At 31.8% G+C, this 144,179-nt stretch overlaps 10 protein-coding genes and 1 pseudogene across 20 annotated transcripts in view; 6 read left to right on the plus strand and 5 right to left on the minus strand.

Moving 5' to 3' along the window:
* Positions 1-990, plus strand: part of LOC129309735 (uncharacterized) — a 5,286-nt gene extending 4,296 nt beyond the window's left edge. Inside the window, exon 5 of the mRNA XM_054951422.1 lies at positions 635-990. Coding sequence (XP_054807397.1) covers positions 635-715 — 81 coding nt within the window. The 3' untranslated portion in view covers positions 716-990. The remainder of the gene's footprint in view (positions 1-634) is intronic.
* Positions 991-11,120: 10,130 nt separating this feature from the next.
* On the plus strand, positions 11,121-13,644 carry LOC129307862 (transcription factor bHLH104-like). The gene is made up of 5 exons (XM_054948792.1): positions 11,121-11,303; positions 11,672-11,734; positions 12,404-12,481; positions 12,637-12,799; positions 13,169-13,644. The coding sequence occupies exons 1-5, from the start codon at positions 11,200-11,202 to the stop codon at positions 13,415-13,417; spliced, it is 657 nt and encodes a 218-aa protein (XP_054804767.1). The 5' UTR covers positions 11,121-11,199; the 3' UTR covers positions 13,418-13,644.
* A 5,562-nt stretch (positions 13,645-19,206) lies between these two features.
* Positions 19,207-26,058, minus strand: LOC129308397 (uncharacterized). Its single transcript, XM_054949505.1, has 14 exons — positions 25,774-26,058; positions 25,590-25,652; positions 25,366-25,482; positions 25,042-25,273; positions 24,736-24,894; positions 24,480-24,631; positions 23,840-23,981; positions 21,070-21,278; positions 20,877-20,939; positions 20,645-20,761; positions 20,307-20,538; positions 20,054-20,212; positions 19,798-19,949; positions 19,207-19,600 (listed from the first exon to the last, which is right to left on the minus strand). The coding sequence occupies exons 1-14, from the start codon at positions 25,977-25,979 to the stop codon at positions 19,432-19,434; spliced, it is 2,172 nt and encodes a 723-aa protein (XP_054805480.1). The 5' UTR covers positions 25,980-26,058; the 3' UTR covers positions 19,207-19,431.
* Positions 26,059-31,027: 4,969 nt separating this feature from the next.
* Positions 31,028-33,426, minus strand: LOC129309881 (WAT1-related protein At5g07050-like). Its single transcript, XM_054951632.1, has 7 exons — positions 33,195-33,426; positions 32,979-33,041; positions 32,744-32,860; positions 32,418-32,649; positions 32,122-32,280; positions 31,863-32,014; positions 31,028-31,309 (listed from the first exon to the last, which is right to left on the minus strand). Exons 1-7 carry the CDS (start codon positions 33,398-33,400, stop codon positions 31,138-31,140), a joined length of 1,101 nt encoding a protein of 366 aa, XP_054807607.1. The 5' UTR covers positions 33,401-33,426; the 3' UTR covers positions 31,028-31,137.
* Positions 33,427-39,026: 5,600 nt separating this feature from the next.
* LOC129308024 (CASP-like protein 5B3) lies at positions 39,027-42,420 on the minus strand. 7 transcript variants are annotated; one of them, XM_054948982.1, is made up of 4 exons: positions 41,810-42,420; positions 39,875-39,959; positions 39,451-39,554; positions 39,027-39,356 (listed from the first exon to the last, which is right to left on the minus strand). In XM_054948982.1, the coding sequence occupies exons 1-4, from the start codon at positions 41,938-41,940 to the stop codon at positions 39,050-39,052; spliced, it is 627 nt and encodes a 208-aa protein (XP_054804957.1). In that variant the 5' UTR covers positions 41,941-42,420; the 3' UTR covers positions 39,027-39,049. The 7 variants fall into 7 exon arrangements, with proteins under 7 accessions (XP_054804957.1, XP_054804956.1, XP_054804960.1 ...); XM_054948981.1 differs by having other exon boundaries at positions 39,827-39,959; positions 41,810-42,412; XM_054948985.1 differs by having other exon boundaries at positions 39,027-39,339; positions 39,827-39,959; positions 41,810-42,406.
* Positions 42,421-46,407: 3,987 nt separating this feature from the next.
* Positions 46,408-50,119, plus strand: LOC129310181 (cellulose synthase-like protein G2; annotated as a pseudogene).
* A 3,050-nt stretch (positions 50,120-53,169) lies between these two features.
* On the plus strand, positions 53,170-54,385 carry LOC129308398 (transcriptional regulator SUPERMAN). The gene is made up of 2 exons (XM_054949506.1): positions 53,170-53,480; positions 53,659-54,385. The coding sequence occupies exon 2, from the start codon at positions 53,693-53,695 to the stop codon at positions 54,383-54,385; it is 693 nt and encodes a 230-aa protein (XP_054805481.1). The 5' UTR covers positions 53,170-53,480; positions 53,659-53,692.
* Positions 54,386-62,505: 8,120 nt separating this feature from the next.
* Positions 62,506-63,844, plus strand: LOC129307810 (zinc finger protein 10). Its single transcript, XM_054948718.1, has 2 exons — positions 62,506-63,181; positions 63,712-63,844. Exon 1 carries the CDS (start codon positions 62,619-62,621, stop codon positions 63,168-63,170), a length of 552 nt encoding a protein of 183 aa, XP_054804693.1. The 5' UTR covers positions 62,506-62,618; the 3' UTR covers positions 63,171-63,181; positions 63,712-63,844.
* A 22,811-nt stretch (positions 63,845-86,655) lies between these two features.
* Positions 86,656-90,818, plus strand: LOC129308787 (ethylene receptor 2). 2 transcript variants are annotated; one of them, XM_054950151.1, is made up of 3 exons: positions 86,656-87,252; positions 87,689-89,575; positions 90,098-90,818. In XM_054950151.1, the coding sequence occupies exons 2-3, from the start codon at positions 87,836-87,838 to the stop codon at positions 90,629-90,631; spliced, it is 2,274 nt and encodes a 757-aa protein (XP_054806126.1). In that variant the 5' UTR covers positions 86,656-87,252; positions 87,689-87,835; the 3' UTR covers positions 90,632-90,818. The 2 variants fall into 2 exon arrangements, with proteins under 2 accessions (XP_054806126.1, XP_054806127.1); XM_054950152.1 differs by having other exon boundaries at positions 86,656-87,179.
* A 26,933-nt stretch (positions 90,819-117,751) lies between these two features.
* Positions 117,752-118,987, minus strand: LOC129308401 (AT-hook motif nuclear-localized protein 20-like; the record flags this gene model as incomplete). The annotated part of the gene is made up of 1 exon (XM_054949512.1): positions 117,752-118,987. A coding segment is annotated over one exon (984 nt), but the record flags the coding sequence as incomplete, so codon positions are not given.
* Positions 118,988-135,290: 16,303 nt separating this feature from the next.
* LOC129309988 (bet1-like SNARE 1-2) lies at positions 135,291-141,864 on the minus strand. 4 transcript variants are annotated; one of them, XM_054951793.1, is made up of 6 exons: positions 141,479-141,851; positions 139,558-139,714; positions 137,717-137,773; positions 137,577-137,636; positions 137,379-137,464; positions 135,291-135,658 (listed from the first exon to the last, which is right to left on the minus strand). In XM_054951793.1, the coding sequence occupies exons 1-6, from the start codon at positions 141,490-141,492 to the stop codon at positions 135,631-135,633; spliced, it is 402 nt and encodes a 133-aa protein (XP_054807768.1). In that variant the 5' UTR covers positions 141,493-141,851; the 3' UTR covers positions 135,291-135,630. The 4 variants fall into 4 exon arrangements, with proteins under 4 accessions (XP_054807768.1, XP_054807766.1, XP_054807769.1 ...); XM_054951791.1 differs by lacking the exon at positions 141,479-141,851 and adding an exon at positions 140,025-140,681; XM_054951794.1 differs by lacking the exon at positions 141,479-141,851 and adding an exon at positions 139,829-139,982.
* Positions 141,865-144,179: the final 2,315 nt, after the last annotated feature.

The following is a 144,179-nucleotide window of genomic DNA, read 5'->3' on the forward strand; positions in this document are numbered from 1 at the left end:
GGTGCTTCTCCGTATCTAATTTTCATTCTGTCAGTTGGAATTCATGTCATTGCTACGGTGATTTCTTTGGCAGGATTTTGATAGGTTTTAACTAAGCGCAGTCACATCAGGTAAGCTAGTAGCAGAGAAAATAAATGCGCTGGAATCGCCCTAATATTGATTAAATTCAATGGCAGATAACAAGTTTTTTGTGTTCGATTCTGGTTCCCTATGAACCGATCATATAGCTATTTCTTTAGGTTAAAATAATGGCTGCTTTTATGTTGGGATCTCTCATTAATGGTTTCTTATTCTTCAAGGATTGAATAAAATACACACGTGGCTAGTGCAAGACCCACAACATTTTGTGTCACCTAGAGTTGTTTTTGACAAGACCAGGCGATTTATTTCTTGAGTTATCTCTTATGTGGTGGGCTTGTTTTGGGAAAATATATAATGCTACAATCCTACAAATTATATGCTTGCGATATGCAATGATTTTGCATAAACGATTCAAAACCATGTAGTTTATGAAATTTAATTATTTTGCCTCTCAAGTTTCTTTCCTCAATTTAAGCATGAGAAATGCAAATTAGGAAGGACCCACTGTATTGAACTGTATACTCATGCTTGTTTGATTTGGAACATTACGCAGAGCAATCCAGGCTGGGGATTTGACAAGAAATGCCAGTTCATGGATAAGCTAGTTTGGGAGGTTTCTCAGCATTACAAATGAGCTCTTAATTTGCCCTTTCGGTTGCATGCTTTTGTTTCGAGGTTTACAATATCATCATTTGTCGTTTGGGTAAGTTCTCTTGGAGCGCTTCCTCTAGCTGAATTCATTTGTTTTTTTCCCCTTTCCGGAAAAGATAGTGCTATAAATTTTGTAATAATCTGTACGTATAACATATGCCTTTCTTAGCATCGTTGCATTTTTTGTTGGAGATATTCCAGTGCTACTGAAAAAGTAATAATTATTACGGGCCGTATCATCTAGCTGATTTAAATTTCTTTCGATGGGGCCCATGGAATTCAAATAGAGCAACATTTTAATTGAGAGGATTTCAATGAATACGAAATTTTATAGCCTTTCATGTAGTTGGGCAAATTTTACAGACTCTGCCCCACCTTCGAGACGGTGAACTTTCTCCACGTATGCGGTTTAAGATGTACTTTTTTTGTTTTAACTTATAAGACACTTTTAAATAAAATTTTATATACTAATAAACTTCATTAAATATACTTAACAGTTTTATATTTTTAAAATAAAAATATACAGAATTTAATACATTGAAAAGAAAAGGATTGAAAATTAATTATAAAAAGAGAAAGGATAATATTATAATTGATATATTTAATGAAATTTTAATCTACTTAAAGTGTGTTGTATTTTAGAATGGAAAAATTTTTTTAAAAGTATTTTATAATTTGAGACGGAGGGAGTATATTTTTTATATTTTATAGGTTAAATGAAAAACTGAATTAATTTATATTATACCATTAGTTGATGGTTTTCACCTCGATGTGTGTAGCCAAGAGATCCCCGTCGTTTCTAAATTATAATATTTTTCATACATTAGACTTACACCATCTTATGTTGTGGCATTTTTCATATCACCACATAAGATGGTGTAAGTTTGAAGCTTTACCCAAAATATAAAATTACTTTCTTTTGTTTTGTTTTTTTTTTTTTTAATACTAGAATAGAATGTGGATTTACATTGTGATGGTACCAGGTGAAAAAAATAAAATTGTTTTTAAGCAATTGATTTTGAAGAAAACTGTTTTCAACATGAAATATTCTAGACCAGGTAAAATAATCATGGTGTCCATTGCGAGTTAGGAATGAAGAATTAAAGGCGAAATATTCATTAGTTTGTATCAGAATGTGTTGCCGTGTACAATTCAAGGGCCTTTATCTTCAGGTGATTTAACTACTAGATTAAATATTTTCCTTAAAAACTGTTGAAGATTGAGTTAAGACTTAAGAATGAAAAGAAATGCTATGTTGAATACAATCCGATTTAGATAGGCGCACACGTGTAAATAAAATGTGATGCAAGTTAGAAGCACACCAATAAAAGGTTGTACGAGCCTAGAGAATTCTTATGTTTGTTGCCAATGATTATTAATATGCTCTGGAAATCTTGTATTGTTTTTGGAAAAAAATAGAAATTTTATGTTAATATTAATACTGAAGCTTTTAAACTTTAAATTATAATTCTTTGTCAAGCATACTTAATGACTCGTAAATCCGATGATAAAAAGACTCAATTGTATTTACCGACAAACTCCGAAGTCTTAACAACAACAAATTGAACAGATAAGATCTTTTAAAGATGGCTATAAATGTCAATGACTTGTTGCAATGCTGTATTGAAAAAAAGCATATGTATGATCATTGTACTCTTAACCCATTCTCTCTTTATTTCTATATTTTCATATAAGATACATTCACTTAAATATTAAATATGAATCATTCAACAACGTATACGTAAAGTCTACTTTTTATGGCTTTCCCATGTAATAAAAAAGAAGAAGTAGTAGTAGTAGTAGTCTGGTTTTTATTCACCACACTTTGTAATTTTGAATTATTTATATTAAATTTTAAATATATAAATTAATTTGTACTTTTAAAAATTTTCAAATCTGAACAATCAAACTTAATAAGATGATTCACCATCAGAACCGACCATTCACTTGCTAAAAGAAGCTATTTACATTCATTTATGCGAAAGTAGAAAGAAAAGTCGTGGTTGATTCATGTCATCCCAGTTCATTTATTAAATTTTGTGTGTCATCAATTACGAAAGAAATACATTTAAAAGCTTGTATATTTAATATAAAATATTTTTTAAAAAATACATTTTTATGAATTGTAAATAATACTAATGTCTAAAATATGTAACATAGTCACCAGATCTATTTGACAATTTTATGGCTTACTCTCTTTGAGCATATTTTTAAAGAATGATAGTTAGATTTTAAAATAAAATTAATAATTCCTCTATTAAAAAAGTGTAAAATATTTTTGAAAAATTTAAATATTAAAAAATGTAAGGTATTTTAAGTGTTTTAAAGTGTAATTATTGTTTTTTTAAGTGCCCATAATAAATAAATCACTTTATATTTATTTTAAAGTGAAATACTCTATTAAATATGAATAAATGTGAAAAAATGTGTTACTTAAAAACAATTAGCTACCTGAAGTGATATTCAATTAAAAATATATTAAATTTTTAAATGGAAGGAGTGATAATTAGGTTTTGGAACACTTTTCATGGTTAAATTGCGAAAGATTCATTGTGCTCCTTAAAGCCTTTTTAGAGATTTAAGATGTTAAAAAATATAAAATATTTTGAATATTTCAAGTGTAATAAATGAGATTTAAAAAAAACTCATAATTAAGGGATGTAATTAATCATATTTTTTTAATTTTTTTACTAGTGAGTAATATTTTTTAATTGAGACATTCTAAGTCTCTAATTTTGAAGATAATTAACTCACTCATTATAGTTTAATTAGTTAAAGATATCTTACAATATCAAACTAATAGAATAAATTATACAAGGTTTAAATATGATAATATGGGTGGATTGTAAATAATTACTTTAGATTTGAATTTAATTAAATTCATCAATTCAACTATCATTTCCATTTCTGTTCATATTTTTGTTAATTTTCATATGCAGGTTTCTTTAATGGTACACTTATACGGCATTTTCTATTGATGCCTTCTTTTTATTTAAAAGAAAAAGGAAAAACAATGAGGATGAGTAAGGTAATGAAATGTTTTCAAAGCCCGACCGGACCTGATGATCAAACCGATCTAGCCATCACTCACTTAATATAATAGCTCGATTTTCATATTTAGACCATTTGAATAGTTGGCTCAAATTGAGCTGCCCTGAACTGGATTTGAGTCGGAAATCGAGATTTAACTAAAAATTGGAACTGGTTTACACAAATTGGACGAGTTAGATTTTTGGAGGAATGGCATTAAGGGCCTTAAAAATAGAGTTTATATTACTTAGGGTTTAAATCAATTTGAAATTACTCTACAGGCCTTAGAGCACCAATTGCAATATTTCTTCACACCAGAAAAACTATTTTGCCCTTAATGAAAAGAAATGAAATTAAACGCAGAAAGAGGATGACAAATGCGGGAATGGGTATTCAGTTGGAAGATGAGAATGTTTCTGAGCTCTAATGGGAAGGAGTAACTTTCAAAATGCGTAGATTTCAAAATCCTTTCATTTTCAGCAATGCTTATGATGATTTTAAGATCTCAGCTGGAGCTTTTCAAGATTCTCACATTCTTGCTGTAGAAATGGCTTAAGATTTTTACTGTTTTTGCTGTTAGAAATGAGTAGCATCTGTTTTTGCTATAGAAATAATTTTAGGGTCAAAATAATTTAAGATTTGTCATTGTTGTATGTTAATTGTTGGTGAAGTGATAACAGGGGTGACCTTCACTCATTCAATATGTAGTAGTTTATTTAATGAAGCATTTAATGAGGGTTTTACATGAGATAATATGGTACATATAAGATGGACTTTTTGTTGTACAAATTGTAATGTGATGTTGTTGAAATTGAAATTTTATTTGTGATTCTACTGCTAATATGAGGTAAAAGTTGCTAAATCATTTTGGCCATGGAAGTTTTAAAGTGGATTAGTTGTTGTACAATAATGATGGTTGACTTATTTATATTAAACTTTTATATGTGAAATAAATAAAATATAATCCAATATGAAGAAAATCTTCTGTCAAAAATGTTAGATTATTTGTTGCCCAAAAATAAACTTTGAGTTGTTTTTATTGAACATTGAGTTATGCATTATGTTAAGTCTTGCCTAATGATAAATTGCAATCACATGACTTTTATGTGAGAATATATGAACCTTGTGTTATACATCATGGATATTATGTTGTGCCATATTTGCCTAACTTAAGCATTCCTTTTATTTATCCTGACCCAATGATAAATTAGAATGACATGAACTTTTAAGTGAAAATAATGAACATTGTGTTGTAAATATTGTGTTATACATTGTTTGCCTATAAACAAGGAGGATAGAGTCCCAATTTCAAGATAAGAAGATTTATCATTGTTCAAGATATGGGGAGGCAGGTATAGTCGCAAGATATGTAAGAATCCTAACTCAGCATTAGAAATAGTCACATTGTACTTCTTTGTTGTACATAAGCAACGATAATTATGTATATGAAAGCATTCCTAAGTAATATTTTTTGAGTAATTGGAAATGACAAATATTTTTTATTTGTATATAAAGAAGCGACTGTTAGATGTCTTTGGATATAGTGGCTAACTTTTTATATATATCAGGCTTAAAATATCATGTCAAATTTCATGTGGGTACTTGTTTTAATACTTAGGCTAGTATCAACATGAAAATTTTCATATATGAGGTAATTGTCCTTCTTAATATTGGAAATTCATGAATTTTCTGTTGAGCATGCGTGCACATCGTCTAGTACATAATGAATGTTGTGTCGTGCATGGTATGCCTGACTTGTCATTTTTGTTGAACCTAAGGCTAGTGAAGTATTTGAAATGCATGGACTTTTTGTTGTGTATCTGTGGACATCGTCTTGTACATAGTAGATGTTATGTCATGCATGGTCTGCCTAGTCATTTTAATTGAACCCAAGGCTAATGAAATGCTCAAAATGCATGAACCTTTTGTAGTACATGCGTGGATATTGTCTTGTATATAGTGGATGTTGTATCGTGCATGGTCTGCCTAATCATTTTAGTTAAAACCCAAGGCTAATGAAATATTCAAAATGTGTGGACTTTTTATTATACATGCGTGGATATCATCTTGTGTATCGTGGATGTTATCTTATACATAATGGAAAGACTGAGACTTGTAGATTTTATTTTTCTTTCATTTAAATATATACATAATTCCAATTACAAACAAAAACTAATTTTAAATTATAAAAAACATCTTAAAATATGTACATAATCCAAGTAGGAGAACCTAATTCTATAATTTTTCTTCTCATTTTCCTATTCTTAAAAGTGCAAGTAGACGTTCAGGGATGACACTATTGGGATGCTCCACCAACCAGCATAATATGTCATACCTCATGCCCGATAGTCCTTGTGTTATGTATCTAGACATGGTATACGGAGGATGGTCAACATTAACGATATTGTTCTAGAATTTGAGCTAGGCGATGAGATGAATTCCACAATCATCACTGCACAACAAAGGCAATAGAGTAAGATGTGAATAAACATTTTGTTTTTGAAAAAAATTTAATTGTTATACCAACATAACTTACTTGTTCTCTTGCTTGAAGACCTATGGATAGAGTATGTCATTGCTATACTCCACCTCAGATAGTTTTGACTTCACCTTGAGCAAAATTGATCTGAAATGCTCTCTCTACAAAGGCAAATGGTCAGCCAATAAACACAAAAAGGTTGACAAATTCAAAAGCAAGTTGTCATAATTTAGAGCCTATAATATTTACTCCCATCACTATTTTATTTAGTCACATGTAAAAGTCTAATATACACAAGTGAACCATCATTATTATACAATAACTAATTCACTCTAAAACTTTCGTAGTTAAAATAGTTCAGCAACCTTTACCTCATATCAGTAGTAGAATCACAAATAAAATTTCAACTTCAACATCACATTACAGTTTGTACAACAAAAGATTCATCTCATATGCACCCTACTATTTCATGTAAAACTCCTATTAAATGCTTCTATTAAATGAACTACTATATGTTGAATGAGTAAAGATCACTTCTGTTGCCACTTCACTAGCAATTGATACGCAGTAATGACAAATTTTAAATTATTTCTACCCTTAAATTATTTCTATAGCAAAAACAGATGCTGCTCATTTCTACAGCAAGAACAATAAAAATCTCAACTCATTTCTACGGTAAGAACGTGAGAATCCTGAAAACCTCCAGCTGAGATCTTGAATAATCATAATCACTGTTGAAGATGGAGGGTTTTTGAAATTTACACATCTTGAGAGTTATTTCTCCTCATTAGAGCTCAGAAATATTCCCATCTTCCAGTTAAATACCCATTCTTACATTTGTCATCCTCTTTCTATGTTTAATTTCATTTCTTTTCATTAAAGGCAAAATAATATTTTTGATGTGAAGAAATATTGCAATTGAGGCCTTAAAGCCTGCAGAATAATTTCATATTGATTTAGATCCTAAGTGATATAAATTCTATTTTAAAGATTTTTAATGTCATTTTTCCTAGATTTTTTGGTTACTGAGAACCAAGAACACAAGTAAAAGAACGAGAGAATAGAAGGAGGAGAAAGAAAAAAGAAGGGGAGACGATAGTCAACTGAAGATAATGAATCAAGTTGAAAACAGGTTAAAAAAATGGAGAACATGATTATTCACCTTTTCTTCTCCGAGCAATGGCAAGAGGATAGAGGAGGTAATCGCTACACTAATGAAGAAAAAAAAAATGGTGGTAAAGCATATACAGTGAGACATGGAACAAAGATGACGACCCGATAGAGAGATAGAGGGAAAAGTGGAAACAAAAGGTGCACATGGAGGGAGGGGTATCTCCATTTTTTTCCCCCATTTTCTCAATCTTTATCATTCAAATTATTTTATTAAATAATTTTTTTAAATAATAAAATTAATGAATGATAGAAACAAGAGAAATGGAAGGAAAAAAAAAAATAGAGACTGCAGATCCGTGCACATGACCCTTGGAAAATAGTGAAGAATTTTAAATTTTAAAAAATTAGTCTGCGCCGAAACAGATGGTAGAGCCTATAATAAACGTGCGCATTGATATTGTAAGACTGTAGAGCATTAATGCTAAAAATTGAAAATCGTGATTAGATGAGTTACGATATAGTTAAGATTTGATAAAACCTATTTTTAATTAGATGAATGCGAATCACAAACGTTGGTGAAGGAATTTTTTACAAGATTTTAAAAACTGAATCAGTTATTAAATTGAGTAAATATTAAATATTTTTAATTTATCATTTGCTTATTACACCGGTTAGAGTCATCAATTAGGGCCGAACTTGTAGAACCAGTCCTTTTAAGCCTGAAAAAAATTAAGGACTGAGCTGTTATTTTGGTCTTCAAAAAGATAAATCAGGCTTATAAGAAGGCCCTTTTAAGTCCAAATATATTTTTTAAAAAAATAGCATGAAAAATAAATAAAAAGAAGACACCACATCATTCAAGCTCAACATTCACTCTCTAATCTAGACAGTAGACATGCACATTATTATTTGCTTACTTTGAATATTTCTGCATTCTTTAAATACCTTGAAATTATGATTTGGTTTATTATTTATTGCAAATAATGAGGATGAAGAAATAAGATATGAAAAGTTTAACATATTTGTCCTAGATGAGAATCCACAAGAAGAGGGATCAAATTATATTGATGTTGATGATGATAAAAATCATCAAAATTTAGATGATGATGCTACCAAGGTGTAATTGATGTTAGCGTTGATTTTGAGATGTTATTTTTTTATTAGACTTAAAATTTTTGTTGTGTGAATTAATTTTATTTTATTTTTCTAGATTTAATGTGATGTGTAATAACTTTGTTAAGATTTTAAATATATTTTTTAAATTTTTAAATTAAAAAAATTTAAAAAATAATTAGGGCCCTTTAGCCTTGAGAGCTAGGGCCGGGCTGCTTAAAATAGAGCCTTGAAATATAATCGGGCTTAAAAGGGTCAACCTATTTAGGCTCTGGCCCTGGCCTTAATTGACACCTCTAGATTCATGATTCATATGGTCTAATCGAGGTCGAACCGGTTGACATGAAATTAATATATTTTTATTTTATAGATATCATAATTAAATAAGAAATACATTTACATATGTATTTTTTTTCAAAACTATATTATAGATGCTTGGTAATATAATTTATTATTGATAAATACATAATTAATATTAATTATAAGTGAAGTTTTCATTTAAATATAAAAAAATATTGATAGAATGATAAAATATTAAACATTTTTTTGAAGGTATGTTTAAGCTAAATTAAAAAGATCAGATTTTAAAAAAACATAAATTATAGAATGCATAAAGATTAAAATGATGTGCCTACATTTAAAAAATCAAGATATATGCAAAAAAAAAAAATCAACCAAAATCAAAACAAAAAGAGAAAAAAAAAACAAAAAAGGGAGTATATTGTACGTGCATACTAGTTCCACATCGGTTCTGTGGCAAGGATAAAGAAGCACGTATATTTATAAAAAGGGGCAGAAGTAGGATTGTTATGGGAGAGGCTGAGCTTGTGTTTGCAAAAATTATAGCTCATGGTCCAATGTTTTTAGTATTCTAATTTTAATTCTGACTCTGATTCATTTTTTTTTATTTTTTTTATTTTATTCGGTTTTTCCATTGGAACTGATCTGATTTTTATCTGATTTTATCAGTTATTGACTGGTTTTACTGACCAATTTAGTTTGATTTTTAATTTAAAATCATTATTTTTTTGAAAGGCTTCTATTTAATTTATATAATAAAATTTTGTTATCTGAAATTCTACTCTTGATATTATTATTATCATTCTTATTTTGTGTAAAACTAAAATCACTAATCAATATATTATTAAAATATATTAATTTAATTATAGCCAGTTTAACTACAACTCAATGAAGGTCTGACTAATAAACCATAAACCAATGTCTTAATTAATTTAATAATCCATTTGATTTTTAAAACACTCTAATGATAATAATTTTATTAATTACCAATGACCACACAGTGTTTTATATAAAACTAAACTAAAGTGTATGTTTGGTTTTTCAATTTGTAAAAAATTTATTTGTTAAAAGTTCATTTGATAAAAGTCAATTATTATAAAAAAATTTATGTTTGAATACATTTTTTTAAAAATTAATTTAGTAAATTAAAAATTATTTGAATTATAATAATAAAATATATTTTTGAATGTACAATTATTAAAAAATATATTAATTTAAGATTATTTATAATTTTTATTATATAAATTTAGTATGTTTAAATTGTTTAAAAATATGATAAAATTTTAAATACCATAAAATTTAATATTTTAAATAATAAAAATAAAAAATATAAATTTTGATATATTAAAAAATTATATAATAAATAATTCAATATATAACAATACTGAAAATTAACATGATTGGAAAGATATATATAATAAATTTTTTTATTCAAAAAATAATTAACCAATTGGACAAACTGTTGGTCAATAAAAATTCTAAATAACATAAAAATTGATATATTAATTAATAACATTATAAAATATAAAATTTAGTATATTGGATAAAAATTATATATAAATAATTGAATATGCATCAATGTTAAAAATCAACAAGATTAATTATTTAATCTATAATGCTAAAAATTTAATCTCTAATAATAATATTATTTAAATGATAATTATATTTTTAATAAATTAATAATATGTTTTAAATAAAGGAAGAATTACAATTAGGTCTCACATAGAAAAATTAATTATTGTAAGATCCATTAACAACTGAACTAAACTTTATTGATAACCGGTTGTGTTGTCAATGTAGTTTAATTCATTTATCAATGGATCTTATAATAATTAATTTCTTTATGTGGGACTTCAATGAAATTTTCCTTTAAATAAAAGAATAACATATTAAAGGGATAGTATTATCAAATAATACTTCAAATCCACTTTTAAAATTTTATCTCAAGTTATTTTTACAAATTCACATTTAAATCACTTTACTAAATACTCTCTTTAATTTTATTTATAAATCACATTTTAAAAAATTTATTTAATTTTATTTATAAATTATAGTATAATTTTTAAGTAATATTTAAAATATATTTTTAGAATTATCCTTCATTAACAAGAAAAAAAATATCATGACATAATTTTTTATATTTATTATATAAGAGTATAGTTAAAATGTTATACACTTTTATTTTTTATATTTTTTTACATTAATATTAACAAGGTTAATAAAAATAATTTATAAAAAAATATTATTTAAAAGCATATTTTTTTAATCGTTTGATATTCAAATAACTTTTTTCATATGTTAGAAAGTGCTTTCTAAATATGAAAGGTATTTACCCAAACACACCTCAAGGAATTTGCTTTTGGCATTTGTCTATCATTGTGGAGAGGTAATTCTCCAAACAACGGCGCATTTTCTGAGAGCTCGAATCGCGAATGGATTCGCTAGATGGTGGTAGCTACTGGGATTTCATCGATTACAGCTTGATCGACGATACACCGGCGCCCACCGATTTTCTTTGGTCCAATCAGAGTCAGAGGTTTTTCGATTTTATTTTCTGATTTAATCCTACTTACATCTCCTGGCTTTCAAATTTCTTCGATTTTATTCACTTTAGATTCTTACGCCCCTTCGTCTGAAATTCTATTCCATCTAAATCTCTCGCAAGTTGTGCGTGATGAGGATTCAATATAAAGGGACTGAACTTGTCAGGCTTTGATTTCGTACTCGTCGAAACAGCCGGCGGGATCTCCCTCCCTCCCTTTTCAATTCCCTTTATTAATTAATCACTAATTCACTATGGTTGTTGTGGAAGGTCAAGTTGATTCTATGTTATTTTTAATCTCCTTCTTGCTTTAGTTAGGGGATGGTATGAATGTCTGACACTACTCTGTTTCCATTTGTCAGCGTGAGCTCTGAAATTGACTTTTCAGGTGGTGCTATTGTTCCTCAAGAGAACGCCCGGAAGAGGTATCTTGTCTGTTACAATGTTAGTGGCAAAATTGTACTCTTATGACTTTTTTGTTAGTTGGATTTCGTTAAAATTTCATTTTTATGTAAAGAAGATTAAATTAATTTTGGAGGAAGGAAGGGGAAAGGCTAGTTTTAGTTCAAGCAATCAATTTATTTCTTTCATTTCAAACTTGTAAACTTTCGAGTCTTGTCTTTGGTTATAGTTGATGGAATGTATTAAGCATTTCCATGGGTGTTTTACATGCTGAGAATCCTGAATGGTGATTTCGGGCACAACTGTGGTATTAATTGTGTAGTGGACTATATGATATGTATTGCCGAGTTTGCTGCTAAGATGCAATCGATTTGTGACCTACTTTCTTGAATACAAGGCAGAACTATTTTTCTAGGAAAGGGGTTGAAATTTCAAAATATGATTGGTTCGGTATCATCTATGTTCTAATGTCTCTGTTTTATTTCGTCAAGGAGAAAGTCTAAATTTTGAATCATAAATAATTGCGATCCTTGATTTTGCAATTTCTGACCTTATTGGATTGCTGTTTTCATCTAATAGGTGGATTGGTTTATCGCCCCTTTCTTTTGTTCAAATTTAGACGCTTTGATGCTATCTTTTGAAATGTTCACTTATTTGTCTGTTGTGATTAATTTCTGGATGATGGTTTGTAGAGGACGCCCCAATTTATGTAGCAATCCAGGTACAAAAGCTTGTCGTGAGAAAATGCGGAGGGAGAAACTGAATGACAGGCATGCATTCTTTCAAAATTCAAATGTTGAATTAAAGATCTTTCATGAGCCACATTTTCTGCTTTTATTGTGATATACATTGCTTTGCAACATTTGCATAACAAAAACTTACGTATCTGTGGTTCCATGTTAATACCTTCTGTTTTGCTTTGCAGATTTTGTGACTTGAACTCTGTTTTGGAGCCTGGGAGACCTGTGAGGACTGATAAATCAGCTATACTTGATGACACCATCAGAATCTTGAATCAACTAAAAAATGAAGCTCAGGAACTCAAAGAAACAAATGAGAAGTTGCTAGAGGAAATAAAATTGTTGAAGGTTAGCAGTGTTTGAAGCATTAATATTTAATTTTTTTGATCCTACAGCTCGTTGTTCTTAGAAAAAAAAAAAATCGTATCCTTTTGAATTAAATATCTTTGAATTTGTATTTTACTCACCTTTTTCCATTTAAACTCTTAATGAATGGACTTCGAGAGGAATTATTTTGTTGCCTTTGTTATGGCAGTGCCTGAAGCTTCATCTTTGAAATAATGTTTTCTTTAATAATTCTTTCTGACGAGGACAACTTAGAGGAATCTGAGCAGTTTGTTAAGAAAAAATGGTCCCGTCATTTGTGTTTGGTACCGTATTGCTCAATATGTTGTAGTTTTCAAATTCCAGATTGATAAATCTCGTCTTCTCTGATAGGCAGAGAAAAATGAACTTCGTGAAGAAAAACTTGTTCTGAAAGCTGATAAAGAAAGGGTTGAAACGCAGTTAAAAGCACTGCCCGTTTCACCTGCAGGATTTATTCCTCCACATGCTGCTGCTTATCAAACCGGGGTCAACAAAATGGCTGTTTTCCCAAGCTATGGTTATTACCCAATGTGGCAATATCTGCCTGTTTCTGCTCGAGATACATCGCAGGATCATGAACTCAGGCCTCCAGCTGCTTAGTGACTGGTTGTTCATATAGCCCCTTCGATAATGTTATGAAGGGCCAAAGAGGGAAGGGCAGGGGGCTTGCGCATGTAAATATTTTGATCTTTGAGTAGTTTTCTGGAATTTTAACTTCAGCTAAACGTTACGCTGAAGTAGGCTAATATATTGTTTGAACGCAGTAACATGAACTGTTACATTATTTACATTCCAAATTACAATATATTGATCACATATTCTTCATAGTTCCTACTAATTTTTGTTTCTGATAATTTTATTTGAGTTACAAATGGAAGCTTTGAAGAATCCAGGGTTCTTCTATTCATTAAAGTTTGATTTTGATGAAAAGTATTACTGAGAAAACGAGAATAAATCTTAGGCATTATGACATCTAATCTTTTCTTTTCCCGCTCGAGTTTATTCTTATCAATTTTTCTTCACTTTCTGCATGTTAATGTTTGCACGTCCATGATTAATTTGGCAAAGGGAGAATAATGATCAATCACTGCGCTGCACTTGTTCTTTTGAATTGACGTGGTCAAAATTGTAGTACTTATGACGTTGAATTAGCTTTTGTCTGAGCGTGAGAATTTGAGAATGCTAATCCATTTAGTTCTCATTTCACAGTCGTAGAAGGGTACAGAAAAATGAGACTCAGTCACAGTTCTGTTTTCCTTTTCCCCCCTCCACAGCGGATGTTATTGAAGGGGATCTAAGCTCTCTATGTAATCAAGTTGAGGATTGAGAGAACAGGCGTAAGAAAATTCCCATCAGAGAATTCACTATGCTGCTTTTATATTTGATATCATTCCCTCACTGTTTACGCACTACAGTGAGGCGTTTCGTCCTTTTTGACAAGATTAAGAACACACACTAAAAATGCTACTTAAAGAATTTGAATATGGCTGAATCCAAGCTGAAGGGGTTATACTGTGCTCTTATGTAGATCATTAGAAGTGCACTGCATTTGCTCTTTTGTGTTGATATGAATGTCTCGATCACCTTCTTCACCCCACAACAGCAAGCACAGTAATGGAACCGGTGATCACAATAATTGAGCTTATCATGCTGAATTAACCACATCTTACGAGTAAGCAAATTTCCAAGAACTGATTTATTTTTTGCATAAAGCGAAGATGTTCATCTGTTTATCAAAGGCAAATAGAATACCTTAATCGTAACAGTACCTATAAAAATGTTTTTAGGTGTATGTTGGAGCAAGACAAGCAACAAAAGTTTGAAGTGAGTCGAAGCTGATATTAGATGGATTGCTGCCCACAAACATGGATGGGTAATTAACCTGCATTATCATGAACCAGATGCTATATATGCAGCTCGCAATTGCTCGGACTATAGGGAGGGAACCCTTTAACCAATCCTCATGGATAGCACCACTTTATTTTCTGTACGTGGATTAAAGGGTTAGATACACGAAAGGATTCAAGCCACGATTGAAAGAAAGCCTAAGTGACGAAATCCAAAAGAAGGTATAGCTCACCTGAGCTATGATCATGATCAGCAGCTGTGGCTTGAACTTGTTCCGTTATTGATCTCTGTGATCGAGTCTGAAGACTTCCCTATTTCATTCTTTTCCACAACCTACCTTGAGAAGCTAAGAGTGGGTATGAATTTATAGAAGTTTATGGTATATATCCTGCGCTCTAGAAAATTTCTAGTACGGTATGCACTAGAAATTTCTGGACACGACAGTGCAAGGAATTTTTGTTTTTAAAGATTTTAATGGTTGAAGATCACCAACCCATAACTGTACAATCAAATCTAGATTGTCTCATGGCTTATCTTGTTTAAATCCTGGACCAATGTTTATATTTATCTGGTGAATCCTGAGGAACATAATTGATGCATACAAATATGCAATGGATTCTATAAGTGTACAAGTTAATATGCAGTATGTTAATGTGTCAAGATTAATCCCATGAAGAATCAAGTAAAACAACGGCTAGACAATAAATTTCTCAAGTTGAGTGAAGCAAAATTTAGATTTGAAATTGTAAAATAAAAATTGAAGTTTTATAAATGTACTAAAATTAAATTTCCAACCATTACAAATAATTAAGGCAACTCAAAGTAGCCAATCCCTTCTTCAATTCATAGAGCATGTAATTATTCAAATAAATTCACTTAATATTAATTTGTTAATCTAGAGTATTAATAGGAATAATTATTTTTTAATTAATTACACCCCTCTCTTGAATTAATATGTTATTCCTAACACAAATACCCAAAAGATAAAATGGCACAAACTCACTCTAATGTGATTATATTGGTCCAATTGATATATTCCTATCCTATTGGCAAATTGAAAATAATTCTAATCCCACAATACTCGTTCTAATAGTCTAATTCAAATTTTTCTCTTCTAAGGCAAAACTCAAACCCCCAAATTCATACTCAATGTTGCCTAAGAGCAAAGTAGACAAATAAGCACAATACTAAGTAAATAAAATTAATATTAAGCTTAAATAAATGGTTTAAACATGTTCTAATTCAAGAACCAGTTCATAGCTACCCTAAATTAAGAGAAAATCAGCTACACATGGCTCTAATGACAATAAAAATTAGTAAAGAGAAGAAAGAGAAGAAAAGCTTAATTGAAACAATCTTGAGGGAAGCTTTTATTTTTCACTAAACCCAAACTTTTTCAACCTTCCTTTAGCTATTTTTCCTCTCCTTGAATATTCTGTAGCTCTTGAAAGTCAGGAATGATCGAAAATGAGATCTCCAACCCCTAAAAGTTCACTGAAAATTAAAATTATGCATTTTATTAAAATTTTACTTCATTGTAGCGAACATGACTTATGTAAATTTTTCTTTCAAATTTACTTCTTTAGATTTGGGCTTTGAAATTTTCACCTTGAATCTATAAATTGAGCCTTCCTACACGTATACAACCCAAAAGTAATGTCCACTAATATTAAATTACATTTTCATGCTCATTTTCACACATAATCATCCACTCAGTATTATTTTTACTAATGAATTCAAATAAATTATTTTCAATTATATTAAAAACATCAATAAATTCATCAACAATATGAGATCAGAATCAGATGATGTGGAGACAACTTGCTTGTTCGCCCTCTGAATTCTTCTAGTGCTTTGGGAATTAGTTTTCCAAAGACAAGCACCATCCTCGCATTTTCTTTCCCACTACATCTATGAATACTCCATCATTAAACCTTTGAGTATGTGCGTTCTCTCAACCATTAATACTCTGTTGCACCAAAAGTATTGTTCTTTCTAATGCAGGATACTGTGCAGGAGATGTTATTTCAGAAAGACACATATATGGTGGAATTTATGTTTGGGCCCCATGAACAGAAAGGAATATATTGTAGTAACTTTAACTTGCTGCCAGCTGATTGCACTTTCATTTGTGGGGTCCCCGTGGGTGGGTGTAGATCAGCATTTGAATCACAAGGATAATTTAAAATAGTAGAGTACTAGAGCATGTGTGTGTGTGTGTGTGGTTGGTGTGGATGATCCTGACTTCCCTTACCACCAGTAACGACCACAATGAGCCATTATTAAGACAAGGCTTGGTGGATGGTGGTGCTGGTGACTAAAATATTTACACCAAAGTGACGAGATGTTTTCTTCTGAACAAATCACTGACAATCAGTTTGAAAGATCCATTAACGCAGAATATCTTCTTCTTCTTCTTCTTGTTTTTGGTTTTTTCAGGAGAAGTTTCGAACTGTATTTAGCACAGCTAGCGTCTTATGTCTTGCCGGAGAATGCTCGAGAAATTAACTCTAGCCTCTCTCTCTCTCTCTCTCTATCTATCTATATATATATATATATTGCAATAATTTAAAATAGTTGCATACCTATAATTAATCTTTTTTTGAACCTAACTCCATCTCACAAACAAAAATTGCAAGCACACATGCACACGCTATTAGTATAAATTGATTAAACTCATAAATTTCACCTTATCTTGGTGATTTTTTTGCCCGACAGCTAGTTCACACATTTTTAAAAGGATCAAGTGTATAACTACTGAAATGGAACTAGCTTTAAAAAAACATTGTTTGAAGTTTGAACAATGTGATTTTGAGTTTAAATGTGTTGTGGGCAAATTCAGGTCGTGAATTAACGGTCATGCGAGTTCAGAGTTCTCACTCATTAAATGTAAAAGAATTTTCTAATTAAAGATCTACTTTTATCCGTTATAAAAAATTAAGCGACTAAGTTAAAAGATTTTATTATCATAAGCTAAAAACAGCCATTGTGAAGGCTTCTTATTTAAAACTTGTTTTAAAAGTGATCCAAAATAATTTAAAAATTATATATAAAAATCATTTTTAAAACCCTTATAAATAGAAGGAGGTAAAATTTAATTTGAACAATATTAACAAAACAAGAGTTTTGCCAACGAGCTCTAACTCAAATGGGATAATCTTCGCCCTTAATGCATGACAGGGATTCTGAAATGAATTCTCAAGTGACTCAAAAAAAAAAAAAGAATTAAAAATTGTCACGTGTATGAAGTTTAGAGTGAGAAGAATAGAATAAGAATATAGCCTGAAGTATAATCCGATTCATTCCATCTTTTGATTACATCTCAATTGTATTTATGAGTTAAACACATTGTTAACTAAACTATTGAGCAACTGACTCTATTGCAACAGGGCTAATAGACTAGTCTAACAGACTTAACCAAACATGTGGGCTTGATTATAGGACTTAATACAATGGGTCTAAGCATACACTATAATAATGTATGCATTGGCTTTGAATAGAGCTGTCAATTAGAGTCAATTCTTAAAAGATCAAAGCCTAAACGAGTTAGTCCTATAAAGCTTAATTTCACTTTAGCATTCCATTGTGGCTGACCAGATCCGAGCCTGCAAGGCCTCGACCCTATATATATATATATATATATTTCATTTTTCAATTTAAAATTTTAAAAAATATATTTAAAATCTTAAAAAGTTATTACACGTAACATTAAGTCTAGCATGATATATTTAAGACAATACACACAATAATAAATTTAAATTTAATCAAAAGTAGCAACATCACAAAATCGACATCAAATTAAACTTTACTTACATCATCAGCTAAAGCTTGATGATTTTCATTATCATCAACATTAATATAATTTGACCCTTCTCCTTGTGGAGTCTTATTAGTTATTACACATAACATTTAATTTTAAAGTTTTTATTTTTATATTAAATATATATATATATATATGAGTTTAAAAGGGTCGGCTTTTTTATTTTATGGCTTAAAAGGATCAACTCTTTTACATTTAATTTATCATTTTATAGTTTACAGAAGAGGGCCGGCCTTAAATGTTTTTGGGCTTAAAATTGATGGCTCCAGCTATGAGAATAACTTGGTAAACCAAAAAAAGAAATAAAAGTGTCGTGTGCAGCTATGAGTGGTGCGTGTGTGGAATCCCATTCCTCGTGAAGAAGGATTGGATAGCATTAAAAAACAAAACAAAACAGAAGTTTAAAATATGAATGAGAATTAGAATTTATTTTTTATCTTTAATAATGATATGGAGCAGGGACCCACGTAAAAAAGCATGGATTCACGGGGACGTAATTGGTGTGAATGGGAACATACCTACAATACCACCACAATGTGTCATTATTGGCTAATGGTTTCTTTTTATACTTATTAATTAATAAAAACAACAAATAACTTCATCAGTCGCTTGCGTTTGCTGGGGCCTCATGTTGCCACTGTCAAACGCAAAAACTCCTGTGAGATGATTATCACCTTTTTTCCAAAAAAAAAAAAAGCAATCAATCAGTGGGCAATTGATATAGGGTCCAATATATGAAATAAATTAAAAGGTTTCATTTTGTGGAGAATCTTTCGTCCTTATTTTGAGCAGTACTGATTCGTCGGGGTAATCCTACTGGTAAATTAAAGCCACTATCTTTCATCAAAACAAACATACACGCTTATTATTTCTCAGTACTCTCATTTCCAGTCATTCTCCTTGTAATCTGACCACCACATGCAATTCTAATCATGTATCATAGATCTTAAGGCAATTCATCGGTTCCGGTCGCGTTCTTCTTTTGGGTCTTCTGGGTATCATCTGAAGTGCACTTGATTGGCTCTTTTGTACTGTCGATGCCACCCTCTTGCTCTTCTTCTTTACCCCAGATCAGCAAGTACAGACCAATCACCACTACAATTGCCCCTACAATGCTGAATTAAACACATATATTACATTCACTCATCAAATTAATGTGCATGCTTTTGTCTTCTTCAATGAGAATATTCTATTATATCTATACCAGCCCGGATGAGGAAAAAAGATATATTCCAGACATGTTGTATCGTTACAAAACAGAAAGCTAGAAAGAAAAGTAAAGATGAAGAAAGGGTTATATTCTATTATATACCAGCCCAGATGAAGTCTGTCGCCGACGACGAAGTATGAAAGAACAGCCACTAAAACTGTTAGAAGAGGGTTAAACATGGTGACAAAAACTGGGCCTTTTTCTTCTGTGCACCACAGTTGAATGAAAACTAACAAACCCGACGCCACTACTCCCTGCCAAATCAATTAATATTAACTTGTCAGTCACTAGAATTTCAGATTTTGTACCCTCGTATACTAATACTATATTTTACTCTCTTCGTTCGGTATATACTTACGCCATATATTATGGACCACAAGTCAATATTGAACCCTATAGTCCATGCCGACTTGCTGCGTTCTACTATCACTGTGAACATTGCTGATTGGGCTCCTCCAACGAGGCACATCCACGTGGTCAATGACAATTGTGCAGGGTATCTTTTCAAGGTATATGCCTGTATATGCATTGGCTCAGTAAGGGCATAGGTGTTTGGAAGTTCTGAAAGTTTACACTTGAACCGAGTAATGATGGGAAAATGAAAAACTAACCTGCATAATGTACCAGATGGCCCATGCCATACAGCTTGCAATTACAAGGAACGATCCCTTGAACCACTCCTGATGGATATGATCATGTTTATGAATATGAATCAGAGGAGGCCATACATTTCTTATTATAGGCCCTCTGTATAGTGTCACGATCATCACTCCACCAAAAGAGACCACAGTCCCAACTACTTTTGCTATGCTGCGAGGATTCCGCAGGTTAATGACCTCAACCCTGCAATTAATAATTCATACAGTAAGCCAAGAATGAAATGTAATTGCATATCTATGGTATGAGGGGAAATTCCAAATTTATGTAAATCAAGAAGCATCGGAATTACCTGAGTATCACTGCAATAACGAAGGTAATGGAAGCTATGGTGTTGTATAATGCAGTCACAAAGGTTGGACTGGTGTATTTTAGGCCAGCAAAGTACATGTTTAGGCTCAGACTTAACCTGAAATTCTTACCCAAGACAGTTTCATTAACTTTCTATATATAGCTATTGTTTCCAATGAATGTAGAAATATATGAATAATAATATTTCTGTCTGATCTTCATCATGGCCTTACCCCAACAAAGAAAGCACAAAAATTTCCAAGAAAAGAGCCATTGTCAACTTCGGTCTAATTTTTCTGCAAGAGAAAGAAAAAGTTAACTTCGCGAGAGATAGATACATATACAATTGCGTCTATATGGTCACAAGCCTATATCAGAAAGGAGATTGAAGAAACATAACTAGTGAAAATCGAAGCAGATGTCTACCTTTCAAGAAAGTATGCAAAAGGTAACAGGACGAGGCCAGCCAAAATATTCCGATAGGTGACGTACACGTAAGGATTCAGGCCATGATTGAAGGAAGCCTCTGCGATGAAATACAAGAAGGAATAACCCAATTGAACCAAGATCATCAACAGGTGTGGCTTGAACTTGCACCGCACACCCCCAAGACCACATCTTTTTTGCTCCATTAACTAATGTCAGTGCTCAAGACTACTATCCCTCAGACGCAAACTCACGCTATCACCTCACAGGCTCTCAAGAAGCATATATAAGCACACTAAGCGGGATACACATACATACATACATACATATATATATATCCTGTCTTTGCATTCTGAGAGCCAATACTCGGAATAATATAATAATATAATCTTTTGCACCTAATTATAAACGACATAAATGCCTGACAATTCTTGATAATATTTGAAAAACTTTGGCTGTCCCACATGCATGCTGGCCTTGGCCGATTGATTCTTCTGGTCTACCCTCCTAGAATAACACTATTAAGCTCTAGGTTCTTCGTGTTAATTTCTACACCTTTCGCTGGTTACTTGTGCGCTGTGACTAAGATAATTGATTCGTGCAGGGATGGACCTACTTGGTCTAGAGTTTGACCCCACCAAAATTTTTCTTTTCTTTTAATATTAAGGGTGTGATGTATATTTATTACTTCTAATATTCAATATTATTGTAAATGCCCCATAAAACATAAGTGTATATATTATTTCCCCCACAATCTTGAATTTTGGGGTTTGTCTCTGAATTTATGTAATAAAATTTAATAAAAATTAGAATAAAATACTCCGACAACCCTTTTAATTTGTCTTAATTGCACAGATCTCTCTTTTATTTTGAAAATATACAGTTTAGTCTAATCCATTAACTCCATTAGGAATATTATAAAAACATTCTAAAAACTTATTTTTTAATTAAAATTGACATACTTTTTATTTACTAATTTACCCCTCACTCTAATAAATCCCTAAATTATTTCTAAAAACTTATTTTTAATTAAATTTTATATTTTAAAAAATTATTTTCTAATTTGCCCCTCATTCTAATAAATCCTTAAATTGCATTATTATTTTTACAAATACATGAATTTCATTCATTTAAAAAAAGGAAAAGAATTGAATAGTTTTCTTTTCTTCCTTTTATTTTTTTTCTTTTTGCAAATAGTATTTGCTTAATTTTTTTTAATCAAATTAAGACAAAAGCTTAAGCAATTTTTCAATTGAAGTAGACATCCTGACATAACTTGATTGAAATTTTTATTAATTTTTTAAATATAAGTTTAAATAAATGTTTGTAAAAAAACATGTTTACAAATTTTAAATTATAAATTTAAATTCTTTATATAATTCCTCAAACTTAAGTAGTTTTATATTACTCATATGATAAAAATATATGTTTGGAATATCTTTCTGGCAATTAAAAGAAACGTAAATTAATAAATTCCAATAAATTTAATAAAAATTTAAATTATGAAATTTTATAATATAAGAAAAGTTGATAAAGTTTACAACATAATAAAAATTTGAAAATTTATTTATTAGAACTTTTTGGTTGTATAAAAAAATAATTTTTAGAAAATATAAACATTTAAATAATTGTATTGTCAAAGAGGGGTGTTTTGGTTAAAATAAAAGTTTAAAAGTCAAACTTAACAGTCAACTAATAATTAGATGAATGAAAATAAAATCTCAAATATATAAGATTTATGCAATGTGTGTGTGTATTAATGTCAAGAGAGGTTTATATAAGTTTTCAAAATAGAAGTAAGGTTCATGTAATTTAAATAAAATAGAAAGACAGCTACTGTATTTTACTCTAAATATTTAGATGCCATATAATTAAGGAGAATTGGTGGCCAAAAAAGAAAAGATATCATAAGAAGAATTTAAATGCAACACTCAAAGAATTTCCCTCCATTTTCAGGTCAAAAAAAAAAAAAAACGGATTTCCCGCCATACATGACATCCAATAGAGTTTGTCTTTCGATTTCTTCCGGCGGAAAAAATTAAAGTTCTCTTCAACAACTATTGTTAATTGTAGAAGCCGGTATTCGAATAAAGTAATTATAAAGCGATACTGGCCCTTAGTGGAACTCTAAGCGTTATTTATGGTTGTGTATCAAAAAGCCATATGGAATACTATTGTCCACCAATTAATTAATTAAATTAATTAAAATTAATTATTAATTAACATATTGTTGTTTATTTGAAGTAGTCATTTTATATTATTTTGGAGAAAAAATTTGCAATTAACGTGTTATATATAATTTAAATACGACAATGATAATGCTTTCTTTGTTTATTTCATGTTCCATATATAAAGTTCTCTTTTTATTTGCTATTGACTTATATTCAAAATTAATGCATCTTTCACTCTTACACCTCATTTCTATATAATTCTCGTTATATATACCATGTACTTTCCAATAGCTTTTCTGAATTGAAAAAAAAAAGTTAAATCAATTAGTTGGGGAGTTGTTAATGGGAACAAAATATATGGAAGAAATTTAAGTGTTTCATTTTATGGAGAATCTTGGATTTTTATTCTGTGAAGTTCTAGGATATACATACGCTTTATTCTCAACCCTTTCACTTCCAATTCATTCTTAGCGTAATTTGACCAGCATAGAATTCTACAAGGAACCATGCGTTTCATGTAAGATCACTGTTCTATACACTGAAAATCAAATTAAATTTTCCTTGGAATGCTTTAGCTTTCTGGATTTCTAAACTTATTAAACAACCCCTTCCTGCTTTTGGGGATCATTAGAAGTGCAATTGAATCGCTGTTTTGTACTGTTGATATCACCCTCTTGCTCTTCTTCTTTGCCCCAAATCAGCAAGTACAGACCAATCACCACCACGATTGCCCCTACGATGCTGAATTAAACATATATCATCCTCATTAAACTTCACAAAAATAGGAAAATAATGTAATGATGATAAATTAATCTATATGTATATGAGCATCTCTGGTTAAGTTTCTCCTCTTGTTTAATAATTTGTCCACAAAATCTTCTGATGATGAACTGTAGAATTATTGAGAGACAATTCTACCCAGATTTTAAAGAGAGTTAAAAATTTGACCGTTCTTCTCTATCCTTACACCATACTCTGGAATTAGTTGAAGAATTTTACATGTGCGTGATTTTGTATGCTTAAATGAGAAGATTTGGATGGCAGAAAATCTGTGATCATCCATGCATATGTTTGTATGTGTTTTCTTCGTCATCTAATTGAAAAGACTTAAAGGGTGAATTAATCTATGGCTAATTCAATCCGTCGGTAGTTCTACTGCTTTTAATTAGAGAAAGTACAGAAACATTCATGTTCATATTAACGGGAAAGACGAAGCAAGGGTTATATCCGAATATATACCAGCCCAGATGAAGTTTATCGCCGACAACGAAGTATGAAAGAACAGCCACTAAAACTGTAAGAAGGGGGTTGAACATAGTGACAAAAACTGGGCCCTTTTCTTTTGTGCACCACAGTTGAACGAAAATAAACAAACCCGAGGCCACAATTCCCTGCCATAGAAATAAAATAGGAAATAGTATTAACTACCAGACACTAGAATTTCAGATTCTGCACTCTCGTATGTTATATTACTTCCCTTTGCCTGTACACTTACGCTATATGCTATGGACAACAAGTCAATATCGAAGCCTATTGTCCACGCCGATAAGTTAGGTTCCACTATCACTGTAAAAACTGCTGATTGCGCTCCTCCAACAAGGCACATCCACGTAGTCAATGACAATTCTGCAGGGTATCTTTTCAAGCTATATGCCTATATATTCATTGTCTCAGTAAGAGAAAAAAGATATTGTAGATGGGTTTGGAAGTATATGTATAAAACTAGCGGAAAGCGCATGTGTTTGAAAGTTCTGAAAGTTTATAGTTGAATTGAGAAGTGATGGGAAAATGAAAAAATAACCTGCATAATGTACCAGAGAGCCCATGATATACAGCTCGCAATTGCAAGGAGCGATCCCTTGAACCACTCCTCATGGATATGATCATTTTTATGAATATGAATCAGAGGGGGCCATACATCTCTTATTATAGGCCCTCTGTATAGTGTCACGACCATTACCCCTCCCAAAGAGACCAGAGTCCCAACCACTTTTGCTATACTTCGAGGATTGCGCAGATTAACAACCTCAACCCTGCCATTAAATCATGCAAGTTAAGAATTAATGAACATGCATGCATAGCATGCATATCTAAATTCATGTGAATCAAGAAGCTTAAGGATTACCTGAGTATCACCGCAATAATGAAGGTAATGGATGATAGGGTGTTATATAATACAGTCGCAAAGGTTGGATTGGTGTATTTCAGGCTAGCAAAGTACATGTTCAGACTCAAACTCATCCTGAAATTCTTGGAAGATAAAAAAAGTTCATTGAGTTTCAATATTTATATATTGTTTCCGTTGAATGTAGAAATATTAGAATATTCTTGTCTTTATTAAGGCCTTACCCCAACAAAGAAAGCACAAAAATTTCCAAGAAAAGAGCCATTGTCAACTTCGGCCTTATTTTTCTGCAAGAGAAAGAAAAAGAGGTACATATAATTGCATGTGGATCCAAGGACACAAGCATCAGAGAGGAGATTAAGGAAACAGAAGAAATCAAAATTGAAGACTGTGCACTCGCACGTGTACCTCTCAAGAAAGTAAGCAAAAGGTAACAGCACAAGACCAGCCAAAATATTCCGATAGGTTACATAGATGTAAGGATTCAAACCATGAATGAAGGAAGCCTCTGTGATGAAATACAAGATGGAATAGACCAACTGTACTGAGATCATCAACAGGTGTGGCTTGAACTTGATGTACACACCTCCAACACCACATCTTTTTTGTTCCATTATTAATCTCAGCGATCAACAACCAAGACTCCTCTCTATCACGTAAACTCACACTGGCTATCACTATGTTACAAGCTCTCAAGCATAAAATGCACATATATATAGCAGTTTATAAATATATATATATATATATATATATCCTGTGTTGCAAAATTTCCTATGAAACGCACTTAAAATAGGGTGCATGTTATTTAAAGAATTACTACTGGTTGAAAGATTACGTATAACAGCAAATAACTATAAACAACTTCATTTTCCTTAGTGATTCTTATATATATCATATCTTGAATAGTTTATGTTTGTGGCGAATCTTGAGTTACCTTCTGAGAGCAAATACCCAGAATAATGTAATAATCTTTTGCATCAGATTATACCCGATATATGGCTGACAATTCTTGAAGAGATTCGGAAAACTTGGCTGTCCCACATGCATGATCTGGTCCTGGCGCATTGTTTCTTCTCGTGCTCTTGGAATAGCACCATGCAGCTATTGGTTTCTTTTTCCCTCCTCTTTTGCTGATTACTTGTGCGCTATGACTTGGATCGTTAATTCATGTAATAAGCATTTAACAAAACATTTAGATGCCATAATTAAGGAGAATTATTGGTGGCAAAAAGGAAAAGATATCATTAGAAGAATTTAAACGCAACTCGTTAAAATTTTCCCGTGTATCAATCATCAATCATATAGAAGTTTGTCATTCGATTTCTTCGCTGTGGAAAAAACTGATGTTCTCTTTGACAAGCTAGCTGGTATTTGAATAAAGTAATTATAAAGCAATATTGGCCCTTGGTGGATTTCTTTGAAGGTGTTACTGGTGGTTGCGTATGAAAAATTTGAATATTATTGTTCACAAATTAATTTCACGTTCAATTTAAGCGTTCTCTTTTTATACATTAGTCGAAATTATTATATATCACAACAGTATAAATAACCTTCACTCGTCTCGTCCTCCCTAAAATTTCTCATTCTTGTTATACCACGTACTTTCAAATATAGGTATACCAAAATTTAATTTAAGGGAGAGGATGGCACTTATCAGCTAAGAGATTAATTTAAGGGAGAATGATAGTAAAGTACCAAAATTAAAAATTTATGACAGTTAAGTTCCTGATAAAAATTATATACAAATATCAATCTAAATAATTACAAACATAAATTCCAACTGTAAATTAAGAGTTATATTTAAAAATTATTTGCACTTAGAATAACTGAATTTATGACTATTTGAATCAATATTAATCCAAATCTCCCATTCAAATTAATCTAAACTCTCATTATGTGAGACCATTATTACCAACAATGATAGTCTCATGGGTACCTTAGAGATTCTTTTGGTATATTTATTCAATACAACTAAAAATTTTAAAAATTGAATTTAAGATTCTGTTATAAACTAACTTAGCTCTATCGACTAGTTGAATCAAACCTTTCTTGATTTCTTTCTTAATTTAATGTTGTAAATAGGCAGCTCTTAGTGACTTGTAACCAAGATCATCTTCCAACTTTGATGTTTGTGGGAATTGCTTCTTTGCTTTAGAAGATAATTTGTTCCCTATCAAAAAATCCTGCTTTTACTACCCATAGAGGTCCCCCCCCTCCCACACACACATCCATGCATCTTCCGCTATCCATCATATAAAATATACATATAGTATCAAAGCTTAATTATTATTTTTATTGAAAAAGTTTAATTATTTTATAATTGAATGGGTTAAAATTATTTATCTTGTGGTTGATATGAATGATGTTGAAAGGTGACCACCACACTGTGTCATTATTCTCCATTATCTTACCTTTAATTTTTTTAGGGCAATGAAAAGAAATATATATTGTAGTTCTTTAATTTAAGTCATTGATGAGTGGCTTAAAGCTAAGTGATCAGGAAATGAGCTAAAAAAAAGGTGAACGTAATGTCCTTTCAGTCCAACTTAGGTTATTGCTATCGAAAAGTTGGATTTATATCTCTCCCAAGCCGTAAAACCACAAAAATTCTGCTTTAATTTGTGGAGTACTTTCCCATTTGATAAGTCTATAGCTGTGTTTCAATCAATAATTTAATAATCTAAATACTATAAAAGTCAAAAAGACTGATTTGGATTTTTCGCACTCATTTTTTTTATATTTCAGTATTGATTTTTTCAAGAAAAAATTATGATCTTTGTTGTTGTCATTCTTCTTTTTCCTTTTCAATATAAATACTCTCCGTTGAATAGAGGCCTTCTTCTATTTTTTTAACCCACGCATGAGAATTAATTTTATTGCAATTTACAATCTAGTCGTATTTCATTTAAAATGATCGCTCAAAAGAAAACTATATAAAGGGAAAAGATAAAGTAAAGATAAATTCTTCATGTTAAAATTCATGCTGTTTTATTTTTGAGTAAATGAACGTATTATCCTTTAAATTTAAGGTTGAGTAACACCACATATAAATTACAAACTTTTTTATTATGCAAATTATTCTCTCAATTCTTGAAAATAGTACAATTTCACCCTTATTATTAATAAAAATTAACTTTGACTATTGATTCACTAAGAAATGATGAAAAAGAATTTCAAAAATTATAAAAAAAAGGCAAAAAAAATACAACAATGGCCAAAAAATTATAAAAATGGACCAAAAAATTTTGTTTCTTTTATATAATTTTTAAGATCATTTTCTGATCAATTAATTATCAAAGTTAACTTTTGTTAATAACAAAGACTAGATTGTATTATTTTTAAAACTTGAAAGAATCATTTGCGATATAAACATGTTTAGAATTTATGATACTATCAAATTAAAGTTTAAAAATAATTTACTCATTTACTTTTTATTTCTTCTACCAAAAAGGGGTTCAAGCCACTTGGCGTCGAAAAAGATTTTTTTTTTAAATGTTGCGCCCACGCACACATATTTGTAATTGTTATTTGAAATGACTTTTAATTTAATCGCTATTTAATATTAAATATGATATTTTTAAAAAATAATATAATTTTAATATACTTTTCTTTGATTCTTTGTATCATACATGTGTATGACTCTCACCTTTAACGGAAGATAAAGGGGAGCATATTTCATCGACGAGATAATTTTTGGCGAATAAGAAAGATACTTGAACTTATATATTTATATTATATTTAATCTATTTTTATTCAATCAACTTATAAAAATTAAATTTTAAATTAAAAAATTAAAATGAACAAGAGCTGGCAATATGAATTAATACGTGGTGTTTTAAACGGGATAGTTACAATCAATTAACCCTTTGAACGAGCTCTCTCAAGTTTCAATTTATGTAATTGTCAATGCTTTTAGGATCTAATCACAATGCTCATATAATATCAGTTTGAATATGACCTTAGAGCAGTGGGTCTATTTTTAGGAATTCGAGCTCATAATTTTGTTTATTCCTAATTTATTATTTTTTTTAAACCCAGCTCTTATTGATGAATAATAGAGCTCAGAACTCTCACATATTTTTAAAATTTAAATTATAATTATGTTAATATTCATATAAACTTAAAAAAATTTTAATTTAAATGTCAAAAAGACAATAATAAACTTTAATTAAAGTACAATGAGAATAATGCAAACCCTAAAATAAAAATATACAATTTTTTATTGAAATTACTGATCTCTAATGATGTCAATACACACAATTCAACAAATTGTATCATGTTCATATATTAATTTAAAAATTAAAATAAACCTAACAAATTGAATCAAATAATTTTTTTAACAATTATTTAGCTACATTTAGATTATCCAAATTAAAAAAAAAAAAAAAAGAGGGAAAGCTATAAACTCTAATGAGCTAGCCCAGGCCCAAACAAATTTTAAGGGTTTACAAGACCCAAGTTATGAAGAAAAAAAAAGTATCCAAAAAGAGTTTATTTTTTAATCCCAACTTTCAAAAAATACGTGACTTGAACGAGTACTTCTAGACCAAAATGTAAGACATTAGTAACTAATTTACTATTATAAAAAAAATATTAGTTAAAATCTTAATTTTTAAAAAAAAATTTACATGTTTCTAATTATAGCATAATTAAATATCTTATATAAAAGTCTTGGTAATAAACTTGATAATAATAATTAAAATTCTAATACATAATTTGTTTAAAAAGAGTAATAAATAAAGTAGGAGTATAATTAAAAAAATAATTATAAAAATTACTAAATGTTTTATATTTTGGATTAAATAAAACTTTTAAAAAATATCTTATATTATAATTTGCAGGGAGTAACATACAAAAGAGTTTTGTCCTTATTCATGCTTCATGGGTATATTTAACCCATACATTGATACAAGTTTAAATTAGAGCTGGTAATTTAAATTAAATCCAAAAATTAGTATCGTGTTTAGTAAAATTATCACTATTTTAATGTCAAGTCCTATTCAAGCTAGCCATTTTTCTTCTCATATATTCTGCATCTGCAAACCCACCTCAGATGTACCCATGGAGCTTTGTTTCATTATTTCATAAAAAGATTTCATCCACTTGATATTTTAAAATTGTATTTTGGTTTAACTTGAAAATTGACTCCTTGAAATTAAAAAATTAAATAAGTAAACAATTGAATTAGTTAGATCATACCAATAAAATCCAATACTAACTCCCATTTCTTATTGAATTCATAGTAAATTAACTGATCAACTAAACATTCATTTTGGTTCGAGTCTTAGAAACATAGTAGCATAAATAGCCAAGGATGCCCACCCTTAAAATGCTTGCCATGCCTCCATTCAACTTTTCTGCGCATCGTTAAGTTTTCACAGCTTGAGTGAGACAAATTCAGGATACTGGTGCTCACAAAAATAAAATAAAATAAAACATTTATTTTGGATTTGCAAATTTTTTGAAAAAAAAAAAATTCACTTCTAGTCCTAAGGTTTCTGCGGTTGAAAGGGGGGGAAAAACTAATACGTATTGCTTAAATAATTGGGGAGGGAGTGTTAGTATGCAGTGCAGTCTAGCTAGCTATCATCTTCAAAAACAAAGACACTCGCTTAATTCTCAAGTACCCTTTTATTTCCAATCATTCTTGGTGTAATTTGACCTCAAGCAATTCAATTAGGGTAAGAAACTGCGTTTTAGGTAAGAGTGAACTGATTTACTTATGTACAGCTCGACCTTTTCCTTGGAAATGCTAACATAGTTTTCTCACTCTTAAAGATCAAAAGGCATTTCATCAGTTCCAGCGGCTATGCTCTGCTTTTGGGGATCATTGGAAGTGCCTTTGAATCTCTGTTTTGTACTGCTGATATCACCCTCTTGCTCTTCTTCCTTGCCCCAAATCATCAAGTACATCCCAATCACCACTACCAGTGCCCCAACGATGCTGAATTAACCATATGGCATATATCACCCTCATTAGACTTTACAAGAATTAAAATAATCTAATGATGAATTAATATTAAAACATCTCAAGTCAGTGCAAAAAGGCCTGAGTTATTTTACTGGCAATATTGCTGTGTTTCGACTGTTAGTATTAGATCATTCTCGTTTAATTTCTCTTCCTGTTTGACATAACTTTTTGTCCCCAAGATCTTCTGAACCGTGAAATTATACGGAGAAAAAAATTTAAAAAGATCTCAAAGAGTGAGTTAAAAATATAATTGACCCTTCCGGCCTCTCCTATCCTTTTACCATACTCTGCAATGTGAATGGAAGATTTCAAATGCGACATTCTTTTGTCTTCTTAAATGAGAAGATTTGGATTAAAGAAAATCTGTAATCATGCATGCATGTCTGTGTGATTACGTGTTTCCTTCGTCTAAATAATTTTTTTTTTTTTAAAAAGAAACTTGGAATCCATATATAGTTATTTAGAAACATCCTTCGGTAGTTTTACTGCTTTTGATTAGAGCAAATATAAAAGGAAAGATGTATACCAGCCCAGATGAAGTTTATCACCGACGACGAAGTATGAAAGAACAGCCACGAAAATTGTAGGAAGAGGATTAAACATGGTGACAAAAACTGGGCCTTTTTCTTCGGTGCACCACAGTTGAATGAAAATTGACAAACCAGAACCCAGAACTCCCTGCCATATCAGTAATTAATAAATAATATTAACTGTCAGTCACTATTACTATATATTTAGTACTCTGTTTGTTAATTATACTGCTTACTCTCTTTATCTGCACTTACACCATATAATATGGACAACAGGTCAATATTAACTCCTACAGTCCAGGCCGATATGTTATGTTCCACTATCAATGTGAAAACTGCTGATTGTACTCCTCCAACTAGTGCCATCCACGTAGTCAATGATAATTGTGCAGGGTATCTTTTCAAGCTATATGCCTATATATACATGTTGTTTCAGTAAGCTAAAAAATTTGCAGATAGCTTTGATGGTACAAAACATGCTAGAAGAAAGCACAGGCGTGTTTGAAAGTTTATAGTTGAATTGAGAAGTGATGGCAAAGTGAAAAACTAACCTGCATAATGTACCAGATGGCCCATGCTACACAGCTTGCAATTACAAGGAGCGATCCCTTGAACCACTCCTCATGGATATGATCATTTTTATGAATATGAATCAGAGGGGGCCATACATTTCTTATTATAGGCCCTCTGTATAGTGTCACGATCATTATCCCACCTAAAGAGACCAAAGTTCCAACTACCTTTGCTATACTTCGAGGATTGTGCAGGTTTATAACCTCCATCCTGCAATTAATTGGAATAAATAATGCAAGTTTAGTGTATGTGGAAATGCAAATATTCTTTGTATACGACGTGTATAAAAATTCCAAATTCATACCTGAGTATCACCGCAATAGCAAAGGTCATAGAAGCCACAGTGTTGTATACTACAGTCACAAAGGTTGGATTGGTGTATTTTAGGCTGGCAAAGTACATGTTCAGACTCAAACTTACCCTGAAATTCTTGAAAGACAAGAGAATTTCATTAAGTTTCTATATATATTGTTTCCATTGAAAAAAAAAAAAGAAATATCAAAATAATAATAACACGCTTGTCTTTAAGGTCTAATTACCCCAACAAAGAAAGCACAAAAATTTCCAAGAAGAGAGCCAGTGTCAACTTCGGCCTCATTTTTCTGCAAGAGAGAGAAGAAAAAGTCAACTGCGAGAGAGAGACGCATATTTAGATAAATAAGTTGCATGTGAAGATCATAAGGAGATTAAAGAAACCGAACGATTCATTGAAAGATGAATCACTGCGTGACATGAGTAGATGTGTGCGTACGTACCTCTCAAGAAAGTATGCAAAAGGCAACAATGCAAGGCCAGCTACAATACTCCGGTAGGTCACATAGACGTAAGGATTGAAGCCATGATTGAAAGAAGCCTCTGTGATGAAATACAAGATGGAATAGCTTAACTGAACTAAGATCATCAACAAGTGTGGCTTGAACTTGCACCACACACCCCCAACACCACATGTTTTTCGTTCCATTATTAATCTCAGCGATCAACACTCACTATCGCCTTTCATATGCTCTAAAGAAGCCTTAAATGCATCGATATATATACACTGCGCTGCAAAGTTCCTATTAGATGCACTTCAAATGGGGTGTGTGCTATTTTCAAGAACTAATGCTGGTTGAATGATTACGTGAAAACAGCTATATTAATATATAAACAGTGTACAAATTTTTTTCTCAGCGATCTTGCAGAATTTCTTGAAGAATTTGTGATTACCTGGAATCTTGAATTAGGGTATGACATCATAACACTATTACAAGGAAGATCTCTTGGAGCACTTATTTTTATTTTACCAAAACAGTTTTAAATATTATTGATGAGATTTCAAAACCATGGTTGTCCTCGTACTTGACTTTGGTACTCATCACTATGATAAAATCTGGACCATTTAAATTAAGATTTAAATGATTCAGATTTAAAGTATTATTATATATTTGTAATATATATTTATTAAAATAAAATTTTATTTAAATTATAAAATAATTGTAATAAATTTTTTTATTTTTAATTTGATTTAGATTTAATTTGGAGGATCCAATTTAACATTAAAATTTTTATAATTGATATATATTGACCATCCAGATATACTCTATATAGTCCAAATTAATATTATATTAAATCTGAATTGTACAAAGTATACCTGGATAGTTAATATATAATAATTATAAAAATTTTAATATTAAATTAAACTCTCTAAATTAAATCTAGACTATATTAAAAATAAAAAATTTATTAAAATTATTTTATAATTTTATAAATTTTTATTTTAATAAATATAAAATATAATAATATTTTAAATTTAAACTATCCATATCAAAATTTAAATATTAGTGTTTATTATTGTGATGAGATTCGAAGGCAGGGCCGGCAGTCCCCCCATGCATGCTTGGCCCGTCCATTCTTTTAGCTAGTGCTCTGGGAATTAAGTACCATTAATCCATAGGTTCTTTGCCTTTGTCGTTTGCGCTGATGTGACTTTGCGCACTACGACTTAGATCATTGATTCATGTAATAACTATTTAGACATCACCATAAGAATTTGCCAAAAATATCATTTTATTGAACCATGCACTTTCCAAATAACATCATCAAAATTACTCCTCCTTGTTCCATTTATAAAGTAAAAAAAATAATTTTTAATTATATTTATAAATTATATCATTAAATTTTTATAATAAATTTTTTTTACTCTCTAATAAATGTTGAAAAAAAATATATTATTAAAATATGTGTATTTAATATAGACAAAGAACTTATTAAATTTTTAAACACAGTTAATAAGTTTTAAAGTTATTTTTATTTCAATGAAACATGTTAAAATGATTTATAAATAAATTAGAATAGTAAAATTTAAAGGAGGAATCACAATTCAGGCCTTAAAAACCAAAAAAATTGACACTTTGAGCCCAATACATTATGATATTGGACTGCAAGTTCAAAGACTCTTATTACAATTTTTCTTAAAAGCAAAAGGATAATTTTACCTTTTGTGTGATTTGAAAACTCAACTTGTGTAAAACTCCCATCCACAAAGCACAATACAATGTTTATAGATGCACAACACGATGTGTATGGATTTTCAACACAATGTCTATGCTTGTTTAGTTAATCTGTAGGTTAAAATATAGAAGTCACATAACATGTACAACAAAATGTCCATAGATCTACAACATGATATTCATGAATTCTCAATATAATATTCATACGTGTCCAGTTAATCTGTATATTAATTAAAATATACAAGTTACATAGAGCATATACAACACAATATTCATGAATACACAACAAAATGTTCATGAATTCTCAATACAATATCCATATGTGTCCAATTGATCTATAAGTTAATTAAAATATATAAGTCACGTAGAACATATACAATACAATATCTATATGTCCACAACATAATGTTCATGGATTATCTACACAATGTTCATAAATTCTTAGCACAATGTTTATATGTCCATACATGGATATGCAATTGAAAATGTATGAATATCGTATTGTGCATCTATAAACATTGTGTTGTACATTATCTACGTCACTTGTATATTTTATTAAATATATTGATCAATTAAACATGCATGAATATTGTGTTAAGAATTCATGAATATTATATTGTGCATTTATGAATATTGTATTATACATGATCTGAGTTTTTAAATTACACAAAAAAAAATTATATTTTCACTCTCAAAAGACATTATAACAAAAGCCCTTGAGTATTCAATGTAATTTTTTTTTTTTTTTGGTTTTCAAGACTCTTAGTGCGGTTCTCCCAAATTTAGCTATTAACATGGCTTCAATGTTATAGGCAGCTGCCTCAGTCTGTAAATGCGCCGCCGCCAAATTTCCCCCCCCCCAAAAAAAAAAAAGCCCTGCCGTACACGTTCCACTGTTCATATTGAAAAATTTAAAATGATAATAACAGGATTGGGTATAGGATATAAAATGGATATAAAATGGATATAAAATAGATAAGCAGCCAAAATTTAATAAATAAAATATTTTTAAGTGTGCGTCAACACTGTCATTGTTCGCCATTATCTTGGCGTTTTCCAATGAGATGGTTCGTACGAGGTGACCTTTCTCTAGAAGGAGAATGAAATTTCATGCTTAGATATGTTAGAGTACAAGATCATTCCCTCCCATGAGTATATTATCCCGTGCTGCAACGCCAATTTTATTCCATTCACATTGTGATGGAATCGGACGAGATTCAGGGAACGTTGTATGAAACAATTTAAAAAAAAAATAATCCAGAACTAAAACAGATTCTTGAGAGCAGCAATAAACTAAAAAGAACCTATTAAAACACCATTTCCAGTAATTTAGGCTTGATCTTACCGCAAGAAGACTTACATATTGCCATAACACTATCCATAGATAACTTTTTTGCAAGCCAAAATTTTTTTTTAAAAGAACACCAACACCTTTTTTTTTTTTTCTCCATTTTCCTTTACAACCTACTGCAACACCAATTCCTCATTGAAATGAATTGAAAAAAATTGAAGTTTTAGTGTATAGAATGTTGTTCACCCTAAACTAACTTCCTTGTTTAACAAGTAAAAATTAAATTAAATTTAAATATCTCAATAAATTATAAGACAGTCCTTCAACGAACAAGTGAAACAAATAATATAAGTATATTAAGGCAACCTTTTGAGCTTCGAATTTCGGCCATATTATATGGATTTCATTCATTACTTCTCATCTTAAGCGAACTATTGCCTCGCAAGATCATGTAATGTGTAAATGCAATATTAGATGGCATGCATAAACATACACAATAAGGCATGCTTATTAGTGATATCATCATACTTTCATCATTTTACAATCATTACACATTTGCATCACAAGAAATTATTAAACTCCATATAACAAATTATCATATTATCATAGAACTCCACAATTTAATATCTTTCTCATTATTCATAGCACATGCACATATATATATATATATATATATTCTTTCACAATTTGCAAATTTGCCATAGCAATAATTATTCATTGTACCATTATAACTCACCTTATACCGCAAGCCACACTTGCATTAAACAATTTTATACTCGTTTCAAAATAGTTATAAAACTATGTAACTAATTAAAATACAGAAGTTTAAAAAAAATTCTCCTTTAATCACTTTAAACCCTTGAAAAGTCAAAAGTAATAGTATACTTTGAAAGCTTGAATGGTGTCAATATGTAAATTAATCTACAAATTATCATACCACAATCATCAATATCATGATTTAACAACTCTTACTCTTCAACTCAACACTTTACAACTTTTAAAATCACAACCTCTTCACTTTTAAACATATTCATTGGGTTCATTAATTCTCATTATTTTATATTAACTTTATTGAATTTCAAGTCATTCATTGATGGAATTAATAACTTTCAACCACTACATTTATTGTGGATTTTTAGCCATCATTGGCTTTAAACCACCAAAAACACATTTATTGCTCATGATAAAGTTTAAATTACTTAAACAACTCTTATTAACTCTATAAAAGCCAATGTACTTGAACTCATAACCTCTATGAACCGAAAATCATCTTCTCAAGAAAACTCTAACTCTAAAACTCAAGAAACATATAAGAGAAAGAAGGATTAAGGCTTAGGAAACTTACCTTTGGGATTTACAAACTTCAAGCTTTACATCCCTCACACTTAACTCTCTCTCTCTCTCTCTCTCTCTATTTTCCTTCTGTTTCCATTTCTATTTTGCATCTGATAAGTTTAAATTTTTGACCATGCGTCACAGCTTGTGACACATAGAATTTTGCTTTGCTTGAATTCGAGCCATGTGCCCCATGATATATGTCACAAAGGGCTTCCTTCATTGATTTTGGCCTTTACGCCATGGCACATGACACACACACCATGACACATGGTGCAAAGGCATCCTCATATTTTCTTTCCTTTTTAAGACTTAAGTAACCCATTAGCATGCTGGACACAAGTCTAAGGTTGTAATCACAACCTAATAGGGTCGTTAGCCCTCTTAAACTACACACCACGCTAATTTATCTAATTACCTTCAATTACTTACTTAAACTTGTTTGACTTAATTAATTTAAGGTTAAGATTTTTGAAAAATTGCACATGCAATAAATATTTAGACATCATCATAAGAATTTGCCAAAAATATCATTTTATTGAACCATGCACTTTCCAAATAGCATCATTAAAATTAGCCAAAAATATCATTTTATCGAACCATGCACTTTCCAAATAGCATCATCAAAATTACTCCCTCTTATCCCTTATAAGACAAAGAGAGAATATTTTTTTAGTTATATTTATAAATCATATCATTAAATTCTTAAAATAAATTTTTTTTTACTCTCTATTAAATGTTGAAAAAAATATTATTAAAGCATGTATACTTAATATAAACAAAAAATTTTTTAAATTTTTAGACACAGTTAATGAATTTTATAGTTTTTTTTATTTCAGTAAAATATGTTAAAATGACTTAGAAATAGAATTAAAATAATAAGATTTAAATGAATCTGACGTGTGTTTAAATACCTCGCAAATTCGCCAGGAGCTATTAATATGGCTTCAATGTTACAGGCAGCTGCCTCAGTCTGTAAATGCGCCCCTCCCCGCAACCCAAAAAAAAAAAAAAAACACACACACACACACCCCCCCTACACACCGTACACGTTCCACTGTTCATATTAAGAAATTTAAAATGATAATAACAGGATTAGTTATAGGATATAAATTAGAGATTAAAAAATATAAGCAGTCGTAATTTAATAAATAAAATATTTTTATGTGTGTGTGTGTGTCAACATCCTGTCATTATTCGCCATTATCTTGGCGTTTTCCAATAAGATGGTTAGTACGAGGTCACCTTTCTCTAGAAGGAGAATGAAATTTCATGCTTGGATATGTTTTGAGTAAAAGCTCATTCCCTCCCAAGATCGTATTATCCCGTGCTGCAACGCCGATTTCACACCGTTTCACATTGTGATGGAATCGGACGAGATTCAGGGAACGTTGTATGAAACAATTTTTTTTAAAAAAAAAATCCAGAATCCAAAACAGATTCTTGAGAGCAGCAAGAAACTAAAAAGAATCTAACACAAATATCTATCAAAATACTATTTCCAGTAATTTAGGCTTGATCTTACCACAATAAGATTTACATATTGCCATAACACTATCCATAGATAACTTTTTTGCAAGCCAATTTTTTTTTTTAAAAGAACATCTACAATTTTTTTTTTCTTTCCATTTTCCTTTACAATCTGCTGCAAACCCAATCCCTTATTAAAATGAAAAAAAAAAAAAATTGAAGTTCTAGCGTAAGGCGCTATTCTATCTGTTCTCCTATTAACATTTTGAAATGAAAGGATTCCAACGAGATGGGCTTCTGTTAGATGAGCGAATTCTGATTGATTATAGAGGCTGCTACCTTGCAGCCAATAGCCAAAGCATAATTAGAGATGAGACTAAAATAGCTATCCAGCTCAAGGAAGCCAAAGCAACTGAAATCTGATACCTCTGACATTCTTGTCCGAACTTGCAGCTTCCCGCATCATTGAAGTATAGGACTGCGATGCCGGCTGAGGCAGAAGCTGCTGCTAGAGATAATGTTGCTGTTACCTGCGGAAATGATTGATTAGAATTGTCAAACAGTAACCTTGACCCAAAAAACTCTTTACTAGAGATTGTACGCCTGGCCTACAAAATGTGATTTGACCGTGCCATTTGTTGAAAACAAAATTACATATCAGATGTAAATCTCATTGAAGAATACATCTGACATGATGTTATATTTATAATTGCCCTGATTCTTGACCTTCATAAGCTTTGTGATTCTTACAGTATCTAATCAAGTAAGCAACTAAGACAGTGAAGGATTGGCAGAGGCTAACCCAATCTCCAACAACGAACAGGCTAACCAAGAGAGAATTGTGAAGGACCTTCTTTCTCACTAAAGCATACGCATCCAGCAAGGCAAGCACAAAACTCCAAACGACTTGCAAACCCATTGAAGCTATCAAGTAACTGCAATTCCAACAAAATTCGCAGCATCAAGTCCCTATAAATCAAACATTTAAGCATTGCCATAAAGACATGAGAAGAGATGCTTTTAATCCTTATGAGTGAACAAATTCTGAGGTGAACATTTTCATCCTGTTCAGGAAAAGCCAAAGATTGCTGATGGTACTGGAGTGTGTCCTGCTACATTTAAGTTTTACCATAGACCTCCATCTATACCCAACTCCCTCTTTCATCTCTACTACAAGCCTCGTTTCACACTTCACAGCATGCATTCTATCCAGAATTTCACCGTCAGATTAAAATATTGAAAAGTCAAAGCTCATTTAGCTATTCCAGTTTTATTTCCACTTTCCACGCCAACTAAACATGACCAATTTAAGGGAGCTTAGCATATGATGGATATTTGATTAATTCGACATGAACTTATCATTTAGCTCATTTTAGGCATGTTGGCAAGAGAGAGAGAAACAGAGAATAAAAAATGAAATATCATGTGAACAAAAACATGTCCATAATCTTAGCCATACAAAAATATAACAAGTCCAATGTACCATTAATTACCACATGATCACCTCGGACCTAGATTTTTAATGTATTCTTTTAATCCTTAGTAACAGATACATTTATCTAAAGAGGAAGTCTAAATATCCAAGTACAGATTTTGCTTCAAAATCAGTTAGAAATATGAAGCTGAAGCGGAATTGTTTGGGCTGGTGTTGAAAAATGTGAAAAGCCAATAAATGACACCCAGATTTTGCCAGTGTGGCAGGGTCGGTTGTATCAAATTGTCATCCAGAAGTCAGCAATACAATACAAGCACGACTCTGCTGGACATTAATATTTTCCCGGTGTGACTGAGTAAAAGTAGTTTTAAGGCAATAGTCAGGGGTAGAGATTGCCATATTTTGTGAACATATAAACTGGAAAATATTACACTCAGTTGTCAATAACATGAAGAAGAAACTAGGGCAGACATTAAGCAAGTAGTAACTTATAGGATTTCCGCCCCTAATTTTATGAATGCTTTGACAATGAAAGTTTCCTACTCCCAAGCAAACCATGAAGTGGTATTAGATTCTGCTTCAATGACATCTTAAACAAACAAGAGAAGTTAAAAATCCCCAACTTATTTGAATGCCTATATGACCCAGCTCAAGAAGAGGAAACCATTCCAATTTCTTCTCATTGCTCCCATCCTCGATCTTTCATTCCCTATTGCATATGTATTCTGCAGTGAGATTTTAGTTTTGCAACTCGAAAGGCAAGAGATAGATGTCTGTCCGTTTAATTATTCAAATAGCGGCAGCAGTCAATGAGGAAAACCGTTAGCGAATTTTATACCAGGGACATTTGATCTAATCAAGTCAAAACTACGATGCCCCTCAATTTGTATAAAAAATTTAGCCACATTCTATTTAAGAGAGTGACTAATGTCGTAGTCTTAGATAACATTAAAAAAAAAAAAAAAAAGACCAGCACATATTCTGTTAATGACAGTTGGAGGCAAGGTGCTGAACTTGTTTAAGAAAGTGAATTAGTGACTAATGTCGTAGTCTTAGATAACATTAAAAAAAAAAAGACCAGCACATATTCTGTTAATGACAGTTGGAGGCAAGGTGCTGAACTTGTTTAAGAAAGTGAATTTGACTAATATTCATAAATCACAAAACGGAGTTCTAACTTTAAACCAAATGAAGCGAATCAATCACGAAGACAGAGATAACATTTGACTAGGGTGTTGTGAGAACAAAAGCATCCCCCTGCAAAGACACTCCTAGTTCCAATGAAAGAAACGTAGGAGAAAAAAGTGCAGAAATAGAAATTGTTCTTTAGAGGAGGATGAGTTGTGTTACCAAAAAGCCGTGATACCGTAGAAACTGGATGTGGTACCCATAGCAGCAATTGATCCAACAGCGAAAGTGCACTGTGACAACCTCAGAACCAGCGCAGTGAGAGTACCAGGTGTCCCAGGAAAATGCTTCATTTTTTTCTCCGGATAAAATAAGTGGTTTCAGATTCTGACGGGTGTAAACGCACTCATCTTTCTATTTTAGCCGAGTGCAGGGAACAAAATCACCAAAAAAAAAAAAAGACAGGACCCCTGTTATCTACTTTCCTTTCAGAGGCCAAATAGACAGGGAAGGGAACAAAGCAATTGATAGGCAGAAAAGGAAGGGCGATGACTGGAGCAACAAATTGAAATTCGACCAAAGATGAAGGAAACCAAGTAAGATGATGAGAAAAACAAAATGGGGTGGTGATTAAAAAGGTCAATCAGAGGAATCGGCGTGCAGAAGAGAAACCAAACCGGCCTTATTGCTTGCTTGGAGGGGCATCTTCTTCTTCTGACAAGATGAAAGCGAAGGCTCACCGCACGTATGAGCGTGGACATGAAATCCATGGCCTCTGACTCAGAAATTAGTGGAGGCTACTTCGCCTAAACGCCACGTGTTTGACAATGACCAACGACGGCCTTTCGATTCGCGTATATACGGCGAACATCTAGCCTTTATTTGTTTTTTTTCTTTTAATGCTGAAAAATGATGGCTGATGGCTGAGGCCCATTTGCTTTGGTGAAAAAAATTAGTGTCCTTCAATTCAATAATGTAGGCGTTCCTAAAAGAATTTTTTTATCTTTAAATATAATATATGTTTAATAAAATATTAGTTACGATTTTTTTACTATTATTTTTATTAAAGTTATTAATTATGAGAAAACTTGGCATCAATTTTAAAATTTTTATTTTAAATTGCGATAAAATAAAAAAATTATTTTATTTTAAAAAAATTATCAAGTTAACCACATCTCTATAATTTAGTAAGGTAATTAAAGGTATCTTATAAAAAGAAAAAAAATTAAACTATACATTTAATTTTTAAATTTTACATAAGATTTTATTTTAGTCATTTAACTTTATAAAGTGTCTTTTTAATACTTTAACTCTAATATTATTGGTTTTATCCTAATAAATTTTTAGTCATTTATCTCAAATGTTGACATATTAAATTTAATTTTTTTTGAAATAATGATAATGGACACAAAAAATAATCATTTAAAACTAATAGCATTAAAGTTAAAAGATTAAAAAATATTTTATAAAATTAAAGAATTAAATTAAAATCTTATATAAAGTTGGAGGATTAAAAGTATACTTTAATAAAAAAAATATTTTTAATCGACAAATATATTAAGAGTCAGACTTATACACTTAATTTTATATACTTAATATACTTTATCCAATCACAACAAAACATGTGAATTTTAATGTATTAATAATAAAAATTTGTTATAAAATAACTAATTCATAAAAGATTCATGTATTTTATTTAATTGAAAGCAAGCATTTTGAACATATAAGGCTAACCAAACCCCCTTAAAAAAACAGCATGCTATGCACAGCTACAACCACTGTTGACAACCAATTACTAGCCATAACCATTGTCAGAGAACACTTGAACTCATATAAAAAAAGGTGACTAAAAATATAACCAAAAACATAACCCATACAAACTTAAGAATTGAAGAATTAAAAAATGTCAAAATAACATCATTGTTTAGAATTAAAGACTTGATGTTTATGAAATTTCAAAAGGTTAATATGTAATTTGAACCTTGAACTATATGTCCATAAATGATTTGAACCCCATATTCATAATTGGTACATTTTGAACTTCGACCAATTAAAGTTATTGCATCTTTGCCCCTATTATTAATTTGAAATTAACTATAGTTACTTTTCTAAAGTAGTAGGCCCACACTCTTCATTTGCTCACCTTCTCTATCTACCTTCCTCCATTAGCAAACACAAACCTTGAACTTCAATTTCTACACCTAACACATTCCTTTGTTCATTCATTCAATCCCATATCCCTATCTTCTCCTCCTTTTATTCAAATCCCTTGGTTTTCTCGTCTCAGGAATTAAGGTTGTTAAGCTTTTTATTCAAGTCTAGCAACTATATATGTGTCCGAAGGCATTGGGAGAAAGTCATCCTCTCGTACACCTACATCACCTTATGGATCTTCCTTAGCTTCACCATCATTGGCCACTGTAACAAGTACATTCTCAACCACAAGATGTACAATTGGCCTTACCCAATTTCCCTTACCATAATCCACATAGCTTTCTACTCCTTCCTCCTCATTTGCGTCCCCAAGCTTGTCGAGCCTATTTTAATTTTGCAAGAGCTTTACATCAAATTTGTTGCACCTATTAATGCTTTACATTGTCTTTCTCCCTAATTCTCTAATTTTGCCTATATTCACCTCTCTATTTCCTTCATTTAAATGCTCAAAGCCCTCATGCTTGTCGCTGTTTATTTTATTAGGGCTTTGTTTGAGAAGGAGAGTTGTAAGAGTGAAACCTAAAACCTTGGCTAATATGATGTCAATTTTTGTGAGTATTGCGATCATCACTTATCGTGAAGTGAAATTCAATGCTTAAGGCATGACTCTATAGCTTTTGGTGCTTTCATTCAGGGCCACTTGGTTGGTTCTAATATAGATTTTGTTGAATTCTAAAGGGATTTCTCTTAACCCTATCAACTCACTTTTCTATATTGCTCAACATAGAGTGCTCGTATTTAAAAGAAATCTCTAGTTTTCACTTTAACTTTATCAGTTTTTGGGCTAATTCATTCCCATGCTTTCACTTTGAATATTGCTGTGTTTTTGCTTTTTAGGAAGACATCGCTCTGACCATGAATGTTGTCAAAGTAGTAAAGGATTGGTTTGTTGATTGCTTTCTCCCAAACCTATGATAAAGGACATAGTGACACCCATCCATTTGATAGGCTATGAGCTTGCATTCTTAATGGTGTAGGCCCCACTGCTTTTAAAAAGTAGTCACCTTTAGTTTTCAAATTAATGATTGGAGCGAGTATGCATCAACTTTAATTGCTAGGGTTTCAAAATGTACCAATTATTAATATAGGTTCAAATTACACTTGAACCAATAGTTTAGTGTCTAAATTGCATATTAACCCAATTTTAAATAAATCACAACATAAATAAGTCATATTTGGTGAACCCATGATTACAAGAAGATAATGCTAGACAAATTGCATCACAAAAAAGTATTATATTTGTTAAACCCCTATCAACCACCTAGAATCAGAACTCATTTAAGGCAGGAAAAAAAGAAGAAAAAATGAAAGATTAACACCAAAACCCATTTCAATTAAAATCTTTGACTTTGACTGTAATTTTTACAAGGGTAAAGTGACAAAAATACTCATAAAGTGATCAACCCAGGGCACCCAGTGTCTTAAAGTAAAAAAAGGATAAAAATACCCATAATGTTACATGAGTGAGTAAAAAAAATAATCAAACCATTAACTTTAACCTATGTCATTAACTTTGAACCGTTAATGTTGACTATGCATATCACATGTTAGCCTTTTTGACAAGGGCTAATAAAGAGGTAAAACTACCCATGAAGTCATTGGCCAAGAGAAAAATACCCATAATGTTATCAGAGTTGGTGAAAAAGTGACCAATCCATTAAATCTCTTAAATGTTGACCATTCAGCTAACACATAAGCAGAAGTTGACTATTTTTTCACTGATATGGATAAAAAATATTCTCAGATGAAATTCTCTAAAGGTTAATCAATCATGGTATAAATATCATATGAAAAAATGTCATTTTAACCTAATATCAATTAAATCGCTTGTTTCTCTGCAATAATGGTGAAAATTATTTGAAAATTTTAAACTTATCATAAATGAAATTACTTAAGGTTTGTGACAATGTTTTTAAGGTATGGCGACATAGAAGGTGTGCTCAGTCTCGATCTTTGACTGTATATAACCTATATCATTATGTTGAATTTCAGATTTTGCAAATAAGAAAAAAGAGTGGAAAGGGAGGGAGGAAAAGGGTGAAATATGTGGTGATGGAAAGAAACTATGTGGCATGGATTTTGATGGATTGATCACTATTGCATCTACTAAAGTAACATTATGAGTACTCATATAATGATCAATCAATATCCATAAAATTTCATCTGGAAATATTTTTTATCTATATCAATGAAAAAATAGTCAACTTCTACTTAAGTGTCAGCTAAATGATTAATATTTAAGGTATTTGATGAATTGGTTACTTTTGCATCAAACTTTAGTAACGTTATGAATATTTTTGCTCCTGTAGATGATTTTGTGGATATTTTGTCCCTTTATTAGTCTATATTAGTAAAGACTTATACATGACATATACAATTAATATTTAACAATCAAAATTAATAAGTTTAATCATTTTTACACTCACTTCTGTAACATTATAAGTATTTTTATTTTTTTATTTTAAAATATTAGATGTCTTTGATTAATTATTTTATGAATATTTTTGCTTTTTCACCTTTTTGACAAAAAGCCTCCAGCAACTATTTTTTGAGCGGGCAAATGTTGAAACATTTGCAAGCCCGGTTGGAACCCGCGATCTAGCTGCTTTCCCCGCTGAACCCAAGGCTCCTGGCAACTATTTGATTATATTTTGTCACCAGTGAGAAAATTGAGGATCGACTCTTTTCATTTCTCATGACCAGAACTGATGCAAAAATGAAATGACGACCGCCAGCACTGTGCACAGGTTGACTTTATCGTTTGTAAATTATGACCAAAACGGAGTCTTTGTCTTACCAACGACGCCAAAAGGAGCGGGGGAAAAAAGAAGAGGCTAAGCTTGAAGAATGGGTCGAGTACAGTCAACGGAGATAATTCAAGAATGGAAGAGAGTCAGGGGACACTTCCTCTCAATCTCTGCCGTGTCCGAAAGCTACGACTCATCATCAATCGTCTACACACCCTCCTCCATACCATTGCTTTACTTTTCTTGTTCTACTACCGAGTATGCTTCTTCTTCCAAGACCTAGAAACCGAAATAGCCCCCTTGGTGTCCTGGATTCTTGTTTTCGCATCAGAAATCCTTCTATCCTTTATCTGGATTCTGGGTCAAGCTTATCGGTGGCGTCCCGTTTCAAGAAACGTGTTCCCAGAAAGATTGCCGGAGGACGACAAGCTTCCTGCTATCGATGTGTTCATATGTACTACAGACCCAGTCAAGGAGCCCATTGTGGGTGTAATGAACACTGTACTATCAGCCATGGCTTTGGATTACCCACCACAGAAGCTTCATGTGTATCTATCGGATGATGGGGGTTCCAATTTGACTTTGCAAGGTATGAAGGAGGCTTGGAAGTTTGCCAGGTGGTGGCTTCCCTTCTGCACAAAGTACGGAGTCAAGTGTAGATGTCCCAAGGCTTTCTTTTCTGCTTTGGAGAATGAAGATGATTTTGCTGGGAGTAGCTTGTTTATTGCAGAGAAGCAAAAGATCGAGGTTTTCTGATGAAGCTCTGTTTAGTTGAATTATGGGCTATGCACGATTGCTTCTTGGTTACAAGAGTCAAACTTTTTGCAGGAAAAATATGAGGCATTTGAGGGGGAGATAAAGAGAGCCAGAGAAGGCAGAGCCCCATGTAATGATGAACGAGATCACCCATCTTTCATTGAGGTATATGCTAAGTCTATCCAAATCTTCTTTCTCTACATATCATATCATTAGGAGAGTTTCATGTACTTTCCACAAGCCTGGAAGTGTTAACTGACTTGATCAACAATAGTTTTTTTTTTTAAAAAAGACCAATGGTAGCTATGAGACACTTGAAAGAGCATTAACTTGCAAGGGGTTTGGTATTTTCGAGAATTAATTCATACATTCAAAAGAAAATCTACAAATTCATATATAATGGCAATAAAAAAGAATAATGACTGGCAGGTGATACACGATAATACAAGTGAAGTGGAACAAGTGGAATTACCTCTTCTTGTCTACGTTTCCCGGGAGAAAAGGCCTTCTTGTCCCCACCATTTAAGGCTGGAGCACTTAATGTCCTTGTATGCCTATCTCTCGCTGTCTCTCTCATTTTTGTTCAACGCTTTCCATTATTATGTACATAGCTCTTTAGACATGGATATTGTTGCAGCATCGTGTGTCTGGTGTGATGAGCAATTCCCCATACATCCTCGTATTGGATTGTGACATGTTTTCCAATGACCCTACTTCAGCTCGACAGGCAATGTGTTTCCACCTTGATCCTAAGATATCACCCTCCCTAGCTTTTGTTCAGTTTCCTCAAAAATTTCACAATGCGAGCAAGAATGACCTCTACGACAGTCAAATGAGATCCTTATTTACAGTTAAGGGCGCTATGAAGAACCAGACTTTTCATCTACCTGATATCTATATCCTCAGGCTTTATTGACTTGAGTTTTTATGGGCAACTTTAATTAGGTTCAATGGCAAGGTATGGACGGGCTTAACGGACCTGTGCTGTCTGGTACAGGCTTCTATATTAAAAGGGTCTCGTTATGTGGGAAATTCAGTGACAAAGGTATTTGAGCATGATGTTATGCCATTTATTGCTTCAAAAACAGTAAGTTTATGGTGAATATTTGAATATGTTAGGCACTGACCTGATAGAACTTGGACAATATTTTGGCTCATCTAATGAGTTGATCAAATCCCTGAACCAAAACTACATTCGTTCTAATGTGGAGAACAATGGGCGTGCGTTGCTAGAAGGGACTCGGTTATTGGCTTCTTGTAACTATGAAATCGGCACTCAATGGGGTCAAGAGGTTAGTAGATTGTAGACTTCATATTCTGCTAAAGCAATTTGTGCATAAATTTCTCCAGTACAAGTAGTGCATAAATTGTTCCAAATCTGAGGTAAAACATATTGCAATCAATGGATGCCTTCAAACAAGGAATCATGTTTCTGCAGGTTGGTTTCTTGTATGATTCTGTTGTCGAAGATTATCTCACTGGGTTCATCTTGCATTACAATGGCTGGACTTCAGTTTTTTGTGAACCTTCTAGGCCACAATTCCTTGGAACAGCTGCCACAAATTTGAATGATGTACTGATTCAGGGATCCAGATGGAGTTCTGGACTGTTTGAAAATGGTATAAGCAAGTACTGTCCCCTTATAGATGGGCCTTTCAGAATGTCTCTTCTTCAGAGCATGTGCTTTGCAGAACTCACATATTACCCTTTATATTGCTTGCCTCTTTGGTGTTTTGCTACCATCCCTCAGCTTGCTTTGATTGATGGAACTACCCTGTACCCTAAGGTAACACTGGCAGCTATATATATAATGAGAGAGAGGGAGAGTTGTAAATAAGTTAATCCCTGAATTGGTAGGTCCATTTCTCTTCAATTCTGTAAAGTAACTCAGGAATGCATGAAGGACTAACATGGACTAAGTTTGTTATTTTCAAGATCAAGTGCATTTACTGATTTTTATGGACTGAAGCTGAAAGGGCATACTAATTCCTAATAGTAGTTTACTCTAATAAAGTTCCTTTTGCTTCAAATATTTAAACTCATTTTCTTTTTCTTTCTTGGTTCTTTTGAGTGTTTGACAGGTCTCAGACCCTTATTTCCTGGTCTTCTTGTTCATCTTTCTGTCAGCGCTTTCTAAGCATTTACTAGAAGTCCTTATAAGTGGAGGAACAACTTATCAATGGATTAATGAAGAGAGGATATGGATGATAAAATCAGTTACATGCCATCTATATGGATGTTTGGATGCTGTAATGAAGAAATTTGGCATAAGAGAAGCTAATTTCTTGCCCACCAATAAAGTGGAGGATAATGAGCAAATAGCGCTGTACCAAATGGATAAGTTTAATTTCAGAGCATCAAACATATTCCTTGTGCCAATACTTGCCCTCCTTACCTTAAACATATCCAGCTTCACAGTAGGTGCCTATAGGGTTGTTTCTCTGGGTGATTGGGACATTATGTTGATTCAGCTGATCCTTTCAGCTTATATTATTGCTCTTAATTATCCTATTGTTGAAGGTTTGGTCATTAGGAGAGATAAGGGACGTATTTCATTTTCAGTAGCTTTAATACTTGCTGTCCTTGCCACTCCTGTGGGTTTGGCATTTTATGCACTGTCGTGAAGTGACACGAGCAGAAACAACACCGCCAAGATTCTGTTTTGAATTTAGATATATATTTTGCTTCAATCAAAAGGATTTAATCATTGGACACACACGCAAGCGCGCGCGCGCACATTAAATATTGCGTTGGAAGGTGACTGACAGTCTGTAAAACACTCAAAATAGTAGTTAGAAGATAATTTCTTTGGTTTTATTCATTTATTGTCGTCATTATTAATTTCTTTAGGATGCTTGCCGTTGTTGCATGTCAAGGGCCCAAGATCTCTAAAATGTCAGTATGCCATGATCTCCGTATTGATGGTATTGGTAACAATTTGGAAGCAACTCAAGGTCCATTATTAACTCTCATTGTGACGTGCTTGATATATTATGATTCATTGTGTGTGATGTTCAGATGAATAATCTTTGGACTTTTAGGTTTGAACTGGGCTTTAAGCAGTCTTTTGAAAATGGGCTTATTAGCTTGCTATGCAAGTAGAGGGCAATGCATCTCATAGTTTGCGTATTAGGGCCGAGGTTATGCTAATGGGTTAGTTCTGACCCGTTAATCATCAACATCAATCAATCAATATTTAATCTACATTATGTATAGGGAGATATTTATATTGCAAGAAACGGACGGCATTATTCAGTATTCACAGAGCTTGAACAATGCAAATTTCAATTTCAGCCTCCATGCAATATATAAAGCCCAAGATCTAGTTACACACTCACACTTTCGCATAGAAGGGGCAAAAATAAAATAAAAAGTAAAGAAAAAATGTTTCTAAGAATTCAAATAATTTTGTAACATTTTGACAAAAAATGTAAAATTATTGAATATAATTATATAAACACAGGAAGTATTGCCACAAAACATTTTATCTGCTTATACCTGTTAATTTATGAGATTTCAGAAAATTATGTCTGCAAAAAGTAAGTAAATGAAGCTATTAAATTATCAAGATAATAATATATGATATTTAAGGTCCAAGTTTTTATATGGTAAATGAATCCATAAAAACCTGTTAGCTGCAGCCCTTCTAGCCCAATCACAAGTCCTAGCGTGACTTAGAGTACAACAGAGCCCTACACTTGTCGGTATCACAAAAAGCATCCTCAACAGAGTCCTTTATAGTTTATATTCCATGGCTAAAATTTATAGTTAAACCTCAACTAGTTAAAAAAAAAAAAAAAAAACACAGATATCGATATACTTTTTCATTCTTTTTCCCCCAACTAGGACAGAGAGTTTCTGATAAGAGAGCCATTCCTCAAGGTTGATGGACGAGACTACAATATAATACATATAGAGAGAGAGAGACACACACAAGCACAATGAACCTGGAGTCTTTCGTCACTGTGTTTTTTGTCATACATAAACATGGTAAGCATTCATTATTGATTATACATAAGAGCCAGATCCAGCAGGTAAAGATGAAAGACTAACAAAGATGAGTGGCAGAGACGGCACCTTCTTACACTTCGGGTATTACCTGCCATTTCGGCTCTACAACCTCATAAAATCAAACCCAGATTTAGCATCACGTTGCTTCATCTAACTGGTCTTGTGTCTTTCGATGAATTTGGGTTGGATATAGCATGATCTTTTGTCTATATGGACTTCTCTCGTCTCACTCCTTCCATTCTTCATCACAAAATGGAAATGAGGAAATCTTGGTGCACTGTTCTAGTTCATGGATTGAGACAGCTTGCCAACCATGTAGTTGGAAGTTCATCTTGTTATGCTGGTTTCGAGCTTCATTCTAGGAACCAACTTAAGTTCATAGAAATTTAAGCTTTTTGATGATGCAGATTGCCACCACTGACACCAACCTGGCATGGAAATAAATGCCCTAAGACACTCAACGACGTCCTAGGACCTTTTATATACAAATGGGCCTCCTATATATTATCAGGCAATGCTTTTATCATCAGTTCCTCGATCTCTGTCAGAATCAATCTTTGTTGATATAATATTTTATCAGTTCTTCCTCTCTGTCAGGATCAATCTTAATTGATATATTGTCAAAGATCGATCATGCTGGAATTACGTACTCCAGGCCTCATATGTCAGTCACATGATATTCTCATACGAGGCAGCAAGAAAATTTTGGTCCTATTTATATATATCCTCTTTGTCCACTTCCTGCTCTATATATAGCTAACCGTATGATGCATCAAGGAAAGCTACTTTTTGACGCCTAAACATTTCGAATGATAATAATTCATGAGAATATAATTAACTTACCAAAATATATCCTTTCAAATTTTTCGTTTAATGTTTTACTTTTTTTTATCGTCATCAATCTAATTTATTTTGAATTTAAAAATTAAACATGGCTATATTTTTACATCGATAAAAAATATTCTTTAATATTATAAATAAATAATTCACGTGAACCATTTTGATCAAAACAACCTTTGATTTGTAAATGGCCGCAGCATTATCTAGCGGTTATTTTCATCTAACTGATGGGCAATATGCGATGCCATGACCTAAAGGGAAAGGTCAACAATGCCTTAACTATTAAAATTGCGGGCAGCCGAAAAGACTCAGGTCTCAATCATCCTAAAGTTTTGAAAAGAGCTTAATATATAACCTTAGCTAGTGACGCTAATACATGTACCTGGTTGTACTTTAATCTGCTCTGCTCAAATAACACAATTTGTTTTGTTATCAAGTTGAAGTATAGCCCATAGAAATGCCAAACTTCCTCTAGTCAAGTTCGTACTTAATTATATATATTAACTCAAAAGCTTTGTCTGTTAATCAGCAAATCACTAAAGCTTCTATTTTCACTTAACAAATAAACGAGTTCTGCGATTTATTAAACACTGTTATCGACTAATACAGTCATGTTTGTCTTGTTTGATTTTCTTGGAGAATTACAAGCAGTCGTTCAAGTGCGTGTAATGTTGAAAATATGGGAATTGCTCACATATCATGTAGCTAGAGTGAGCTTTCTTAAAATTTTTTTTTAGCAGTAAATCAAAGCGTAGAAGACCAGATAATGTGTAGTGTTTTATGATATATAGTAGTCATATTTAACAGGGACAGTCAAAGTTCATTGAGTAACGTCAATTATTGTAGTAGCGTTGATACAAACGTTCATAACAGTAGCAAGTTCGTGATACGACAAACAATTTTCCTAACTCAAATCCCGAACCCTATGCAGGCTTTTCATTGACCACGAGAAACCATACCTCCACTTCCACTTCCACTTGTGACCTAATGTTCCTTATTTACTCTATGCAACTGTTTAGAAAATGCGGGAGTTAAATGTTGGATCTTTACCGAGAAGAAATATAACATTTATAGCAAGGGGTTGGGGGGGGGGGTGAGAGAGAGAGAGATTTACTAGACCAGTGACAAAAATACGGCATAAATGCGTAACCCTGGCAGGACGAGTTTCCAAATTTAGTAACCCATGACCAAACACACAGGACAGTTCAGGGTTAACCTTCCAATGGGATTCCCAGCCTTTGGTTTATAAATTTGATGCTCTTTCTTTCCAAAACTCTACTTTCCAGTTACTATTACCCTCAGGCTGTTCATTCATCCACCACCAGGTAAGTACTAAGCCTTATATTAACCTCTACCCCTCTAGCTTGGTAGTCACAACTTTTGAGAGATGTGATAAATGATACGAATCTTTTTATCTCAATCAGTTTGAGCTAATTTTTTTATGGTAGATTATATGATTTTGAGTTTGACAGTTTCTAGTTTCTGTTCAAACTATTGCTACAGGTGATCTGACTGAGGAACGAAAAGGAGATAGAAGATGGAGAGGAACAGGTTGAACAGCAGCCTTAAAGATGGCACTTTCACCACCAACAGCAACAAGAACCAAATAATGAAAGGATATTGGGACTGCAAATCTCAGATCAGTTGTGGAGGAGATGATTATATAAATGGATTCTCTTGGCCTCCAAGATCATACACTTGTAGCTTCTGCAACAGGGAATTCAGATCTGCTCAAGCACTTGGCGGCCATATGAATGTGCATAGGAGGGACAGAGCCAGGCTCAGGCAGTCCCCTCCCACTACAACTGATGGTCATTCCCCCATGCTCAACCTAAATCGTAACCCTACCTCTTGTCCTGGCTTTTCAAGCTCAGCAATGTCCTTGTTACCATGTTCATCTTCTTCTACAATGCTCACAAAACCATTCTCTGCCAGCACTTTACCCTCATTGGTTTCTCCTAGACTTTCTTCTTCATCTTCTCCTCCCCCCGCATCTCCTTCTCCTGATCTGAAAAAATGGGTTGTGGACGGTATCTTGTTGAACCCTTCAAGCACCAAGGCCTCAGGATCTACAAAGTTAAAGAATGCAGATTCTTTGTCGGGGTTTGGTGATTATAATGACTCTTTTGCGCAAGATGGTTGCAAAGTGGTAAAGAAGGCTGAGATCATTAGGTTGGACTTGGCCAAGGATGATTTAGATCTGGAGCTTCGATTGGGTACTTACTCTTAGATTTTATGCTTGCATATATATGTGAAGCACGCACCAGCATATATATTATATATAGATTTCATTATGTTAACAAAATATGAGAAGAGTTAGAGACAACATATTTATGGCATAGAGTCGTGTGTAATGAAATCTATTTATCTTTACCATCTTTATCGTCTGGCGAGAGACCATAGATGAAGTCATTTGGTTCCATCATTTAGTCAAAGATGATGCCCAGATGAAGAACTACCACCTGATCAAGTTCAGTATGCTGTACTAGACTGCTTTTACTCAATTTCTTCCTATATGTAGAGAGATATTTTCAATTTACTGTAAAGTAGACTCCCCTTATATATGCGTTTCCTCCTCCCCCAGTTTGTTTTATGCCTGTGTGTATGGTAGCATCAGGTTTGATATAATTATACATATGTTCAATTTCTGCAGGCAATGTGCATGCTTGATAATTGTCGGTTGGATATAAATATTAAACTGAAGGTTTACGTGTCATACATTTGGCAAGAGATCCTACCCTTGATTTTATGCTATTATAACATCAGAAACAAGGTTATAATTAAGCACTAACCATCTCAATTTCAATGACCACTGGATTTTAATCGACATATGGCTGAATCTCTCGACCAAATACATTTCAGTTCTGAACATTATTCATATATATATATATATATATATGTATGTATGTATGTATGTATGTACATTGAGTTTAGGAATGATAATGCCCACAATCAGTTTCAGTACTCATAATATAGATGATAACTCAGAGCTCATTGTCTCTAGATTGTTTAGGTTTAATTTTCATGGTTCAAATTTACATTTTTTTCAATTGGTGTTTTTTAAATAAAAAATTATTTTTTTAAAAAAACTGACAATTAAAAGGTTGTGTTTTATTTTAGATTTTGTACCTATTAAAATAATTTTTTTACAAAAATAAAAGTAAAATGCTGTAAATTTAGATTATTCAAATTAAATCTGAACGATCTAGAATCGATAAACTCTAAGTGCTTATCATACTTTATGATGGGCACTGAACTAAAACTGATTCTAATAATGTCCTTTCAAAATTCAAGATTTTCAATATTCTATTTGTAGCGCTAGTTCTCACGGGGGCGGGCTGTCTCAATTATTCTTTTTGATCAACATCTCCACCAACTGGATGAAATCAGCTGCTGCATCTCAGAGAAATTGCCCCAAGTCAGTACTCACTAATAGATGTTTCAAGTGCTTTTTGTCGTGGATAACTGACATCGATCAAATACAATTGAAAATTCAGCCGTGCAATTTACAGATATGATCCCCTTTACAGTGAATTTATGTAATTCATTATTTCAGTTACTCTGACATGAGTGCATAATATTATTGATCCAAGTTCCAACACAAACCTCATTATGATCACTGTACAAGCATATGGCCTAAAACGGGTCTACTTCATTTCAAAGTTAACCCAGTTTTTCCATTTGTTTGACTACCTTGTTCGCCATATTGGGCATTTGGAAAACGATGTGGGTTATTTAGAACAATCAAGAAACTTACCAATGATAACATCTATTTGCTTTTGCTGATTCAAGATCCTGACACTTTGCACTCGGGCAAATATGTAGTAACTGCTTCATGTGGCCTTTATTGGGCTTACAGGCCTTCTTAAGCTGCATATATTGCAGTCTTGCTCAGAACCCGTACCAGAGAGAACAAGCTTCTTCTCAGCAAGAAGGAAAAAAAAGAAAAACGAGTGCATATTCAAGAGATTAATAAGGAATCTTGCTTTTTAAATAAAAAAATAAAAGAAAAGAAAAGACAGAAAGAAACAAAAGCAGAAGGATATCAGCAGTAATATGATCTCTCTTCTGAACAATATCTCACCGGCCGATACATAAGCAAACAGTAAAGTCACTTCTTGAAAAAATGTAGCATATCTTTAGCACCCCAGTTTTGATAGATTGTTACTGAAAGGAAGGAGACGAAATATGCTTTGGAAAAAAAAATGAAATGAAACAGGAAGAGAAGAGTGACATGGGAGGGAGATGATAGAACGTAAGCAATCTCTATCATTCATGTTTGAGTTAACATGGTTTGGCATTTCAATTTCTATAAAAATGATTTGGGTAGTGTGGTCTTAGGGCGGAGCTTTTTCCCAAAATCTGATGGCTTGCATGTTCCCGACAATGTCTGGGTGTCAAATGGGTATGATGGCCTTTCCATAAATGGAAGGATACGTATTGGTCAGTTCAAAGCATTACACAGAACTGAGACACCCCAAACCCTTTCCCATTTTGGCACTCAATCACGACTATAGCTAGGTAGGACACTCCCATCCTTACACTCTCTCCCTGCATATTTCAAAAAAAAAAGAAAATGAAAACCTTTATTTTTATTTTCACAGAAATGCTAGCTAGCTAGCATCATCAATTGAAGACCTGTCGTTTTGTCAAACGCATGAGGGGTGTTCGTTAGAAGTAACTTGATTTTGGTAAAAGGAACAACGGGAAAGCTATAATTAATGACCCCCACATAGCAAGAGAAAAAGCTGTGAGAAGTAGAACGAAGTGCCCTTATCAGTCGAGATTCGAGAGATATTCAATGGAGGAGAAGAGAAGAGAGGGCAGAACTCACAATCTCACCTGGTTATACGAAGGAACTAACTTAACTTTAAGCTAAGCTCAGATGCTTCAGTGTGTGCGATATATATAATAGTCTAATAGATAAGGATGGGAAGAAGACACAAGACCCCACCTTGGTCCATCTTTCACAATGAGCTCTTAGCTTTCTGCGACATCCTTTTCTTGAGGACAGAATGCACAAACAAACCAGAAAATAATGATAATAAGTCTTACGTAGTATAAGCAACGTATTGGCCATATATATAAATGCAAGGAGCTGATATGCCGAGAGAATCAATTCACTGAATAGGGTTGCAGCCTATGAAGATCGGCGAACTGATGAATGATCGATCGACATGTAAAGTTTGTTGAGTCAAAATGAGACTAGAAGTAAGACGTGTATGCAATAAAAGAGCATGGAAGACGCGTACGCTGTGCATCTGCATCCCCTAACTTCATGATCAGAAGCTATGAATTAAAATGTCAAATGGAGACCATTAGTCATATATAACTCAGTGGTCCCTGAAATCAATCTCATTTCTTTGTAAAGAAAATAAATATTGTATTGGTTTAGTTGAGATAAAAAATGTGGTAAGATGTCTAAACGTGAATAGATTTTAAGTTTATATGAGAAAAGATCTGCATCTCCTCAAATTCCTTCTTTTATTTTGATGGAATCAAGCAGTAAGTTGTACCCATTTAAATGTGTGAAACTTAAATCGATCAAACTTGAGAGATGCAAGGAAGAGGAAGAGGCATCACGTGATGGAGAAGAAAAGAAGAGAGTGAGACAAAATGGAAGATAAAAGGGAAGCAGAGAGTAGGGCTGTAGAGGGAGGCCAGATCGGAGAGGTTCTTTTCAGTGAAACATAGGATACTGATTTCATTTAATTACTATGAACTACAGTGGCTGGCTAAAATAAAATTACTATTAAGTATAAACCATTCAAGTTACTCGTTATTAAGATGAGTCACATACATAGTTTTAAATAAATAATACTGCTACTCACAGCTGAAGAAAATTTCTTTACATTTTATGAATATCATGTATAGGGGCATGGCATAAAAGGCTCCTACTACAACATCACTTTCCTCTCATTTATTCTTTTCCAATTTTCTTACATTTTAGAACTATCATTTATTACTCCATCCCATGCACATCCATCTATTTAATTTCAATTTAAACTACTTCACCTAAACAATCTACCTAATCACGTCTTCCATTTGTATATTGGTAACCTGATAATTATTCACTTTATCCTGATTGAAAATGTAAAGCACCAAAAAAAAAATAGTATGATAAGTTCTCATGCATAAATTCTTCCCTTTTAAATTGTACATAGAATTTTTTTGATCTTATAATTGCGGTTAATTTCGGTTAATGTTCCTGTATTTTTTAATTAAGGAATCATTCTTTAAAATTATTATCAACTTAGTTTAAATTCACGCTTACAATAATAATTGATAATACTTTGATCAAAAGTATAGATATTAATTACTCCATGAAAAATTTATAAGGCTGTTGTCTATTGATCCAAAATGAGTAGTATATATAACCTTAAGAATGAAAACTTCTAGATAAAATGAAAGATAATTTGGTGTTTTGCAATTATGAAAGAGTATAGTGAATTTGCACGCTGGAGTAAAGTAATTCATATTTTGACAGTTTCTCTTATAAAATCACATCAATAACTTCATGTTAAAATTTATAAGTGCCAGCAAAAGGTAACTCTAATTGTTTTTGTTTTTTTGTTTTTTTTGAAAATCAATCCTCAAATTGTTCGTCATCCATCCTATCAAAATGAATTAAAAAATGAATTATAATCACTGCATATGAGTAATTAGAAGCCTAGTCTTATTTCTAATAAAACTGACTTTGTTTGGCCCAAAAAAGGGCAACAACGAGAAGAAGAAAAAAGGTTTCCGCATAAAATATCTATATAGTTTTTAACGAATGCTAACATGTTTAGTAGTGACCCCATCTTATTATTATTATTATTTTTTTTTTCGTGCGTGCAAACAACCTTTTATTTAGGCGTTGGTGCCGAATAGGGCAACTTTACTGGTAAAACAAGTAAACATTAAACGTTTTAAAAAACGAAAAGAATAGGGCAAACTTCGTGAGGCCTGTAACAACAGTCCAAGACTAAAACCCTTATGGACCGGTTATGCTCCATTTGGATAAAATGAGTCTATACGGGCCTTCTTTTTTTACGGGATATGGGCCTTTTTTGACCTGAGACATACTGGCATTAATAAATTGAAATGAAAAATCAAAGTTGACGTCAAATATAGGCCTGCTGGGTATTAGTTTTGAGATTCATGATGTGATATATTATATATAAATATAAATAAATAAATGAATCACAATTGTATTTTCCTAGCAAATGGGTTTATTACAGAGTCCCCGCAAGTGGCAAGAGTTTCGAGAAGCGATGGATATTCCTCAATCTGGCTGTGTCTCTCTGTTCACCCCTCTTCATATTCAAATTAATAGGTCCCAATCCCCCATTATCAAAATCATTTTTCATTTTTACCAAACGTCATCCCATTTGAGGTTTTTTTATTAAAAAAATTTTTTTAAAAAATAATTTTAAGGATAAAATTGAATGAAACTCATACACTTATTATTAATTTTGCATAAAAGGATGTTGTGTTATTTTGTTTATAAAAATATCAAGCTTTAAAATTATATAGACACAGCCATTATATTTAAATTAAAAATATATTAATAGAATATAGAAGCGGCATATACGTTTTGAAAATTTTTATTTATTTTTAATTCTAAACCAAATTGTTTCTGTCAGCGGGAATGATTAAAACATCAAATCAAACCAGATGGTCGGACCGGTTGACTACAAACGGTTTGATCAAGTTGAAAAAATTGTTTGGAGAGTTGGGCTTGATTGGGCCGCTTTGAATCGACGGTTAGATTGGGAACCAAAATCAAGCCAAGAATCGGATCCGATTTTCAAAAATCGGACTGTTCAAAAAATGTCCCTTTTTTATTTTTTTGTCAAATTTTTTTAAAAAATAACCAATTTTTTTATCATTTAATGTTATATTATATCATGTGACTGATTAAATTATAATAAGCTTAACATATTTGATTTTATTTTTAAGTTAAGTAGCAATTTTTTATATTTAAATTATTATATACATGTATAATTTTTAAATTTAATTATTACGTTATTAGTTTGATCATTGATCCAACTCAGTTAGAGCATGCTAACCATCAACCACCAAGCTTTTCAGTTTACTATTCGGCTGCAAAAACATTGAGCAGAGAGAGGAGTAAAATGAGTGACCAATCATAATATCGTACGTGCCACTGTATCAGAAGTTGTGACGATGGTTGGGAAATGCGAGTGCAAGTTTGCCATGTCTTGAGTAGAAAAAGAGAGTAGAAAACCCTCAATGGCGGATTAAATGAATTAAAAAGACGCAACTGGCATTAGCATACCACTCATGTTATTATCAGTCTCACCATATTTTTCCCAGTTGTCCAATGAAGATGATCTGATTCTTATTAAATTGAAATATTATATTAATCTTCACTGATACTGGTATTAAACAAACTACATATCTTTCGCCCCATGAATACATGGAGTATATAATAAAATACATGAGATAAATACCAACTCAATTTTTTAAAAAATTCACACATTTATTTTTCTAACATTTTTACCATGTTAAAATACGCAGAAAAAAATTAAAGGAACTAGGTTTAGTGAAAAGGGTTAGTCTTTCAATTTCTCACAATATTGTATGAGAACCTCAAATAAAATGTTTTCAATTGGAAAACATCTGTAAGCAATTAAAAACAGAGAAATATCGAAAGAATATAGAAAAATGTTCCCGTCTCAAATAAGACTGTCTTCAATGAGAAAATACATGCATTTGTATAATAAAAAATTCATGAAGAAAGATTGAAAAGAAAATATATATCCTCCTCAATTATATATCTAAACATGTAATTTATATGGATGGAAAAAAATTATTTACACAAATTTTGATATAAAAAACACGTACTTCTGTAGCCTTATCTTTTATTGATAAATTAAACGACAAATAATCTAGCAAAATAGCTGTGTGTGGTTTTGAGTAAGCACTGATATCACTTTTGAGAAGCTGTCAAGAAACGAAAAGAAAAAATAATAATAAGAGAGAGATGCCAGAAGGACGAAAGAATTAAAATGCTTCATTGTGGCCGCCTGCAAATCCAAGAGGAACCAGCTAAGTAACTACTACACAAAGAGACATTTGGTATGGTGCAGATTTCTCTTTAAAATAACTAATGGTTGCCATCAAAATTATTCCTTTTGAACTGCTCCCTCTTCTCTCCCTCTATTCCCATCATTATTATGATTCCACAGTACAGTCAGCTATTTAGTTGGAGCTAGTCAGTTTAAATGAATGGGATTGTGGCACTTGTATGCATATATTTCAGATTTATATCTTTGGCCTTAGCTTAGCATCAATTCATTTTCAGTAAACCCTAGTTACCTAGCTACTGCACAACTGGGTGATTTCAGGGTAACAGTTCACATGTCTCTTCCTTTTCAAGTAGGGCTAGAAAGCCAGTTGATGGCATATGTAAAATCATTTGAAGATAAAACTTGATAAGGGATTTTTTTATTTATTTTAGGGATATATAGAAAATAGCTCAAAGTTCAACGCGTTTTCATGCATATAGCCAGAAATAGTTTTCATGTGTTCACACTGCTTCTGTCTTCTCTGCCCAGTTGATAAACCCCACTTCTGTTTTTACTATATATGCGAAACCAACTTTGTTTCACTTTCACATGTAAAAGCTGAACCGGTATATTTTTGGTCACATCTCTTGCCAAGTAGAATTATAACCAGGGGAACGTGCATATGAGATCATTAATTATAGTTATAGATAGTGTGCATATAAAGCCTCACTGCTCTTTGTTTTCTTCTTCACTGGGTAGAAATTAGGGAAACAAATCACAATAACAGAGAATATGTGTACAACCCGTTTGCTAATAATAATAATAATATTAGCGTAATGGCATGGATAGGTTAATTAAAACCCAAGTACACATGTACACAAGATACTGAAGTGTGAAAGCAGAAGTGCTCCTGATGCACTATGTCTTCAAATCATATATGATTAATAGTAAATAACTAAAAGTGCAATATGTTTGCAAGAATTAGTCAGATTGAAGTGGGGATTAATTGGACAATAACTGCCAGATATTAATTTAAAATAAACAAAAGAGACCACGTCGTGGAAACCTCGGTGATAGTAACATAAGCAGAAATCGCCACCAAATTAAATGGAAGAGAGAGAGAAGGGGCAAGTAATTAAAAATTACCGAGGATAGGACCGATTATAGAGCCGGCTAAATGAAAAAACCTAAGAGCAAAAGGACAAAAATGTAGAAATCCACTAATATATGCCACAATGACAAAGTCGATGTTTTCTACTTGTCTCCATCCTTCACCTTTCTCTCTGAACGTTGTTCTCTCTAGCTATAAATTAAAGCCCTATTACCCTTCCACATCTCTCCTTCCCTCAGAGCTACTTTATTTTCCCTCATAATCACCAACAGATCTCAGCAGAAATTGTTTGATAATTTCCCTCAGAGAAGAAACAGAAAAGTGAATCTTTTGCCATGAATAATAGTTCAGAGAATTCGAGCGAAGAGACTGATCAGCTAGAACATGCAGATTCATCAGGAGGGACCAGACGCTCTTACGAGTGCACATTTTGCAGAAGGGGCTTCACCAACGCTCAGGCGTTAGGGGGTCACATGAATATTCATAGAAAAGACAGAGCCAAAGCCAAACAAAGTGCACCTAATAATTCTTCTTTGCTTTCAAACAAATTGTCCAACGAGGAATCTTTCGCATCAGCCTCCCCTTTTCTTTCAGAAATATCTTCTGGCCATCAATCCTCAAGGTTTTACTCCATTTTTGAGGTTCAGGGAAACTATAACATGTATTTCCAGCCATCTTCTGCAGCAAACCCTGGAAACCCTTCTCCTGCATCGTATGCTTTTCCTTTTGAGTATCTTAATCCAAGGACTCATCGTCAGTCTGTGGATATGAACCAAGAGCTTCTTGGGGCCAATTTGAGCCTCCAGATTGGTTCGAGCCACGTGGAAAGTGATCAGAAAGATGGCGAAGTGGACTTAGAGCTCAGACTTGGCCATCATCCATTTTGAGGTTATTTAAGGTATATATTTCATATAGATATGATATCTTTTATTGTCTATTGTACAGAAGATATAACAAGGTCCGATTCCATGGAAATTGGGGTGTAAATTATTATCATCGGAGATTGGAATTCATGCATATATAAGCCAAGAGGGTTATTCTCTACAATATATGATCTGAATTGAAGCACACGTACAAAGAAGCAGAAACATTACCTTGTTTCTTCATAACAGCAGGAGGGAAGACCCAGAATGGAGAATTAAGAATTAACTAGAACTCATTAGTTAGGCAAGCATCATTGTACTAGTTATTCTGATGTAGTAATCCACTAGCATATAGATATATAGCTAGCCGCTTTTTTTCGCGTTTGTAAAAAGCCTTTGGCCTGGAACAGTAAGAACCCAGATTTCCTTTTCCCCCTTTAACGAGATTCTTAATTAATTACTATATGCACATTATACTGATGATGCTTTGTTGAGTTTAGATTATAAGTCATGTGACTGCATCAAATTAAAATCGTGTGTTCATACTAAATTTTTCTTTTGCAAGATGCTTTTGATTCAAATTTTCTTTCATCGATCTGCGGCAGTAATGATGAGGTAATGTCCACACACATATTTTGCTTTGTCAAATTTTGTATTTGAGTATATGAATCATGTTGCACATGCTACGGCTGTCCTTGACTAGACCAGGCCAGCATGCTATACAATTTTCTTTACTTTCCCTTTTGTAAAATTACCAAGGGCTTCACCTTGTAGAAATTTTGCCATTTATGAAAAGTTCATAAATCATGACAAGCAATGGCAAGTAGACAAAATCATAGCCTATATATGTATACCATGTGAAAGAAATCGTGTACGCCGTATGCACCCTTCTAAATAATAATAATAATAATAATAATAATAATAATAATTATAATAATCTATTTACTCAAAAGTTAAAACAAGATTGTACCAGAGCACCTACTAAGAAATTTAATTTGATTAATGCTTTTGTTTACCATATGATTAATTATCAATTTAAATTATTAGAGCTCATTTTTCATTTAATTTTTCACAAGTGAGACTGTGAAAAGTATATAAGTATGCTTACGCAATGAAATAGTGATGATTTCTGTTTTTATTGAAGGATGAAGGAGGCTTAATTTAAGTAGCTCATCAATTAATTAGTATGTAAAGCTGATATAGCATATGATATATATATATATATATATAGTATAATGCCCGTAAAAAGAGAGATTAGGGTGAAGAGGGTTGTCAGTTTGCATTCTGCAGTTCACAAATTAAATGGAGCTAAGCTATAAACTAAGTATACATCGACCAAATTGAAATATTGATTGTACATTTGATTAAACGCCATCATGTGATATTAGTCTTTTATTTGCTGTATTTTTATTTTTATCACGATTAAGAAGTTTCTGAAGCTTTTTAGATCATTTTTCTCTCCAAATGAATCTAGAAACCTCCAAATATGACTCATGTTCATCGAATAGATAGATGTAAAGGTTCAAACATGATAACTGATGAGTCCTGGTTAACAAACATGATGACTTTGAATTTTATATCCCGGCCGACGAGTCAGTCAACCCTGGGAAATAGTTAATTCGGTGATTTTGATTTATTTGCACAGTTCGGCCCCAGAAAAGAAATTGATTTGCACAGTATAAAAACTAGTACGATTTGAGTTCGTGTATCATGCCATTAGGCTTACGTACGTGGAATGACCTCTCTTTGTAATGAACTGATGATACTGATTCCCCGCCCCTTTGCTTAGTTCCTTAATAAAAAGTTAATGCCTTCATTGATAGTAATAATTAACTAGCTTTGAGCAACGTGGTGGGAAACTGCGATGGGATATAGTTAGTGCATACATGCATGTGTGTGTGTGGTTAAAAAAAAAAAAATATACATATATATATATATATATATCCATACCAGTTTCTCATGATGGAAGAGAGGATCAAACTTAAAACCAAAACAGCCAAAACCATGACAGGCAACGATAAATTAAACCATGTTACAATATGCAGTTTGTATTAAGGGCATGTTTGTTTATATTTATATTTTTTTATAAAAACCATTTTTCAAAACAAAATGAAAAGAAAACATATTGGATTGTGTGGATTTAAAAATAATTTTAAAATTAAAAAATCATTGATAGTAATGGCCACCGGTAGTTAATAAAAATAGTTTATGATAGTGATGATCTCCGGCCAGTAGTTAATAAGAAGATACATGTGCAAGATAAAAAGAATTGTACTTAGTTCTGATGGCCCCAAATTTAGTAGCACCTGGAAACTACCGACAAATGAATGGTTAAGTTAAATATGGATGGTGCTTTCTTTGTAACACAAGACATTGCAAGGTGTGGCGGCCTATTTTGGGAATCCTGTGGTGATGAGTTCAAAGATAGGTACATGTTTAAGATGAATGGTGGTGATGACTCGTTGCTTGCTAAACTTTGGGACCTTAGGTATCAAGAGTTGATCCTTGAATCAGATTCACTTAAAGTCATCAAACTAGTCCCTGGTGCAAATTATTCCTCCCATCCAAATATGGAAGTTATTCTTGATATCTGGCCTCTACTATAGCTCATGCTTGGATTGTGGACATATTTTATATCTCACATGATGTGAATCAAGCCATCGACATACTTGCTACACAAGCTTTGTCTTACATTGTTAGTTTTCATCTTGTTTTTACCCTCCTCCTAATTTAGTTCCTGTGCTGCAGCAAGACATTGCTGCTATTTAGTTGTATTTTCTCTCTTCGGCTATTAAAAAAGAACGAAAGAAATACATCTGAATGCATGTCATTAGTGACATCAATTGCTCACTTATAGGAGTACATTTAGTAACAATTACAAAAAAATTATAAATATATTGCATAAAAGAAAATTGCTGTCATTTATTTATCTAGATAAATAACACTGATATGTAAATGCATTCAACGACGACCTTATCATACGTTAATGTTATATATATGCACTTTTTGTACACACTTTGTGTGAGTATTACAAAACCTTACCAAGCAATATTTTAATTGGCGTGATTATTTTTTTTCACTTCATTTTCATCAGTAACGTCTAGTAATTTCAGTAATGACTTTTTATTTTAATAAATTTGAATCAATTTCAACAGCTGTTACTGTGAACAGCTGATGTCCTACTAATCATTTTAGATCACGACAAATGGAGGTATGGAGCCAACAGTTTTGCGGTATTCCTTAAATGAGAATTGGAAAAGTTTAAGGGAAATTTAGATTCAAGATCTAAATAAAAAAATTAATTATTTTGTCAGTATATTATATGCAAGAGTCAAACTTCATTCAACAATTACATGTTAAATTTAAGTATTTGCAAGTGGGTAGATCTGGCATATAATTAATTTTTTCTATTTGGAATCTGGGTGTAATTTACCCAAAATTAACAATTACAACATTAATTCAATCAAACTATTGGCTAGCTGGATGTAATTGATTTTAGAACAAATCAAAAGGAACCCATTTAGTTTTTTAAAAAAGAAAATATCCTAAATTTACCCAAAGTCCCCCACATACTTTCAGTTTCAAAGGCCAAATTGTTGGCAATACCGGAAATAGGAATACGTGTTCATTGCACTGAACAAACATGTCTCGAGGCCTCATTCTTAAATTCCTCATAACTGAAAAACGAGATTTTTTATTGAGAAAATTTTAATAAAAACCCCTTGATCACATTTATTTAAATTCAAAATTCATAAATTTCTAAAATTTCATTATAGAGGTATTAATTTGATATTAAATTGTCCTTCATTTAAATTAATATCAAAACCATCCTACTTTATTTATTCATTTACTCGCGGAACATTATTAATTATCTTACTTTATCGGTTCATTTCCTAGGAATAAAATTAAATGAAAGTCTGGTAATGAATAACAGTTCGTAAGAAAATAAATAACATACAGTATAGAAACTAACAAGTTGTTTTAAAATGATTTAAATACCTAACATGAAAAAAAATTAAGTAGGATAATTAACAATATTTTATAAGTAAATTAACGAGTAAAATAGGATAATAAACAAATGAGATAAGGAAGTTTTTATATTAATTTAAATGAGGGGCAACTTTATCATTTCTCTCATAAATTTAATACAATACTCTTGAATTGTAGTGTAATTTTAAAAATTTAAAAATTTTAAATTTAAATAAGTGTGATCAAGAGATTTTTATTGAAATTCTCCCTTTTTTATTTCATACAGCCATCATCTTACAAAAGTTAATTCTATTTGAAATACAGCTAGATACAAATCTATAAAATTTATTTCATTCTTAAATACATTGATTTGAAATGTAAAATTTTATGCACACACACACACAAAAATCTCTCTGTCCAGAAACATTTCTTGCGTAAAAAATTTGTTTGTCAAATATTTGAAAATAAAATCGAGTGCTGGAGTTAAGACCAATAAACACGCACAGAAGATTTTGTGGCACTGGGATCCCCATATGCAAAAATGGGAACGTTCTGGAATTAAAGGGCCCATATTCCTCCATCCCTTTATCAACTTTAAGATGGCCCAACTTAGAGTTTAATGGATGGATCATGGATTACAATTTATGACAAACACCAGACATCACTGCATTGTCCCCTTAAGTTAAGAGTTTTTTGCCCAAATCCAATTATGTCAACGTTTTCCTTGGACATCAATAACATTACTAAATGGGGCTATCAGCGGTGGCCACAGCTATTTCATCCAATTTTATTCGTGGAACCATAGATTAACGAGAATGTCTAGATGTCTATATTGCTAGTTAAGTTTTTTTTTTTCAAAGAAAAAATATATGTGAATTGGCTTTCAAAATTTACTAATAGCTCATTGGATAGGGTAGAAGTGAGAGTTGAAAAGTGGAAGTGAGAGTGGAAGTAAAACTATGAAAATAAGATGTTTGATACACTGAAACTCATTTCCATAAAAAATGATGGAACTCAATTCCTCCCCCATACCCATGAAACCAGGTTCCTTCTCTCACTTCCTTCCTCACTTGTCATCTTTGCCCTTCAAGCTTGTCACTTATTTGAGACGGTGCTTTAAGCTCCCACAAATCCCTATTGCTTCTATGATCAAAGTTGCTGATGAAAGATTGCAACGAAGGACAGAAAGTAGCCGTTCATCAACCTCCCAAATCTCCAGCCTCTACTTCAAACTTTAAAAATCCCTAGTGCTATGGCTCTCCATAGTTAGTGACAATTGTTCAATCACGATTTTGATTTTGTTTTCCTCCGTGCACAATTCAATTCGGGTTCAACTGTCCGACCTTCTCGAGCCACAGCTTCTCTTTTGATCTCTCGTCTTTCTGGCTTGATTTTCTGTCTTCAGATCTCCTTGTCCTCCCTTCATCTCGTCTATCCCTTCATAATTTCCCCTTCTTCAATTCTTTGATTTGTGACTTTCTGGTCTTCGATTTCTTATATAGAGTTGTGCAATTTTCTTTGGGATATCGCATTGTTGAGTTTTGGATTAATTATTTTATGGAAATTATTGTTGAGTTGTGGATCGATTTTTTTTTGGAATGGCAAGGTGGTTAGATGAAGGAGTTTGTTGACGCTTGAATATTTTTAAAATTTTAGGGGTGCTTTAGTCTTTTCAAAATGTAAAAGTAATATTAAATAAAATTTTTATCTTACTTATATTGACATATCAAACATATTTTAAAATTTTATTTTTATTTATCCACCAAAATCATTTTGATGTAGGTACCAAATAGGGCATAGCATTAAACCATGCCTTAAGACTTAAAAAATGCTTTAAAATATTTACATGCTATCCACAAACAATTAAGCTACGTTTCCATTACAACAGTGGTGAATCTAGGACTTAAGAGTTAGAGAATGCATGATAATTTAATTTAAAAATTAATATTTTTTAAAAATAATAATTTAATTAATTAAAAATAATGATTACATTAGGATTAAAATTGTAATAATATAAATAAATTAATCATCATTTTTGTTTTTTAGAAAATTATATTGAACAAATTAATATAGTCTTTTATGTAAATATACTTTTTATATCTTATATCAATCATTAAAAGATTATATATCTAATAAGTTTTTAAACTTAAATATTTTTTATTTCGTTTAGAAGGTGAAAAATATCAATAATAAAAGATGAAAAGATACAAAATTTACATACCCTACTCATAATTTTGCCCAAAATGAAGGGATGCATTTGTCCATCTTTATTGTGGCACATCACTGGCAATGTTGCAGCTATAACATATATATACACACACACACCTTTTCAAAAGTCGTAAAAGTAGATCAACAAGGTGAGAAAACAAACATGTTAGAATCTTAAAGAAGTAAAAAGACAACATATTTTAATTCCAACTCTCAAGACTTCATTTTATATGACATTTTACATTTATATATATTATTTATTAAGTTCAACTCTATTAGTCATGGAACTTCTCATATTAATATTCAAGTAGTTGATGGCTCAGACTTAAACATCGAGCAATAAAAAAAAAAACAGAGAGAATTGCTATTAATTGTATACTTTTTTAATTAAGTGAAGGAAGATGGACAACAAAAAATAGTAGAGATTTTATGGGAGAGAAGGACGTAGATGCAGTACTTGGAAAAGAATGTGGAATGTACAGGCAGGGGTTGGTGTTGTGCACATACAAGAGATGATATATATTCTGAAAATGAATGATGCGAACGAAAAAAAAAAAAATTTGGGGTTGGGGGGGGGGGGAGAAGAGGATTGTCACCTCCACTAACCCGTCTTTATGAGGTTCATGCAACCTTGGCAAGTTGATGTAACCAAATTTCCTAATATGGCATAACTTATTCTTTAGTGGACAGAATCATTTCCAGCGCCTTAACCCTTTCCAAAATCAAGCCCCCCCCCCCCCCAACCCACTACGTCCTAAAATTAGGAGCTACGCACTGAAATATAGTCCCCCAATATTAAAAAAAAAAATAAAGGGCTTCATTTAATTTGACTGTGTATGAGAATTCAAAATGCGCCTTCAACGTCAGGTATCTGAAAATAAAGTAACGAATGTGTTGTGTGACATGATCCTACGAAACCTTATAAACTCCTTTAAAGTTGACAATTCCAGAAAAAAAAGGAGGGGCGTACAAGAGATGGGATGTGGACGGTATACATCCGCCTCGTTTAAATATACCTCTCTTTGTCTTGCACATGAATTTAAGAAAATAACATTAGTTATTAAAAATTCGACAATGAATTGTGGCAAAATTCGATGTTAACTAAAATATCCTTTTATATTAAATATTAATATTTTCTGCAAATTAAAGACAAAAGGCAGTGAGAGGATAGATCTACTGAATTTTTAAGGGCTCTATCAGGCAAAGGCATGTTAGATACACAAAAATTCAAAGAGTGAATGTTTGGAATAGAAAGTAAAGGGGAGAAAAGGGAGCGTTACGTTGGAGAGCACATGGGTGTTGGTGGTAGGAGCATGTGAGGGGGGAAAGGTGTTTTTTTTTTTTTTGGGGGGGGGGGGGGAATGGGGGTCATGTGCCCTAAAACCAGAGGGTAGGGTTATGTCGGGCATTGTTTGCCCTGCAGACTCAATTTCACGCCACCGGTTACATATCATGTGTCTTTCTAATGTTCCCCCAACCGTCGCTCTTATAGCTGGGAAAATTTTCAGGCTTAATCCTTAAAGACTTGAGTCCTAAAATTTAATTTTTTATTTTTAATCTTATTTTTTAAACTTGACTTTTATGTAAATAATTTAAGGTTAGGCCAGCAAGTCTTTTTTTAAAAAAATAAAAAAATTAAAATAAAATTAAGTATTATAAATTAATTAAAATATTTTAAAATTAAAAAAATTAAAATTCTCATAATTTTTTGAGAAATTAAACAACACATATTTAGAAGTCTAGTAATAAAATTTAAATTTTAGTTAAAAAATAGTTTATTTTTTTATAAATATACAAATATAATAATTATAAAAAATAAAAATATCAGAAATTTTATACTGTACACTGATATTTATTAAATTATATTAAATTAATTTTAGGATAAATTAAAATTAATAATAATATAATACATGCAAGATCAGGTGAGCAGGTCATTAATTTCAAACATGTGTTTCACCAAATAATAACAATAATAATATAATAGATTTTGAAGGGTCATCCGAACCTGAGCTTTTTTTTACAAGATTTATCAGGATTAAACCCTTAAATCTGATTACTTTAAAAAAATATTTTCAAAATTCAAACTCTTATTTAAATAAGATCTTCAAGTCCAATTCTCTAAACTTGACCCTTATTTTCAACTCTAATCACTCTTTAATCTCTACATCCATCCATAGTCCACAGTACCTCCCCCACCCAAAAAAAAAAAAAAAATCTCTCTCATCCTTAATCCTCAATTGTGCTTTTCCAAGCCAACAACCTCGCGGCGCTTATGGCACCCTACACTCCCTTGGAAGAAACGGTCAGTATATGAATTTTCTTTTATATATGTGTGTGTGTCTATATATTGATGGATTTTGGCGCAAATCAAATTATTTATGAATTATTAAAAAAATTTGTGTTTTTGAAGGCAATCAACTACTAATATTTAGTATATATTACAAAATTTATAAAAAGTGGTACCCCCTCTATCTTAGTTTATAAGATAATTTTGAATAAAATTATGCATCTATCTCAATAAAAATTATTAAATATACTTTATAATTTTTTTTAAAAAAATAAAATATAAATTTTAAAATACTTTGCATTTAAAAACTATGGAGAGAGAAGGTAATATTAAAAAAATATTTAATAAAGTATTACTTTTATCAAATTATTTGGGGACACCACATTAGCTTCAAAACTATCTTTTAAAGTAGGAGGGGGAGTGTGATATGAATAGTGTGGCATCAGGTTTGTCTTCCTGCTGGTGTCTTTTGATTGGTCGAAGTAAAACACAAAGTGAGCCCACTTTGGCAGGAGAGCTTTATGTTAACATGGAAGGGGCAGGAGTAAAAAGGGAGACTTTAATGTTGAACAGCACAGTTCACCTCAATTTAATCAAGTTGATTTGAAATATTATGAATGAGAACGAAAATAATATCATGGGGTTTGTTTATCATAAGTGCCATCCATAACTTTTCAGTGTTGCACGCAAACAATGATCCCATTCCCGTGATTGTTTCACCAAACAAAAACAAGGACAAGCTAAGTGCAAGGAATGCAGGAAGCAATAAAGGGACAGAGATCGAATTCCATGAGAGTGGATCAAATGAAATTCCACAAGCCATTGGTGTTGGAATAAAGTTAGGCGAAGGAGAGGGAATTAATGATGTTGAAATAGGCGGTGATCGAATTCAGTCATGACCCCATGCCAAGAATTTCAACACAGCACGCTCTTCTGATTATAATTACTTCATGAAGCAGGGGGGAACAAAAGTAATGACCAGTTGATCAGCCAGCACGCTCCTGAAGGAATTCATGCATGGTTCGCATAAAAGGTCAAGTCTGGGAGAAATGCAGATATGACTGACTAGCACTCAATTTCTGAGAAGGAATAAATTGAAATCAGGAGCAAAATACATTGAATTGTGTATTAGGGTGGGGTGGCTAGTTGAGACCTACAAGGAAGGTGCCAACGAGTGAATTTTAATTTTAAATAAAAATTAGCAAATACGGATGGACCAGGCAGTTTCTGTGGGTCTAATCAGGTGCTTGGTGCCACCCACTAGATTCAAAGGAAACATCCTTTGAGATTCGAGAAAGCATAAATAGAAATTAAAACTGCTTTCGGCAAGTCCGCCATCCTTGTATTTAGCATAAACGTAGGTGCTCGTTTGTTTCTCGTTTGTTCTGTTTTGCTAAGTTGTTCCTCGCACGACTCTCCGTCTTGAGATTCCCAACTTCCTTTTCTTTTTATTTTTTTTCCTTTTTTTTTTTTACAAAGTGACAATTTTATCATGCCGACTTCCTAATTTTAATTGTGCTAGTTGGAGCATCCCTGACTGTGTGCGAATTCTTTCCTCTTCCTTTTCATCCTCTTGCCCTTCTCTTCCTAATTTCTAGTCATTAGATCAAAGATTATTGGATGGTTTAAATTTAATCTCTTATAAAATATTTCATTTCATTTTTTTGCTGTATTTTTTAATTTTTATATTAAAATTTAGTGGTCTGAATTTTATTATTTATATTTTTTTATAATTTAACATTTTAATAATAATTTTTATAAAAGATAAAATTTAAACTGTCTAAATCTTATTATAATAATTAGAAATGGAAAAGCAGGTAAGAGGATGGGAAGGAAGAGGTGAGAATCTCCCCCATCCCGGCTAACAGCTTCCTTTTTGCCTGCCAACAGATTTTTTCAAGAAATAATATTTATAATCAAATAAGGGAAAAATCCACGTTGTTATTTTATTATGCATTGTCAAATAACTAAATATCATTTTTGCCTGCTACACACAAAATCGATAGCATTAAATATTTTTATAATCTCTTACTTCACTTTTTTTTTAAATTTTTGACTCGAAATATTTGAAATCTAGACTATTATAATATATATATATATATTTATATAACTTAGAAGTTTGATTAAAAAAAGTAACATAGATAAATATGATTTTACTTAAAAGTGTTTAATAAATTGAGATGAAAGGAATAGTATAAATATATATATCAATGCATAAAAATTAAATTCAAAACATAAAAAATTATATCGAGAAGAGTAATTGTATTGTATTTTACTAATAACGTGGCTTCCTATATTTCATAGTGATATCAATGCATTAACTGTTGCGGTTTTTATGCCAAAAAAGCAGGGACGTATCCGCGACGGAGATAGAGGGGTCAATTGTTCCCATAAAATTTGGAAAAGTTATATTTATTTTTTTATTTAAATTACACTCATTTTCCCTTTAAAATTGTAATTGCCCTCATAAGAAATCAATTACCCCACATTTTTTTAAAATTATCAAACATACATATTTAAAAATATTTTTTACCCTTTTATTTATAACAAAAATAAATTGATGATGTAAATAAAATTAAGATATATTTTTAAAATTTTCATATAATTTATTTGTATGTAATTTGAATTATATTTTTAAAAATTATTAATATTTATATTTGGTATAAATATTTCTCCCATTATTAAAATTTTCTTGATCCGTCGCTGCAAAAAAAGTGACGTTTTTTTTCACTACTTGTTCGGGGATTAATACTTTGTTTATGAATTTGGGATTAATATTTTTTAAATTTAAATACTCCGTTGCATCAGCACATGAGAAAACTTTATATTACAATATCAAATCTGGAACCGGTGTTTCTTCTTTACATGCAAAATAACGAAGCACCGGTTGTTTTGCTTCAATTTTTCAAGATAAATATAAATATAAAATATATATATATATATATATATAAGTATATAATATAAAACTCTATATCACTATTTTTTTTGCCCAAACTATATCAATGATTATTTTTTTCATTTCTCTTGGATTTTTTTAAAATAAATTTGTGAAGTTTTCAGGAAAAAAAATTCGCATGAAATAATTTCTCAAAAAATAGGAGAATATTTTTTTTATAAAAAAAATTTATGAGTTGCATTGCGTGACTCACTAGGGTCAATATATGCCTTCGTGTTTAAAAAATACTTATAAAGTACTTACAAATTACTCATTATCAAAATTCTCACATCAACAATGAGATTTGATCTTGTGACCTTTTTGAATTATAAGTCAAATTTTTAGTGATTAGATTAACTTTTGTCGGTAGGAGAATAAATTACTAAAATTGGAAATGGCATTGGATTGATCAAACTGTACTTTATTATTATTGATAAATAATATTTGGATCTTCTACTATGTTCATTATCACAAAAATACAACTTACTAGTTGGGATTTATAATGTTTATTAGGATTATTCAGGTGGCTCAAAAGGCCGGTCAACCTAATCCTACTCTGGCTAGTCAGGCTATTAGAGGCCGGCATCGAGCTGGGGTCAACCCTGCCCGGCCTAAAATATTTACCTATTTTATTTTTATTTTTTATTTTTTTCAAAACTTAATTATTTTATATGTTATTTTTATTTAATTTGCTTGTGCATTATATTATTTTTTATGTTCATCATGAATATCTTTTATAATTTTAATTTTTATAATTATTTAAATATTTAAAATTGATTTTTTACTTTATATCATGTGAAAATAATGAATAATTTTTAATTATGTATGATTTAAAAAATTATTACTTTAAAATTTAAAATTATTTTTATAAACAATCCATTTTAAATAATTTTAATTGTATTTTGTATTGTTTAATAAATTAAAAAAAATAAAATTCGAGCATTAGGCCAAAATCCTAGTGTTCGGGCAACTCGATGCCTGAATATGTATAAAGGGTCGAGCATCAGACTAAGGTGAAGCCTAACCGATGTATACCCTTAAGTGCCCGTTTAAATTTCAGTTGGGTATAATATATTATAAAAATAGTTAATTAAGTGATAAATTTTAATTATAATTGATTATGTTATAACGTAATCTGTTTGGATATTATTTTTTTAAAATTAATTTAAACAAAATTGAAGATGCTTGAATGATTTAATCAAAATTAATTTTAGCTACATAAATTACTATATAATTTAATTCTTAAATACCAAACATTAATTTTTTAAGAATATAAATTTAAATTTTATTAAGAAAAAAAGTTAAGAGAAGAGAGTTTAATTTTATTTTTATTTAATGTTGTGTTTTTTATAATTTTTTTGGGCCTTTTTTCATAATTTTTTCAACATTTTTCATCAACTTTTCTCATAAAGTTGATCAAGAGAGCTTTTGCAAAAACACGTGTCTTAACCCATAATTAATTTTTAACTTTTTTTTATTATTTGAGTAAATTGTTTTAAAAAATTAATTTTAAAAAAATCAATTATTTCTCTCATCCAAACACATACTAACATGTGTTATATTTAGTCTTCTAGAGTTTGAATTTGTATTGTATAAATTAGACTTTGTATGTAATAAAGTCAAATAATTTAAATTAAAAAAATCACCTTTTGAGCCTGAACCTGAATTCAATTAACTAGGATCAGGTTTTCATAAAATGATGTAAATCAAAGGAACAAATCATGATCAATGAAATGAAATTAAACAGTCACATCATTTTCACAATAATGTTGCGTGGGAAGCGCACCTTTGTCTTTAACCCAAATTAATTCAATTGGTAGCGTGCAAGCATATTTTTAAAAGATATATCTCTCACCGACAATTTAATCGTTACCGCATTTCCAAATTTAAACCTGAAACTTCTAATTAAATTGGACCAACTTTTTAACTAGTTAATCAAAGTGCTCGATGATATTTGCATAATATTTTGTGGCACAAGATAAACAACACTAAAACCTATTTCATTAAGCAAGGTTAAGTAAAATGTCATTTGAATCCATCAACGATTAACTTTTCATATCACTTTCATTTATTATTATTTCCACACATGATAAATTAGTACAAAATTTTTTCGTTAAATTAAAAAAAACAATTTCAAAACGACGGGAATAGTTATTAATGAGAAAATTCATGTATAGTAATTTTTAAATTTTAATTGATGGTATCTTAAACAAAATTAATATAAGACCCAAGCATAATACAGTTTTGAAAGATCAGTGATGCTATTTATAACTGATACCAGGTTAATATAATTTGTTTAAATTTTTATACCATCTTTTAATCTATAAGGTTAATGATTATTTATGCCTCTCAACTTTAGCCGACAGATTACTATGCAACCCTATATTTAATTATGGGTTATTTTTGCACTTCAATGTTAAATTTTTTCTCTCTCATTATCCTCTCATTAACTCGTCCTTTTTCTCCATTAGTGAACCTTGCATTAAATTTTTAATACTTGTTTATTATAAATATTGGGTTATGAGGGTTATTTTTGCAAATTAAGTGGACACTCTAAATTCAACTATTATAAAATAAAAAATATTAAAAAATGTAATGATGAGTTTATTAACAATGAGCGAGGTGAGTTGATAGTAAGGTGATAGAAAAAAAAAATCTTTAATATTAAAATATAAAATTGATTCATGATTAAATTTAAAGTATTTCCATGTTTTTTGAGGTAAATGTAAAAAATAAAAATAACCTTTAATATAAATTTATAATATTATTATTCCTGGTGGGAAAGCTATCCATGATGGCTTTGAAAATAGAGAGGGACCTAAAGGTAAAAAGAATGGGGGGTTGGAATTTCCATTCTCCGTTTTGAAACGAAGGGAACAAGAAAGGGAGAGGTGTTGAAAAGCATATGGAATTGGAATGGAAGCATTGTTCCTCCGAAAACAGTGTCTTTTCAATCTCTCTTCTAGTGTGGGAGGTAATATTATACAAAATGACATTTAACTCTCAAAAGTTTAAAAAACGAGTTTCAAGAATAAAATATCTTAAATATAATTAAAATTCTAAAATTTGTAACTGTCTCACTCAATATTCGTAATTTTTCTAAAAAATTTATTGCAGATCTAACTGTTATTTTTTCTAATATCTTTATAAAGCTTTTTTTTAATTATAAAAATGGTGCAAGCTAAATCGTTGCTTTCTTAATTTCATTTTAAAATCCTAATTTCACATTGAAATATTTTTTATTTGATATTAATTATTTTTAAAACTAGTTTACTCTGTACCGATAAAAATATTAGTAGGCGAAACAAATGTTTGTCTGAATAATAAAATTAATGAAAATATGTTTGTCAAAAATCAAATTACAACATAATTTATTTAATAATTTTTTAAGCTTTACGTTCTTAAGCCGTGGATAATTTGAAAATTTTGAGTCTGACACAAATTAATCGAAGAAAGATAACTTATTATAGGATAAATGTAATTTCCGTTTAGATTTTTTATAAATCACAGACTCACAATATAATTCTGATGTAATTTTTTTTGGACAAAATAATGATATAATTTAAGAACAGAACGTGTGATTTTGTTTTCATTATCATCAACCTTTTTAATTGAACTGTTTTTCTTGTTGGGAAGAGTAAGTTATTTATTTTGTTTTGCTTGAAAAATTGATAATAAATCTATAGATAGACCATAAAAAGGCAATTCGGAAACACGTTGAAACACGTTATAACATTGAATTTTGAAACTACTAAATAAGAAGGGAGAGTTGAAACACGTTATACCTTATACAAAACAAAAGCAACATTATTAATTATATGTTTGGACAAAAAGAGAGGGTTAATGTAATACCATCTTTTTTATATAAAGGTGAGGCTAAAATTAGTTGCACAAATAAAGGCATCAATCTCTCATAGGGGGTGCTTTGGAGGCTATTGACCAACGGGATATAATTAGAGACAGATACAATGCATGGAATTTGCATTTAGAGACAGATACAATGCATCATTTCATCTACTTTTGACTAATCCCTTCCCTAATTACGTATCTCAACCTTATCTCTTTCTCTCTCCCCCTCTTCTTCTTCTTCTTCTTTTTTTAATTACAATCACGCCCTTTAATTTCCTGTTTTGCCAGTCCTCTCTTGGTCAAGACCAACCCTTTTATTTTTGCCTCAAGAGAAAGCTTGCTTTAAAAGCATTTGCAATAAAGCAAATACTAGCTCGTGGACGACGTCATAATCATATACTTGAAAATATGATGCAAGCGAAGAAATGACAATCCATGGTCATTTTTATCAAAAAATTAAATGAATGTAGCATTTAATTGAATATCTTACTAATTATATGTTGAATTTTTGTACCATACACATTAAAAAATTATTGCTAGACCCCTGAAAAATATCGTTCATTATATATGTATATTATGTTCGTCTTGGGATTTTTCATGTGATAAGTACATGAAGTCTAATATAGTTTTTGAAAACTAATTCACACACACACACACATGCACGATGGTGATGAGTATGGATATGTTTCGATAAGACCTGCACTGAATTTGCACCGCTTAAACCTCAATTTGAGTGGGGCAAAACTCAATTAGAAGCTGGAGAGTATATTTGACTGACAAAATTTTTAAAACAACTTAGAAACCAAAATTTACGTTAGGATTGAAAAAGAAATTCGGGTTTCTTTGATCAAGAGAACTTCTGAACTAACAATTAGGTTATCAATTTATTTTAGAATTTGATATTTTGTAATTTATCAACTTATTTAAACTTTTTAGAACTTAATATTTTAAAACCTATCAATTTATTTTAGATTTCTATATTTACAAACAATGCTCAATTATATCTTTTTATTTTTAAATTTGAAATTGAGAGTTCAATTTTGTTTCTTAAAAGGATCAAATTAGAAACGGAAAAAAAAATTATCATAAAATATTCACATATCTTCTCGGTTATTGTACATCTAAATTTGTTTTTAGATTTTACTATCTAAACAGGTGTCTATTTGTGACTCAGGCAAAAAAAAAAAAAGTGTCTATTTGTGAAACTATTTTTTTTTATAAAAGGGTATTCCAATACAAATCGTTTCAAATTATTGACTTTAATTTTATACCGACTTCAATTTATTCTAACACCAGTTTTAATTTGTAACTTAATCTAAACACAATCTAAGTGACCGTTCAACTTCATCAATTTGTATTTCAATTTTAACGTGGATCATGGAGTTAAGTTTTACAGATATTTTTAAGTGAATAATTATAGTTCCGTGCTTTTAATTATTTTAACACATGACTAAATTAGGTTTCTTCTTTCTACATGAGTAATTAGTTCGCTGATATTTGAATTCTGACAATCATATCGCATCCTCCAAAATTTACAAGTGTCAAGTTGATGGGTTCCACATTTTATCGATAACCACAAACTCCATTATCCCCATCAACGAATGCTTAAGAACTCCAGAAATATAAATCTCATTAACAAACAAATTTCATGACAAACAAACTATTGAATTTATCAATATATAGGCGTACAAATGAAAACGTATCACAAGCCTTAACTTTATCCCCATAAAAGTAAAACGTCAAAGGAAAATATTTTAGAATAATCTAAAAATATTTTTGAAAAAATTACTTCGGACCTTTCAATTTTTCTTTGTAAAGACAAATCTTCTTCATGATTCTTCTTCCTTTTATTGAATCCATCTCTTTCCTTGAGGATTGAATGGTTAAGTTGGCGCTTCTTGTGTGATAGTCAATAATTCTTGTAATCGGAGTTTTTTTAAATAAACTGAATAAAATTGATATTTGAGCATTCCTTTTAAAATTTTATGTTAAATACTTTTATTGCAGTCAATATATCTTTTCTACATCACCTTTAATTTACATAAATTTACATTAAAGACTTTTTTAAAAATGAGTTCAAATATCATTTTTTTTATAATTTTTTTTAAATGCTAGACACCCTGTGCTAAATGATGAAGCAATGTTCCTTTAAAATATTTCTTTTAGGAGAGTAAAATTGCCTCTCTACAAAAGATTCATCATTTTTTTTGTTATCTATTAATTAATACAGAATAATTGTGGAGTTCTCGTATAGTGACAATAAGGCATTTTGACTCATTTGCCACTATTTCACCACTAAAATTAGCCGATTTGATTCACATCACTGTCATTTCCAACCTCTTTACCTCACGTTAAAAAGTCAAAAAAGGTCGAAATATCTTGTTGCTATTGTATGTGGGCTGCACAACTATTTCACCTTCCACATCACCAAATTATAGAGAAAATATTGGGTTTATGATGGAACGGCAATTGTATTCATAAAAAAATTTTTGAAGAAGAATATTGTCACACCTTTCAATATAGTAACTAGCGTTCTAAAAAAAATTTAGGAGAAAATAACGTTTAATGCTTTAAAAATTATTTAAATTTAAATTTATCTTCATTATACCACATCTCCATTGTTTTCAAATATTAAAATTCAAACCATTAGCTCCCCAAAAGGATTGTACAAATTATAAAATAGAGTTAAGTGTCATTTTTAAATTTCAAATTTATCCAAAAGGTTAGTAAATACGTTAAATTTAATTGTGTATCAATTTTATAGATTCCATTCATTGTCACTCTGTCATCAACTCACCATTTATTCACCTTTAGTGAGCTCATATTACATTTTTTTTATCATAAAACATTTGCTTTTAGGGTGTCTATTGACCTTTTAGAGTAACGTTGAGAGAAAAACATGACTTTAAGCTAATATTTTATAATAAAAAACTTCAAAAACATGCAATGTGAGGCTTGCCTGCCGGGAAAAAAACAATGAATGAACAACATGATGAAAAGAGAGAGAATCTTTAACATTAAATTGAGTCATAATTGAGTTTATGATGCCCGGTAATCCTTCCGATAAAGTTAAGGAAAAAAAAACCTTAATCCTATAAAATAATATTTTACCTTGAATAAAAATAATTTAGCGTTTTTGTTTTTTTAAACATCATTATCATTATTTTTATTATTTGTTTACCGTACTTTATCATCTCATGTTGCGCGCAATTTTTAAAAATATTTGAATGTCCTGCGCAGTTGTATGGCCAAGAATTTTCTGTTTTCTGTTCTCTCTCGGGTGAAATAGGACTTTTGCATAGTTTTTAGTCTTTTAGGGAAATGCAATAACGCGTAATTATCACGCAAAACTCATTACGTTACTTTTTTTTTTTTTTAACTTCCTTGCGTTGCCCCTAAGAAAATGATCGATTGAGAACCTATACATTGAATTTTGACCCATTTGCAAAAATATCTGTTAAAGTTCTTATTGTCATAATTGCGGCATTTTTTGGTTCAGCCATCCTGCCAATTGACCCTCTCAATTGCCCATGGCGTCTTTGTTAAATTATTAATATATATGTGTGTGTGTATATATGTATAGATAATCACCATCCGTGCAGTGGACAATACAATACCATGTAAACAATTTATACATAATTTTATAAGCAACCAGATTATTTAATTATAAAAATGATCTATCTATCCATATCTAAAAATAATTCACTATAATCTCTCATTAATGTTATTTTAATTTAGATAGTGATAAAAGTAGGAATAATTAGATTAGATGATGATTTGTGCACTTGTTCTGTAAAATCTTATGATATTAATAATTAATCACCATATAAACTTGAATTTTTATGCGTAAAGACAAATCACTGGCGGAGTTAATGCGTGTGTGTTAAGTTCCATAATTTGCCCCCCACTCCTCCTTGACCGGGAACTTGCCCGGACCGCAGACATAGTCAAAAAGAGGTGTTTGTCTTTTCTTTTCCTTTTCAGTGGAAACTAAAATAATTACTCGAAAAGGAGCAAATACATAATTTAGATGACAAACCAGCGTAATCCCGATTAGGTTTCTCACACAAAAAAATTTGTAAAAAACAGTCCGATCAGGTGTTTGTCTGTTCTGCATATAACCTATTTCTATTTATTTATCAATATGAAATATTTTCAATATAATTTCAGATATTGCAGGAGACTTTTACTTGCATAAGAGGCATTCTTTATGTTTCATTTGATTATTAAAAAAATAAAATAAAATGTATTAGAAAATTAAAAACAAAAATAAATTAAATTATCATTTCTTTTTATAGTATGCATAATAAAATTTGTTAATATATATTATAAATATAATAATCATCATACCTATAAAATTTTTTATAAATTATAACTATCAACTTTATAAATTAAATTATCCTTAAGTTACTGTTCTTTTTAATTATTCTATTTTTAATTTTAATTTTTTTAATTTTTTAATTTTATATTTTTTTAAGTAACCAAAACGGTACCTTAATCTTTGCCTGACATGACAAGAGTTGAAAATCGAACTTCTACCGAGAAAGCACTTAGTGGCTTGTGGTTAGTACCATACAAATTTGAATTGATGCATAAAATAAATTTTTTAAAAAGGGCGAATATCCCTTTTCCGATATTCTCAAATCTGGCGTGCCTCACTTGAGCAGCAGTATGAAGCAGTTTTCTACGGTAAAACCAAGACTTTGTTACCACCAAATTGACTTTTGAGTTACGACTTACGAAGCATTTTGACTATTTTGCCCATTACTAGCATTAAGCAAATCCTATATACGAACTTTTCACTCATCTTTAAAATAATAGCTCTGGTATTTTAAATATTAAAAAATATACTAAACTTATAATTTAAAATATGAAATCGTTTGAAAAAAATTATTTACCTTCTACTTTATATTAAAATAGTGGGGAAAAATTTTTTAACTTCTTCTTATTGTCTAAAAACTTTTTTAATTTAAAAACAATGCTATTATGAACCTTATTTCCCTCCCTCTTTTGTCATTTTATTATTATTTTTAATCGGCTCTATTTTATTAGATATATCCTTAGTTCCAAGGACAAGGGAAAATTGCCTCAAAAAAAGGGGCGAGGGAAAATAAATTCACGTTTAGCATTAAATTAGGAGGGAAAAACTGAACCAGTTATATTTGAGTGAAATAGAAAGGATTTAATTCTTTCAATTAAGGTTGGTGTTCCAACGTTGTAAATTAAAAAAAAATACGCAATAAAATTGCCCCAGTGAGATTTGATAATATTCAAAAAATAACATGATATAGTACCCAATGTCCGGCAAGGAAACAAAGCATGAGTTCAGAAATGAAAAAGAGAGAACAAAGTTATGATAATGTCTTCAAGACAAAGTGTTGCCTGAAGAATAGGTGGGGTGTCCCATACAGGCATGCTTCCTCGTCAACTCTCCATTCAAACGTGGGTGCACTGTACATGCATGTATCTGCATTTATATAAAATTCACACATTGAATTATGAAAATTATTTTTTGCTTTATCACTGAACATGGATACGACCATTTATATATGTTCTTCTTTACTATCACATTATCTTCTTTTTATTAAATTAAATGTAGATATAAAGTACGTAGCATGTCACATACATGTGTAATAGATAGACATTATTATTTTACTATCTATTTTTTATTTTATCAACGTGATTGCCGTTTTATCATTTTCCAACCAATCGTTTAATGTTCTTTTGAATTTTGTGTTGGTTTTGAAATGTTTTTTCGAATCTTCACGTAAATATAATGAGTTGAGAAATGATCAGAATATGACTTCAGTTTATTTTCTCTTCCGTCATGATTACGCATTTTTTTGGTATTATATGAAATCTAAAATATTATGAATAACTTAAGAAAACGTATTATAATAAATTTTGTTACGAGTGTATGTGTGTGCACACTGCCAATATAAATATATATATATTAATTAATGATCATTAATTATTAATTTATGATTATGCATGCTGTGGCTAATGGATAGAGTTAGTAAGTCGGGCAAATATGATGTGCCATCACAAATAAGTCTAAAAAATTTTCTTTATTTTATGTTTATTTGAAAATTTATAATAATAATAATAAATTAAGCTATTCAAATTAAATCAATACTATGATCGATGAGCAAATTTATTAAATTAGTTTATAAATATTTTTTTTGTAATACAAATTTAAACTGCCCAAATTGATGATCAAATTTATTATAATATATTTTTTAAAATTTTTATAAATATTTATTTTAATAAAAATAAAAATAAAAAAATTAAATTTAAATTATCTAAATTTACTCTTGAAAGTAGAGGAACGACTTTGCCGGGGAGCAAAGCTGCCTTCCCCTCAGAGAAGGCATGGTGGCATCGTTCTATTCTATGCTGATTAGGATAGATGGGTAGATAAGATTGCCGAGCATGTTTGTGCTTTCTTTCATATTTAAAAAAACAAAAAAAAAAGAAAGTAAATGTCGTATATTTATCTTTTATTTTTCACCAGCAACACTAATTAAGAAAAATAATAATCAAGGACTATTAAAATAAATTTAAATTAATCAAGGATTGATTGTTATCAAAATTTAAATAAAAAATAAACTCGAATGAATTGTTGTTAATTTAAAATGAGTTATTGTTAAATATGAATGGATACTTATTATTAATAAAAGGCTAACCATTACTGACAAATATTTATTTGAGTCTTAAAAATAGATAATTCTTTATTGATATAAATTTTAATTTATATTTGTATTCTATATGTTAGATTTTTTTTTTGTTGCTAAATTTGAAAACCACACATGAATTATTTCTTTAATTTTTCAAGAGTTATATGTTACATATACGGATATATTTAATTACAAAGAAATATACAAAGATATATTAAAAATAGAAAATCTTTTATTTATTCTCACACACTTTTTTAAAAATAATATATTACTTAAATTATTTTTTATTATTTCAAAATATTATATAATTACAAGTATTATTATCTTATAAAATCACCGATTTTAAAAAATAAGAAAATAAAAATACTATATACAATTTTTTTTAATAATAAATTTGGCTCCCCATCATCCGAACCCTAGTTCCACCCCGGGGTATCAATCTGGACAAGAGGGTGAAATGGCCTTCACGGGTTTGAACTCGAAATGCACAGAAGAAGAGGGCAAGCTAAGTGGTAGATTGGGTGGACCTCCAAGATAATGGGCTCAACCGCGTCCTACCGAATGAGCTCGAACCTGGGTTCCCAAAATGGTGAAGCGGGTTCTCCTTCCTACGACTATTACGCTATCACCTCTCTTCATCAGACGGACCACCAAGTGGCTCCTTAAAAACCCAGCCTCACTGGTAACCATGATTCTCTTCCTTTTGCCTTTCAGTCCTCCAGGCACATTCATCTTCCTTTCCTCAAACCGTATTTGATGAGACAGAAGGGCCATCTCCGACTCGACGAGCGAGACAGGGATCGGTGTTTCAGTCGATTGATGAGCCATCTCAGATTTTTCAGAGCGGCACAGTGGAAGACGATGATAGGGAGGAAGCGAGGGTGAGAATGAAGGAACGAGGGGCAAATATGTCATCACATCACAAACTATTAAAATGTCAAGGCCCTAAAAATTAGAAAATGATTATTACATATTTTGGAAGTATTTTATTAAATCAATAAAATTATCAATATCAATATTCAATCATGCCATATAAAACTTACAAATGAAACCAGCAAGAATTAAATATTAAAATTATGATTATTCAGATATTTACTGTAATTCATTTTATTTAAATTTTATCTAGTTTTTAATATATAAAAAGACAAATTATAATACTATGATCGATGATGAATAGATTTTTCCAAAAAAATCACAACCACTCGATAGCTGATTCACCGACACGTGGCAGCTAATTTTTTAAAATTTGAAAAGAAGTTGAACTGTGGACATGATTTAGTGAGAGAAAGAGGGAGTGGGCTGGTTTCTGACACGAGAAGATGAACATTGAACATGGAATTGAAAGAATTTTATAATTGTTTAGAAAAAAAAAATTAATGAAAAGAAATGAAGAAACAATCGTATGAGAGAAAATAAAACAAATCTTTTGAGCGTGATGAGGACGTTCTGATTCAAAAGAGCGTCTAAGTTCTCTTCATGTAACAAGGTGGGCCCTCTCTCTCTCTCTCTTCCTCTGCCCTTGTCTCTCTCTCTCTCTCTCTCTCTCTTCCATCCTTTATTTTCCAATTCCGACTTCCTCCCTCCTACCACGAAACAACGGCGCTCTCTCTCTTTTTCTCTCATTTCTCCTTTCCATATATGGTTGTTGTTTAGCATTGGAAAATACATACACCGAAGCAGAGAAAATTATAAAATAAAGATAGCAATCCACAGTTTGCTGCAAAATACTCTGTGCTTTCTCCCTTCCCGGGTGTGGCGTAGCTGCAGTGTTTGATGAAAAGATCAGCTCGGCAAGACTTCTAATCGAAAGAAACGTGCCCAGGTTCTCGTTCTTGCCCCTTTTGCATCGATTTGCAAGGCGACACTTTGCTGGATTTGTGCCCATTAACCGGGTTCTATTGGATTGATATTTTAATTCGTTGCTTGATTAAGTGGGGTTCGTTTCTATTCTTGCCAATGGAGGTGGTCAGAGGGTTGCACTTGCAGCAATTACTATTTGATATGTTGTATTGAGCAGTGGCGGAGTGCTTGATGCTGAAGGAGTTGGAGATGGATTCATGGTTGTTTGTAACGTATCCTGAGCACCGTAAAGTCTCTCGGTGGTGAGGGTAAGATCTGATATGAGAGTTCAATATTGAATTGCAATAGGGGTTTCTTTACTACAGTGGCGTTTTTCTGCAGGTAAAGTTTCAATTTTAGTTTGCATTACTGGGTTTTTTAGGACGGCGAAGGTTGGTGGGTTTTGTTTTTCTTTTTAGTGATTTTCTGGCCTTCTCTTCCCTTGCGATAGCCGATAGGGGTAGCATAACTTGGATTATTTTATTGTTGGGTTTCTTTATATTTTTTCTTGAAATGTTATTTTGGTTGAGAAATATGTCCTCTTCATTGGCACTGTTGATGCACTAATTCATCTCGCCCCACCTAAAGGTTATGTAGATTGAATGAAAGTTGGAACTGAAATTTCATAATGGAAATAGTTCAGATCACATAATTTGGGGAAATAATTTTGGGTTTTCGAGATCATTGTATTATTGGATCTCTCATACTGTTTCTGTTCATATTAGGTCGGATCTGTCCTAGACTCCTAGTAGTGAATTTTGTTTAACTTCTGTGACAGGACAAGAAAATTGAAGGCTGGGAGTTATAATTAAAAATTGCTGAAGGCGTTTCTTTTGTTGTCTAACTTCGTTATCAGTTGGGGTGTGGCACGGCGGATCTCTATTCTATATCTTTTGATGGATTGAATAAGTAACGTTTTGGATCAATGTTAAAAAGGGTAGCATCTGGACTGTTGATTTCCTCGCTCCTTGTATGCGTCTCTGCATCGGATAATGGATTCCCCAGATGTAACTGTGATGATGAGACCGGCCTGTGGACTATAGAGAGCATCCTGGAATGCCAGAGAGTCAGTGATTTCCTTATTGCTGTGGCCTATTTTTCCATCCCGATAGAACTTCTTTACTTCATCAGTTGCTCCAACGTCCCATTCAAATGGGTTCTTTTTCAATTCATTGCCTTCATTGTGCTGTGTGGATTGACACATATGCTGAATGGCTGGACTTATGGTCCTCACTCATTCCAACTCATGGTGGCACTTACTGTCTTCAAAATTCTCACTGCCTTGGTATCATGTGCCACTGCTATCACCCTCATCACTCTGATTCCCTTGCTTCTGAAAGTGAAGGTCAGAGAATTCATGCTGAAGAAAAAGACTTGGGATCTTGGGCGAGAGGTTGGTCTTATAATGAAACAAAAGGAGGCTGCAATGCATGTAAGAATGCTTACTCAAGAGATTCGTAAGACGCTTGATAGGCATACAATCCTGTACACCACCCTGGTTGAGCTGTCTGAAACGCTGGGTTTGCAGAATTGTGCAGTTTGGATGCCCAATGTTGATAAAACAGAGATGAACCTGACTCATGAATTAAATGGGAGGAATTTAAATTTCTCTGTACATATTACTGATCCAGATGTTGTAAAAATCAAAGGAAGTGATGGCGTAAATATTCTTAGCCCTGACTCAGCACTTGCTGCTGCCAGCAGTGGGGTTTCAGATGAGGTAGGACCCATAGCTGCCATTCGAATGCCAATGCTTCGGGTTTGCAATTTTAAAGGGGGGACGCCTGAGCTAACTGACTATGCTATTCTGGTTTTAATTCTTCCTGGTGGAGAACCTAGATATTGGAGTGATTATGAGCTAGAGATTATTAAGGTGGTAGCTGATCAGGTTGCTGTGGCTCTCTCTCATGCTGCAATTCTTGAAGAGTCCCAACTCATGAGAGAGAAGTTGGAGGAGCAAAATCGAGCTTTGCAACAAGCAAAAAGGAATGCAATGATGGCAAGTCAAGCAAGAAACTCATTTCAGAAGGTCATGGGTGACGGAATGAGAAGGCCAATGCACTCAATTTTGGGTTTGCTGTCAATGATAGTAGATGAGAATTTAAAGAGTGAACAAAAACTCATCGTGGATGCAATGCTTAGGACTAGTAATGTTCTTTCAAACCTGATAAATGATGCCATGGATATTTCAGTAAAGGATGATGGAAGATTTCCGCTGGAGATGAGATCATTTGGGTTACATGCCTTGATAAAAGAGGCAGCTTGCCTTGTCAAGTGCATGTGTGTTTACAAGGGTCTTGGTTTTGCAGTAGAGGTTGATAGATCTTTGCCTGACAATGTCATGGGTGATGAGAGGAGGGTCTTTCAAGTGATTTTGCATATGGTTGGGAACCTGCTGGATGGTAACCACGGCGGAGGCATTCTTGTACTTCGGGTTATTTCAGGAAGTGGGAGTCAGGGAAGGAATGAGCAGGGTTGGACACCCTGGAGACCTAGTTCATCTAGCGGGGATGTATATATTAGATTTGAGATAGGGATAAAAAATAGTAATACTGAATTGGAGAGCTCAGTTTCTGTAGGACAGCTTGGTGGTAGGAAGTATGCCAGTGGCAGTGATAGAGCTGAGGGCAGATTGAGCTTCAGTGTTTGCAAGAGGATAGTTCAGGTGAGGGTCATAAACTGGTGTTTCTTATAAAATGTAAATAAAGTCTTATATGTGTGTGCAAGTGCAGATAGTATGTACACATTGATTTGCTCATATATTTGAATCTATTTTGCTATACTTTAGAACATATTTGAAATGTTTTGGACACAGTGCCTGGGATTAGAAGGTTAAGGCCAAATTGAGTGCTTTAGATTGCATATTCAGTAGCTTGATTTCATTTTTCTTGTTAATGTCCTTGATTAGTTCCTCCACTTGTGGTAGAATTTTGGGCCTGGTTTTTCCTTTCTATGAGAGTTGTGATTTAGATCACAATGTCTTCTGTTCTTCAACTTTCTGGGCAGTTGGTGTAAAAATTATTTTTATTGTGGCATGCTTTCGACAGTTTTGGCAGGGATTTGTTGGAAGATTTTCAAATTTGTCTTAGGGGTATACCTGTTGGAATTGTTAGATAGCAGTTACTGTGTTAGAATATTTTTCTCCTCCCGGTTTAGTAATTTGGTTTTTCTGTTATGTTACTGACAGATGATGCAAGGGAACATATGGTTAGTACCGAATACTCAAGGTTTTCCTCAAAGTATGGCCCTTGTTCTTCGGTTTCAATTGCGATCTTCTATAGCTATATCCATCTCAGAACCAGGAGAATCTTCAGAGCGTGCAGATTCTAATTCTTTGTTCCGGGGTATGCATGTCTTGTTGGCCGACAATGATGATGTAAACAGAGCCGTGACCCAAAAATTGCTCCAGAAGCTTGGCTGCATGGTAACTTCTGTTTCTTCAGGCTTTGAATGCCTCACTGTCGTCGGACCAGCTGGGTCTTCTATACAAGTCATTCTTTTGGATCTTCATATGCCTGAGTTAGATGGCTTCGAAGTTGCCATTAGGATCCGCAAGTATAGAAGCCGAAACTGGCCTGTGATCGTCGCTTTGACTGCGAGTGTAGATGATGACCTGTGGGAAAGATGCGTTCAAACCGGCATCAATGGAGTGATCCGGAAGCCAGTTTTGTTGCAAGGAATTGCCAGCGAACTTAGGAGAATCCTGGGGGAGAGAAGCTAGGTCCCGCGAGGACAAATATAGGCCTGTAAGTTAAAAACTAGAAGCAAAATTATGTTCATTCTCATTCTTGTTAGAATTAGAACACATCTCTTTGGCTCCCACTCACCTCGCCGGCATATTTCAGCGTAGAGAATGTTATACACACAACTTCCCATAGGGAAAATGGTAATACAGATTAGTTCTTTTCTTTGCGCGCGTTTCATCGTGCCATTGTCGTGTGTGTATTTTCTTAAATCCGAGGCGCGCACGCTTGTTCATTCAGGCACATCCATATAATCAGAAAACTGGATATGAGAAAACACGGTCCAGGAATATATGGGCAAGAGTATTGAGTAGCTAGCGGCAAAATTGTACTCTGATGAGGAAGCTTCCAAGTATATTGTTTATATATATATATATATATATATAAATCATTTGTCTGGACAAACAAAATCTAGTTTCTATTGGAACCCGTGATTGTTTTGCTGACCTGTAGATGCAGTACATTCTCGACAACAGGAGTACATGATTATCAATGAAGAATATTTATGGCCACACCAGACTAAATATCGCTGGTAGTACTATTTGAAGGAGTTTGGAATTGATTCTAATTTTTTCTTAGTTACTAACCTGATAATTTTATGGAGGAGACAGCCACTTGAAAGCATTGTTCTTATTAATTGGTAAATTAGCCTTGTATTATAATAGTTAATAATAAATTAACATGATTATAAAGAGACCAGAAAGTTAACATGATTGACATAAATAATAACAATGCTATTCTGGCGCAAGTAATATTTCGTTCTGAAGAAGTAGGGTCTCGTGGGTGAGTTGGAAGCCAGGAAGCATGCATGAACCTGACACACACACGTAAACAGAGAACTCTATCGTTTTCACGTGAGACCTTTTTCTGCTACTTTCTCCCAACTAGTACGGCATCTGTCATTAAAAATATATATATATATATTAAAAAAAAGAAAGAAAGAAAGAAAGAAAGGAACGAGTGCAGAAGCAGCCATCACCTGCGTTGGCCCAACTTGGCTGTTATATTATTATTCTTTATCCATCCTACCGCGAATGTCGTAGATTTTGTTTGCTTCTCTACGCCATCTGTTCATCTTTAAATACCATTTTCTTGCTCCTCAAATAAAAAAGAACAAACCATAATTCTAAGAAAGGCATCGTTTTAGTCTAGACATGAGATTAAATTGAGGTGGTTGAAATTTTTGGAAACTACTGGAACAAGTATGTGCTGTGTGAATTTAATTAGGATGATTTAGGAAGTATAATCAAAAGGAAGAAAAGAAAAATTGACAAGTGAGATGAAGAATGAAGTGCATGGTAGGGATATAATATAAATATACCCTCTCCAATTCTATTTATAAGGCATATTTTAAAAGTAATTTTTGATATAAAATTTAAAACATTTTACAATAATTAAATTATTTTTTTAATTTTATCCTTTCTTAATTAGCGTGAATGTATTTAATGTAGTTATATTATTATTTAAAGTTAAATGTAAAAATAAAAATGTATCTAATTTTTTTATAATATGAATTTTTTTAATAACATATGTAAAATAGTTGAAAATATTTTATAATAACAATGTACAGAGTAAAATAAAATGAAACGAGGTGGGTGAGATTCGGAACTGGTGGGGCTGGAAAACTTTGGAGATGATTGTGACCAAACCCTCATCCAATGCAACAAAACCCTGGAGCCATGGGTGTGATGATACCTGTTTTCTGTTCTCTGTTCCTTTCTTTGAAAATGAAAGCCATGTCTCATTAATTCTGTTTCTTGGTTGCTGCCCCTTTATCCTCCCATGTTACTGTCTTCTTTTTTGGGTCTTTGACTTTTCACCCACACGCCTGAACTTTTCTAGTCAAATAATAAATGATCAGTACCAATATCAATATGTTAGTAATAAATATATACTCGTAACATTTATTAAAAATTCATTGCTTGCATAAAAGTTAGAACAATACTTTTTTTTATTTTAAATTATACAATATTTTTAAATAAAATTTCTAATACTAATAAAATTATTTATTAAATACACTCTACAATTTTATTATTTTAAAATAAAATATAAACATTAAAAAATAATCTTCATTTAATATTTTATTGATGAAATAATATTAAAAAAATATATGAAAAAAATAATATTAAAAAAGTATCATTAATAAAATTTTATTTTTATTAAAGTGTTTTATATTTTAGAAGGCCGACTCTTTTTTAAAAATGTCTTATAATATAAGATGGAGGGAGTATAAGACATTTAATTCACAATCTAAATCTAATTAATATAAAATATTAAATTAATAATTTATAATAAGTTGTGTATAGTTTTATAAGTAATAATATGACTTGTCTGGTGTAACGCATGTAAAAGCTAATATTTAGACTTTCAATGGAGGAGGGAAAGAAACAGAGTAACAAAACGTGGATATTAAGGTATAATGAAAGAATATGCTTGCCTAATGGTGAGGTGTTGAGGAGATTTATATGGGATGAAGCTCACAGAAGTTGGTATACCATTTATCTAGGAACAATTAAGATGTACCCTGATTTAAAAAAGGATTGGTGATAGTCAAGTATGAAAAAGAAGATAACTAAATTTGTTGCTCGCTGTTTGAACTTGCCAAAAAGTTAAAATTGAACACCATAAGCTAGCAGGGTTATTGTAGAATCTGAAAGTTTTGAAGTGAAAATGGGATAGCATCACTATGAACTTTATCACAGGTTTACCTAGAACAACGTTTGGCTATGATTCCATATGGATAATTGTTGACAGGTTAACCAAGTTGGCTTACTTTCTAGTTATCAAGGCGAATGATCTACCTGAGAAGCTAGCACAAATTTAAGTTGATGAGATAGTTAGGTTACATAAGGTGCTAGAGAGCATTGTATCAGATTGAGACCCTCAATTTTTTCTTAAGGTTATGAAGAGCACTCCAGGATATTATGGGGACCCAGTTAAATTTTAGCACCACTTACCATCCTTAGACTGATGGGCAATCTAAGAGGACCATTCAAACACTTGAGGATATGCTGAAAGCTTGTGCGATTGAGTTGAAAGGGAGCTGGGACAGACACTTGTCACTTGCAGAGTTGGCCTATAACAACAACTTCCACTCAAATATACAAATGGCATCTTATTAGGCATTATATGGGAGAAAGTGCAGATCTCCTCTTTGTTGGACAGAGCTAAGCGAACGAAGCTTGTTAGGCCTTAATTTAGTGGACTAAGCTATTCAAAAGATCGAAATGATCAAACAAAAGCTACTTACAGCTCAAAGTGGATAGAAAAATTATGCAAATAAACAAAAACGACCGTTGGAGTTAATGGTAGGTGATCACGTTTTCCAAGGGTCACATCTATGACGGGCATCAAAAGAGCAATCAAAGCTAAGAAGTTAACTCCCTTTTTCATGGGTCCTTATGAAATTCTTGAGAAGATTGGACCAGTGGCTTATCGAATCACCTTACCCCCCACAATTGGCGAATGTCCATAATGTCTTTCATGTATCACAGTTAAAAAAGTATCATCCAAACCCCTCTCACGTCATCGAACATGAAAAGATTGAGCTCAAAGAAAACATGCCCTACAGAGTGGAATCATAATGGATTCTAGATGCAATGGATAAGTAATTGAGAAAAAAGACCATCAAGCTAGTAAAGATGGTATGAAAAGAAATAGCTTCAAGTGATGCAATCTGAAAAACTGAGGAAGAGATGAGAGAAGAGTATCCATTGTTGTTTGAATAAGGGGGAAGAATTATAATATTTTAAATTTTTATTGGGCCTAAAATAATAAACAATATATATATATAAATAACTAAAGTTATTAAATTTAATAAATGTTTGAAACTAACTTATTAATATATATAATATTAAAAGTCAAAGAATTTTGTTAAGTTTTAAAAATATCATATCATTTTAGAATTATCTTTAAAGATAGTATAAAAATAATAATAATTAAAAAATTAATTAAGTTAATGTTTGTAAAGCGATGAGTCTATATTTATACCCTAGTAAAGCCCTACATCTCTATTCATTTTAATCTTTCCCATTCATCCTGTACTGGCGGCTGTGTACAGCTAGAAACTTTGAAAGGTAACTTTTCATTTTTCGTTCATTTTCTTTCCTCTCTCGCCTGTGATTTCTTTCTTTACATGCCTCCTCTTTATTGGTCAGCTAGCAATCTTCAACTTTATATATATTAAAATATTCTTTTCATAATTACAATACATGCTCGAGTGCTTTTTTCAACGCGTCCTTTTTCTTATAAAAAAAAACATAATTCAAATGCAATCACATTCTTTTATTCATTATATTTCTATATATTAAATATATACACTTTTATTGTTCTCCTTTAAAACTTTTGTCCTTTCATGATCCATCAATTATCCTATTTTCTTATGTGTCTCTATATTCAAAATTCAGTTCCAGTGTACGTAAATAACATAAATGCCTCCTTAAGTGTCTCCTAGTAAATTTTTATGCATCAGGTATAATAATATTACAACATACTTAATGGTCTCTTAGTATTAATTTCAACCTGCACCATGATTGCATGCCACATACTGTGCCCCTTTTAAAAAAAAAAAAAATTGCCAACACATAGCATAATGTTATTATGATGATTCACGGGCACATGCACATGCTAGGAATATATAATGAAGCTTAAAATTTATGAATTCTGAAAATTATAATGATGATTACCATAAAATTTTTTTTTTGCCAGTACATACCACTGAATTAATGAAATTATAAATGAATATGAAATCAAAAGAGCAATTCGGGTTCTTAAAGGTGACTTTTTTCTGAAAATTGTTTCCAGTGGACTCAATATTTTCTTCAAATTCTGCATTTCCTCTTGCAAAACTTTCTTGTCGCGTTTGTTTCCCCCTTTTCCTTATATGAGCGATTGAAGAAGATTCTTTCGTGTGACTTCCTTACTGATACAGTTTTGTGTTCATTAGTGTGGTTTGTTGGGGGGTTCCAGAAACACTTAATTTTATTGATTCAGTAAACGAATGATTTTCCTTTTCGTCTGCTTTTCTGGAGACCAAATATCAACGTCAATAGAGTAATATAAAACACGAAATATATAACAAATTGCATTGTTTACAAACCACGACCAGTATTGCTTATCTGTGAAGTTCCATGCAATGCATCGGAAGTTCACCTGATTCTTATAAAATTTGGCAAGTAAGAGTCTGATCGATGACTGGGTTTATCAGTAATTACTTCAACTTCGTCACCACTAAAGCATATTTGGCGGCTTAGATTAATATAAAATATATTTTTTTAGGATGCAGGCTATCGATCTATGTTTTTCTTTTAGTACTTTATTTGAGCATGATGCACCATTGCTGATGTCATCTACTATTGGAAGAGAGATTAATGCAATGCACCTGCTTACAAATGGCAAGTAAATAACGCAATTAAGACCATTGGCGCAACAATTATTAGAAAATTAGTACATAAAAATAATCACTCGAGATCATCTCAAATTTACAATGTCGTTCCCCCGGGGTGAGGTCATCACAATTTAACATGTTTTCCGCGGATCCTGATTTGCTGCTTTTTCCCTTTTATATATTACATCTCTCAGTTTCGATCTCATTCGTTGCCTTGATTGACGGTTCTCGTGATGCCAGCTAATATTAATGATTTGGGAAGTTGATCATGCGCAATCTGGACCGTTGGTTTCGGTACTTCACTCTCAGATAATGCAAAGAAATGAACTCTCGAGTCTTGACCCTTCGAGTAATGTTGAGTCGGGTTTTTCCCCTATTCATCATATCTACTCGGCAGTTATCGATATCTTTCTTTTCTTAGTCATATTATCCATTTTTATTTATTTGTGGGTCTAAAATTTTGTCTGTTTATTTGATTATATATAATGCACAATGCATCAAATTGATAGGCTATATTTCGACCCAAAAAAAGTGCATGATTTAATCATCAATTTGACATTATTTTATCAGTAAATAATCAAAAAAATGTAAATAATTCAATATCATAAAAATGCAGTAAAGATTTCAAATAATTTTCTGTTATTATTTTATACCTAATTAGCAATTCCAAAACATAATATTTAACCTATTAGTTAAAACAAAATTAACTTCTAAAATTTAAAGGCACACAAGCATCCTGTGACACCGTCAAAAGAAAGGAGGTTTAATGGATTACTAGAATGGGCAAAAACAAAAAAGGAAAAATTAGGGAGAGGGATTTAAGAGTTTGTTTGGTTTCTACTTTTTTTAAAAAATTTAAAATGAAATAAATTTTTTTTGAGTAAGTGTTTTGAATTTAATCATTTTCAAAATTATTCTCAGTTTTTGTTTTTTTGAAAAAAAATAGAAACATTTTAAAGTCTTTTCTATTTTATTTTTCTGGTTTTCAAAATACATTGCACTTGATTGTGGAAACTATAGTTATCTTGACCAATCATCACCACAAATCATTACCATTAACTATTGACAACCATTATTATTGGCCAATTTTTTAATTTTATAACTATTTTTAAATTAATACATCGAAACAGATTTTTTTTCTATTTTGTTTTGAAACACAATTCTAAAAATTATATTGCAAAACAGTTTTTGGAAACAATAAATGAAATACACAACCCAACAGCTAGACCCTGATACTATCAAAATTTTTTTGTATAAAAATTAAAATTAGGATGAAAGACTAAGGTAAGTGTAATTAAAAAATGACGCTTGGGTAAAGTGTAGATGATCCCCGATAATCGCGTGAGGTGTTATGCGTTTAGCTGGTTAATTTGTTAAGTGATGGATCATTTGTTGTCTAATTATTAATTAATTAATTAATCATACATGTACCTTCCACAGGTACAAAAGACAGAGTGAGCACAATTACTCCGATACATGATACGTCATGCATTGTGAAGCACCAACGAAGCTGCTCATAAATTATCGTTGATACGAGTTATTTCTGACACATTCAGCTACCGATGGTGTTACTATTATTGATGTCGCAATGCGCGTGTTGTCACGTTACAAGGACCAACATGTTTTAGAGTTTTTTTTTTTTTGGGTCTGAGACATGTTTTAGAGCTGTCACATACTTCTTTATACCATAATATATAACCTTTTCTTATATAGCCCAAAACATATAATATTGAATAACTTTTATAATTATTTTTTTTAACTATACCTGATTTCATTTATCACTTTTTGAAAAAAAATAATAAATTAAATTTTAATTATCATTATTAAAGTACCTATATAGGGTATTTAATGAGGATAAAATTAAAAAAAATATAAATTTTTTAAAAAATTAAGGTTTGAGCTCATTTTTTTATAAATTGTAAATTAATTATCGATACTTTTTATTTTGATCCACAAAGAGTAGGTATTTAATTCAGTTGAATCGGTTGTTGTTTCTCCATGTTGCAGTAAATTTTGGGCCTATATTATTGTCAAAAGTACACATCAGTTGTGTGTTTTCGGTTGCTAAGAAGGAGGAGCAACCATGTGGAAGGGGAGAGGATAACTAGGTGAAGAGCAATGAAAAAGCACATCACATCTTAACTTAAAATTTTATGGCTTAAAGTTATTGATTATTAGACTATTAGTTATTTCACCTAATGTTATCCAATGAGACTTTCCATATCGACTAAATTCTATCCAACAATAACAATTTAATCGGAGTAAACACGATCTAGAGGGTGGGACCTCTTTCTAGTTACAACTTAATGTTGTGTTTACAATTATTTGTGTATATGCTGCAACGGATTTGTTGGTCCTCCCCAACAGAAACGCGTCCGTTTCTAACCAAGTGGCATAGTTGGGCTTAAAGTTGCCACACGTTTTTTCCCCCTTTTCTTGGCCATAAATGTTGCTACGCAAGCCCATTACAAACCCAAGAATCGTAAGGCCTTCCATAAATGGTCTCTGATAACGGATCCATCATTTCACACCCAAATTGGATTCAGAATGCGGAAACAACAACAACTCGACGTGTAATTCCTACCAAAAGAAGAAGAAGAAAAAAAATCTACGTGTAATTACTTTCTTTCAATTTTTTTTTAAAAAAAGTTCAAGAACATGTATAATTTTTTTGACCAAAAAGAAAATGTATAATTCTTCACTTGCAGATTTTAAACGTGATGAGATTTAATTGGGAGATATAGGTTTCATATGTACCAGGAGAGCTGAATGGTGCTGCAGATATGTTGACTAAGGAGGGGCTCCACTCTCCTTCCCCTGTAAATTTGGTTCCACATTAACTAAGGGACCTTGTGGCTAGTAAAGAGAGCTCGGGATCTCTATCCCTTCAATTTAAATTTTTATTTTCGGGCTTAGCCCTCTTTGTATCAAAAAAAAAAAAGGAAGAGAAGAGGAAGAGAAAAAGAAAAAGGAAAAAAGAACATCTATGATTGAAACATTGTTAGACCATTTACAAGGAAAAACACAAAAACGAAAACAAGATAATTGAACCGTTGACATGTTCTATAAGCCACGTCTTATGTGAAAGATTGAGCGTTCTGTGATTGATTGTAATTTTTGTTTTTTTTTTGGGTTAGTTTTAAAATAGTATTTCAAGTCTTTAATTTAGTAAAGACCTTCTCACTTAAAATGAATCATTTTCTCGGCGAGAGATGAAGAATAAAATTTTGAGTTTGACATGGGTGAAGCAGCCAGGTAGGTGATGAGCATCTTTCTACGAAATTTGAAAATTTGGTGAAACATTAATTTATCCAAATGCCATTACGATGGATGCAACCCTAACCTCAGCGAATAGACAAATGGACATTCTCAACGTTGAAACTTTAATTTTCCTTGTTTTTTTTTAATTCTGAAACAAAAAACACAGAGAGAATAGCTATTACTATGAAAATATAAAATTGAATAAAATAGCACCGCTTCTGACTGACGGGGCACTAAGCAACAAAACATTTTTCACATTGTTTTCTTAGGCAGGTAGCATACGCTACGTAGTTTCTTAGTATACATCAAGAAATTATATTATAATTATGTGATCGTGGAATCATAGAATTTGAACAATGATTGAGTCATACAATTAATATAAAACCTTCAGGTGCACAAGACTTGTTCTTGGTCTTAGCAAATCGATTACGTGCAACGGCCAGTAAGAACCAAAGTAGTTGTCAAAGGGCCACCACAATTTGCATAAAAATAATCAATTTTCAATAAATTATTAACCATGATTGTGACACCCCCGATAGACAAGGCGGTGTATGTTTCTATATTATAAGAATATCAAGTACGTTACGGCAAAAGGAAAAAAAAAAAAAAGGAAAACAGAAGATATTGGGGGAACCAACTGATCATACATGAAACGGGTACGTTTTGAAGTTTGAAAAACCCAACACAAAACGTTCAAAGATCTCTACATATTTAACAACGTTAAGCTGGCAAATTTTGGAGTTAGCTCATGTCCTTTCTGCACGAGTGGAATTAAAAAATCACTTGATGTGTTCTTTCGTTTAATTAGTCATAATTTGTATCAATATGTGAATGCTAATGTTGATTTCGCTTCTGTTTGTATTATAAAGGTCTTGCTTTGGTTAATTCTGCGTCTATTACATGATAATATATTTAATAAAGGAAAACTAATTGAAATCATTTCAACGAAGTGTCTTGCCACATCTATGAATTTAAAATGGGAAACCATGCTTATATATATATATGTATGTATGTATAAAATTTGGAATCGATTGAAGTGAAATGCTATCAATATTGATGTAATTAAGTAAGTATGGAGAGGCATTTTGTCATGCAATGCAATTTAGATAAATAATTATTCTGCTATTATGTATATTGCTTACATTGCATGTGGTATAATTATATTTGCGCATTGTCAACGAGCATTATCTATTCAATTATTATTTATGTTTATCCTTTCTAGGAAAAGAACTCTTTTTCCCCTACAGCACTGAAAAGCTGCGTGTGAATAAATTAGAGATTGAAATAGAGACATTCATTTTATTAATCTTATAATAATCGATCTATCTTATGCCTACATGTTACTCATATGAAGAGCATATTGAAAGATGAATATATCTAGTCCCACGATACTCAATCTTGTCACTTTTTAGTTTTTACTGATGAGGTTAGATTGTAGGGGGCAACTGAGGGCTTTTAACAATTAATATTTGTGCAGGCAGAAAAAGTCACTTTATATATAAAATAAATATATAAAAAAAATATTGGCGTCGTCGCTTTTGCTTGACTGCACTAAAATAGTTAAACAGGCAAAAACAGAATGTGGCTCTTAAAATTATCCGTTTTGTATAATAAAAGAATTTTACAGAAATATGTTGTCTTCACCGTCGCTTGACTTCATAAATTAAAATATGTTTTATTAAATATGAAATACCATCCCGACTGGCGAACATCGTTTTTTGTCACCAGGAATGCGGGAAGTGGAGACATGGAGAAATAGTAGAAAAACACTGCATTTTAACTAAAAATTCCCAATATTTAAGTTTATGAATTTTTTTATTTTATATTAGTTATTAAGTTCAATTTTATTTGATATGAAATATCCTACATTTGTTTAAGTTCACTCACACTTAAAAAACTTAATAATTTTTCTCGCAAGTATGAGTCCACAATCTCCTTGTATTAAAGAGGCCTAAATACTAATTCTCTGTGCTAGCAATTAGGGCTAGCCTAACTTTTTTTGGGGCTTCAAACCGTGAAGCACACACAAGTTTCTATTGTAATTAGGGACAGTCCCATTTTTAGACTTTAAATGTGTGTAATAACGAGCTTTTAAGTTTCAAGCAAAACCTAACTCTGATATTATTTGTTAGGAATGGAGAGCGATCGCTGGAAATAGAGAGAGAGGAGAGATGGGCAAAAGTAATAGAAGGACATTATATCTTAACTCAAAACTTCAAGACTCAAGTTTATCAATCTTTTTTCTTTATTTTATATTAGTTATTGAGTTCAATTTTATTAAAGTCGCTTTAATAAACTTAAGTTATATCTTAACTCAAAACTTAAGGCTTAAGATTATATTCAAGTATTATTGGATCTAATTGAAAATAACTATCTAGAAAGTGTTTTCTATGCTAATTGATACTCGCTTTTTCTTCAATGTAAGATTATGCCTTAGTGTTGTTAACTTGCCTAAGGGATTGCCCTAAACTGATCTAATCTCATCTCTCATCTTTCCTCAGTATGCTCTTGTTGCATAATCATTGTGAAATGTTACTATTGCTTCTTTTTTTTTTTTAAAAAAAATGACACCATCTACATCAAGATACACATATATACATAGTGAACTAAAAACTCGCGTCAATGATGATGATGCTGGAGAATAAAGTAAATAATGGAGCAAAGGCATACATGTAAGCTGCAGTCATAAGAAAAGTATATCATCATTGAATGACATTTGAAATTACATCTCAGCATTTTTTAATTAATCTTGATGTTGAGAGAACCAGCAATTATGAAATGAGTTTTCACTATCCTAATTTGATAAAATCTGTGCAAGATGATAGAAGACTCCTCTTTATCAAAGGAGTCGATAATTTAGGTCAAGATTGATAGTTCAGCCTAAACTTATTTAAAAAATTTAGAGTTGGGTTTGAAATTTTTTTTAATGCTTGGGCCTATTCGAGCAGCTTAATGAGAAAATATTTATTATATATTTGGGCAATTTAAATATGCTCGAAAAAATTTAGGCCAAGCCCAATCGAGTTAGGGCTTAGCTCAAATATCCAAATAAAAAAATATTTTTAAAAATATATAATATATAATAAATATTAATTGATTCTTTAAATTTTATGTCGTTTTATACTAAAATACCATATATTTTAGTGTATTGTTATATTTATTTTTTAAAAAGTAAAATATTTATATTTTCATATTTTTATTATTTTTAAGCAATAAAGTATCTCAAAATAATATTTAAAATATTTTTAATATTTATTTTTATATTTTAAGATGCAATTATTTTTTTTAAATTTTTTAGTCCTATACATCATTTGAATATACAAAAAAATATATCTTGTATTTTTGCATAAAATAAGATATTAATTTTAAAGTAAAAATTTAATTAAAAATAATTTTAAAAATAAAATTTAGGTATATATGAATTCTTGATTCTAATATTAGTTAAACATAATAAATAGACTAATATTTTATGATAATTATTTAGTTATTGTTCATGCCATATTTTGTTAAAAATTAAGAATAAATTAGAGTAAATACTCTTTTGTATCCAGGGGTTAAATAATATAAAAAAATAAAAAAATTCCAAAAAAATTATTTTATTCAAAATTAAATGATTTTTTATATAATATAATGATGATTATTTTTCTCATATTTTTAAAATCAAAAGTATAATTTATCTAAAAATTATTAAAACTTTGAACTAATCAAGGAAATAATTTTAAATTAGTTGTATAACCTTATGTGATTGAATTGAGATCAACTTGATTATGATTAAAATAATATAATTTAATTAAAATTTATAAAATATTTATATATGATCATGATAAGATCAATATTTAAACAATTAAGATATTAATTTACAAGCAAAGAAAACATTCATGAATAAATTATATATAATACAATAAAATAATAATAGAATCACTTAAATACAATATTGGTAAACTATTATTTTTTCAAAGTCAAAATAATCTTTTATGCTTAACAAAATTATTAAAAAATTAAAATTAGTTCAAAAAAAAAATATATTTTAAAAAAGTTTTTGGTATTTGGGCCAAGCTTGGTTATATGATTTTTTTAGATATGGCAAGATACTTTAAGCTTGACCTGAATTAAGTCCAATCTAAATAAGTCTAGCCTGCCTGACTTACCAGTTCTATTTATCAGTATATGATGTAGAGAAGTCTAGTCTACCCAGTTATTATATATATATATATATATATATATATATCATAAAATTTGAAACCATATTATTTTACATAAGCCATGGATACTGTTGTTCACTTTAAATTTCCTGTAAATACAAACTCACAATCCAGTTTCTTATAAAAATTATTCAACGGATTGAACAAAGTGTATGGCGCCCCATCTACATGTAGTCAAGCATGCTCCCCCCCCTCTTTTCAACGGAAGGAAAATCATAAGAAATACTCCCACTGTTCAAAATATAAAATACTTTTAAGAAAAATTTATTATTTAAAAATATAAGACACTTTCATAAAAATAAAATTTTATTAATTATATTTTTTAATATTATCCTTCTATATATTCTCTTTCTTCATTATTCTTTTATCAATGAAGTATTAGATGAATAATATTTTTTAAAGTTTATATTTTTATCTTGAAAAAGTAAAGTTATAAAGTGTATTTAATATGTTTTATTGGTATGTAAAATTTTATTTAAAAGTATCTTATAATTTAAGACAGAGGAAGTAATAAGTTCTTTGAGAATTACATTAAGAGAAATTTTTAAGAAGACATAGTACACTATGTCATTAATGGTTCATTAAAACAAAAATATGATATTCAAAGTGCATTAAATTTAACTTGATTTTGACATTAATGATTGTATAGAAAGAAAATATAAAGAATTAAATAGATATTTTATTATAAAAATAAAATCATTTAAAAGAATGACACATGATATTTTATCTGAATGTAATAATGTGATACACTAAATATATCTAAAAATTTCTCATTAGGTTAAACTGCATTCATTCAATTAGCAAGTTAGAAGGAGATGACGTGTAGTCTATGACAAAAATCAACTACAGGGCTTGGAAAGTAAATCCAGCATTTTCCGGTTTTTCTCGTGGGTGATGTTGGAAGCAACCCACCATTAACAAATTACTAATTCCAATTTAATTCTCACTCTAGCTTTGATAGAAAAGAGATTTAATTGGTGGTGGACATTTCATTAATGCAAGCTTTAGTGGATTCCTCTCATTATAATTGGAGTTGATCATGTTGCCCTTCTCAGTCTCAGAGAAAACATTGGTAAGTTGTGACGTGCTTACACATGGAAAGGCATGCAAATAGAACAAAGGTAGATTATTATTCATATATTTTTGTTTTTAATGGTCTTTCATGGGAAGGGATTATATATATGTGTGTGCCTGACAAATATATTCTATTTATTTTAATCAAATTAATTATGACATATAGAGACTAACGAATACCTTTTTCGAAATAATTAATTAGCATTTTGTTGTCGAGTTACGAAAATCATATATTGTTTACTAGTGTTGTAGGAAATTTTCTTATGAACTAATTAATCATGTTGTGGCATTATATTATGACGGAGAGAGCAAGTAATTATTAGATCAAAAGGGGTCCATGTAGTGACTTTAACTTGGCATGTTGTGTCCAAGTTGCAAACAACATTGGCATTAAATAAATAAAGGATTAGGAACTATGACACGTGAATCCATGTGAACATGGGTCCTACTGGCTGCGATGTGCCTCTCTAGGATCCCTTCAAGGTTAAATATATAGAACATCCTTTTAACTACGGGTTGATCAAATTATATGAGCTAATAAACCAATCAATCAATCAATGAATTAATTAATTAATTCAAGCACTGCTGGTTATTATAACTTTAATATCGACTTTGGACATCCTTGCTCTCGCAAAGAAAATTTGACTGACACGACTGATCTTGCTTTCCAGTAAAGAAGCAAATTAGCAAGTGCTAACCACATGAACTTTTGGATATGGCTAATGATGAGCTTTATCATGTGAAAACCATTTTATTAGATTTTAAACTATAATTTACTCTGCAAAAAAATTATCCCTGCCCATATATATTTAGACTGGGATGATTTGGTCTTGGAACTTTACCACGGCACTTTATCGGCGAGATCCATTGACATTAAAATCAAGTTTTGTGGTCATCCATTGGAATGCTGTGATTTAAAAGCATCTCTTTCCATGATTTAACTACTTGCCTACTTTTCCACACTTATATATACTCCTTCCAATCTATTTATAAATTCAAGTACAACATGATTGGAATAAAAAAATATTAAAATTTATTTATTTTATTTAAAAATTTAATAAGCTTTTAACTTTATCCTAATTCAGCATATATACGTTTAATAACTATAACTTTCTCTTACCAATATTTAGAAAGATAAAATTAAAAACGTGTGATAAAAGATTGTTAAGAAATCAATGACTTGTAAATTGGACAAAAATATTCTTTTCCTACTTTATAAAAGAGATCCGAAGGAGTACATGTAACATCTTAAGTTTTTCAATAAGTAATTATCGGCATTTTCAAGGGTAAATTGATCAATTTAAATAAAATATTTATTAATGAGATTTATGAGAGACTAATATAATTTTTGGATCCTTGGATAGCCTTAGAAGAGGGCTAGGGCAATGTTTGAATGGGCCATGGCATGAAAAGCAGTTTAAATTTTGGTGGAACTTTTTGTGTCATGTGCCATAGTACAAATGCAAATCAGCACTTATTAGATGCAAAAATAGCTTGAAAACATAAGAAAGAAAAAGAGATAACAAGAGAGCGACGGAGAAGAGAGTGTTTTCTACTAGAGCATGATCCCTAGGCCACGTTAGGACCATTTAGAACTTGAATCACCATTGGGTAAGTTTCACATTCCCTCTCTTTCCCCATTTATGTAAAATTTTCGATTTAAGCGGTAGTTTGGGGTTTGATCTCAGTTCCTTAGGTTTAAACTGAACCTATTAATTTCTTTTTTAAGGTCTTGAAGAGTTAAATCAAGCTTCTAACCATAAGTTTATGAGTTTTATGATGATTAAAATTTTTTGTTGAGGGTTTGGATGAACCCTAGGTATAATCTAGAGGTTTTAAGACAATGTGAAAAATTGGCTAGTGATTTTGGTGCATTGGGATGTTTTATAGGATGGTTAGAGTGTTTGAAAATAGTTGGTATTGTTAGAAATAAATTTGAGTGTTATGAGTATTTAGAACCTAAAAAATTTAGGGTTTATCTGGAGTGATAATTGATGATTGTTAGTTGATTGTGTAGATTGAGTGTTGCTTGTGCTATCTCGTGCATATATAACGTGTGAGCTAACGTTGAGCCACAGTAACTTTTTTTGTGTGACAAAGAGTTAAGGCAATGGAATAATTTATATTGTTTAATTATATGTGCTTAACTGTTTGTGAGTAGATATGTTAAATTTATTACTTAAAATTTGATAACCTTGCATATTGCGAAATGTGGTTTTGTGCATGAAAAACTATCTGCGAATGATGAGAATGATGAAAGTTTTATATGGACTAGTTGAGAAATTAAAATTTATATGTTAATATGATAAGTGTTAGTATGATCATGTTAGGGGTGAGAGTTCACCTATAAGAAGGGTAGTACAAGTCCATATGACATGTATCTTCTTAGTGTCTAGTGAGGCACACTGTTGGAGATTTTCTCCTTAGTATCCATACAGGATATGACATTGGAAAATGGCGCTCCTTAACATCAATGATGCGGTATTGGAGTAATAACATCCCAATTTATGTGCGATAGGGGAGATCATAGTTAAAAAAAGTGGGACATGACACCTATGGTTGGTGATCTTACCGTTAAAGGGAGCTCAGACTATTGTGAATGTGCACTTGGTCTAAAAGCCTATGGTTTCAGTTGGGATGATATGAAGGCTCGGATAGTAAAATGATCATGCTGTGATAAATGACTTGTATTCATGGAAGGAATATGTTTTGATATGCTATATTTTAGAGTGTTATAGCTTTACTCTCTTATGGTTGTGCATGTTAATTAATAATACAAATTATTCTGTTACTGAGAGATGTTTTTATTTCACCCCGTGGTTATATTTTATAAGTGAGGTCTCGGTAGAGGCAAGGGAAGGAAGGAACAATTGAAGAGTGAAGAGCATTGTAGTATAGCTCTTCTCTTTTCTCTTTTAGGTTTGTAATGAATATTGTTAATATATAATGCCAACTAAAAAATATAATATATTTTTGGATATCACTTGTATGATTTTGTGATAAGTGTGCGTATCTTGGTCCAAGATTGGTGTTGTGTGTACTTGGCTAAGTTACAATTACAAGTGATATAATTGAAGTGATTTATGTGCCAAAATAACGAAGTTATATGTGTGTTAAATTTTATCCACCCTTTTGTGCTTTTATCAAATGAAAATTGGTGGTCATTTTGTGTGATTACTTATTGGTGTGATATAATGATCTATTATGTTGTGTATGGTCCATTTAAAATTGAATGATCAAAGTGTCTCTAGGGCTGCTGGTATTTGGTATTATGAGTTGGACACCTTGTATGTGTTTTAAGGTGAAAATAATCATTTTAGGTTCGAGTATTTATCTTTTTATAGATGATTATTTGAGTATGAGATCAATACCATTAGTTAGAGGGCTAGAAGAGTATCGTGTGGATACTTAAACCTCTCAAATCATGCGTCGGATGGTGGAAACGATACTCTTCAGAAGTTTAGAGAGCTATCATGATAGTTGGTGCGCGCTGCAGTGCAAGGGCCTTCGAGGGACTTGTCTCTCTGTGTCGTTCGTCGTGGTAGGCATGGCTTGGTGCTGCGGCAAACGGGCTAGATTTTTTGAAAAATGGCTTGTTTTAGCCTGATTTGATGTGATTTGATTTTCATACGTTCGTATTTATAATTAATAATTTTTAATCATAGTTTGAGCTCAAACAACATTTTTTAAAAGAATTTCTTGAATTCCATTATTTTAACTAATTATCTTTTAAACTCTTTAGTTGTGATAACTTTTATTTGGATTTCATTTAATCTTAGTTATCACAACAGCGTGTAAGAGTATTATTCTGATAATGTCAAGGCAGACTTTACAGTACATCTTAGCTACAATTAATAAGATGTGAGTTGTTAGAACATGATTAATTTATAATTAGGCAAATTTGTGTGTAGAATATTCTTCTACTGTACATGGCATTATTTCATTTGTTTTTTTGTAACGGCTTGCTCAGGTCTTATACTATATATGAATCATTAGAGAATACGACAAGAGATATTGCTCTGGCCTTATTCCATTCCTTTTATCTCATTATCTTTCTTGGTAATCAGAGCTGTCATGATATACTTCCAAACCAAAGAAAATAATGAATAGAATCTTAAATTCTTTAAAGAAAATAAGCATTCAACTTACGCACAAAACTCTTCAGATAAGTAGAGTTATTACTTGTAATTAAAATATCATCCACATCTATAAAATAAACATAGTCAAGTGAGCAGATCGAAGAAGAAATAGAGATGTATCATTTTAGCATTTGTAAAACCCCACTAAAGCAAAGTAAGTCATAACCGATCAAACCAAGCACGAGGTGCTTGTTTCAAACCACATAAAGCTTTAATTAACTTACACATATAGTTCGGTTGCTTAGGATCAACAAAGCCTTTTGATTGTTGCATATATATGTCTTCTTAAAGAAAACTATTCAGAAAAGCATTATTTATATCTAGCTGTTGCATCTCCCAATTGAAAGTTACAACAATTGTAAGAACAAGTCAAATTGTAATGGTCTTAATCATCGGACTGAAAATCTCATTATAATCCACACCTGGTGCTTGTTGAAACCCCTTTGTAAAGATCAATCAGCATTAAACTTAATCTTAAACATCTATCGACAATCAACGACTTTTTGAGAACCATTGTAAGGCACTAAACTCTAGGTATGATTCTTTTAAAGTGCTTTAAATTCGTTGGACATTGCTTATTGCTATAACGCTGATTAAAGAGCCTCATGTGTAGAATTAGGTTTTGCAACATCTGATAATGAGGTGGAGTCTTCTGAATGTAAAAGTCCCACAAAAGGATATTTGGGCTGAAAAATTCCAATTTTGGCCTGTTTGATCATAGGATGCAGATTAGATTGATCCACTAAAGAAGGAACAAAGACAACATTCTAATTTGGACTTGAAAAATCATAAGAAGTTGGACCATTAGTACAATCAACTAGACTGCTAAAGTCTTGAACATGCATGAAGCTGTGATTATCTGATAAACTTGGATTAGATGAGACAATATGAGCTGAACCTTGTGGTGAATTCTAATATGATTACTCAAAATGAACTGGATTATCACCACTGGACAAAGATAATGATGAAATTGATATAGACATAGCTAAAACTTCATCTAACCTATGTGAAAAATGAATCTGGAGATGTTATTATCAAAGGAATTGAGACATCATCAGCAAAAGAAAATCTTTTATTAAGAAAGCCTGTGGCAAAAGGAAACACAGAATGATCTATGACATGTCATGAAATATAAATACGACTAGTTGAACTGAGACACTTGTAACCCTTTTATTGAGAAGCATAGCCAATTAAACATATTTTTTACTGTGAAATTGAAATTTATGCTCATTATAAGGTCTCAAACAAGGATAGCATGAACATCTAAATGGCTGAATTGTACTATAAATTGGCTCTGTTTTGGAACAACTGAAACATAAGAGAAATATCTTTAAGCACAGGTGTCAGAACCTGTTTGTTAAGTAGACACCAACTTGGAAAGCTTACCCAATAAGTAAAAGGCACATGAGCCTGTGCTAATAATGTTAGACCCATGTTTCTATAAGGGTGATGTTTTTCATTCAGCTCGACCATTTTTGCTGTGAAGTATACGGACACGTGGAATGCATATATATATGCCATGAGAATTTGTAACAGGAATAAATGGTTTGTATTCTGCTCTACCATCACATTGAATACTTTTGTTTTAGTTTCACTTGATTTTCTATTAAGGCACACGAAAAATGATTATAGGCATTAACATCTTCTTTGTTGTTTAAGGGAAAAACCACGTATACTGACTATAAAAATCGACAAAATTAATATAGAAATGATGCTCATGAATGGATTAAACTGGTGAAGGATCTACAAGTCAGTGTGTATAAGCTCAAGGGGAGAAGCATGAGACGATGATGAAGAGAAGGCAACAATTTGGATTTACCATATTGATAAGCTTGCAAACGTGTTTATCATCACTACTAAACTAACATTATATTTATTCAAAATTTGCTTTAAAATCTTATCACTAGGATGTCCAAGCTTGTAATGTTGGTCAAGGTACTTAGAAAAGTTTACTTTAGGTTGAAAACATGGTGAGCTTGAGGCTACATCATCTCATTTTCTAATGGATACATTCCCTGTTGAGGAGGTCCCCACATAAGCACCTGCTTGGTAACCTTGTCCTTCACTACACAACCTTGATTAGAAAACTTAACAATGCACAGTTATCATCAATAAGACAAGAAAAACTCATCAAATTTTTCTTTGTTGAAGGTACAAGAAGAACATCATTAAGCTGAACATTAGAATTAGAGCAGGGTAAAGACTTAAAACTTGAACACTAATCCTTATACGTTCACCAGTACAAGTAAATAAATGTGTATTACCTATAAAAGTAACACGATCAAGATGAGCTAAATCCACAGTCACATGATAGTTTGCACCACTATTGAGATACCATGCAGAATCATGAATAGTAGTTGGTGAGGCCATAATAAGCTTGAGGTATGAAACCATAAGATGGTGGCTAAAAAAAATGATCAAACCTATGATAATAGTTTGTAACAATATGACCATGATGATAACACAAATCACAATATGGATGATTGCCCTTATGTGATAGCTGTTCTCAACCTCGTGATCCTTTGTTTGCCTGAGTATTAAGCTATATTTACACTTGGTTGGAGAGACAAAGAAGTGAAATGAATTAGCTACTCCATTCGACTCTCAAACGCTAGAAACTGACCAATCATATTATTTTGGTTTACCTACCAACGTGGTGCCACGTCACCCCTCCATGTGGTGTTATGTCACCCTCTATGTAGAGCCCCCACCTCACACCACTTGTCATCATATCACCAATTTTTATTTTCATTTCACAAGTTACCTCCTTAAGGTTTAAATCATAACTTTCTCCTTTTGTGCCCCACCATTTTGCCACTGAGCTGGAATGAACCTATAGTCTATTATTACATAATTAAATATGTGTGTGTGTGTATTTTTAAACTATAAAAATACACATATATCTTAAATATTATAAAATACTATTACTATCATTAAATACTTCATAATTCTTTTAATTTATTAAAATTACAAATTATATTATTTATTTTGTTTAAAGTAAACTATAAGTATAGTTGATACAATATTATTGTATTATTTATTTTAATTTTTTTACTTCTTGATGTTATTATATTATTTATTTTAATATTCATATTTATAATTATAATATAAAAATATCTAAGAATAAATAGTAAAAGTATAGATGATTATACATTAGTTCATAATTATTTATTTTTTCTAGCTAGTTTTATTTAGAATTTTATTTTTTACTTTTAATTAACAATAACTTTTAAGTAGTGTAATTGGATTGTTTTTACATTACATTTTTATTTTTTTATTTTTTTCATTTTAAATTATAATTTTATAAGAAAATTATACACCATATTTTCTAATTTTTATATTTATGTCACAAGATAACATCAAACAAAAAAAATTATATAGCATCACATATATAAATGTATTTCATATATTGTAAAATTTAAAAGTAGAATTTTAGAACATCTCATTTTTCTTCTTTTTGTTTTTATCTTTTTTATCATTAGCCATCAAATTGAAAACATCTAAACATGCATCAAGCTTTAAAGTTACTAGTATTAAATATAAATTTTAATTAAAAAAATTAGATTAGATGAAATATCATTCTATGAATAAATGTAACTATCACATGTCTAATTATTATAAACAAGTAGTATTATTATTTAAAATATCAATTTAATCATAAAATATTTAAAAATAGAGACTCACTATCACATTATATGCATTCTAAATTAAAATATCAAACATTAAATTTTTGAATGAGTTTATCACTTCACATAGAAGTGTGCATTAGTCAATTCAATTAGATTTGGTGTTAATTGACTAAAACTAATTAATCAAACTGGCTTAAATAGTTGGATTGAATCAAACCAAACATTACTTGATAAGAAAAATGATGTAAAATAATATGGTTTGGTTTAATTCTTTACTCTAACTCATTAGCATCAAATAATACCTTAAACTTATTTTAAAATAATTTCATTATTTTAAAGCTACAATTAACCATAAAATATATTAAATAAAAATTCATTATATTATTTTATATATTCATTACAAAATTACAATAATACAACAAAATTAGTGTCTTAAAAAGTTAAATATTAGATTAAAAAAATAAAATTATGATAATAATACAAAATCAAGCTTTCAATGGCGACTTTGAATGTCACGATGACTCCAAAAAGTTACCATTGATTATCAATTTTAGTGATAACTTCTATATTATTGTTGAAACTTATAACATATTTATTGTAACATAGGTTTTTAAGAAGTTATAACATATTTTAAAATATATTGATAATCAACAGCAACTCTAAAAAGTCACCACTGAAAGTCTCATTTTCTACAGTGACTCTAAAAAGTCACCGCTAATTGTCAACGTTTAACGACGACTTATATATTACCGTTGAAACTTAAACCTTTGGTGATGACATGCACTTGTCACCACAAAAAATCAAACTTTTAACGGCAACTTCAATTATCACTACTAATTGTTTATTTTCAATGCGACTTCATAGAGTGGCCTCGCCACTAAAAGTTATTATTTTTTTTTTTAGTAGTTGTAATGGCTTGTGTCAAGTCTTATATTATATATGAATCATTAGACAATACGCCAGGACATATTGCTCTAGCCTTGTTCATTCCTTTTGTCTCATTATCTTTCTTGAGTCCTTTACATTAAGCAATACTATTAATCATGACTTATGAAGTGTACAAGTTGTTAGATGTTGTGTGTGTATACAGATTATTCTTCAATCCTGTTGAAATGTGAAAAAAAAAGTGAAATGAATAATTAAATCTAATTACATGGAAGCCAGTAAGATAGATAAAGAATGATTAAAAGAATAAAAAAATTGTTGGTCATGTTTCGTCCCTTTCGAATAATTAATATTATACATTGCAGTCCTATTCAAAATTTTCATACCCATCTTTCTTACTTTACTGCCTCACCACATTCAAAATTTACAACTACACTTTCCGTCTTTGTGCCATTGACCTCATTTCTTCATAAACGTCCATTGCTATTACAAATGGTTCCTACCGCAAAGATGGAAAATAACTCCCACAAAAAGTAAGGGATTTTTTTTTTTTTTCGGGAGGCACATAAGAGATGGTGTGCAAAGAGGGGGTCAAAACATATATGGCAAGTATTTTCTATCATTGGTAAATAAAAAAGCATTTCTACAGAGGAAATGAGAAATGCACATATATAGAAAAAAGATGAAAATTATTTCTTACTTCTTTTCTAAAAAGCATTTTTCTATCTAGTATCTACCAAATATATTACGTAACTTTTGGTTTGGATGAGAAGAAAACTAAAGAAAAAGAAATACTGGGAGAGAAAACTCTCAAAAAAGGTTAAATAAAAAAACATTACTACTTTGAAACGTTTTCCTCCCTAATATTTTCTCCCCCTTATTTCCCTTCCATTTTCTCCTATATCCAAACTTGATACTATCTTAAACTTTACATACCATTGATTACATTCTAGACTCAACCATTATATAAAATAGGTTAAGCTACTTGGATAAGATGTAGTATATACCACAAGTCTACCTCTTGTAGTCCTTTTTTTTTTTGCATTTATTTTAGACATGGGACTTCTTATTACATACTCTACTCATTTGCACGTACTTTTAAAGACGTGACCTGGTGAACTGACACATTTAAATTATGTACATGATGTAAAAGGTGCAAAACTCCACAGGGTAGTGACAAAACATGTATGAGTCGGATACAAAGATTCTCCATTAAAAAGGTCTCTTGGACAAATTAATAGCTTAAAGGAGGAAAGACAAAATCCTTTATCAAGTTTTCTTGTCTTCAAAGATTAGGAGGTGAAATTAAAGTAGTGGATAGGGTGAATTGAATAACTCAACTTCATTTAATAATTATAATCCCCCTTTGTCACCTCTTTTTTTTTGGCTATTTGTTTAGCGAATTACCCATTCATTATGTCGCATCTATTAAATACTATGTAACAATATTTTCTTTTATTCATTTTTCTTAATTTAAATAATCCCAATACTTTATGATGTAGTGTATCACAATATTATACTTCATCCATTTAAAATATAAGTCTTGTAAAGTTTTTTACATGCGTATACTACGAAATAAAATTAATACATTAAAATATTGATCTCGTCGGTAAATTTACTCTTAATTTAATGCATTTGAAACATTTTCACTTACCCATATGAATAAGGATATAATAGAAAAAATATTAGTAAATGTAGCTTTAAACTTCTAAAGAGACATATAAAATAAAATAAAAATTTTCTGGAAAAAAAGACTTATATCATGAAACGGAGGGAGAATTTAAATCATGAGTTTAATGAATCATTTGTTGTTCAATTGTATTTTAAGTAGAGTAAATATGCCTTTTTAAAGTCATCATGAATAAATATTAAAATATCTCATTGTATAATATACAAATCATTCTGCATAGCATCATGGGACGACAACTAATTGCGAAAAACAACGGTGGGTTATGTGTGGAGAAACTAGGAAATACATGGATCCATTGTCGCTTCTTTTCTATCCAATTACAACACAATAGTAATATTATTAAAAAGACGTGCTAGCAAAAGTTACTAACGATTTCTCGTTATCTATATGGTCGGGGCTTGGAATTTTTTTTTTTTAGCAAAGACGTCGCTTCATTCACAACTCGATCCTTGTACTAGTATTATGGTCATATCTAATTAAGAAAGAAAACTAACTCACAGCTAGTTGTAGGTTATTAAATTCTTTATGCGCTGACCAATTGTAAAATGATTACTTTCACCTCCCCTTTAGTTTCAAATTAATTTAATAAAGATTAGTTGAACACAAACCATCGGCTTTGTCCCGCCGGAACAGTGAGGCTCCCTTTTTCTTAGATTAAGAATTTGAGGACCAACCTTTTTTCATATGGTCATGTCTTCAGCAAAATCATAATATTATGCGGTTCTATCAGCAAAAGGTGATAGGTAGAATGTTTGAATTGGAATATTGCCACGGTAAATGTACTTCAGCTTAATTAATAGTCAATATTAGAGTCAAGCATTTTCAAAATTGCCAGATTTTCTTTCAAATTTCAATTGGAGATTAAAAAAAGGGTTTGTTAAAACTACTCAAAATAAAGTATGTATAAATAGTCCAGTGAAGGTTAATCAAATAAGTAAAAGCATCAATTAATTTTATATTTTCTAGTAAGATGTGGATGCAAATTCCGTTCTCAATATGAAATTTCATCTGTGAATAAATTTTAAGTAATTTTTTTTAGAAGAATTAAAATGTATGAACAAGGCTAAGAGTAAAATAACATTTATCTAGGCAATGTGAAAATTAATAAAATAATAAGCCTATCATAGGAAATAAAAAAGATAGCTATAGTTAATAACTACTCCTCTTCATGTCATTATTGGTTTAAGTAAATGTAACAATTAATTGGATTAAAAAAAATACTTAACCTCCCATATCTAACTTTAAAGTAGAATAACCACATATATTAAGATTTGTCGTTAGATCACAGAACCCAATATGGGTCACAAATCAAGGGTCAATATATATTAATAATGTTTCTCTATAGCCCCAAAGTATCAATCATCGATCCCATGTTTCCACTTGATCTTCTAATAAAGTGACGGCCCTTAATGGAGTCAGAGAGATAAGGAGGGGAGGGCAACATCGACCAAAATCGATATTAATATTAAAAGGGGCGCTGCTAAAATAATTGGAACCATAATTTAATCGAAAATGCTGGACTTTGCACGAGGGACATACAGCCAAGGGCTTATCACTGAGTGTCTCTCGCCAGCACTGCCTGTGGAAGCACCCAATGCTTTCAATTGAATCAGACATAGAAAACTAAAAATAATGTTTGGGAGGAAGAGAGAGTCAGTCCAGCTAGCAGTGCTGTGCAGAAACCTTAAGTGCACACATGTAGGCATGGACAGAGAAATCCACCATTCTGCCAAAGTAAGCTTTTTAGGATCATGTCTTCCTGTGAGACTCATTTTGAGCCCTACAACACGTGGGTGGGGGGTGTCAAAGTGTCTGCAATTTTATCTCATCGAAATACAGAAGAGAGAGAGGAACTGCTCCTTCAAACGCGTCAGACAGCTTCGACTACAACAAACAAGAAAGTATGTAAAATGCCCTCATCAGCAGAGTCACACACACACACGCACATATGTATATTTTACTTCAATTTGTGCTGTGCTCATGAGGTGATCGGCATCTATGAGACAAAGCGAATGTCTCAAAAATTCAAAAAAGAAAAGTAGTGATCGCCTTTTTTTCTGATCGGATTCATCACAAATGCATACATTCATGAACCCCATGATCGCAATTCCTATTTCCTTATGTGCTGAGTGTTGTCTGCACGAGTTCATATATCATAATGTCTTGATTTATTGGTTCGTCCAAAACATATAGGGCAAAAGCATTAATATGGATCACCATTTTCTTGCTTTATTTTGAACTCACAGCCTGTAAATGACGCTGAAAAATCATAGCCATGGATTTTGAATAGCAGTGATGTGATCTAAAATTCTAAATGCAGGTGCATGAATCCTATCTGGTACATTTAAGGAGGTGGCCTGGAGCGGATAAAAATGTTTCTTTATTGAATATAATAAATTTCTCATTTCTAATACTGGGAAATGTCGGCCCTATATCACGTACAAACCCTAGCAATGCTGATGATGCCTCTGGTTTCTGGCAGAACAAGGTCATTGAAGCAATATATATGCAGGCAAAATAGCTCTGAGAGTTTACAATGAGCTGCAAGACCCAGAATTTCTGTGCCACAAGATGCTTCCTTCATCAGCTTCAACTTCATCACATATTCTAAGTCTAATCAATGATCCCGTTGATCATTTCAAGAAATAAACTAAAGTCATCACCGTCAAGTGCATCTATAGAAAATAAAACAACAAAAATCATAATAAAATAATTGGAAGTGAAAATAAAGATGCATGCAACCATGAGAATCCTAAAGGACGAAAAAAAAAATGGCAGATGATATGAAGAAGCTAGGATTGTAAATGATTAGTATTAAATAATTCAGAAACCTATCAAAAGATGCCGATGATCATCTTTTTTTATTTTATTCCGATCCAAACGCAGAGTAACAAAAGAGAAAAGGAAGCCAAGTTCATAGCAATAGCCATCATATCATATACATTCATAAGCAAGCATTCTACCTCATCCATCTTCACAGTTCACACCTATTTCAGTACTCTAAACACTGTAAATTTCTTTCCCACTTTTCTCTATCTTCCAAAACACCAGCAACTTCTGGCCTAAACACCAAGCCCTTTTCTATCAGTAAGGTGGCCTTCCGTGAGCCCAAGCAAAAGCTTCGTGCCCCACCTGTCCTCCGCCGTTGGGCATCAGATTCGGCGGCAGATTGTACAGAGGCAGAGACGACGGATCCGGGAGTCCGGCCGGCAGTGACTGGCCTCCGCTGCTACCAATTCCCCGTGGTGATCCTCCTCCTCCTCCTCCTTGTGCAGCGGCACTGGCTCCCTCATCTTCATCATCAAGTGGTAGTCTTTCGTAAGTGGCATTAGCAAACGTTGCAGCAATGACCATCACTGGTCCAGCCGCTACTAGAGACCCGACGACACTTCCTCCGACAACCTGTCCTTGTCCTCCTGCGAGATACACTGTGAGCCCCGTCGCGCCGGGAGGGGCAGGTCCAGGCAAGAACGCACCTGTTAGGGATAGAATTTCAAACCTGCCATGGAGGGCCACAACAGCTCCAGGGGCAGCGGGTTGTCGGAGAGTGACGTTGGCGACGGAGCCGCTTCCACTGAGCACGCAAACACCACGCTGACGCCTCCGTGCGAATTGGGCCACACTCTCCGCCACGTCGGCTCCTCCTGCAACCTCCATCACGTGGCTTCTTAGGGCGTTGGGGCTATCTCGGGTGACGAAGATGGGTGGCTTGGGTTTGTTTTTTGATCCGGGAGGTCGGCCCCTGGGCCTGCGGGTTCCGACGTCGACTGCACCTTCCTTGGGCTCGTCTCCGTTGTCTCTTTCTTCGTCTTCTTCTCGGTTGCCGCTCCTGCCGCTGCTATCGTTAATGGAAAGATCGGTGTGGCGCTTGTTGAGGGTGGGCGAGTTGGTTGCCGGTTCTACTCCCGGCAACCCCACCTGACCGGTCCACCAAGGATTAGCCAGACTTGCTTCTCTAGAAGCTCCCAAGTTCAGAAAACGAGATATGACTCTCGTGAGATAAAAGAAGGCAAAATTAGTGCTTGAGCTCTGTAGCCAGGTGGTTTTCTGTCTCACTTGTTTCAGAATTTAGGTGAGGGAAAGAGATTGTGAAACCCAGAGTTGATGTTTGACTCAATAGGGCTTGCTCTTCTGTGACTTTCTGACCTAATTCTGAAGTTCTGGGTGTCTCTCTGAGGGAAGACGGGAAGAGATAGAGATACGGAATTGTAGGAAGAAGAGAATCAGATTCATCAACTGATAAGCTTGTATGACCAAATTAAAGAGCTTGCTGTTTCATCAAACAGAAAAGAGAAGATTAAGATCATCGGACGATCAGCAAGTGATATCTCGTCCTTCTTTAGTTGTGAATTCTCTCTTTTGGACTGCTCAGCAACAGGTGATCTCACGAACATGGAACAGATGCGAAACCCTTCAAAGAATCAAGCACAAAGAGAAATAAGAAAGCAGAAAGAGGAAGAGTGTAAAGAGGGAGGGTGGGAGAGGGAGAGGGAGAGGAGAGAAGTTAAAGCATATGATAATGGATCAAAGTTGGTAGCAATTAGCGAATAGAATAGAGAAATAGAAGAAAAAAGGGAAACTATTTGGACAAAAACTGCGGAGAAATGCTTCACTTGATTTCTGGGGAAACCTCTGTTGTGATACGGGAAGCTAACAATTACATATTGTTATGTCATACTTTTTTTTTTTTTTTTTTTGAGCGTTTGGTCGCAGGATTATAATAGGAACAAGAAGCTCTGCTTTTAGGGAAGGCCTTGACATTAGGGTTTGGGATGTGGGGTCGCGTGCGCGTGGCCAGGTGGGGAGCACGTCGTTTTTGGTAGTGGGGCCCATTTATCAACGTACGCATACCATTTTGTAGAGTGAGACGCAGCTTCAATCACCTACAGGCTCCAGCTGCAAGTCTGCAACCTTATGTCCTTGTCGGACCATCTAATACAGAGCCTATCACCGTATTCTCTTTCTCTCTCTCTGTTTTTTTTTCTTTTACCAGAACCTATCACCATATTCACTCTGCTATATATTAACCTTGTTTTTTAAATGACACTCGGGATCTCTCGATTAAACTAATATCTTCGCAAATCATCATGTCTTTTACCCGATAAAATATTATCATTACTTCTTGCAAAATTGTAAATAGTATAAAAAAATTCTCTTCCCCCTCCCTCTCTCCCACGCTCTCTGATTTTGTGAGAAAATATGTAAGTGTCCTTGTATCATATTCCCTTCAACCCCATATATAAGTCACTCAATAAGAAATTCATGTTTCTTTTTTAAGTATTCACTACTAAAAAAATTGATTTAACAAGGGATGAATTCATTATTAAATGAATATATCATTTGCTAAATGAAATTTGGTGAGGGATTCGTCCCCTACTAATTTCATTACAAAAAACAACATTATTAAATATAACAACGAATACATTTTTTCACTAAATTAGCAAAGGATTATATCTCTTGCTAAATAATTTTTCATTAAATATATCTTAAAATGATCACCCAATGCCGCATAACCGGTGCCTTGTCACTCGTCACATGAGGTCAACTCATGACATGTCACCTGTACAACAACTCATATTATGTTTGAACCTTGACTCATAATTTATCCAAGTCTCATATTATCCTTTATTTGCTAGTTGAACTAGAATACATTTGTAGTTATTATATAATAGATTAAATATATATTATTTAACTACATAGAGATATCAAATAATATATTATAAAAAATATATATATGTATATTTTATTTTATTTTTAATTAATAATATGTTAAAAATACTTATATTTGTAATGAAAATGAACTTAAAATAAAGAAAATCTAAATATTAAATAATTTTATTTTGAATATTTTAGTAAATTTTTAAATTTGATTTTTATTTTTAAATAAAAAATAATTAAATATATAATTAATTAAAAGTTATTCCCAAAAGTTAATTTTTTTTGTAATAATTAGCAAGGGACAAAATCTCTCACCAATTATCTAATTTTAGAGAGGGATGTCAATCTCTCACTATTTTTTTACTAATTATCTTATTTTAGAGAGGGATTGATAGTTTCTCACTATTTTTCTCGCTAATTTTGAGTTTAGCTTTGAAATTAATATCTCTAACTAATTTGATATTTTAAAGAGGAATAGACAATTTCTCACTAAATTTTCTCTCCAATTCACATTGTTCTAGTAGTGATTTTGCATAAAAATGATGCATTTAATAATGTAAATTTGGACACTTTTTCTTTCTTCAAATAAAATTAATAATTTAACTACCTCTCCTAATTAATTTTGATAAAATAGTTAGAAATAATTTATAAATAATTTATATTTTATAAATTATTTTCAACATGTTTAAAAATTCAATAAATTTTTAGCTTTAAGTATACTTTATATTTATATTTAGTGAGGGTAAAAGGAAAAACTTATAATAAAAAATTAATGATATTATAGATAGGATGAAGAGTAGTAGTTCAAAATTTCTTTTTTACTTATATTATATTATATATATATATATATATATATCTTTAGTAATTTAAATTTATTCAATGTAAGACTTGCTACGCACTCTTAATTCAGACTTAAGCTCAACATTTGAAGATTAAAATGTAATAGTATCTTCCAACCACTCGTCATGCTCGGTTAATTAGAAACAAATTATGTTCGTAATTTTTTTTTTTTGGGGAACAACTAGGATGATTTCAATCCACTTGAAGTCGCGTGTAAAAAGTGATTAAAATGGGGATATAAACCTAAGCTTATTCGAGAATTCCCAGACGAGCGCGCAACATATGGCTTTAGTTAGCTAATGCCGTTATCATTCAACGATATATATATATATATATATATATATTGTAAGACAGGGTATGGAAAGTTTGATCCATTATACAAGTGTAACATACATAGAATTGTTTGAGATTAATGCTGAATTTATCCTTTTGTGTATCGTGATTGCTTGACTATATATATATTTTTTCACAATAAAAATAACTTTTGGATCAATTATTATAAGGTTATAAGATAAATTGGCTCACTGGCCAAAATAAATACTGTAACCAGGAAATATGGACCAGATTTTTTGAAAAATTTAGTGAAGCCGGTTCATATTAATATACAATGAGTTTATCATTGATATATAATAGTATATCATGAAAAATATAATAAATCAGCCTATAATATAAAATATAATAAATATTATGCTATTTGCTTGGTTTGACTTTATAACATGGGTTATATTTGCAAAAATCTCTAAGTTATACATGCGTTAATGGTGATTAATTGCTCTTTAAAATATTTTGGGTACAAATCCCTTCCATCAACCTAAAGCATTATTTAAAATAATTTAGGCATCTCAAAGTATGAAGCACACTAATTTATGATTGTTTAGTATTTTCCAGGTTGTCCATAAATTATAAGCATTAAATCTGCTTCGTTTGTTCAGTATTATAAATTACTTTTAATCAAATTACACTTTTAATAAGTTAACTAATTATATTTAATTGAAATTACGCGCTTTGTATATTTATTTCATTTAATAAAGTGTCTCAATTAAAAAAATTATTAGTTATGCTGTTAATAACAAGTATTTAAAAAAATATTAATAATTGTATTTTGAAAGACTCAAAATAATTATTATTTTCTAAGATGATACTTTAAGAAAATGTCTTATAATATTGAATGAGGTGAGAATGTGTATAACTGCCCACCCAACCATTATTTTTGTCAATGCTTATGCTGACCTATACATCTAGTTAAGAGTGAATGATTTTGCTGATTATATAGCATATTGGTATTATATTGTTTACAGGGGGTTGTTTTCTAAAATTTTTGTTTGAGAAACCGATTAATTGAGGCATATCTATTTCAATCAAAACAAATTATAAGACTCGTCAGCACAACAGCTTATGTTAATGGTCTTTTTTTTTATTTGACTGGACAAGAATCCCAGACTTGTCGTCACCTTCAAGCTGACCGACAAGCTATGCTCCTCAAATAAAAATTTACCAATCGTACAAATTATACAAGATGCCTGTAACTCACTTGTTCTTGCTGTTTGTTGCATACATAATATATACACCCCCAACTAGTGATTTCTTTTTTCTTTTTTCAATAATTTATTCATACATATAACCTCCTTGAAATTTTATATCTTGTACGGTACACGGCATGCTGTTGTTAATTGGCGTCCGACATGTACATGACCATTTCCGCTGTTTATTTTATGTAAATATTGATGGAATGTTATTCGGGCATAATCAATGACCATCGATCTGAATAAACAGGAATCAAAATATCACAACGTAATGACGCAAGGTTGGAATCTGTACTATGTCCAATCGAAATAGATATAATTCATGTCATCATATGATAATAAAGTAACAAATTAAATTGATTTAGACATCAATGAAAAAAAGGGGGGGCATATTATCCAATTTAATAGGGCGAATAATACATATTCCTACCGGCTACCGCATATAATTGAGGAAAGCGCTCTTGCAACTTTTTCCTTTGACGAGCATCGTGATATATATGATACTACACATACGAAAAGACCTAAAACGCCCTTCAGGGGAACATAAATTAATAAGATTTTAATTTAATATTGTATATGAAATAAAGTAGTGTGTGACACAGGGAGGGATCGGAGCGAGTCCAAGGTTGAGGCATTAGGAAGTTCAGTGTGTTTGTCATCAACTTGGATGACAACTAAATTAAATAAAAGTGTCGCTTTGATGATTGTCGTGCTCCGTTGAACATGCTCGCATGATGAACTTCTTGATTTTCCCAGATCCATAATTGACAGAGACCTCTAGCTTCATAAGCGATGCATGCAAGTCGACAGTTTTTGGTTCACGGTGGGCTTCAAAGCCCAACACAGTCAAACACTTCGGGGGATAATAACACTTTAAAACCCCCCAATTTTAAGATTAAAGAATGAATACGCACGCTCGATTGAAATGATTCACATTAAGCCTTTAAATTCTTCAACTTAAGAATACTTGTTTTAATGACGTTGAATAATAGACCTGGAGTAATTTTAGACCAATTTATGTTACAGGATTTTTTATCCTCATTTCTAATTTTTAAATCTTTTAGTTTTTATTTAAGTTTAATTCAACTTTTCGGTCTTTTAATATCATTTTAAAATGTCGGTGAAAAAATATATCATCCTAAATTAAGAGATTGGAAATGTATGCTATGCCGTCTTGTCTTCAATATTCAAGTCTAAACTTTGAATCATTTTGGATCAATTCTGCTCTTTTAAATACATTAGTCAAAATGATGCATGTACCCTCACAATTATTTAATCTCTGTTGAGCTACAAGTAACTTTTTCTATGCCAGCTATGCATGCTAAGTAACTTTAAAATATTACTCATATTTATGCTCCATAGGTATTTCTATTTTTTATTGCTTAGAGATATTTTCCTATTGAAAGCAATCTTGTTCAATATAACCTCCTAAATTTTTGAATAATTAATTAATTGTGAAATTGAGGTTTATTGAAGAATTTAATTGAGGTTTGATATTATTTTGAGTGTACCTTTGGAGGTAAATTTGTAATTGAAGTTATTTGAGGTTAATCATATGTTTAGGTGTGTAAATTGGGCCTAGGATAATATATAGAGGTTGAATAGGGTCCAAACCAAACCGGGGCCAAATGATTTAGCTTAATTAAGTGTATCTTTTTTGTGTACGCACCGTGGCACATGATGCACATGCCACAATGCATGGTATAGAATCTATACTTAATGACTGTTCAAAAAATTAGGAAGAGGAGGAGAGAAAATATAACGTCCCGAAAAAATTAAGAATTAGATTAAGTAAAAGAGGATAATAAAGTAAATTAATATGGTGTGTAGCCAAAAAGATCTAATGAGTGCATTTGTTTGTAATTTTAGCTTTAAATTTAGGCTTGAAGCGAAGTTGAGTCACATAGGTATTAAAAGTAGGGAAAATCTAAAGAAAGAGGCTTTTATGCCACATGTTGCAGTATGCAACACATCCACCATGGCACACATGTGACAATCTGTGAAGAAAGGCCTTCTCTATACCATATATTGCGGCACGTGGTGCATGCACCGTGATGCATGGTCAAAAATTTACAAAATTAATTGTGTATTAAAATTCAAAATGGGAGGAAGAAACGAAGAGAATGAAGAATATGTGAGTTTCTCTGCTAGGGCTTGCTACCTTAGAGTTTTGTGAGCATTTCTAAACCATTAAACACTTAAGATAAGATTTTTAAACTCCTTTCCTCCCTTTCTCTTCCATTTTCTAAAAGGTTTGAATTCAGGTTTAAGTTAAATTGATGATTTTTTGTCTGTGTGAGTTATAAGTCCAAAGCCACTAACTTAGATAGAGTTAATGTGAGTTTTTTAAATTATGTAAACCTAGTATTGATGATTTTATAAGCAATTAGTTGGTGAGTGTCATAAATGGCCAAAAATTGCATTAATGGAACTGGTTGGAGGCGTTTTGAAGCCATTAATAATAGTTTAAAGATTCATTAATGATAATGTGAGTTAGAAGAATGCAGCAAACTAAGCAGATATGTTTGAAAGTGAGTTTGGGATTCTTGGTATGTTGGGAATGTTGAGTTAAAGCATTAGAATTTATTCAAAGAAGGATATTAATAATTATCCTTGAGGTTAAATTATAGATTAGCTAAATTTGGCACCATTTAAGCTATTAGAGCTTTGAAAGTTGTGTTTTAAGTGATAAATCTTTGACCCCTCAAAGGCTTAAGATAATTGGGGAAGAATTTTATTTGTATAATTACTTGTTGAAATCATGTTGAAAACTTATTGGATCTTGTAAATTCACCTAATGCAAATTATGGCAAGTTATGTATTGGATGAAAAATGTGCTTGAGTTAAGAAAAATGATATATATGTTATGCATGTGTTATTGATGCTATTAATTAAGAACATGCATATATAAATATATATATATATATATATATATGAATATAAACTATATGAGATACTGTGTATGATGAGGTAAGTGGAGTGTGATGGAGATGGTTTGTGATGAGATGACAAGATGTAATGAATGACAATAAATGTGCATACTATGTGTTGATGTGCATGACATGATTATTTATGATAGGAGTTTGCCCACAGGTAAAGGAGTAAATGTGATAAACTCATGTGGTAATGGCGGCTTGCCGTTATAATCGAAAGCTAGCTTGGGTATTGAATGTTGGAATCGAGAGGCAACCGTTATCCTATGATTTATTAGGAATTGTCTTACTTATTTTTCAAGGAACTTGAATCTAACTAACCTCCACCGATTTATGAGGAGGATAGATTAGGAATACCACACTCTATGGTTATTAGTATTAGGAAAAACCACAAATTACAAGTAAGTGAGATAGCTTTAACTAGACAACTCCTTACAAGTGAAAGGCTTGGTTAATCCAACTTTTGAACCTAGCCACTAGTTTCATGTTGAAGGTATCAGGAGAGTATAAGGTTGGTATCAATAATGCATTTCATGTTTTTGACCATTTGGTTTTTATTATTATGGTCTAACATGACTTGATAAGGGCACATGATTATTATTATTGTGTCCCCAAATGTACATTAGTGATTGCATGTGTTATGAGATGATATGTATTTATGTCTAGCCACATAGTTGTTAGTATTGTGGTTGTGACAACCTTTTGAAAATCTCACAAAATTTGTGAAAAGATGATTATTGCCATTTGCATTTATAATTAATTGATATATAATTGTAAAAGTTAGATTGATCTTGATTATTGAGTAGTTATAGTCACTCATTTTTTAATATTCTAGGGATTAACTCATCAAAACAAGACAAGGAAAAATGAATAGAGGCATAAGATCTTGTATAAATCCTAATAGTAGGCCTCATAGTAGGTTGACTTTGTGTATTTTTTTATGATAATTTTCCAACTAGGGATTCATATGATTTTTGACTACTTCCATTATTTGTTAAATTGATTGAAATGTATATTTTATACCTTAGGTTGTATTATGTGATTATAAAATTTTATATAGGGCCAACATACTAGTGCAAAATATAAAGCTGCACGTGCGCATGCGCATTTTTTTTTGGACACTTGTATTACAAAATGGACACCCTAGTTGTGTATTATTGTTAAAAAAAGGAATTGAAAAATCAGTGTCATTAGCTAGAGTTAAGTATTAAGTCTTGATCATCTTCAAGGGTCGACCCTTCCTCATTAATGGCGACAGAATGTGAGGAAGAGTGAGGGAGAATATTTGGACACTGCAATATATTTGGTGAGATTGACCTAAAAATCCACAAGAGATAGAAAGAGAATGAGATTGAAAAGAAAGAAGCATAGAGAGAATGTGAGAGTGTTAAATAAAAGTAGGGCCCATGTTTAAATAAACAGATGTTACCATGAAATTGATGGGAGGTGTTAGGTGCTTTATTTTTAATAGTTGATAATTTATTTTGCATCACTCTATAGTATAAGATATTTGATGCTTTTTGAAAAATAATTTATGATTAAATTTGTACATTTACTCTTAATAAAAACATGTAAACAGATCAAAGTATGCTGATTTCATTTTCGAAATTCAATTCACATTCGGTGTTCACATCATGAAACTTTTACAATAAATATTTCTATGGAAATTTTGAAGACGATGCAAGACTTCAAAGGACGCATGGTAGAAAAACATAAGGGAAATGCTTCATGCAATACATAGGCATAACATTATATTGCCTACCAAGTATTAGTGAGTTTGGATCTAGTAGGAGGTTAGTTCTTTACAATATTAAAAATTAATGTTTGAATCTCTACGGACCTGGGAATAGGGCTCACAATTGGTATTTAACCATATCTCGAATAAGATTGCCTTAAATAAGAGAATATTTGTAAGCAATAAAAAATAATATCATACTCCTTCAATCTTATTTATAGGAAAAAGAGAGTATATGTTTTGGTTCTACTTATAGGTTACTTAAGGCCTCGTTTGGTATGATGGAAAAGATTTTGATAGAATTAGAATTAGAATCGGAATAGGAATTAGAATTGAAATTGGAATAGAATTGGGTTTTAAAAGAGTGTTTGGTACGAAAATGAAATCTTAATATAATTTTAATAAGTATGTATATTTAAAATACAAAAAGACTAAAATGCCCTTATAAAATAAAAAACTAAAATAAAGCACAGATAAAAAATGCCATCGTCTGCAACCAAAACACCATTGACATCGACACTCCATTAATGGCAGCCACCGACCACTGCACAGATCAGAAACAAAACATCCAAAAGCCATGCAAATGCAAAACCCCATGCATGGATCAAGCCACAAATTTGAAGAACTACAAGTCCATGCCTTCAATTTCATCTTCCTTCTTGGGTCTGACTTATACTGCTCGTTTCACTCATCGCCACAACTTTCGATGCAAGTAATCACACTGACAATAATGACGCCAATTTCACCCTTTACTCCAACAAACAATGTGCAAGCTACAGACCATCTCAAATCATTGGCGAGCTGTGTCCATTAGCTTGGAGGTGTGATGAAGGGAGGAAGTTGGAAAAGATGACGAGAGGGGGAGGTGAAGCATGGATTTGTCATCAGAGATTGAGGAAGCAAAAGGGATGACCGGAGGGGGAGGGGGAGGAGTCGATCAGCTTAAAGATGTGAGGGAGAGGGTAAAATGGAACAAAAATGCAATTCTATGGAATTGAATGGATTCCATGGTTCACAATAAAGAATCCAATTCTGGGTTTTTTTGATGGAATCTGATTTTATGAGAATCATAATTAAGACATACCAAACATTCTTGAAGGAGGATTCCATATCAGATTCCGTTTCTCTCTTCTTGATTCTAGCATACCAAACATAGCCTAAATGATTATTATATCCATATTTATTCTTTTACCTCTATTTAATGTTGGAAAGGTTAATAAATGTTAAAGTATTTTATTTTTAAAGTAGGTATATTTGATATAAGTAATGTCTAAATTTGTTGAATTTTAAAACAAGATTAATGAGATTTAAAGTTTTTTATAGTGCAATGCACTTTACAAAATTAATAGTATATTCAACATCTTAAATCATGCTGGCAGACTTGGGAAATTTTTAATTCTTTTATTTAAAAAGACAAGATCTAGCTAGCCAAGTAATTAAAATTAGGCTAAAATATAAATAACCCTCCAAAACTTTATATCATTGGCATATAACCCCTCAACCTTAAAAATGTAAAAATGACACCATAAACAGCTCAAACATTGTTTATTAACCCTTTATTGTTAAAATTACCGTTAAATCTAACGAAAAGTACGACCTCTGATGGCATGAAAACACCTAGACAAATGACATGGAATTTTAATTTCAATATTCTTTATCCCTTCATAAAACGCATAGATCCATTTTAAGGTCACTTTTGTCAAGCCATGACAATTTGTAGTTGATCTTTTTCATTCCTCCTCGTCAACGCGCTTACGGAAATTTCGCACAAGAACATAGTATCTGCAACAATCTTGAAAACTTTTGAATTCTTTTCATATCAGTTTTTTTTTTTCTTGACAAGGGTAGTATCACATATTTCAAGATAGTTTCACGATGAATCAGCTTTCCTCTCTACACTTCACCTCTAAGATCTGCTTGGCACAAAAGTATAGGTAACCATGCTCGTGCTTCGGTTGTATTTTCACCGCTTCAAATGTTACTATGAATATTCATGTGAAATTTGTGTGTGATGAAACATAAAGTAGAGTTGATATTTGCAAATTCTTGTCTAATAAAATGAATTAAATATAGGTTACTCTCTTTTTTGTTGCTTAAGGTATCCCATAGTGGGGGGCACTATTTTATTTTTTTATATTAAATTACAATGTTGAAAACTATTCTATATTTTTTTCATCAATTTTTTTACATCTCACCTTCTCTCTCCTCGCCACACTTTCTCTCTCCTCCATCTGTCATTTTCTCCTCCCGATCCTCACGCTTCACTCGCCTTGCCCTCCCTGTTTCGCTATCTCTCCCCCACTCTCTTCTTCTGCCTAGGAGTGCATTCAAGTTTCCGTAATCATTCCCCGCATTCTCCATACAAAGTGTAGGGCTCGTTCCCCTTCATAGGCCAACCAGTCTCCGACACCAAGACCCTCACCCCCTCTCCCCCCACCACCTTCGCCGTCACCACCACCAAAGCATCCACTATCGCATCAAATAAGATAACGGCCTGGTGGAGGTTTCTCGTGGCCGGGGAGACCAAGGAGGTGTAGGGACCACGGATGGGCTCGTTGCCGACGGCGAGGTAGCGAGTCCACGTATACGTATAAGATAAGGATATATGGCTGTGTTTTACAGTTGGAGACGCGTTGGAGTTTGCACGCTGTTATGGGTTGCGGTATCATCTTCTGTGTGTGTGTCTGGGCAAGACCTGCCACTTTTGCCCACCACGCCGTCACTACATCATGCTCGCATGGGATACTCGGAGGCAGAACTAACTCTGTGGAGGCTGGGTGAGATTCGACAAAATTTCACAAGACGGATATTTGCGTACCTTCAAGAAATTAAAGAGCTGAATTGCAATGTGTGCGCCAAAGAGTAAGTGTGTACACTGTTTACCTCTGTTTTTTAAGACAAAAACAGAGGGAAGCAAGGTTTTTTTTTTTTTTTTAATGATGAAAGGAACACCCAAAACAAAACTAAAAACAAACACTACTAAGAACAAGCGCTAGCCCGGGTCAATATCCCTGATTAAGCTGCTGACTTCATAACCAGTCAGTACCTCAGGTCAGTAGATTGTCACGAAGCTTGCTTAGCTAGAGAGTCCGCTACCCCATTATCCTCGCCGTCAGTCTTCACAAACTCAACTTGCCAATCTCTTTGAAGCAGACTCCGAATCTCGTGAACGATGGTAGAATCTTCATGCATGTCCGAGACCCCCCGAGCGGCCGAACCTATCAATTCAATAGCCGTATTAGAATAACAAAATACTTGAACTAGTGGGAGTTCCTTGTCCCAGGCACGCTTCATCCCCATAGGACAGCCCCAAAGTAATATAAGCAACATAGCAAGAATTTTTATGGTGTAGCCTGTGGGTTAACAATATGGGTGGCGTGGTGTGAGAGTGGGGGATGGAGGAGAGAATCGGCCATATGCATGCAGGTGGGTGCTCGAGTGGTAGAAAGTAGACGTGGTAAATTGGATCAAGCCTAATGGCCAAACGAAAACTCTCTTTCGGGTTTAAAAGATTATTTTTTACTCTAACTTATTATTCGGGTCGCTCGAATAAATTTGAAAAAAATTCAACCTAATCCCAAATCTGAATGAGCTTTGGTCTAATACCCAAATTTCATTTTTGTTATTTATAAAATAATATAAAAATAAGGTAAAATTGAAAATTATAATTTTTAAAATAAAAATTGAAATAACATCAAAAATATAAAATAAAATAAAATAATATTTAATAATTTAAATATTCAAGTTAGCTCAAATAAACTTGCTTGAGGGATTGGGCAATAATATGAACTTTTTTAATATATTAAGATATTTTAAGTATAATTTAAATTAAGCCTTGCCAGCACAAGCTTTAATAGAAAGTGAAATTGAAAAAAACAGTAGGGTCTACATTTAATATCTTATTATAAAGATTATAAAAATATTAAAATAGTGAAACCTACATGCTTAAACAAACAGAAGTCAAGTGAGTTAACGCTGGGCACCAAGTTAGCAAATCTCATATGTTCAAGTATAAAAATAATTCATAATTGAGTTTAAAATACTCACAGATTTTTTGATAAAGTTAAGAGATGCAAACTTTTCATTTTCAAAATAATTTATTTTTCAATTTTGCCAATAGTTTTTTTAAAAAATATATAATAGTGATTAGATATGTGAAATTTTTCTTTTAAAAATAAAAATATTACACTTTTTTTAGGAATTTGTTGAAGGGCAATTTTAGAATTATATATAAAAAATCATAAAAAAAATAAGTGACTTACATGAAGGATAAAATAAACTTTTTAAAATATGATTAACAAAGAGGACGCGAGGTAGTATTTTTTTTAATAAATTATAAACAATAGTACTATAATTTATACTTTCTCTGTTCAAAAATATAAGGCGTTTTTTGAGGAAGTTGGATGTTAAAAAATATAAAATATTTTTAATCTTTCAAAGTTTAATTATTGCTTCTTTTTTAAATTGCCCCTATTAATAATAATTTTATATTTATTATAGGATGTTTAATAGAAGTAAATATAAAAATATAGACTTAGTTGAAAGTAAGTAACTACTTTTTAATTAAAAATATTTTATATTTTTAAATGGAAGGAGTATATCTTTATAAAAGTGTGTATGCACGAAATTATAAAGGAGACGAAAGGATATCTCCCCACAAGAATTAAATTATAATTTAATTTAATTTAATGGATGTCAATCCAAATTATATGTGATAAATATGTTAGGTGATGGAAATCAAAGATGACACTCACACTAATGGTAGAAGTTCTCGTTATGTAAGTACGTGGTTAAAAATTTGAATTTTAACCTATATATATATATATATATATGTATGTATGTATAGCAATATAATTATAAGAAATCTATCATTTACCATCAAGTATGTCAAGGGAGATAGTATTTGTGGTTGGCAAAGCCTACTCCTCCTACTTAGTATAAAGAAAAAAATCAAAGATGACAAGCTGAATTTGATGATTTAATTTACAACTTGGATGGATCATATAACATATTCGTGACTTGAAAATTATGCACACGATTGAGAGCGTCCGTCTAATTGGATTACCCTCTGCCCTAATGGTATTTAATTCTTTCGATAGTAGGATACAATTACACATTTGACCCCAAACGATATGCGACATTCTACCAACCGAATAGAATCGGAAGAAGTGTGTCATCTAAATTTAATACAATCTCCGCTTGTGATAAATAACTATTATTTTTAAAACTAATATAAGGCCCTATAGGTTGCACAAAATCAGAATGACAAATTACATTATTTTTAATAACATGTGAATAATATAAATTATTAGAGTTTTTTTTATATCATAGACAAAATCTAATAATTTTCTTTCTATATTTAAGTGGCTGATAAAAATTTATTTTAAAAAGATTAAGGCCGGCCACTACAGCGACTGATTTTCGTTAGACCCAAAGAATCCTAACCCAATGATTGAAGTAAAGTCATTCACGGGGCTGGGTTGGTGAATTAAACTTCTGAAAAATGAGAATGTCACTTCTTCCGCGCAAAATACAGATATGATTATATGAATACCTGATTAGTTTATTTTATATATATATATATACAGAAGACAAAACATTGAAATATAAGCTTAAAAAAGAACAATTTGATGAGTTGGGTCAAATTAAATGAGAGGATCAAAACACGCAATTTGCAAGCCAGCCTCCAGACGTGGGGCCCCAATGACAGTGAAAAAACGAAAGCTCGTGGGATTGGATTTGTTTAGGATGAGCACCAGAGTCCTCGGCAGTATACAGCGTCGTTTCATGGGCCTTTTTTTTTCCCCTCTTTTTTCCTCTATTATAAAATTATTATTATATTGAATAAATAAATTTAATTTGTTGAAACTTAATCTGAACAATTCAAATATAGAACCTAAATTGAACAGTTTAGAATTATATTAAAAAGTTAGAAAAAAATTACTTGAGCAGTTTGAAATAGACAAAATGAGTTAGCTACTTATAACAATGTTCAAATTATTGTTAAAATAGTTTCTTACATTTAGTATCTGACTGCACTTCTAATAAATAAATACTTGTGCACTATCAATACAATTTTATAAACTATTTTTAATTACGGTTCTAATTTTTTAATATAGTTCTGAACTCTTCAAGTCAAATTCTATACCTGAACTGTTTAGGTCAAATTTCAACCATTTAAATTTATTTATTTTATAAAATTTATTTATTATTATAATAATAACTGGTTTTAGATGAAAAAGAAAAAGGGAGAAAAAAACCCATGCAACTACGTAGCATAGTCGTTGAGCACAGGGGTGCTCCGTGCTCATCTTAAGATGAGTACCGAACAGTGGGATCAATGCTCCATTACAAAAGACTATATAATATAGAGGTCTAAATTTCAGAGATCGTATACTGTGGAATCATGTCTATTGCATAAAATGATATGAATTACCCAAAAAAAATATTCATCATAGGTTAAATGGATTAATGAAGTCTATCCAGAAAGGAGGAACTAGTGGACTTATAATATATCCGCTGATGTAAGTTGGTAACTTGGTAGCGGAGGAGGCTCATGCACTTGAGGAGTAAATTTGTACTAAGGTGGTGTGGATAAAGTATAAATGTATAATTCACCTAAACATTCTTTCCCTGTGTGGCTTAATGCAAGGAAGAGATTGCTTACAAAGAACAAGTTGCTTGCTTTTATTTTATAAAAAAAAAAAAAAAGTTGCTTGCTTTTAATTTTCAGGTTGAATCTCCTGCACAAGTGCAGTGTAATGTTGAAAATAAATCGGTGAATCACTTGTTCTTTAGTGTGACTGGGCTATGAAGTTATCATATGATGCCATGAATTGATTAATGCAAAATTAGAGGGTAAAAGGCCCAGAAGTTAGTGACAAGTTTTATTGCATTCTTTTAATCAGAATAAGGTTAGGAAATATATTTTGCTTGCCATTGTAAGTTGTAACTGCTGTGGCCTACCACAATTTTTTTTTTTTTTTGGTGTTGAGAGAAATTGTAGGATATTTCAAAATGTATGGTTGACCCAATTGCAGATATTACTAAAGATTAAAGCTGAAATTGGTGTAAAGTGAACGCATGCTTGCCAAAGAAGCTTAGAGACTTGGATTTTTTGAGTATGTGTAACATTGTGCAGGATCCCTATTCTTGATTTTGTAAATGTTGTATGTGTTTTGTCACTAATAGAGGTTTTGGAAAGAGGAATAGAAACGCTTCCTAGAAGGTGGTCTGATTTATTTTTGAGAAAATTACACCTAAATTTCACATAAGAAAATTTATTATCAAAAGGGCCCATGAAATTCATAAAATACTCTCAAGTCTCAAATCCTGTATATTTGTAACTTGACATAGGGTAATTTCAATTGGGAAATAGTCATTTTCAACTTGCTAGTTGTAAATGCCTATTATCCAGCTATAAATACACATATGAAACTTAAGAGTATTTTATAAATTTTATGAAATCTCTCACTAACAGATTTTCTTCCGTGGTACATAGGTGTAATTTTCACTTTATTTTTTTCTATCCATGGGCAAGCATGTGGAATTGGCATCCACGAGAGGGGGAAGGGGGGGTGGCCCCCCAAACAAGGGGTAAATTTAATTTTCAATCAAACCCACCTCATCCTACAAAGTTGGTAAGTGGTGTTTGAGTTAAAATTCAGGATTCATAAGCCAACTCCACTCAATGAACGCCTCTATCATCAACTGTATTCCTAGTCCTTCAGCCACCTCTTGCAATTGTCAATTCAATAAAAAAAAAAAGGCCATATGATGTAATTGAATTTACATTTTCCACTTTCCAGGCTATGTAATGAATTTTATTTAAGAGAGAGAGAGAGAAGTGGGGTGACTATAGAGTTTGTCGGCCTTGACTAAAGCTCCACGATCACCAATTGGTTCCACACAAGTTCACTGCCAAATGGATTCATTCAATTGGGAGTTGGGGCAGTCTTACCGGAGGGTATGCCGCAGGATTTTACTTGTGAACTAATATTGCCACAACTTCCAAATTATGATTCAGCCAAGAGTAAAATAACCCAAAAGCCTGCAAATAAGTACCAAATATCCATCAGTATATCATAAATGTTTTTCCCAAGTTATTATTCGCTAACCAGTAACCACTACACGCTTATAACCTAGGGTCACGTTTGCTTATTAGAATATAATGGAATTGAATAGAATGAAAAAATCAAAACAAAACTCAATCACCTTTTTCCCCATAGTACGCATGATAAAACTTGTTAATATATACTACAAATGTAAAAATCATCACACCTTTTCAAAATTTCATGAATTATGATTCCCAACCCTTTGAACTAATGTCCCGTCTGGTAGGAGTGAATTGAGGCTAGAGAAGTGGAACTGGAAGTGGAAGCCCATATTTCATGCGTTTGGTATGCTTGAATTTACTTCCCAGTGGAAGTCACTTCCATCAAAACTAATGGAACCCACTTCCGCACCCACCCCCATAGAACCCACTTCCACTTCCATCACAACTTAAGTCTGACAGTTTTGCCCCATTACCATCTCTCCATTTTATTGCCATTGAGGACGATGAAGAGGACCATGGCAGCAACTGTGGTTACTTCAATGCTGAACGGCAATAACTCCGATGAGGACGATGCCGAACGGTGATGACTTCGGCAAGGACAACATTGAACGGTGATGACTCCTGCTCTGACTTTTGTTCTTCGATTCTTTACTGGCAGCAACAGGAATTTACAACAGTCCTAGGTACCGCAGTCTCTCCCTGCACATTTCCTCTCTCTTCTACAATATGACTCGGAGAATCAATGACTCGGGTGACATCTATGGAGAGGTTTTGGCTATGCTGTCCCTTCAGCAACGGATCTAGGTTAGGGGAAGGGTTTAATCGTGCAGTCCCTTCACCATTAGAATTGTATAGACAGAGTTGTAGATGAAAAGACAATATTCTAGATCCTTTTGATGCCTTTGGGAAAAAGATAAAATTCAAACCATTTTGAAAATTTCAACACCCAAGAACACCGTCAACGAGCTTAAAAAATCAAACAGATTCCTCTAATCTTCAACTTGAAAATTTCTTCCTTTTTGGTTAAAACATACAGTTCTTCATTCAAAAACCGAGGCAGGAAAAGAAATAATTCTCGACATTATTTTTAGGGTGGCCAACCGGTGGCTGCTGTTGTGCTTGGTTGATGAAGGTTACAATGGTGGCTAGGAGTAGGGTTTTTTAGGTAAGGGCATACAAGTCCTTTCATTTCCACTTCCACCTTCACTTTCATTTCCTTCAAAAACATTTTCATCATACCAAACGGAACATAAATTACCTCTTTCCCTTATAAATGTGCTCACCTATCCCCTTTAATCATCTTATTTTTATTTTTATTGTTTCAATTCATTCCATTTCATTCTATTCTAGTAAGCAAATGTGATCTAAATTCCATCAGAATTCCAACATCCAACAGACCATACCTGTATTAGTTATTCATAGATCAATGACAACATGCTGCTTAGATCATAATACCAGACAATAGCTCTATTTCGTGTCTCCCGTTCAAAATATGTGTGAAAAGAATGATTAAATTTCAAGAATAATTGAGCTTAATCAAAAAACAAACTCCTTGGTTTTATCTAAATGTTTCCCCAATGAATTTTACTGAATAATAGGATTTTTTAATATTAATAACTGAATAAGGTTCAGAAAGGTTGGCGTATAAATATGTTTCCATTGACATCGTTCAATCATTCGAGATGAACAAAATAGGATCATAGAATCATTTTACCTGATGAGGTAGTATATAAATATGAAGGCAACTGTGAAATATGCCACAAGGGAGCACGTTTTCCTTGTTGATTTCTTCTCAAAAACCTAGAACATCCAGTTTTATAACACCAAGTCATTTTCCCATCAATGTAGAAAATGAAAATAAAATAAAAATCAAGTAACAATAACATAGAAAAGAGAACATGATCCTACATACCTTTTTGAACCGATCCATGGTTCCCAACATCATACCCCTTGATCCATCCATGCCGTCACCCTGATTTACAACAGAAGTCAGTTATATTAACAAGAGGGTGGGGGAGGGGAATGCTACGGAGGCAGCATGTTGTTTCTTACCATCTGATCGAGTAAACGGTTATGACTCTCCACCTCGTCATGTATATCCCCAGTTAACTGTTAATAAGTGGTGTCAAAAATGTTATTTTACAGATAACATAAATTTCTAAACCAGTTCATTTAATCGTTTTGTACCCACTTTGAGAAAGTACAAGATATGAAGTTGGCACATCATATCAGAGACAACATTTCCCTCGTGGAGGGATGTGACAATAAATAGCACACAATAGCATTTACTCAAAAAAAAAAAAAAAGCACTCAATGGCAGTGACAATGTCGTCCTATCATAAAAAGAAAGCCCATTGAAGGAGTTGAATCAAAGGGCGCCAAAGAGGAAAATATAAGCCAGCAAATAAGCAACCAGGGCCACATTAACTTAATGAACACATCTCGTTTTGGGCGGTTGGAGATGTTATGGATCCTTGATATCCTATGGAAAATTCCACATTGAAAAGAACCAGGTTGCCAAATTCAAAATAAATAACATCTTAAGTTAATAATACAAAGGATAATAAAACTTTTAGTCTCTCAAATTTGTCTTGATTATCGATTTGGTCTCTCAAATTTAATTTTTATTGATTTGGTGATTTGGTCCTCATGGCTCAGAGAAGGGTAACATTGTTAAAATTTGCTGATATAGATAGTGAAAAATTAATGGCAATAATGCATGTGAATGAAAAGAAGCATACCCCCCCCTCCCGTTCAAAAATGTAAGGTATTTTTTGGGGTGTTTGATATTAAAAAATGCAAGACATTTTTAATTTTTTGAAGTGTAATCATTGCTTTTTTGTTAAAAGTACCCATATTGATAATGACTTCACATTTATTGTAGGGTGTTTAATAGGGGTAAATATGAAAAGATAGAGTTAGTTTAAAAATAGATAACTACTTTATTGAAGGATGAGATTCAGTCAAAAATATCTTATATTTTTTAACAGACGGAGTAATTATTTATGTAAGAAAAAACAAACTTCAAAATTTTTAAAAATCAAAAGAATAAAACACAGCATAAGGAATTAGATTGATAAAAATTAAATTGATTTGAGGGCTAATTTGTTCTCATTTACTTCACACATTAAATTAATTTAAAATCTAGTTTATGTTTTAAAACTTAAAGGACTAATGTGATAATTTAAGAAAACATAAAGGATAAATTGATAAAAATTAAATTTGAGGGACCTAATCAATAGCTAAGGCAAATATAAGAGAATGAAAGTTTCATTATCCCATAATACAATAACTTGAGGTGATGCAATTAACCATCTAACAATTTTTAGTCACTGAATTTCCAGAAATATTGCAAGGGAACCAAAGAGATAAAATCCTGACAAACAGAACAACTTATATTACAAATCAGTTTTGAGAGCTCTCCAAGTATCAAACTTCCAAGTAACATACTCCTTCTGGCCCAAGATATAAGCATACTTTAACAATAATCCACATACTAATAAATTCCTTATTTTCATGAAAATATATATCATTTTTCCTTTTTATCCTTAGTTCTAATTTATGATGAGTGAGAATAATGTCATAAATTCACAGACATGAGAATCCCGGTTAATAAATACAAAGAGTAAAATGGGAATATATATATATATATATTTTATAAATACTATGTTGCTTATATTTTGAACCAAGATTAGCTAGGAGAAAATACTTTTATTTTGGACCAGAGAAAGTATATGCAAAGCACAGCCATTGCTTTTCCTTCAAAATGCAATGTAAGCAAAACTTGATAAACCTTTTTAATGCATCAGAGCATCTATAAGAACAAAGCATCGCTGAAGCTATATAATAAAAAAAGTTGATAATGGGTAACTAGAAAATAAAAAAGGACTTACTCTCTTAAGGAAAACAACCCTGTCCTGCAAACTCTCTATGACTTTGTCATTATCATGCTCATTCATATTATTTGAGTATGATGAAGAAGCCCTTATACCACCTTCCTCAAGACCATCATATCCATCGAAAAGGGATGATCTGGAAGATCGACTATCTCTGTTTAATTAAAATGATAATTAGAAGAATTGTTACAACAGAGGGAAATGATATTGCTAAAAGTGATTGAAAAGCCAAATGGAACCCAAAAAAAAAAAATAAACTCAGCAATACCCTGACATGAGCATCCTTCAAATGAAGTTCTCAATGATTTCAGCAACAAGCATTGGAAAAAAAGATTAATGACAACAACAAATAATGGAGCTGGTGGCTTGAATATAAACCCACAGTGACAGAGAGCTAATAACATATATAACAAAAACACACACACACACACACACACACACACACACATTTATGAGAAGCACACCTGATATAAGAAGATTGACTGGGTAAATAAGACTTGACCGAGAAAAAATAGATTGTACTGCAACCAAGACACAAGGTCGTTCTAAGAGTCTCAAAGCAACTCTGGCTTGTTAAGCTTGAAGCAAATGTACTAACTTCTATATGGTATTTAGTATCCATAACCTGTAGTCTTTGCATGGCACACAGCGTATTTCCACTTCACCTATACTAGATGGCAACAGACTACCCAAAAAAAACAGAGAGAGAGCAAAGCAGTTTGAAGGCAACCAGCCAGTGACATGAAAACATGTACAACTAAACAGTAAGAGAAGCAGTGAGAAGTGAGAACCAAAACTTTTTTAACCCTCCTTTTCATCGAAGTTCTAAAATGAATAATTTCATATAACTAATAGGAATTAAGAAAAAGAGAAATAAGCACAAGAAATTTAACCACTAAAACAACATACAAAGAAGTGAAAAACAAGACATTTTAATTAGTTTCTTCATTAGAACAACCATCTATTTGAAAGGATGAAAACAAAGATGAAAGTGCAAGAACTTAACTACTGAAAAATTAGTTGATTAAACACTATTATGACCATCATTAAGCAATTTTCTCTAATGGTTGAACCCCTCTGCTTGGCAACAAATCAACAACATTTTTTGTTGTTTTTGAACCCTGTGGAAAAACTACATGGTCTCAAAGAATTGAAATCATTAAAAAAAAAAAAAAAACCTTCGTAAACACTGTGGAAACTAAACTAGCATTAAGCAATTAAAAAAAAAAAATAAGGCACATTTAAGATGTCCAACAGGTCAAACGATATTGTTTCTTCTGTTCACTTTACTCAAGGCTACCGATCATCCTAAATTTGTCACCCTTCATTAAGCATTTACAAAATGCAACCGCAGAATACTGATTCATGTACTTCGCCAGATCTTCCCCCAGTTATCATAGTTTTCAATAGCGCGTTGTGCACTTGAAGAAGCAAGAGCTTTTAAACGCTATAGCTCAAGAAACATAGCTTTGATTGTGCTATGGTGAAATGTAGCACGCATTAATATAATTGAAATTGATACTAATATAATTATAAGTTAACTAATACATATTAAAATTAAGTTCACATTTAAACCATAGCCAAGGATAACATCATAAACCATCCAAAATCTAACTGAAACACCATGCTGACATGTGATAACAGGATTTGCAAATACGGTTATTTGGTCCGAAAATTATTTCAACGTTATCACAGCATGTAAATTGATTGAGGACGCAGGGTTGAAAATGCATCAGTTGCAGCACAACTAGATGTAAAAGAATGTTTCAAGAAACTAAAAAAGACAGATGAATAATTGCTGCACAACCTGATCAGGCCATGCACTGCAAATGAACGACACGCAATCAAGAAGCAAATTCTGGCGAAAACAAAAAGAAAATCGAAAAGCAAAACGAGCTAGACGGGTCCGGAAAGGAACCTTCTGTAATTCATTCCTGGAAAGAAGTGCAGATCGCAGCTTTCTTTAAGGTTGCAGGTGTTTCGGAGAAGAAAATGAGAAGAGGAAGACGGAATCTGGAATTGGCAAGGAGAAAGTGTAGAAAGGATGAGGATCTTGTTTGGCTGCTCGAGAAAATGATCGATAACCTTCTTTGACGGATCACAGATCGAATCTTCGACAATAAAAAAAATAAAAAATTAAAAAAGCATTTCACTTCACTAACAAAGTTCACAACCCTCTAATAGTTCAGAGGATGCATTCTCATAACGCTGTGGTGTGGAGAGAAGCCGAACGGGAAGCAGGCAACTATCTCCAACTTTCCTTTTCCTCCCGCCCCCATCTCTCTCGCAATTTTTTTTTTGGCAAAAAATTTAGCATGGACTGGAAAGAAAGATACGATACCCAGGTACTTTCCAAAAAAAAAAAGGGATGGGCTTCCTCCATAATTTGTTGATCTCAATCTGGCCTATACTTCAGGTCAAAACCAAAAAAAATTCTGGCCTGTACTTTATCATCAAATATTGATTTAGATTTTTTTTTTAGAAAATAAGAAATTAAAACCACAAAAAAAAACTTGCGCACGATCCAAACTGACAAAATTAGCCTTTGAGTTAAAGAATATCTTGGGCATTACATCTTTTCTGCTTTATAAAATACTCCCTCCATCTCAAATTATAAAATGTTTTTAAATAAAATCTCACAAGTTAATAAATCTTATTAAATATATTTAACAACTTTATTTTTCAAAATAAAAATATAAACTTTTAAAAATATCCATCATTTAATATATTAAAAAAAGATGAAAATTAATTATAAAAAAATAAATGGTAAATTAGAATAAGTCTATTTAATGAAACTTTAATTATTTTAAAATATCTTATATTTTGGGATGCCTAATCTCCTGCAAAAGTTTCTCATAATTTGAGACGGAGGTAGTAATATTGAAATTTGATATCTCAAATTGAAGAAGGATTTGTAAGTCTCCATGAATTTAATTTTTGACTTTATGCGCATGTCTGTGTGTGTTTATGTTTCTATATGATACAATATTTTTTATCATTTGCTAAGGGTGTTCATCATGCCCATTGACTTAGTGTGCCTATCTAAATTTAGTTAAATTTTGCCCAACCTGACCCAAAAAAGGGCCTAAAATGTTCTGGGCATGTTAAAGCTAGGCCAATGTACAAGCAGTGCCAAGCAGGGGAAGATATGCTGTCATGCCTATTTAGCCCAACTTGAGTATTTTTTTTTAGTTGTTAAATTATTTATTTATTTTTAATTCAGACTTACTAGAAAGAAGGTCTCGGTCAAATAAATAAAAAGGGGAGGGAAAGGGTTAAGGTTAGATTTCTTTTTTCCTATTCCATTTCATTTAGCTCTAGTTGTCAATCTCCTTTCCTCTCCAATCTCCTGTTTAAACTCTGAAGTTCGACCCTCTTCCAACAATGGCATGCGAGTCTAATCTCCCCCTTCCCTCCCATCTTCCGAATTGATGTTTGATCTTCCCCTTTTCTCCCGTGTGCAAGTATGACTAAGCTTGACAAGTAGAGCGTGTGCTTTGTGCTGCGTTGTGTTTGATTGAGCGAAGGAGCTTGAGTGCTTAACGATTGCACAACTGTGTGTGACGAGCTTGAAGATCGCGAGACTGTGTGTGACAAGCTAGACAATCTTGCGTTTGACTATGTTGCTGTGACTAGCAAAGCATTTGCATCTCTCCTTCTCAGTTCATGACCATGTTCAACTTAGTCTCTCCTTCTCAATCTCTCTTAGTTTGTGATAACCACTTACTAGTAAGTCCATCTCTCCCTTTCTCATTTTATTATTCATATTGATTTATTGAGTCTTCGAATTTGCATCTCCAAAATCTTTTTATGTTTCGCGTCTCTATCCTTGCCTTGAATATTTTGCAATTTGAATCTTGCTTATTGCCTATCCACAATTAAAGTCTTGTTATGTTTTCTTATGCAAAAAGTCTTGTTATTTTAACTTGTTTTAAAGTCGAGCGTATTATTATCTCTACCAATTGTAGTTTGAGTATTATTGCGTTATTATCTAATTTGTGGTTCTATTATGCTGTTGTGGTCATTTAAATGCCAATTAATTCATTTAGAACATAGAGAAAGTATAGAGGATGAAGCTCCTGTTGCCTCATCCTTTAGAATATCTTACACACTTGGAGGGAAGAGTGCAATTGAAGGGTTTTCTTCAAAAGTAGATTTCTTGTTAATTTTTCAAATGAAAAGCTTTAGTTTTCAAATTGGAACTTTTTACTTATACATGACCATTTTGTAATGATAGAATGATGATCATATTAAAACTTTGAATAAAAGAACATATACAACAATTACCTATCCCATTTCATCTTAAGTTGTAGAATCTCATTAACGATGATGAAACATCTATGAACTTTAATATCCGTCTCATTTTGAGCCCTTTTCTTTTTCAACACTTGTTTGCTCTCTAGATGTGATATATAGTTATCAAATGGATCTAGCTTCACCATTTGCATTAAATCTTTGCCACTAATTCTTTATTGACTTATCTATTACATTTAGTAATTTAGAGAGTATGAGACATACCGTGCTTTGTGTTACTCACTGCAAATGCACGGGTCGTAGCTTGTAATATAATGAAAGTAAAGTATTATTTTCTTGAGGATTTGCTTAAAAACAATGATCAA

Source organism: Prosopis cineraria, unplaced genomic scaffold (genome assembly GCF_029017545.1).
Source record: "Prosopis cineraria cultivar Desert tree isolate PC_DT_omini unplaced genomic scaffold, ASM2901754v1 PC4, whole genome shotgun sequence".
In the NCBI taxonomy this organism is placed as follows: Eukaryota; Viridiplantae; Streptophyta; class Magnoliopsida; order Fabales; family Fabaceae; genus Prosopis; species Prosopis cineraria.

What these genes read in the sequence shown, in the direction of transcription:
- LOC129307862 (XM_054948792.1), top strand. Translation starts at nt 11,200, where the DNA reads ATGGATTCGCTAGATGGTGGTAGCTACTGGGATTTCATCGATTACAGC. An exon ending in TGGTCCAATCAGAGTCAGAG is followed by an intron (nt 11,304 to 11,671) that starts GTTTTTCGATTT and finishes TCCATTTGTCAG; the next exon opens with CGTGAGCTCTGAAATTGACT. An exon ending in AGGAAATAAAATTGTTGAAG is followed by an intron (nt 12,800 to 13,168) that starts GTTAGCAGTGTT and finishes CTTCTCTGATAG; the next exon opens with GCAGAGAAAAATGAACTTCG.
- LOC129308397 (XM_054949505.1), bottom strand. Translation starts at nt 25,979, where the DNA reads ATGGAACAAAAAAGATGTGGTGTTGGAGGTGTGTACATCAAGTTCAAG. An exon ending in TTTGTGCTTTCTTTGTTGGG is followed by an intron (nt 20,762 to 20,876) that starts GTAAGGCCATGA and finishes TAAGAATTTCAG; the next exon opens with GTTAAGTCTGAGCCTAAACA. An exon ending in GACAGACTTCATCTGGGCTG is followed by an intron (nt 19,601 to 19,797) that starts GTATATAATAGA and finishes TGTTTAATTCAG; the next exon opens with CATTGTAGGGGCAATTGTAG.
- LOC129309881 (XM_054951632.1), bottom strand. Translation starts at nt 33,400, where the DNA reads ATGGAACGAAAAACATGTGGTGTTGGGGGTGTGTGGTGCAAGTTCAAG. An exon ending in TTTGTGCTTTCTTTGTTGGG is followed by an intron (nt 32,861 to 32,978) that starts GTAATTAGACCT and finishes CAAGAATTTCAG; the next exon opens with GGTAAGTTTGAGTCTGAACA. An exon ending in CCATCTGGTACATTATGCAG is followed by an intron (nt 32,281 to 32,417) that starts GTTAGTTTTTCA and finishes ATGTATATATAG; the next exon opens with GCATATAGCTTGAAAAGATA.
- LOC129308024 (XM_054948981.1), bottom strand. Translation starts at nt 41,940, where the DNA reads ATGAAGCATTTTCCTGGGACACCTGGTACTCTCACTGCGCTGGTTCTG. An exon ending in TGTTCGTTGTTGGAGATTGG is followed by an intron (nt 39,555 to 39,826) that starts GTTAGCCTCTGC and finishes TCATTTCCGCAG; the next exon opens with GTAACAGCAACATTATCTCT. An exon ending in TTCGGACAAGAATGTCAGAG is followed by an intron (nt 39,357 to 39,450) that starts GTATCAGATTTC and finishes GCAAGGTAGCAG; the next exon opens with CCTCTATAATCAATCAGAAT.
- LOC129308398 (XM_054949506.1), top strand. Translation starts at nt 53,693, where the DNA reads ATGGAGAGGAACAGGTTGAACAGCAGCCTTAAAGATGGCACTTTCACC.
- LOC129307810 (XM_054948718.1), top strand. Translation starts at nt 62,619, where the DNA reads ATGAATAATAGTTCAGAGAATTCGAGCGAAGAGACTGATCAGCTAGAA.
- LOC129308787 (XM_054950151.1), top strand. Translation starts at nt 87,836, where the DNA reads ATGTTAAAAAGGGTAGCATCTGGACTGTTGATTTCCTCGCTCCTTGTA. An exon ending in TTTGCAAGAGGATAGTTCAG is followed by an intron (nt 89,576 to 90,097) that starts GTGAGGGTCATA and finishes TGTTACTGACAG; the next exon opens with ATGATGCAAGGGAACATATG.
- LOC129309988 (XM_054951791.1), bottom strand. Translation starts at nt 140,200, where the DNA reads ATGCAAAGACTACAGGTTATGGATACTAAATACCATATAGAAGTTAGT. An exon ending in GGGTTGTTTTCCTTAAGAGA is followed by an intron (nt 137,774 to 139,557) that starts GTAAGTCCTTTT and finishes ACTTATTAACAG; the next exon opens with TTAACTGGGGATATACATGA. An exon ending in ACCGTTTACTCGATCAGATG is followed by an intron (nt 137,637 to 137,716) that starts GTAAGAAACAAC and finishes GTTGTAAATCAG; the next exon opens with GGTGACGGCATGGATGGATC.